General features: G+C 38.4%; 5 protein-coding genes, 2 long non-coding RNA genes and 1 other non-coding gene across 10 annotated transcripts; 4 read left to right on the top strand and 4 right to left on the bottom strand.

Annotated features, from left to right (window-relative positions):
* The first annotated feature begins 2,678 nt into the window (after positions 1–2,678).
* Positions 2,679–8,416, top strand: LOC131332190 (uncharacterized). Of its 3 annotated transcripts, XR_009201614.1 has the most exons (7): positions 2,724–3,063; positions 4,266–4,321; positions 4,530–4,584; positions 5,679–5,759; positions 5,844–6,085; positions 7,366–7,471; positions 8,085–8,416. XR_009201614.1 is itself a non-coding variant. In XM_058366266.1 (6 exons), the coding sequence occupies exons 1-5, from the start codon at positions 2,856–2,858 to the stop codon at positions 6,077–6,079; spliced, it is 636 nt and encodes a 211-aa protein (XP_058222249.1). In that variant the 5' UTR covers positions 2,679–2,855; the 3' UTR covers positions 6,080–6,085; positions 8,088–8,416. The 3 variants fall into 3 exon arrangements, 2 of the variants coding, with proteins under 2 accessions (XP_058222249.1, XP_058222248.1); XM_058366266.1 differs by lacking the exon at positions 7,366–7,471 and having other exon boundaries at positions 2,679–3,063; positions 8,088–8,416; XM_058366265.1 differs by lacking the exon at positions 7,366–7,471 and having other exon boundaries at positions 2,679–3,063.
* Positions 8,417–20,151: 11,735 nt separating this feature from the next.
* LOC131332187 (nucleoid-associated protein At4g30620, chloroplastic-like) lies at positions 20,152–32,214 on the top strand. The gene is made up of 7 exons (XM_058366263.1): positions 20,152–20,389; positions 23,840–23,976; positions 26,271–26,371; positions 26,473–26,512; positions 27,119–27,190; positions 31,717–31,773; positions 31,883–32,214. The coding sequence occupies exons 1-7, from the start codon at positions 20,296–20,298 to the stop codon at positions 31,955–31,957; spliced, it is 576 nt and encodes a 191-aa protein (XP_058222246.1). The 5' UTR covers positions 20,152–20,295; the 3' UTR covers positions 31,958–32,214.
* LOC131334911 (small nucleolar RNA snoR100) lies at positions 21,711–21,818 on the bottom strand. The gene has a single exon (XR_009202315.1). It is a non-coding gene; the product is annotated as a small nucleolar RNA snoR100 (small nucleolar RNA).
* On the top strand, positions 28,003–30,576 carry LOC131332189 (uncharacterized). The gene is made up of 2 exons (XR_009201613.1): positions 28,003–29,428; positions 30,036–30,576. It is a non-coding gene; the product is annotated as an uncharacterized LOC131332189 (long non-coding RNA).
* A 1,405-nt stretch (positions 32,215–33,619) lies between the features above and the next one.
* On the bottom strand, positions 33,620–34,854 carry LOC131332188 (early nodulin-like protein 15). The gene is made up of 2 exons (XM_058366264.1): positions 34,513–34,854; positions 33,620–34,163 (listed from the first exon to the last, which is right to left on the bottom strand). The coding sequence occupies exons 1-2, from the start codon at positions 34,691–34,693 to the stop codon at positions 33,811–33,813; spliced, it is 534 nt and encodes a 177-aa protein (XP_058222247.1). The 5' UTR covers positions 34,694–34,854; the 3' UTR covers positions 33,620–33,810.
* Positions 34,855–54,101: 19,247 nt separating this feature from the next.
* Positions 54,102–61,330, top strand: LOC131333967 (BTB/POZ domain-containing protein NPY1-like). The gene is made up of 4 exons (XM_058368817.1): positions 54,102–54,749; positions 57,659–57,728; positions 58,308–59,477; positions 60,516–61,330. The coding sequence occupies exons 1-4, from the start codon at positions 54,688–54,690 to the stop codon at positions 61,056–61,058; spliced, it is 1,845 nt and encodes a 614-aa protein (XP_058224800.1). The 5' UTR covers positions 54,102–54,687; the 3' UTR covers positions 61,059–61,330.
* Positions 61,331–62,821: 1,491 nt separating this feature from the next.
* LOC131333883 (chorismate mutase 2) lies at positions 62,822–67,311 on the bottom strand. Its single transcript, XM_058368684.1, has 5 exons — positions 66,809–67,311; positions 64,713–64,799; positions 64,474–64,617; positions 64,226–64,318; positions 62,822–63,186 (listed from the first exon to the last, which is right to left on the bottom strand). The coding sequence occupies exons 1-5, from the start codon at positions 67,022–67,024 to the stop codon at positions 62,953–62,955; spliced, it is 774 nt and encodes a 257-aa protein (XP_058224667.1). The 5' UTR covers positions 67,025–67,311; the 3' UTR covers positions 62,822–62,952.
* An 18,453-nt stretch (positions 67,312–85,764) lies between these two features.
* Positions 85,765–91,090, bottom strand: LOC131333384 (uncharacterized). The gene is made up of 3 exons (XR_009201791.1): positions 90,754–91,090; positions 90,295–90,343; positions 85,765–86,213 (listed from the first exon to the last, which is right to left on the bottom strand). It is a non-coding gene; the product is annotated as an uncharacterized LOC131333384 (long non-coding RNA).
* Between the last annotated feature and the right edge of the window lie 30,806 nt (positions 91,091–121,896).

Genomic DNA, 121,896 nt, shown 5'->3' with positions numbered 1-121,896 from the left:
TCTTTAACTCTCATATTATTCATAGATTTTACAAACTAATTTTTATTGAAAAATACTTATTGCTAAATTTAGTATTTTCTAACTATATTAAATATTAATATGAGATTTTTATAACAACAAAATTATGATAGGCTATTCTAGTCAATACTCCCTCCGTCCCAAATTTTTTGTCTGGTCCGCGAAACGAAGTGTTAAAAATAATACCATTTTTGCAAGAAAAAATCAAAAGTTTTTCAACAACGTACTAGATATCATTGAGTATTTTTAATTTGTGAAAAAAGTTTAAATTTTTTCTTAAAAAAATTGTATTATTTTTAACATTTCGTTTTGTGGACCGGACAAAGAATTTGGGACGGAGGGAGTATTTATTAGAGTAAAGATTAACTAATATATAATCTAAAATATTTCTTGTTTATAATCTAAATAAGTTTTTACTAGTAAAATATTCTTGTTAATATTTCATAAACATTTATCTACCCCAATAATTTATTAAACACGTAAACGTCCACTCAAATACAAATCAATAATGCATCATTAATAGTAATTTCGCAATCAAACACTTGTTAAACGATCATAAATTTTCACAGGGTATAACACTAATCATTCTAGCACAACCGGACTAAATTTTAATATAAATAGGACTAAAAATAAATTGACAATTTAACAGCAGGTCATCATCTTCAATAAATTTTAAATTTAAGTCCTAACTCCATTAAAATGCAGATTAAGGTTTTGGGTTTCTGGAGAACTACCTCAAACGCGATTCTAAGTTCGAATAAGTATTGTACGGTGCCCGTAGATCGCCGTGGTGGTTTTGAAATCTCGAGGCAGCGTCTGGCGGCACTCCGACAAGGCCCGCAGCGGCGGTGTGCCAACGAAACTCACGGTGTGCACACACCTATGGCCACAACTCTCTCTCTCTCTCTCTTTCTTTTTCCCCTCTCTCTTTCTCTCTCTCTCTCTCTCTCTCTCTCTCTCTCTCTATATATATATATATATATATATATATTCTAGACTCAACAATAGAATTGAGAGTGAAATAATATACTGATGTTCAATTTTCGGATTTATGTGGATATGTATAATGAGAGAGAATAAGGTAGTAAGAAGATGAGATGATAAGTGTAGAAGTGGTGGAATGAGGAAGGAGAGTGAATGAGAGGGATACTGATAATGATAAAAGGATAGGGGACAAATGCCACATTTGGGGGGGGGGGGGGGGATTTCAATTCTAATGTATGTGGACGCATGTATGTAAAGGGTAAGAATGTATCTGGACACGTGTATGTATGGGATGAGAGAGAGAGAAGTGGAGAGTTAGTTTGAATAGAGTTCTACCTAGGGTTTAGATATGAAAGATAAGAGATGAATATGAATCCCTGATTCCCTGTATATCTAAAGTTTAAATATATATCTTATACAATAGTGCAAATAATATCAATTGTACACATAATAATATATTTTAATTATTCAATCTAATTAATTATTGAATTAGAAATTTAACAATATAAATTTGTATTAAAAAAAATTGGGTCAAAAATCCGGGTCGTTACATATACCCTACGCTTGGGGTGATCTTATTTGATATATCGACGAACGAAGTAGAAAAGTTACAATTTTTTTTATAAAAAATTACGAGATCCGCCAAAATAATACAAATCCTAGTGAAAATGTTACAAATCCTATTGCTGAAAAGTCACGAGCTTTTAGAACAAGAGTTACAAAAACACCAAAAAATTACGAAGTGACACAATATAAACTGTACAATAGGTACAAATAATACACACTTTTGAAGAATGTGTATTGTAGACTTTCTCAATTTTTCATTCTGTTACCAAACTCTATAATGCAGCTACCATTAAATTTTTTAATGTTTTTTAAACTTTAACTACTTTCGTCCTCTAATCATAGAGAACACCCAAAAAAGTTGTCCAAAATTATAGAAATCTAAATTGGAAAAAAATACTCCACATCTCATACTTTCACTCAGCCCAAGCTCTTTCTTTATTGAAAGAAAAGGCATAAGAAAGAAAAGGCATGAAACAAACTAAAAGTTTTCTTGCTCAGATTCAATGTAGGAGTAGTTTTATGCTACATGCATAACGGTTGTGCAAAATATTAAGTACAATTAATCTCCATCCGTCTATTATTATAATAAATGGTCAAGATTCATTCAAAATTTTGCTTAGAAGAGTTAAACTTTTCATTGGAAGAGTTTTTTAAAAATCTAGAGCGTCCAAACATATCTGAAGGGTCAGAATTGATTACACAACACACACAACGGTTGTATGAGTATCATTTCTGTTTTTCATTAGTATTAGCACATCTTTGAATATCTTAGAGGATTATACATCATTTATAATCCAAAATTATTGTAAGCCTGCTAAAATGTATAATCCTTCAAACTTCACAAAGCAAGAGAAAATACATTTTACATTCCAATTGAAAGATTACGAGTTCATTGATCCTAAGCATCATCAGATTTCAAATTTAAAATTGGGAGATTTAGTGATAAGTCCACTATAAACATTTCATTTCATTTATTCTATTCTAGAGAGATTTAAATGTTGAATGGGTCATTTTTTCTTATATTGACTTTTTTTTTTATGCAACCATCCATGTTCGATCACATTAATTTTTTCTTAGATTTAAAAAAAAAATATTTCAAGAAAAAATTTACTCGTAGCTTTTTTGGAAAGGGTTGGAGCGAATTCGGGCAAAATCTATTACCATCGTACAACTACCAAACATCTTCTCCAGTACGTAAAGTAAAACCCTAATCCAACGATTTCGCCCCCTTAAAACCCTTGACTTTGCACAGCGAGAGAGAGAGAGAGAGAGAGAGAGAGAGAGAGATGGAGGGAGGTGGGAAGGGAAGTGGAGTAGTGCCAGAAGCAGTAATGGAAGCAGTGAAGAGAACAACTCACAACATGTCAGAATTCAAGTCCCAATTCGTTGAGTTCTTGTCTCTCTGCGACCCCGACGTGCTCGCTGATTTGCCGCCTTTACAACGGGCCAAGTCTCTCCTTCTGCTCGCCAAGGCCACTACAACCCTTTTCACTTGTAAATTTTTCGTCACTCCCTTACTCAATTTTCGTTTTTTATTTTGCAAAAAGAGAAACCGGCAGTGCTACTTTCGACCCACTCAAGAATGGTAAATACGAGATAACTCCAAACACCCGCAAATAGGTGTACAAACGAGATAGCCGAGCTTTGTCGTGTCCTAGCATGTTTACTAAACGAGCCGAGAACTTGGGCTCGAGCTTGGCTCATTTGTGAACGAGCCGAGCCGAGCTTTGTCGTGTCCAAGCACGTTTACTAAACGAGCCGAGAACTCGGGCTCGAGCTCGGCTCATTTGTGAACGAGCCCAACCCTTAACGAGCCAAGCCTGGCTAATTTAGTTAACAAGCCTCTTAAAATGAACCGAGCTTTTTAGTATCAAGCTTGGCTTGTTTAGTAAATGAGACTAAAACTCAGAGCTCGAGCTCAGCTCGATCACTAAATGACCTTAACAAACCAAGCCACGAGCTGCTTGCGAGCAGCTCAGTTTGTTTGCAGCTTTGGGCCACAAGCGAAGCATGAGTTTGAGTAAAGTTTTAGTATATATATATATTTTTTTGATAAGTAACTAAAGTTTTAGTAATAAATTTGAAACACTTGAAATGACGAGTTTCGAAAATTCGAGTGAACATTTGGGTAGGGTTGATAAACGAGCTGAACGAACTGAGTAATTAGTTAAAGCTTGGTTTTGAAAACTTGACGAGCCGATTTCGAACGAGCGGCCGAATACGAGTTGATATCGAGTAGCTTGAATTTTTCATATATCATAAGCCGAACGAGCCGAGTATTAGCTTGTTCAAGTTTGGTTTGAAAGCTTCAAAACAATGTTCAAGATTGGTTTGTTTACGAAACAAACCAGTCTTGATTGAGCTTTTGACGGATGAACACAAGCTCGAAGTCGGGTAGCTTGGTTCGTTTATATGCCCTACATATAAGTCCTTGTTGATTTTAGTAAAACTCAATTGGATATAGGTTAGAGTGGGGGGAGGTTTAAGGGAGATTTTAGTCAAATTGAGTCTAAGCATAGATTTGAATTAGGGCTGGAGATGCACTAAGCCTCGGCATTGGTAGCAGGAAGTTGAATTTAAGATCGCCATTGCAGTTGATCTACTGAAACCTTACACTTCTGGTTACTTAATGGATTGGTTTAGGTATGGCCTTTGCTTGCAATTAAATTTAATTTCACTTGTATTCATGGTTTCAGTGAGGTTGAGGTGCAATGGAATTCACCCAGATGACCATGCCGTGAAGTCAGAGATTGTATGGTTTCCTATACTCTATGATTTGTCTTGTGTCTTTTCATCAAATATGTTTTCGTTAATCTGGGATTTGAATGGTGTTTTTCCTTTCTAGTCCTTTTTGGTCTATAAATAGGGACTCGTGGGTCTTGCATAATTTATGGTTTTTTGGAATTTCGTCGATGTGATATTTGTAACTTGAGATAGTTTTCTATTTACCGCATATGTAGGAGAGATTAAGCTTGTACCAAGACAAGCTGGAGCGGTTCATCGATTTGAGTAAAGGTACTATTCATCTCCTCAATATGGTAGGCATATGAACAATTTTGTGCTGAAAGGATCTGATATTGGGGTTTTGTTCACAGTATCTGATGTCCAGATTTAACATAGATTAAACCTATAAAATTAAGCTGGTTGTAGACTCTTCTTTCCCTGTAAGCTTTATTTGGATATAATATTTGTTAAGGTACTTGTGGAAGAAAAAGAGAAGGTGAGAGAGATACATCTTGGATTTGTGGAGTGGAGGGGAATCCCTGGTCTTTGTTGTTGAAATTCCTAAAGTGATGCTAGGAGTAATACTTACTCTTCCCTAAATGACTTCAATCATACAACAAAAAACCAACAATTGAATGAGACCCCAAAGTTACGTTGAAAATCCTAAGAACGGTTAAAAACCACGGGAATGAACCATGCCCTAAGGAAACCAATGTACGGTTCGGCGATCGTGCAAGTGCAAGGGTACGATGAACATGGATTCGGGAGTTAATTCTTAGGACTTGTGATTAGGATGCACGGTCATTATTAAGATTGCTTGTAATCGTACATTGGTTTCTTTAGTGCATGATTCATTCCCTTGGTTTTTACCCGTTCTTGGGATTATCCGCGTAACTTTGGTGTCTCGTTCAATTGTTGGTTTTTTGTTGTGTGATTGAAGTTATCTAGTAAAGCGAAAGTCTTACTCCTAGCATCACTTAAGGAATTTCAGTTTTACCTTTACAAATCCAAGATCCGAAAACAACATATTATGCTCAATTGAAAATAGGAGCTGCATATTTTGTTTAGTTTTTGCATTTGATTATCAACTTAATGAAGTCCCTATGTTGAAATCCAATGACGTGGTGACAAACTTTTTCTAATTCACGTATGGATAATTGACCACACATTTGATTGTGAATGAAGAGATTGGGGCTTGTCATTTATGAGGAATAGCTTGTTGTGGTTGCGGTATTTGTACTTTTTATTTGGGATTCAGTTTCTATTGATGTTTTGTTTATTCAGCTATTGTGAATTTGGTTTATAAATTTTCATTTGTTGCATTGCGAATTTTCTATTTTTTTTTTGTGTGTGGAACCAAACGAATTTTCTATTTGTCCTTGAAGCACCGCTTAGACCTTCCACTACCTTGAATTACCAGGCTGCAACACGTTTCATTGAGCATTCATTGCCCGATCTTACCAGAGGTAGGTGATCAAATCAATTTCTTGTGAATGGGGGTGATTATCTTTTGGATCCTGTTTTGGTGAAATAGAGTTTGATATTTGCAGATCAGAGGCAGAGTATGAGGGATATAAGTAAAGGTGAGGGGCCAAAGATGAAGTATCTGGAGAGAAGTGTCCATAAGAAGAGGAAATGTCAGTCATCTGAAAAGCAATCTGTTCGAGCTGCTACCCAAGAATTTCTTGAGAAAGCAGCCCGTGAGCTTCTTGGTGACAATAGAACTGGTATTAAAGGACCTTTGCAGCCCAATACTTCATATGAACATGACCAATCGTCGGATTGAAACTTGGTAAGTATTCGATTTATATTCTTAGCTATTTTGATGACATGTTTTCCATTTTTTCTTTCTTCACCAGAGACATTACTTATCACCTAAGCTTTGAAATCTTTTAGTCGTAGTTACACATGCCGCAATGTACAGTGATTAATTTTTGACCCTGTAAGTTCTTATGATTACACAGTTGCTAAATCTGTAGCTTACATGGAGTAACCATGCTTCGCTGTTGTTGGCTTTATAGTCTGTCCTTTTCTCCAGTTTAGCCTCATGGCCATAGAAAACGAAATTGTGTGATTCGTGAGCCGAATCCGATAGTTCGGTTTGGTTACAAAACGATTTGAATCGATTACAGGAATCCTGAATAGTTAAGAACTGTGTACAAAATCGGACAATCGAACCATGAATCGCCGACGTATGAATCGTACAGATGGTTGGGATTATAGACGGGTCGGGTCGGTTTTCTAGACCCAAAATGCAAGAATCATCAAATTTTGGAGGTGTTGTTTTCAATTTTTTGGGGAGATTAGGGGTAGAACTCCTCTTTAGGAATTGTCGATCGTGCATGTTGCTCAAAACACGACTTAGATTGAGGGTTTTGCATGCTTGGTGTAAAAATGTGGAACCCACACTTCGTCTTGCATTCCACGATCATCAAGCTTTCGAGAATACTTTGGAACCTATGGAGCACGGTACCGGTACGCGGTACGGGTACGGGAAACGGCAAAACCCCAAAAAAGTAGGGTACGGGTACGGCAAATAGATATATAATTTTTTTCTATTTTTTATTGGTTTAAATGAAATATAAACCCATTTTACCAACAAAAAGCAACATAGATAAAATTTTGAAGTTCATACATCAAGTTCAACGTGCCTAGATCAAAGCTAGACGAGTTCCTTGTTCCTTACATACCAACAGTACTTACAAACATTGACTCAGTGTAAACGTGTATGTGTATATAAAAGAGATAGAACTTACGTCTTCTGTTTCGATTTGGAGCCCTAGACCGCTGCCTCTCTCAATGACTCAGTAAACGTGTATGTGTATATAAAAGACAAAAAAATTACACAATAAGCCCATATTTTATAATTATTTACAAAAAAATCCCTGAAATTTTGAAAAAAAAATCATTTTGGGCTAAAACGTACCCATGCCGTACCCTAGCCGTACCCAAAATTATCAAAAGTACCCGATCAAATTTTACCGTACCGGCGCCGTACCTGTACCCGGTACGCGTACGGCGACATTTCTGAAGTACCCGTGCTTCATAGTTTGGAATGTTGAGAAGATGCAGATTTGAAGTCAAGCTCCTTCGGAAGCTTCAAACTGTTACTTTGTCTGGAAAGCACTTCAACGATTAGGGAGAAGTGGCGATTTGTAGATGGTTCCTGTTTCTAAAGGTATATCAGCCTTTGTCATTGTGATGTAAAGCTGAGGGTGGGAAATGGTCCAAGCAAGCCTTGTTTGATTCATATTATAGAATACAATGGACTGTGGTATGTAGAAGACAATTTTCTGATCATATACGACCATGTTTCAGAACATAGAAACTGAGCTTGTTCAATATATGAGATAGGTGATCGGCCAGTTATCTGTTTGGAGCTCTCAGAGAATATTTTTTATTCAAAAGATGAGGATGAAAATGGATATTGAATCTATTGATCAAACTTGGTTTTGCATTTGAAAGGTGGAAGGCATATCCGTTTCTCTTCTCTCATTATTTTACTGTTTGCAAGACAATGTGGCATGTAACGTTGTTTATGTTCATGGTTTACAGAATCACTAAACCTTTTTTTTCATCTTTGCTCTTGCTTTGAAAATCCCTATAGCAGCACCATCAAATTTATTTCCCCGTTTGAACTTGCCATGAGCGCAGATATGTGGATTTGTCTTTATATTTCTGTATTGGCTTTGATATATTTCATTTTGAGTGGTGTTTGTGGGTGAAGATGCATACTTAAAATTTACTTAATAACCTGCTTTCTGACATTTCTGTAATCGAATCTCCACCAGCAGAAGGAAAAACATGGAGCAGACCAAATTCCGCAGACAGAATTTCTCATGCCATCGTCTTCGTTTTTTCTTCTTTCAAGGTTGCTCTTTTTGGTTGTTTAATGGTTGTTTCTTATTTATTTCTGTTCGTATTCTTTTTTTTAATTTCCTGCAAGACACTTCTCTCTTTTTCTCAGGAGTTGATATCACTTACTGTGTAACACTAGAAGTGTATTCGTAGCTTGTTTTTCAAGTTTTAAATATCCTGTTTTCTAGCTTCTGAAACCCAATAGAGATGTCGCAAGGTACATGAGTATTATTGGAATGTTACTGTCTGCTAATTTCGGATTGTACCTGTCTCTCCATGTACCTCAAACTAACAATTCCTTCAGCTGGAGGAGCTTGGTTTGAAAAGAAAAGATTAGAATTTTGTCAAACGTATGGATGATGGGGTGAGAAATGCTATATGTACAATGTAGGTTTATTTCGTTTCTCAACGAAAATGTTAAGATCACCATTTCTGACCATCCAAACTATTTCTGACCATGCAAGGGGCCGTAATTAGTTAAACCGGAATGGAGCGGAAACTCTTTAGTTTGAGCGCTTGACCTGTTTTTCTTGAGTCAGCATGCTACTCTTTCAATATCGAAGTAATTTAAGCTCTGCCAACCGTGGGAGATCAGGAAACACCTGATTTTGAAGACTACGAAGCTGAGTTTTAGACTTGGATTTGCAAAGAGTATTAACATGGGTCAGAAAAAGGTTACGGAATTGGAAAGGCCGATATCGAAAAAAAAAAAGGTTATGGACAGCAAAGAAATAAATTGAGCTCTTCACTCTTAGTTATCTTCCTGTGTTTCTTTTGCTAGTAATTTTTCTTCCGTAAATCATTCCTAAATCTAAGATTCTACAATAGCTGAGAGCTCTGAGAGTTGAAGTTTCTAAAAGTCAATGCTGCTTTTTTTACAATGCAGATTGCATTTGGAATGCTAATATTGCAGTTATCCAAATCTTACACTCAATTTTTTTGCCTAACGTCTCGCGTCTATGATGACATTTAGAAGCCAAAAACAAGTTCAAATTCATGAAGTCTTTGTGTTGGTTTTTTATATACTTCGTAATATGTTAATACTAAAACATGAATTTTTTCTATTTGTATGGAGGGTATTATGGTATTTTATTTTATCAAAGTTAAGACCTATTTTGACTGTAAGGGAGGTGATAATAAATTTGTAGAATAGAGGAGAGGTCAATGTATTTGTCAGAAACTTTAGGAAAGGTTCACATAATTTACCCTTCTAGTTGAAGTAACCTATTTCAAATTCCACCTTTTTATTTTAATTAAACATTTTTTCGATGCTCACTCGATAAAGTTCTTTACTTCAACTAGTTTCCTTCATACTATGTTCTTTATTATTAATCTTCAATAGGAACAATATCAACAACAGACATGAACAAAACAAAATAGTAGTAGCTCGTGGTTCGGTTCGGTTCGGATTCCTAAGAATTCGAGGACCAAATCGCTAGTCACAGTTTTTACAAAATAAAATCTGTGTTCGGACCAAAAGTCCTACGGTCCGGTTCCAAGCCGATCCGTGACTTGCGGATTGGTTACGGTTTTGTCCACGAATTTTAACAAAAATAAAGCTCAAGTATATATCCCACACTAAAAGGAAAGAAGGTTACACTTAACACCGGCCACCAGAAAGTACTTGTTACTTTGAAGAAACAGAGAGGAGAGGAGGAGGAAGAGGCGAAGAAGTAAGAACGGTGTGGCGGCGACATAAACGAGGAATTCAGAAAAACTGGAAAAGAAACGAACTAGTGAAACTAAACTAGGGTTACTCATAACTTATACAAAAAAACTACGATTTACCCCCCATATTTTATGTACATTTACACTATATCGCATTATTAAGATAAAATACTAAAATTGGTAGAAAAAAGTTTTAACATTACTAACAATTAATTATATAAATATACATATATATATTTATTATTTATATAAAATAAATATCTCACGGTCCGATTCGATTAATCCACGGTTTCGTAATGAAAATCCGTGGACCGAACTGCGAGTCACAATTTTTTAATTCTTCAATCCGTGTCCAGAACGATTAATCCACGGACAAAATTCAAAAGGTATGGATCGGTTCGGTCCGAATCGGTTTCACGATTCAGCGAATTTTTTGAGCAGCCCTACAAATTACCATGAAAGAGTGACAAAAATCTTACAGTCTTCAATCTACAATCACCATTGCTATACTAAGGCTCTGTTTCGCTAAGTGAAATAAGTATAAGTATTTATTTTTGAATTAAAGGTAATGTATTGTGAGAGAATGACCTTTCTCGAAAAGCAAAAAATAAGTATTTAAAAAATAAGAACCTTAGCTGAACGAGACCTAAGTCAGACACTAGCTCTGTAACGACTCGAAATTTTTAATGAATAAAAATTTCATTTATTTATTGGAATTTCTTTTTAATTACTTAATATTACTTTTAATATTCCTTTTTAATTTCTATAATCCATCATAATTAGATTTTAGTCCTTTAAATTTCATTTCTTGATTAAAAGCCTTACATGGCTAGTAAAGTTAGTTTCCAACCGATTAGTTGGAGGAACCGGACTACCAATTCACCTAGTTACTTTTCCCTAACCCTAAATGGACCTTTTTGACCATCTTTGAACCTTATGAACTCCTCCTAACCCTAATTGGACCATTAGGCCATTAGGGTAATCATTTTACCCATGACTAGTCATTCAAAGCCTTACTTATCATCATTTCTTCTTAAACCATTGGTTAATAAATGCTAGGAGAATTATTATCCCTTAGTTAATGGACTTTTGACTTGCCAATGAATGTATGACTTGGACAAGACAAGTCATGGCCATCATTTTACTTCCAAAGGTGGCAATCTTTATGCATGCCATGCATGCAAGCCTAAGGTATAACCCTAAGTCTAATTATCCTAGAGTTACTTTCCTAGATACATATATATATGTACTTCATAAGCTATGTTAGCATGCCTATATGAGCCTATACTTGCATAAGTACATTTTCTAGGAAATTTCCCTCCATTGACTAGTCACTTGAAAACTCTCCATGACTTTTTCTCTTCCAAATAGACTTAAGACTACCTAGACCTAAAACTATTTATTTTTACTCATAGATAACCATATATGTGTATATATATATATATATATATATATATATATGTAGTACAAGAAGGGAGAGAGAGAGAGGGAGAGAGAGAAACCAAGAGGGAGAGAGAGAGAGGGAGGCTGAGAGATAAGGAGAGAGGTGGAGTGTGTGGTGTGTTTTGTTCACTTACACAAGCTACATTTTTAGCCTTAAGCCTATTTCACAACTTGACAACCCATTCTAGTCTTCCTAAGTACAATCCTAGCCATCATTTGTTCTTCCTTGCAAGTTAGCCCAACCTAGGACAAGACTGGACAAAAACCCTTCATGATAACCTAGGATTTGGCCTAAAATTGGATTGACAAGTGAGGGAAGGCTATGACATTGATTGAAGGCTTGAAATGACAAGTCAATGGAACAAATCCATGGGAGAATGGAAGAGAGAGAGAGGGCCGGCCAAGAGAGGGAGGGAGAGAGCCAAATTTTTGCTATAAATAGCACCCCCCATTCACCATTCAACTCACACCTTCCAATCCTCCAACTTCTCTCTATAAAATCTTGTGTTCTTACTTTGTTCTTCTTGCTCTTGAGTGTTCTTAGAGTTCTTCCTAAGTTGTTCAAGAAACTCATCTTAAAACCCCCTTTCAATCCATAAAGTTTAGTAGTCTTAGCCACGAAGTAGTTTTGAGAGAAAACCTTTCTCTTTCAAAGCTACCGGAAGCCAACCGTAGGAAGTTACTCCGCCCGACGTACACATTCTCTCTGTAGTCGCCACTACCGCCAAGAAGAAAGGTAGAATCCCTTGTCCACTAAACTCAACATATAACGTAGAACCGTATGTTGGAAGTATAAGTAGATTCTCCGTATATAAGGTTATCTATCACCTATAGGTTTGAAATGCATGATAGTTAATAACTTATTTTCGCTAATGGAAGTATGAGCATGTTGGAATAATCAACTTTCACTCTAAATAAAATATGTTGTTTTGAACTTTCCACAAAGAAAGAAAGAACGACTTTCGAAAGATAAGATTTTATCGTTTGATAGAAGTATTCATATTTTGATCTCTAGAATGATTATGAGCATGCATACATGAATTGCTTGTATTACTTGTGGTGTGATAAAGCATAAGTGATTGTCACTCCAAAGGCGTCCGTACATGTGGCGTTATGCTTTAAGTGATGATTTGAGCATGAATAGTAATATAGAGTTGGATGATCTTGCTAGTTTAATTTCAAGATTACAATGAATAATTTATGACTACGTATGTGAAAAGTCCTATCGCGGAGTCGTTGCATGAGAACGAGACACAGAAATCGAGAAAATAGAAATATGGCACTTAGTGTGTTAATGAAAAGGCGTGTTTTGAAAAGGTGAAATGTTTTGGAAACTACAATGTGGCCGGACGTGGTAGCCCATTGTGTGGTGTGTGTTTTGTATGCCAATGGGAACCCGGCGCGGCGGAACCATTGTGAGGATACTCGGGAGACGGCGTGAAGGAACCGAGGTTAGGTGTGTAGCTTGGTTATCCGAGGAGAGGAGCCAATGCAAAATTTTGTGTGCCAATGGGAACCCAGTGCGGTAGAACCATTGTGAGGATACTCGGGAGACCGGCGCGGCGGAACCGAGGTTGGGTGTGGAGCTTGGTTATCCGCAGAAAGGAGCCAATGCAAAATTTTGTGTGCCAATGGGAACCCAGCGCGGCGGAACCATTGTGAGGATACTCGGGAGACCGGCGTGGCGGAACCGAGGTTGGGTGTGTAGATTGGTTATCCACGGAGAGGAGCCAATGCAAAGTTTTGTGTGCCAATGGGAACCCGGCGCGGCGGAACCATTGTGAGGATACTCGGGAGACCGGCGCGGCGGAACTGAGGTTGGGTGTGTTAAAAACGAATTTTGTAAATGTTGATATGGTTATGAAATGTGGAAAATGGTGACACGGTTTACGAGGAGTCGCGTAGGAGAAACTCGAAAAATAATGGACACCAACGTTAGTTAGGATAATAAATGTGGATGTGTCATTGCTAACTGTTTTGTCAAATATGTATGAATTATGTGGAAATCATTGAATTTATGATCGTTTGTTCGTAAGTTAAGAGTTAGTGGGTATGAGTTGTTCTATTGAGCTTTTGTAACTCACGGTGTTACCTTTGGTGACCCTGACATATTATATTGGTGGTGACGCCGGTATAATGTGTCAGATCTTATAGACGAACATGGTGAACTCTACACCTTGAAAGCTTTTGGGACCGAGGAGCTGGCCAGGATGGAGGAAGAAGCGGAACAGTAGATAGAAACCCTAGTTTTCCCTTATTTTGTTGTATAAAAGTACTTTTGTTAAGATTATGAAGTAATATCGAGCCAGACTCTATTTAGTTTTTCAATGAAAATGTCTATTTAACGTTCACAAAATTAGGGGCGTTACAAGCTCCCAACCAAGTTCTGAAAAATCATTAATATTTTTTAAAATTTTATGGTAAAATATGTGTTGATCATCCCTCAGTCATTGTAAAACTAGTACATACCTATGGCTGGCTTTGGGGTAAGGCCCATGAGGCGCAAGCCTTAAACCCCTAAAAAATGTCCAAAAACTAAGACCTCTACTTATTTTTAGTACCTAGTATATATGTGTTACTATATGGCCCATTTTTTAACCCGTGAATATGTTTTATATAAGGCTCAATGCCCCAGTAAAAATGGAATGGATGAAAAAATAAAAAAGCGAAAAATAAAGTTGGATCACGGCACCTCGGGGTTGCTGATCTCTGAGAAAATTATTCAGTATATGAGTGCATCATTAATATGGATGCATCTTTTCCCCGTAAATGATAATTCCCATTGCAAACAAACCCAGCGAACTGATGAAGAAGGAATTACACATTAAGTGATACTCCCTTCGTCCCTAAATAAGTGTTTGGCGCGCTAACCTATGCCTTTAAAAATATGTATTTTTTTCGTTAAAAAATCAAATTTTTTCCACAAATGAATAGATAGCAATGAGGTCTATTAGATTGTGAAAAAAATTTAGATTTTTTAACAAAAAACATGCATCTTTTGCAAGGCCTAGGTTTGCGCGCCAGACACTTATTTAGGGACAGAGGGAGTAGAATATTAAGGGCCTTATTTTCGAAGATCGTCTTAGGCCTCCAAAATCTCAAAGCCGGCCATGTACATACCCTTCCCATGTTATGTGAACTAAAATGCACAGTTACTTCGGTTAATTGTTGATGTAAAAATACCACAATATCCTACAAAACATGGTCTTCTACTACCCTTTCTCTTCTACAAAATAGGCACCTTATTTATTTATATATATGGATTACTGGCTAAACAAAAATGCTATATGGATTTTTCAACCAAATTGTACCTTTGACCTAATATAACAATGGCTTTTTCTATATACGGTTCAATATACATGTCAATATGTACGGAGAGGTTATGAGAGCTTCAATGGTGGGGGGCTTAGTTGTTGAACATAATGGTGATGCGTTTGGTGATTGTAGAAAGACAGTCAGAGCCTATAACAGACGAATTTTGGGCAGAACATGGCTCGGGCTCAATTGTGTTGAGCAAATCAACCACTGCCACTTTGGACCATTGACATCAAGGGCGGCCCACTCTCATTGGAGGCTCGAGACGAAATCTCAATACGAGGCTTTAAGATTTTAAGTATCAATAAAAAAATTTATTCTATAATGAATTATTTGAAATTATATTTCCTCTTTTTTTGATGAGATAATGAAAAAGGAGGTCTTTTTACCTGAATGAGGCTTTTTTTTTAACTGATGAAAGTAGATTTAGAAGTTAAAATTTGCAGTATAGGTAATGCATGAAAATTGAGGCTTCACAAAATTAAAGGCCCTAGGCATTGGCCTTCATTGTCTAGTGCTTGGACCACCCCCGAGATTGATGAACTCAATGGTGTCGACACAAGCAGAGCACTTCACTCCGTTCACGATGAAAAACTGGGGGAATGATACATCCACCCCCTCCTCAAATCTCCTAGGATAAAGTAGATTATGTCTACTGGGAAAAGAAAAAAAAACAGGGGCGATTTGCACCATACCTTGATCACATGGGTGATGGTGATGGGTCAAAGTGAAGCTGACCCAAATTTTCGAATACAGGCAAAGCGGGAACCCCTTGGATGAGAAAGCAAAGCTATTTTCATTCATTAGAAAAACAAACACATGTGTTGACAACAGTGGCGGACGCCAGAATTTAACATAGTGGGGGCATCAATTTTCTTTGTAACCGTAATATACGAGTTACAATTAAGCACATTTACTCCAAAATAATTTTACCATTCATAATAAATTAATAATTTTAAAGTATATATGTATTTTAATAACCAGCTACTTAGGCAAACTTGCGCATCTCAACTATATGTGTTAATGTTCATCATCTATTTTTCCATTATTAACTCTACGAGTACAAGTTTTGGGGACCAAAAGTGTACAAATGCAATGTATGGGTTCATATTTGTGGGCACACGCCTAGAAAAATGTGAAATCGGGTGTGTCCTTTTTTGGGAAAGCGCGGAGAAATACTTCGATTCAGAGTCACCACTCGGGTTTTAGCGGTGAAACACTCAAGGAACAGAACTTGAAACGTTTTGCTACGTTGTTTGATTTTGAAAAAGGCATAGACTAGTCCGTCGCCACCTTCAATATCTGAGGTTCGGGAGCCAGGTTACGAGAGGGGAAGAGTTTTATGGCACCCCTCTCGCCCAATCCGGAGATCGGTCTCTACTCGGGCATTTTATAAAACGTTTGCATTTTCTCTCATTAATCATTTTTTTAGCCAATTAGGGCGGGGGAACAGTTAATGGGGGATTAAAATTGTAACAAGTTGCATTTATGTGACAAAATGTGATGAATGATTTTGCTATATAATTAAAATAGATTGAGAACAAGCATCTGTGAACATTTTAAACAAATTGGAGAACGTTGACCCAGAATGATTTACATAGGAGGAAACCTGCATGCACTGGCGATGCCACTGCATGCAGAGATGGCCTGCGCACGCCATATACAGACAGGCATGCGCCGCTAAGTCTAAACTCACAACTCTTGTTTTCAACCCTCTGGGCTCTGGAAATAACCAGTGCAAACCCAGGACAAACCACACAATTTATATGACAGGATATATATAGATATAGACAACAGGAATGGATCTAGAGAAATAAAATGAACAGAACACCCCATAAACAGAGTGGGGGGAACGAATAGAGGCCAGGGCTTAGCTGCCATGCAAGGGCCAGCCACTGGACTTTGATATAACTGTCGTACGCCAATCAAGAGGAACACGCTAGTGGTAACATTTATCCAGTGCTTGGCTTTGCATCATCTGGGCTTTGGAACATGACCAGAAGGATCCCAGAAGGCCTTTTAAAAGCAGAAGAAATACACAAAAACTACATAGCTCTAAAATACATAAAGACTATAAACCATTTTTTTAAGCATGCATTAAGGCGTCAAAATGAAAAGGGAAGCTGAAAATGGACGATCAATGATCTCCACACCAGTATTGCATGTACTGCCATAACTGGCGTACAGCTCTATATTACTGGCATAAGCCACTAATGATCCCACACGATCCTTGAAACTTTGCCAGTTTTAGGGCCAGGACTGGTATTGATTATCATCCTTGACCTTGTCGGCCCCCCTCAGGGGTCAGAACAGAAATATTTACAAAGGTGGTATACCTTTGGTTTGAGGTTGATGGAATGGATGAGCTTTGAACTTGAGGTTGGAGGGATGGATGATAAATGGGAAGGGTGCTGTGGTGTATGAGAGTGTGTTCCTTGCTTGCTCTTTCGAAGGATGAAAGAAAAGAAAGCAAAGAACTTAAGAAAGAGAGAGAAAGAGAACTTAGTTTCTTAATGAGTGTAACCCCTTGCATATGAATGCAAAGGGGGGAAGGGGGTATTTATAGGTCAAGAGTGGACTGAAAAGAGGGGTGATCAGTTGGGTTAGGAGGGTGGTTAGGTTAGTGAAGAAGCCTCCCATGCATTAAATGCATGGGACTAGGTGATGGATGTTGTAGGAGAGAAAGGGGAACGGCCCTGTAGGTTTGCAATCATCAGGGGGCTGTTCATTGTATTGGGTGGCCGTAAAAGTCTTGAGTACGTGGTTGAATAGTGACGATTTGACTGGCTTTGACTAGCGCACGCCTGCTTTGTACCTGCATGCGCCAGTGGCAACTGAGTCAACGGTCAATGACTGACACGTAACAGTTTACCAGTGCACGCCAGCATAGCACCAGCGTAAGCCAGTAGGGTTTTGCTGAGGCCATTTGGTTCTAGCTCGAAGGGTTCGAAAGAGTTTCGAGGACGATTTGAATGAGGTTCGGAACGCTCAAAGCTCAAACACACCAACAGTCTCAAGATGTCCTTGACCTTAATCATCATTGGGGCATCAAAAACCATAAGTAAACTAATCTGGACAATCCAGAATAGGGTGTCTTCAATATTGTGTACTACACAAACGATCAAGGGGAAACGTTGGTTAGGATATGTTGGAGTAGTGGTGTGGCTTGTTTGAAAGATTTCTGTTTTTTCGTTTCCCCCCAAGGTAAACACTACTATTCTCTACTGCCAGGATTTTGGGAAAAAAAACAAAAAAACACATACAAGAGACTCGAACCCACACTCTTGTTCTCAAAGCCACACCAACAAATGCCTACTTGCATGTATTTGACATAATATATATATATATATATATATATATATATACACAAAATTGAAAAAAATTAAAAGGCATGGAGGCACGTAACCCCACGTGCCCCAAGGTGGGTTCACCCCTGGTTGACACCCCAATTTTATCTACCGCAAAAAGAGAGAAGAAAAAGCGAATCAGTCTGTGACTATTTTTAGGCCATATACAACTTCAGAGAATAACAACCATATGAAAACTTTATATCTATCTCAAAATTAGTTGGTAATGAGTGATGAGGTCCCTCATATTATTAAGTAATCACGCATTTCACTCCCAAGTATTGTGGGACTGTATTTTTTTGACATCCCTTTATGTACAGCTGTGTTTGAGGTTTGTAATGTATAGTATTGTCAATTAATTTGAGATAGATATAAAATTTCCACAGACTAGAAAAGGGGAAAAAAGGAAGATGGAAGCTGCCTTCGACCATGTGGCATCAAAAGAAACATGAGAACGAACAAAATAGCCAGACAACGTATGGTGTGGTTCCGCTATATTAGAGCATTTTCAATGAGCTTGGTATGTGTGCATATTAGTAACTAGCAAATAAATAAGGTGTCCCAATGCTTATTTTAGTTTGTGTCCTAGAGTGAGCTAATCTTGAGGTGTGCTAAAATGTGTGCCAAATTTGGCCATATTGTTACCAAACATTATATGGGTCCCATATTCATACTTTCAAATTCCAAGACTAAGAAACAATGCCCACTTTTCTTTTTGAAAACTAAAACCGATTGGAACTTATTTTAAACAATTATTAGAATTTATTGTTGAAAGATAACAGACTCTTTAAATCCATTGGAGTACTTACTTAAGTTAGTAATGTTTTAACACACTTTTGTTGGACCCACTTTTGTCCTAATGCACACATTAACAATCTTTTTAACACAAAATGTAGAGAGGTCCATTGCAAATGCTCTTATTAAACTAGGCTAATGGCAATAATCAAGTTGTTTGTGTTAATTGGAGTACTATTTTTGTTGGTGTATATAAAAAGAATAATCTATCTAAAAATCCGTGAAAACGCCCCTAGTGACTAGCGAGCAATTAAACTTAACCTATACCCGTATGCGGCGGCGGGAGGGGAATGCTATGCTACTATTCCGACTCTATTTCTTTGTTTTTTCCTCTTTTCTCCCGTCTCTGTCGTTGATCTGTAAGAGTTTTGTCTCTCGTTTTAAGAGAGTTGTTAGTTCCGTCTTTGGACGAATTTTGTCTACAAATCGGGTTCTTTCAATCGAAGTTGCTTTACAACGATATCTATGCTTCAGTATTCTATCCCTAGACGATGTCTTTGGCGGGGCAACTCGTGGCGGCTTGGCATATCTGTAGTTCTTGGGAGTTCATTGGTGTAGTTCTTGAGAGTGAAAGTTCATTGGTGCATTCATATTTGGTTGGAGTGCATCTAATCGTCTGGGTATTTAGAATCTTTTGTCCTTAACTTTGCACTTTTTCTCATTTGAGACTCTTAATTAGATGTTAGGCAGCTTAAAAGTGTTGCTGTTGTTTTAGGTCATGCCTGGATTAAGATGAAAGACATTAATTGTCTTGTGATTTACTCGTTTTGTATTTGTTAGACGATTAGTTTGGCTTTGTCCAAGTTTTTTGTAATGATCTCCGTTTTGTAAAAAAAAATTGGAAGGACTTTTAAATAAATTTGACTTCCATCTTCTTATTTATCGTCTATTCTTTCTTTTATTCTTTTAACAGGCTGGTAGGAAGGAATTAAGATTTTTTAAATCATAAGCATAAGTTTCGTGACAGATATAAACAATTAGAGGAAATAATTTTTACACTCACATTTTTACGATCTATATAATTGAATAAAATTTACTATTTTGTCATTTTTTCAATACACTTTTTCATGCCTTTTTTTTTTTTTTGATTAGTATACTTTTTCATACTTATAAGAACAATATCGCAAATATGTAAATAAAAACAAAAAAATGAGAGTGAAAATTTGTAACAGATTATCTTAAAGTACTCTTTCCGTCCCATAAAACTTAGCATTTTCAGGAATGCGTGTCATTTTTAAATTGCATATATCTTTCAATTCATAATGTTTTAGGTGATTTTTTAAACTTTGTTTAATAGAACAAATTTAAATATACCAAATAAGATTTATATTGTTTATAAAAAATATTATAAATTAAAAGATATAATCAATTTTAAAAAAAAACTGAAATAGTGAAAGTGCACGGAAGGAGGTAGTGGCAGAAGTGAAAATAACCTTAAAGCTAACAGAACTGGTCCAACCAAACTTCTATCCCCCCAGCTCGGTGTCTCCGCCACGTAGCCGGCTCTACCTCCTCGTTCTCGTTAAGCGCACCCCCAGCCTCTCTCTCTCTCTCTCTCTCTCTCTCTCTCTCCTCAATGGCAGCGTCTACCAGTGCCCTAGCCGGACAATTTTCCCACAGCCACGGCCTAATTGACCGCAGAAGCCCTAATTTCTCTCCATTCTCATTCCGTAAGCATTCTTTCTTATCTGTGTTTACACGTATATATAGATTTACAAATACCCGTCATTTTTCCATACCTCTTCACGGACAAGAACACGGACAATTTTAGTGGTTCGGTATGTAAATAAACTCAATCGATGTGGAAAATTGGAGCAAAATCTGTTGAGTCCCCTCTGGATAGAGGAAATTTACATTCAGGTGAAAATAGCGGTCCTAGCTCAGCTGCTTATTTGGTGCTTTGTAGTAAAGGCAAGTTCTCGTGTCGTACTTCTAGGCTGGGAACGAGTTGAGCTTTGCTTGCTAGAGTGTTTTTGCTCGGATGGATCGAAACTAGTTGAGCTTTACATCAGTTGACCGGGCTCATGTTCGTAAACGAGATGAACTCTAGGTTAAAATGCACGTGGAAAAGAGACAAGATTTTGGGAAGCATAGTAAAACAGGTTCATATTATTGACGACTTTTATCAATAAAGTATAGAGTGTAGAAATATCCACGTACTCCAAGCATGAATAGAATAATTAAGCCTAAGTAAAACTTGTATAACATTTCATCTACTTTGGTCAGTGTTGGGTTGAGTTTGGCTCAATTACTAAACAAGCACAAACATCAGGCTTGAGTTCATTCATTAAGATAACAAGCAAAGTGACATTTAAATGAGCCGAGCTCTGCTTTTGAAAAGCTTGGTTCGTTGCAACACTAAATACTCTCCTACATTTCGGTGACAAATGCAGGAAGACACCTAAATTTTTTGGTGCTTTGAACAACTTCTTGATTTAAGAATTGTACTTGACTACGATTTGAATTGGAATAATTGGAGCCCTTGGTAAGAAAGATGCCCTTGCAGATGTTAGTGAAGCACTAGTAATGCTATAGGATGAGGAGGTTATCTCAAATAATTCTGGCTAATCTGGCGATAAACAAATAAGTAAATCATGATCTTGAACCCCATTTCCTTATGTTGTCTTCTCAAAACGTTTTGATTCACATTTATCAATCTTTTCTGAGGCGAATGCACTGTGCAAGGTGCTCTACCGCTCATGAGGCGAGTCGTAGGCCTCAAGGCCTAGTTATTTAGAAGATTTATTTTAATTTAAGAAATTCATAAAATTTTAAGAAATTACAACAAAGTGAGAAAGTGGTAACAACAACAACAACAACATAACATAACCCATCTAATCCCCAATCATTGGGGGTATGGGCGAGGGATGATTGGAGACAGACATAACCTTTGGCAACATATGCACAAATATATGCATAAAGTGTCTGCTCTCAGAATACCACTGAAACAGTGGCCCCCCTAAACCTCCAAGAACCGAGGAGCTACAGGGATCTTTTGTTGTAGAACCATGCCCCCAAATCAAAGCCAAATGGCATCAGAGAGGGCAGGCTTAGAGACTCAAATCAATTTATGTGCACATTACCATACTTCCTTCATTGATAATTCAGAGCATACTGATGCTCTGGAAAGTGGTAACAATGCTAAGTGAAATTTATAAAAGCTCCCGTAAACCAAGAGTCAAGAGATATACATTTTAGTATAAGTTACACCAATTTCTATGAAAAGATTAGCCAATTAGGTACTCTATGATTTCAAGATCGACAAATTGAGAGATAGGATGAAAGTGAAGATCTATAGGCCATGTGTTCTTGAAAAGAGTCCTTCCCTTCTTAGTCCAAGGGAAAGGTGCAAAACAAAATTTTTGTGGCTTGATCTTTCGTGGGATGGGGCATGTGCGAAGTGTATGTCTCACTTGAAATGCATAAAAATATGTAAAAGGCGCACCTGATGTGAACCCCCCATAGACAAGGTGTAAGCTTTTGGAGGGCAAGGCACAAATTCAAAGGCCTCGAGGCGATTTTCAAATCATAGCCTTGATGCGGCCCTTGAGGCGAGCCTCAATTTAGCCATTGTAAAACATATTGATATTTATGAATAAGTAGATGGTAGGAGTAAGAAGCTTTATAGTTGGTGAAGGCAGTGTTGATATTATTGATGTATGGTAGGAGTAAGAAGCTTTATAGTTGGTGAAGGCAGTGTTGATATTATTGATGTATGATCTATGTATTCAAACATTATTGACCCTAGTCACCTTGTGTGCCTTTTGTCACGACTCAGGTATTTTGACGAACACCTGGCATTAGGGGTGTGCAAAAAACCCGAGCCCCGACGGCCCCGACCCGAAGGGTTTTGGGTGGGGCCGAACATGTTGTTCGGTCGGGTACATGTCCATTTTTTGAAAAAAAATCAGTTTTCGGTTCAGGGCTCGGGGTGTTGTTTTTCTTACCCGACCCGACCAAAAGACGACAAATTCATATACTCCCTCCGTCCCATAATATTTGTCTGGACCGCAAAACGGAGACGTAAAAATAATACAATTTTTGTAAAAAAAGTTGGAAAAAAATTCAACAATTTACTAGATCTTGACGAGTTCTTTTAACTTATGAAAAAAAATTGAATTTTTTCTTGAAAGAAATACATTATTTTATAGTCCTCGTTTTGCGGACTGGACAAATATTATGAGACGGAGGGAGTAGATTACTTCGGTTTTGGCCGGACCCGACCCGACAAAAACCCGACCCGACCAAAAACCCGTCCCGACCAAAAAAATCCGTTACGCAGACGGTTATTCCCCCTCCTTCGGTTCGGGTTCAGGGTCCAAAAATTCGATAACCGACCAGTCGGGTCGGGTTCGGGACCGAACCCGACTCGTCCGACCCGTGCACACCCCTACCTGGCATGCATCCCATCAAGAGATGGAGTTTTTTTTGGAACTTGCTAGAGTTCCCTAGAACAGTGTGGAGGTGGAGGTGTGGAAGCCTAGAGGACTCTAGAAACCTTCTAGAACCATCTCCTAGATAATCTAGATTATTTTATATAATTCTAGACTTGTATAGATATTTGTAGAGAATTCTAGATTGGAATAGTTGGGAAGCTTCTAGAGAATGTTCTAGACTTCTCCTTTGGTGTATAAATTGGTCAGGGCCTCAATTGCCCAAACCAACTTGAAAGCCTTGTAATCCCTCTCTCCCCTAACAAATCTCTAACTCTCCACTCTTCCATCTTCTGGCTTACTTAGGGGCAAGCAAGTGTGGACATAACATCTAAGGCCGCACGGTTGACTTAGAAATTCTAAGGCCGTGGCACTTTGCTTATGATCTTCACATGTTTCTTCGAATTTATGGGACCTCTCTTTACGTAATATTCATGTTTTCAATACTTGACTAATCATAACAAGTGGCCATGATCTATCCACCCTCGTTTGATCTCGATTAGATTGTTGATCTATGGAGTTCGGGAACTCAATAGACATGGTTATGCTAGTCTAGATTCATTCTTTTTTCTTCCCAATGCATCACTTCTAGTTTGCCGAAGACTGAATAACGCATTCTACTAGAACTAACCTTTTAGACTCCTTTTCTAAATCGCTAACTATCTCACTCCTTCGTATCTTTTTCAGGTAAACTTAATCCATACACCCATCCTGTTGGTTCTCCCATTGTATCTCAGCCAATGACCCGAAGATCGATGCGTATACACGCCTTATTTGGAGGCAAAAAAGAAAATAATGAGATGAGTGATGACGGCTCCTCAAAGGTCCGCAAATTAGCTCTTAGTTGAAAATTGCATCTAGCCAGATTATATGGTATATACGCGGATTTTGTTGATGCTTATACACTACAAACTACATTATTTGACACATTGGGAAAGATTCCTCCTTCAGGATGAGCAATTCCTATTTTTACTTGAGATTGATGGTCATTATGTGCTCAACTTGGGAATTATAATTGAACATTGACGTCTTCTACGCTTGACAATTATGTGCTCAACTTGGGAATTATAATTGAACATTGACGTCTTCTACGCTAATTGTTATCTAACGGGGCCTTCCCCATCTTTCTGGGCTTGGAAAGGTTAATGATAGAACAAGTACTAAACTCGGTATTCCATTGACTAAAGAATACTAACATGACATAGATGCAGCCAGTCAATTGATAATTGATATAGGATTTCGGTAATGGTGGTTATTAATTGCATACAAGGCTTTATCAGTAATCAAGTTTGTTGTTGGAACAACATGTCTTTCTTCTTTTTTCTAGTGTTGGTTGGAGCATATTACAAAAACTGTACACTTGGTGGTATGACTTCAGCATTTAAGATGGTGGAAAGGTTGAAAAGAAATTTCAGCATAACAAACAGAGTAGCTATTTAACAACATATTACATAGGTAATATTGTACAAATATTCGTCAACATTTTTTTTCCCAATCGATAAAATTTTATTTTTTTCCCCAAAAACTAATTATTTTTCCAACTTATGCATTACTACTTTATATGCCTGAAACATTGTCATTCGCAAAAAGAAAATCTTCTCAGTATCAAAAAGCATATTTCAAGAACTTATACTATCATGGACTAGGAAGTGCAGACATGTCATAAAGGGTTTTCTGTCTGTGTCTGACACTTGCTGCACTAGCCAATTCTTGTCACGCCACCTGTCCCTGAGTCACATAGTCTGTCTATTTGGGGTGGCGCATCCACGAACTAGGTCGCGGATCCTCAAATATAGTGTGTAATCATTGAAAAGTCGCGGATTGTTTGTGTGGTTCACATATTGATATCATGCTGTAGCGGACTATGATTTTGTCCATACCTAGAGTGACAAGTATGCACAGTCAGTACACTTTTTGGCTGTGCACAGGCAGACTTTAGACTTCAGCCACACAACTAAGACTGTACCAGCGCATATCTGGCAGTAAAAGGTAACTCGTGAGCGTGGGTTCAGTCTCCATTCAACTTGAATATACCAAGATGGAAAGCTATGAAGCTCACTTGTTTATGAGTCTATGACAATTAACATTTATGTATTTATTTATACGGATGCTTGGTGGAAAGCTTATAAACTACGCCTAGTTATACCACTAAAATGCAAAACAGGATGTTAAGAGAAAGTATTATATTGACATATGAAACCTTCAGAAGAGATAATTTTATGTTTATTTTATTCGAAACAATAGTGTAAAATACGCGCTCTTAGGGCTTTCTCGATCTTACGGATTAGAGTGAATGACACTCTCATATTCACACTTGCTTCCGTTCATGCTTTCACACCCGCACTGTGTGACTTAGTTTGCCTTGAAAATCTGACACTTGAGACAATCAGATACACATTAGATACATATGTTTGTTCCATGGACATGCATGAGATGAGACATGTATAGGACTCTAGGGTGTTTGGGGAAGTTTGAAAAAGGAATGTAGAGGCCTAAGCTTAAAAGAACATAAAAAAAAAGGATTTATACACACTTATCCCTTCTTACTGCTTTTTGGTGTGAATTACTAATTTTTTACGACTTCCAATTTATTTCTGTACGCTTGAGAGTTGGGACTACTTATAGAATAGGTAAGACATTATGGCTTTCTATTGCTTTTTAGAACTAAGAGTAGATAGAGAGAATAGAATCAATAGATAATTGCTACAAGTTATTTTATCATAAAGGGAAAGGTATCTTAAAATTGCTGTGTGAGCATGTTTCTGATGGGGCTTTGTTTGGTCTCATGCCCATAGATGTGCTTCTTAGATTTTTGATTTTCCAAACAAGCGAATCACATTTGGCCTATTTGAAAAGAGAGGCTGTGATGTCCACTGATCAATCATTTTTCTTAATTTGGGACATGTTATTGCAGCTTATGTTTTCGTTGGGGCATGGGATAGTGATTATGATATGTTACTTTTGAATTTGTTTGTCGAAAACTAGTTTTCAAACTGAAAGTTTCAGTCTTGATTTGTACTTGTTGTCGATTCCACCTTTAATGTTGTTATATAGTTAATGTAGTTAATTTTGTTTCTATTCGCTTGGATACTGATCTTTATTCATGGTTCTTGGATAGGCTGGAATGTTTGGTAATATGCAAAATCTATTTGAGACAGTAAAAAAGGCTCAGATGGTAGTCCAAGTTGAAGGAGTACGTGTGCAGAAAGAACTTGATGCGTATATCCTAAATCTATGACTCCTTTGGTATTGTACTGCAAGCGTGCATTCATTTGGCCGTTTTGCACCCTTACAGTTGGTGTTTTTGTTTGGTTTTGCAGAGCAGAGTTTGATGGTTATTGTGAAGGTGAGCTAATAAAGGTATGATTTGCTCGCTCAGTTTTTGTAACCTGATTTTAGAAGTAGTGGTTACCTGAGCCCATGGATAAGTTTACCTTGGAATTGGTTCAATTAGCATAGGTTGACCATGTTACCAATCTAAATTCACATGTTTGTCTCTATTAAAGTGGATCTAACAGTTTTATCTTTTTGATACTTTGTTTGGTTTTTTGCACATTATCTTTTCATGCGAACAACACTTGTCATGCTTTGAATGGTAATCCAGTTAGCTATATTTGTGTATTGTTTCCGCCCTTAAGCTCAAAGGGAAAAGCGAGTCCATCTTACTGTTGGATGTTGATTTTTAACCAATTTAGGGTTTTAGCACCGTTAGTTTTGGGTATGTGTTTTCCGTTGGTAACTCCTCATTCTTCTTGACTGCATTTCTGTTTGTTATTGATTTGTTTCGATATTACAATGTTGTTTGCATAAATGATACTAAAGAAAGGAAATGTGACTATACTGTGGGTAGCCAGAAGTTTTGTTTTGGTAACTATTGACAAGTATGGGTAGTGTTACGGCCTTACGGGTTTTGCTTTGATGTTCAGATGGGCTTCTTCTTGACATTTTCAGTTGTTTGTTTGTTAGGTAACACTTTCGGGTAACCAGAAGCCTGTGCGCACTGAGATAACCGAGGCTGCATTGGAATTAGGAGCTGAAGTAAGTGAATATCATTTCTTCACATTGCTTATTGGAACCTTTGTTTATCACCATATATTTGCTACTCTAACCTAGTCCTCATTGGTGGACTTGATAACAACAAAGCTGGAATTGCTTTCCTGTTAGATATATAATGCATTCTGTTGACATCTTTAAGGAGACTACATTATGTTTGCGTTTCACTATCTTTCGTATGAGTGGAAACTAGTCAATATTGGATTTCGTGTTCAACATGTCATATTCTAGATCTAGATCTAAGGCTAAGAGAAGATATATTAGTTCTTTGCCATACTAAGTTTGTGGGTGGTCAATAGTGACAGCTGAACTGGGTTCTGTTTGGTTTAAAAAGTCTTTCATGGAGAACAGAGGGATTTCTTATGTCTTGTCTCCTATAATGGACAAGAGAGCTCTGGTGGTTTTTTTTGGTGGAAGTTGTCCAGACCTAAAGGCCCTTAGTTCTGTTCCTTGCGCTGCTAACTCTAAGGAGGTGAGGAAAAGAACTTCTGGATGGTGAAGCCCTGAGCCCCCCCCTTAGTCCATAGTAAGCACTAGGCGCGGAAGTGACTTGAGATTATCGGAGGTGGGGGTGGTGAGAGCAGAGACGGCCTTAGGCCCTTAGGCGAGGGAGGATGATGGAGGAGAAGTTCTTGTCGGAACATAGGATTATGCATCCTTGAATATATTTGTGGATGTTTCCTTATGTTGGAGGGTCAAAACATGGGGGATTGCCATGATTTAACACCCCTAAAATTGTTACAGAACCACAAGAAGGGGTAATTGTTTTAAAGAAAAAAGGGGAAGAAGTCTGTTCTTTGTTGCACATCATACTTAGGGGCGTAAAAGGCTTGTTTGTGTTTTTCCCACATAAAGACTCCTTTTTGGTATTCTCTCTCTCTATGTTCCACTTCTACTAAAAAATCTCTCTATGGACTGCAAATAAGGTATTGAACTTAAACATATCTCTTTCAATCAAATTCTCTATTCTTGCTACGTTTTGAACATCTTTGCAGTAATTACATCTGTTGCAGCTGGAAGTAGAATTCATAAAGACAATGATGATGTCTTGTTCAAAGTCACCACTAGGTGAAATTCTTGGCTACACTGCTAGTACTTTCACAAAACCTATGATGCCCACTTCAGACCTTAGGGGTCCTATTATGTGCATTTGCTTAAGCAATATAAACCTTGGAGTCATAGGCTTTGCTTGGTTTAAGTTTTGAGGGAGGTTTTTGGGGTATTGAGTGGAGATAGATAGATAAAGAAATTAGAGTAATAATTGGAGAGAAAACTTATTGGGGACCGTGCGTAGAGAGGGTTGAATACCCAAAGCGAACACAGTCTATATAATTAGATCACAGTGGTAGCTATGTACTTCCTTTGACATTAGTAGCTATGCAGTTCTTTGGAGAGTCGCTTGTGTTGGTCAAAGCCTCTCTCACTTTCTTAGACCCTTCAAGGTTCAAGTTTCAAATCCTCTCGACGGAGGAATGGTGTGACACCTTGTAAAACCTCAACTTTGGCCTCCAAGTCGCAAATCTCTTATTATCTCGAGGGGGTCATGGGTAGATCAAAAATCACATATAAAGCCGACCTAGGTCAGCTATTGTGAGAGTGTCAGGGTGCCTTTTTGGATGCCGCTTGGTGGAAGTTTTCTAGGCAGGCCAAGGAAGATGGAGTAGATGCCAAAGCAGGATGCGGTTGCCTTTGAAAGGAGTGCGCCTTAGTCCCGGCGGTGGAGGGAGAACACAGTGTGGAGGACCCTTGACCGAGCCCAGAGCCAATGGCGCACTAGGATTGGAGGAGGTGAGAGTAGAGACAACTCAGCCGCTAGGAAGGATGGTTGAGCTATTGTCCATGGTAGGTAAAGCACTTTGATGACTTGAGATAGCTAGAGGGGAACAGGTGAGAGCACAGAGATCCTTGTGCGAGAGAGAGAATGTAGTGGAGTCGTGGACTTTTGCTCGTCAATGGGATGATTGAAGAGAAGTATCCTTGGTGTGTGGGGAGGGGGTATACTGGGGAGAGTAGTGACTCAACTAGTTGGTTTGATAATCTTGAGGTCTCTCACAGACCCATTGCACTCGTCGAACCTTGGGAGTTGGGAGTCTTATGATGGTGGAGAGAGGGTGAATTTACAGCACTGTAGCGGATGGCAGTAGGTCTATTCAGCTTGGAGAAACACTTTTCTTGGTTAAAAATCCCTCTTTCTGAAATTGTTCTAGGTACAAAGTTCTCAGTGTTCTAAAACTCGGAAATACTCGGCGAGCACTCGGTACTCGGTGCCTAGCCGAGTAGAGTTAGGGCTACTCGGTGGGAATTACTCGGCCAGCCGATTACTCGGCATTACTCGGCGAGTACCAATTACTCGGTAAAACGAGATTACTCGGAAGTGGGGAGAAAATCGAAAAAAAAACTGAAAAAATGGGGTAAAATACATAATATGTTAAATTTGAAGGGTCGTTAGTGTAATTTCAGTATAGTTTTATACTTACCCTAATCGAGTGAACACACCAATCAAGCTACTGCTGCTGTTCGAAGCGGCTGCTACTGTTCCAACGTTGAACTTTGTAATTGACTATTAATTTCGTACTTGGTTTCATTTGGTTTGAATGTTAAACTTTGCAATGGACTAGTAATTTTGTACTTAGTTTCATTTGGTTTGAACCATGAACATTGAACTTCTCATTATGCATTATGAATATCATTTGGGGAACATATAAAAAAAAAAAAATCCAAGTAATTTCTACTCGCCGAGTAATCACTGAGTACTCGGCCTACGAGGTACAAGGTGGCCGGCCGAGCGAGTACCGAGTACCGAGTTTTAGAACATTGAAAGTTCTTAGAGGTATGGAGTGGCGACTATCTTGATGAACCCTTGTAATGCCTTTAAGACACATACCTCTTGCAATCCCAAGCAGCCCACAGCTTTGGAGTCGTTCTATGGCGGGAGGCACCTACATAATGTCTGTTACTCAGCCATCTCATGACCTACGCTATTATTGAAACACTAGGGTGCCCTTTAGATACATAAGATTGGGACTGCTGTAGGTGCAGGCCTATGATACATGGATCTATCATTTTTTGCGGAGTACCCACGTCGATACGACGTGACATGGCTGCGGGATATGTGTCAAGGTGTGGCTACTTTTGTCGAAGAATAGAGGAGCAATCTATGTAACACGGATAGAGACACGGATGCTGCAAGAAGTAAATAAATAAATACTATTTATTTTATACCAGTGGTAACATAGTTATATGTAGAAGCATAAAGCATCAATATATATGAGCATCGCATATACATAATATACACATCATATTATACTTTTAACCCAAAATATTTGAAGTAATACACATTTACCCCCTGAAGTTAATTTTTTTGCATATTTGCCGTGTCCCTATACGTATCCCTCCCATATCCCCGCCTTGTCTCTCTTGTGTGTCCCCTTGAAAAATTTAATGGACATGCCATGATACGTTTTTTGTCATGTCTTTGGCGTGTCCTGGCCCCGTGTCGGACACGAGGACATGCAGCCCCTAGGAATGTTGGTGCTTGTGCAATAGCTAATATATTGGACTCTGCTAATTTCTTAATTTTGGGTATGTAAATGGGCTGATATATTGTGATAATTATGGACGCCTTCAAAATTCTGTATGGGCTTCTATAATATCATATGATTGGCCTACAATTGTTATCTTATAAAGCGGGCAATGACTTGTTGCCAGCACGTACAAGTTGCTGCTTGAAGTCTCTATATTTTAGTTCAGGGTTCCAAATATGTATTATGTAGAAATTTCTACATCTTGCAGTGAACTTGGAGTAAACAAATAAACTTTTGGAAAAAACATGGATTAGTCTTAACTTTGTCTAAAAATTACGAAGAAGTCTTACTATAGTACAACTTTCCCACTTAAGTCCCACATTCAATGAATTTCCTCATATACCCTATACGACGGATTTCTTAATTTCCTAAGAAATAAGCTTTTGATCAATCAATTAATAGAATCCATCTTTAATGATTACTTTGACAAAATCATTGTTTTTATCTTCTCATTGGAGATATACTAAAATTCAATCGCAGGGGTGGAGGTATATGGAGGGGGAGTGGCACATGCCACCCGGCTAAGGGAAGTCGATTAAGTACTTATCGGTATTCAAAGCTTAATTTTTTACACCAAGTACAAAACATAGCTTTTTAAAGAATAAACGGTTGGGATCTTAGAAATAATAACTTAATGACTTTCCTTTAAAGAACATAAGATGGTTGAACTAATCCATGTTTTTTTAACAAAAAAGAAAGCCCAAGCCCAAGCCTGATTATGCGTTTATCCTTTCTCTTTGTACTTTTAATGAACAAATAGTAGTAGTGGACTCCAATTGGATAGTGCCGCCTCCTATCCAAACCTGGCTCTGTCATTGTTCAATTGAGTTGTATAACTGAATCTAGAGTAAATGTTAATGGGCACACATTCATGAAAGAAACGACAAGAATATAGACATTTATCGGCATTCCTTTAATTGCATGCAGAAAGTCTCCCTTTTGGTCACTGAGGCATACAAGGATGCACACCAGAAGAGTGTTCGGGTGAGAATTCATGTAGTTCTGGGTACTATTGATCAATCCGAATTTCTCAATTTCCCCTTTCCTTCCTAATATTGTTGCTCCTTGAAAATTGGTTTCCTATTTTTCTCAGGCTATGAAAGAGAGAATGAATAATCTTGCCCAGAGCTTAGGAATGCCGCCAGGCCTCGGCGAGGCATTCAAGTGATGCTCGTCAATGGAGATGAGCTTCAATTTTGTAAATGAGCTTTCTTGCATTGGCTATATGCTTTGTGATGACTTAACAATCTCCAAGCCAGTCGTTTTAAGTTTCAAAGAACATTGTTTTGTGTTTTGCTCGTTCTTGTTGGGGAAATTTGAAGGTTCTTTTTGTTTCTCTTTCGTATGTTGGTGATATAAGAAGGGTCTGCATTGTTAAAAGTCTCCAAATGAAAGGCCAAATTTGTGGCTCCTCTTTAAGTTCAAGTTTATGAAGTTGGGATCTAACAGTACAGTACCATGCGGTCACTTTGATTTTTTGAAGTGTGTTTACCAAACGCCCTCTTAGCATTCTCACGTGCAGGTTCCAATCTTGTTTCGGCCATAAGTTGTTTTCAATTGGCACGATGCTTAACATGTTGGTTAGGTAGTCTAATCATTTACTCCCTCCGTCCTTAAATAAATGTCCATGTTACTATTTCAGACATTTTTAAAAATCATTTATATATGCCAAAGTATATTATTTTTTATATGCAATATGGATCTTATTTGATAGATCTTAATTGGTTCTATTAGACAAAATTTTGAAAATTATAAAAATGGTATAAATTAAAAGATATAACTAATTTAAAAAAATTTGGAAAAAGTGAAACTGAACATTTATTAAGGGACGGAGGGAATACTAATTTTCTTTTAATACAGACTTGATCCAATCAAATTGTTATTGATTTCATTGAGGATTTAGGCTGAACTATTCGGTCTAACTATGCATCTCTGCATGTTTATTATTATTTTTTAATCATATTTCAAACTTTTTCTTTAATCATTTGTACTTCTCTTTCAAGTTCAATATTCTTTCTTTCTTTTTCTATATTAAAAGTCCGGTATGGAAGATCCTAAATTTTCTTTTCTCATACTCCATAATTCTCTCAAACAGAGGAAAAATAGAATGTGGATTATAGTTTTATTTTCCTCCAAAATGGATAGATAGAGGCAAAATGAAGATTTATATCTTTTATAGGGAATTTCACATTGTAAGGTAAGAAAAATGTAATCATTGTTACTGCTGAGATATTATATTGGCATACATTCTATCCGTCCCAAAATGATAGTCTTTTACAAAAAGACGTGTAATTTTTGAGTCAAAAACTAAAGTATTTTTGTTCATAATTTTTTAAATTTTTTCGCACCAAATTGAAGTACTGACCGAGATGTACTTTTTGAATGAAGGAAGTAGAAAATCATATTTTACCTATGAATTTCAACATCGAGCTTGGAAACTACCTTATCATCATGACCAATTTGATATGATTATATTAGCAGTGATAAGAAATCTTTCACATTAAGAATTGTAGCTAAAGAAGGTTCCTATAAAATACTGTACATCTCTAATTTCACAACCACTTACAGATAAGCATCCCCAGACATTTGTTAAAACTAAAATTTTCAATCCATCATTTGAAATCCCAAAATCTATAAAATGAATTTATCATCATGATCATTTATTTTAATCCTTCATTTGATCTACTTAGTTTTTCATAAAGAGAAAAAAAAAAATCAATGGTAATTAGTACTCATTTATTTCAATCCTTCATTTGATCCCTTTTTAAGTGTCCAACTTAATTTGCAAGTGTTGTTGTCGATCATCACCCATCACCTACCGTAGATGAACTCATGTAAATCGTTTTCACATAAATGAAGTTCTCTTTCTTGTAAAGTTAAAAAACAAAAAACACTGGAGAAAAAAATGAACGAATATCCAATGGATTTTCACTAGTTTTTCCCCAGCAGCTCCAAACATAAATCTCCACACAAATAAATCAAAAAAATCCATCCAACACCCCAAACCCCTCAAATCCTTGTTCACATCAAAACCCAACCTGCCAAAACACCGAACACCACAGCCAAACCACCCCCAAACCCGGCGGAGCCGCTTGTCGGTGCGACGGCCGGACCATCGAACTCGACCGGAGACGGTGCCGGAGCCATACCGAAATGCCTGCTGTGGTTTGAAGACAGGACGACCACAATCAGCTTCTGGCCCTTTTGGCAGTGGCCCTGGGCCCCACTGATGAAGTAGTAGGGCCCTGAATGGTCCAGATTCACCTTTGTGTTTCCGTCCTTGTACTCCTCAATTGGGCTGCTAGTGTTGCATGTCACGTAGTCTCTCTTGCTCACTTGTAGCACTGAGTCCTGGCTGCTGTTGTACTTCCACACTGCTCAATCAACAGATGACACGTATTAAGAGCGAGCAGGGTTGGAGCCAGAATTTACATCTGATGGGCCCCATTAAAAATGTTTTCAAATATTAACTTCAGGTCATTTCTGTTTTATATAAAAAAATTTTGAAAAATTAAAGAATTCGATATCGATAACTCGTTTTATTAAAGAAAAACTGAATGTTTTTGCCTCAGCCCAAGCAAAAAAAGTACCTCCGCCCACGAGAGAGAGAGAGAGAGAGAGGGAGAGAGAAACTGATTGAATTGAAACCCGAAGGCCAAAACTACACGGAGAAAATATCCAAGATATATACTTGAAAATTGAGATTGGGGATTAGTAATTTACCGAGAGTGTCCCCGATTTGGAAGCGAGAATTTTCAGACCATTGATTGAGAGAATCAGATTGTGAGGGATTAGGGATTTCCCATGCGTCTGTTTTCCCGCCTACCAAGATCTCTCTACCCTCTGATGAGCTCACCAAGCAGAGCAAAACCAGTACCAGTGAGGCCCTTGCAAAAGCAGCCATGGCCACACTGAGCTAAAAAACTAGTGTTTTCAGAGAGAGAGAGAGAGAGAGAGAGAGAGAGAGAGAGAGAGAGAGAGAGAGAATGGTGATCAGGTTTCTGTGTGTTGCTCTGTTTATATATACAGGGGGAGAAGGGGTAAAAAAAGTAGCCGTTGGCGTTGGGAATAGGTTTGGAGTTACCGAAGCTGATTCTTGGAAGGGCATGTCTGTCTGTCACAGTAACGGTAGAAAATAAAACAAAAGCCCTCGAAATATGTACTAGATATAGTATTTGATTTCCGAATTTAAATGAAATACGTGGCAGAAAAGGCTGATAAAGGTTTTAACGGTAAAAAAATTCACAGGTGTTTTGGTGAGTAGGTATGATATTTATTGGCTTGGAGCCAAATCAATTGAAATCAATCAGATCAATAAAGCTATAGGTACCGATGCCGTCCACAGGGAAATCGTACCAACGGTCGCGCCGGCTGTCGAAAAAATAGGGTGTTTAGATTTAGCATTCTACACACTTTATTTTTCGTGTATATATATATTTATATACACGAAATATATACATAAAAAATAAGGTGTTTAGATCAATCACTCTACACACATCGGATGCCGTTGATTCCTGCGATATGCCTCTCATTTTTTTTTTAGAATTTTTTGGCCGCTCCGATCGACCGTTTGGTGGCCGGAGACGGTCCAGCGCGACCGTCGGTACGATTTCTCTACGGAGGGCGTCGGTAGCTATAGCATGACTCGAAATCAATGCCAAAAATAATTTGTACTACTAATGTTTTACTAGTACAAAATTGAAGTACGATAAAAGTATTTCACTGCAATTTTGAATTCGAAGGCTGAATGAGGGATGTTAAAAAACAAAAATGCTGCAAGAATTCTCAAAGAAGAGAGATTGTTAGAATCATAGGGAATATACTCCCTCCGTTCCAAAATGACTGTCCCGTTCGGTCTCCAATGCAAATTTTAAATTGTTAATATCTTTCAATCTACAATGTTTTTAAAGATTTTAAATTTTTTGTATAATAGAACTAATTGAGATATATCATATAAGATTCATATTACACATAAAATTCATTATAGATTGAAAGATATTAACAATTTAAAATTTGCATTGGAGACCGAGAACGGGGACAGTCATTTTGAAACTGAGGGGGTATATATTTTTTGGAAGCGAAGAAGAATGTGAACCTCCTATATATAGGAGTTGCACCGTAGACCTCACACGCCCCAAAATAACACTAGTATTATCATGGGCCAAGCCCCAAGGTTAAGAGGAAAGAGTTTAAGATAGAAGAATTACAACAAGTTGAACAAAACTTTGGTAGTTTTTCTGTAATTAAGGAATATAATATCTATGCATGGTTTTATAGATAAAACACGAACTTTCTTTGATAATAAGAAAAAGTAGTTAAAGATAAAAATACCTTATTAGAAGATGACTAGATCGAGCTAAGACGAAGAAAAACCAACAAAGCAGAAGCAACTACGTACTAATCGCAGTAACTGCGCCAAAACAAAGCCTAACCCGCAAAAATAAGAAAAAATGGGAGTAGACTAATTTAGAATTTATTCATCTTGCTTTTATAGTTTTAATTTCAGTTCTTTCCTACGTATATAATAGATAATGTCTCTTTTAGATATAAATATTTAAAAAATACTACAAAGGAAACTATTGATTGAGAAAAATACCAGCTGCAGGCAGGTAGGCCGGAGAGAGAAATAACAAGAATGTTTGCTTACCCAAAAAAATATCAGAAATGCTGAAAACTTGAAAATAAAACTACATTTGTACTGTATATAGGATATTCTTATGAGGATAAAAAAATTAAAAGACAGTGGAAAATGATGACAAAAAATCAGTAACCCTTTAATCATGATCAATATAGTCACGAATAATTAGTCTCAATTAAACACTACAATCTATACAACAAACAAGCGTCGTGCCCGTGCTTAAGCATTAATTTAGAATGACACAACTCCTCAATTTTAAATGTTCACTAACCGGTGTAAAATGTTTAAACTTCAAAACTAATTTACCCTACGTACCTATGTATCTCACGATTTAATTGAATATGTATATAGATGTATCATCTCATTTTGCACTAATAAATTTGGTGCAGAATCAAATTTTCTTATATTTAATGGTATTTAACATTAAACTGTGAAAAAATTATTTGAAAAGAAAGTTGGCACGAGAGGAGAATTAAAAGTTCAAAGTTGGGCATTCATTTGGAGAGTTAAAAGTTTCATTTGGGCGTTCGTTTGCGTTGTCAAATATTATTGTAAGAATATGGAGAGAAGAACTAAGTAAAGTGAGTGCAACACTAATCTTTATTTTTTTAGGAAAAAAAAGAATAAAGACTTGATTCAATTCTTATTGTCTTTAATTAATTGAAAGCTATTGAGATAGTATTTTTTTTACTATTCAAATCATTTATCTTTTAAATTGCATGTTATTTTTTCATCAATTATGAGTGAGTGCCTAGCTAATTCACTAATATAAATTAACACTCAGGGTGGCGCACGCCACTCTCTCCCTCAATATAGTTCTGCCCAGGGCCGGCTTTGAGATTTTGGAGGCCTAAGACGATCTTCGAAAATGAGGCCCTTAATAATTGTAAACGAAAATCAAATAAAAAGTCAATCACACTGAATAATTTTGATTCGGATATAGTATTTGTTTATAATGAGAAGTACCAGAGTAGTAGCGTTTACGGGGGCAAAAAGATGTATCCATACACCCACCACACTGAATAATTTTGAAGGGCCCCAGAGATTTTTGGCGATCCCGTGACCTTTTACTCCTCCTTTTTGTTTGTTTTTTCCTGCATTCTATGTTCTATTTTTCTGGGCCATTGGGGCTTAAGTATAAAATGTCTTATTGGGTTTAAAATTGGTCCCTAAAACAACACATATATACTAGGTCCTAAAAATAAATGGGGGCCCTATTTTTTTGACATTTTTGGGGGGCTTAAGGCCCACGCCTCTTGGGCCTTAGCCCAAAGTCGGCAGTGGTTCCGCCCCTGCTTTCAAGAGGTCATAAAGTTGAAGCTCACGACATTTAAACATTCCAAATCTTTGAGTCACTTGAGATTTGCTTAATCCAAGGACGGAAGTAGTAAGAGGCTGACTTGGGCTGTAGCCCAGGTCAATTCCGGAAAACACAAAAAAAAAAAAATTATAGCGTAGAAATTTCAATTGAAATAATTTTAGACCAACCCATTTTGTTTTCACCTCATCCACCATCCAAATGATCTCTCTTTCAGATCCGTAATTATTCCCTTATTATGCAAAACACTGATTGATATGCTTAGATTTGTGCTTATGTTGTTAAATGCATAGCACTGACTGATGTGTTTAGATTTGCTTTTATATTGTTAAATGCTCTACACTGGCTGTGTGTTTAGATTTGCTCTTATATTGTTAAATGCAGAGCACTAACTCGTGTGTTTAGATTTTCACTAATATAGTTGATGCTGAAAACTAGCTGGTGTGCTTAAATTTTAAAATATTGGTTCTTACAATCTTACTTTTTTAGGTTTAAATTATATTAGAACAGTAAAAAAAAATCTAGAGCTTTTTTTTGATATTTGTTTTTGAGATGTTGATGTCCAAGGGTTTTTACAGGAGCGTCTTTTTTTTTTCCCTTCATATTGTGCATGTTAAAGACACCACTGCATTAACTCTTAAGAAATAAATATCTAATATCCTCACTCGTCACAATCTGAACATTCACAATATGCGATGTCAAGGGTATAATGGTGCTAGGCAATATGCGCGGTGCATGGAATGAATTACAAACCTTATTTCTTAGAGATTGCCTGTATGCATATTATATACTGTTTTGTCCATTGAAAAAAAAAAATTAGATTAGCCCAAGGCAAAATCAATTTCTAGTTCCGCCCTTGACTTAATCGTTAATTTTAGAATTAATCTTGAATTAGTAAGGTGCGCGTAAAATGACCCGTACACCTGGTTATTAGAAGAAAAACATACTTATAGCTCTTGATGACACAAAAACTCTTGTCATAGACAGTAGAAGGGAGGAAAAAAAAAAGACACTTGTCACGAAGAAGAGTAGGCCAACTGCCACGTCGTTTTTCTGGCATGAATCTCCGCATGCACATATGCTACGGTGCATTCACGTGGCTACCCCCCCACCGCTTCGGCTTCCCAGTTTGTAAACAAAGACAAATTTAAGGTGTGGCAAACATTGGTGTGCAATCCCATACTATCCCAAAGAGAGAGAGAGAGAGAGAGAGAGAGAATATGGCCGGAGATGAAAAGAAGAGTGGGGAAGGGCACAAGGCAGGGGGAGATCATAGTTCGTATGGAAGGCGTAAATTACCATACAGCCCTTATACGTTGGCATTCGGTGGCTTGGTTTTCGCGGCCACCATCTACTACTTGGCCAAGTACGCCAAGAAGCCCCCGGCCCCGCCTCGAAACGACCCCCGCGACGGCACCAGAGCCACCGTTAACAAGCCCGAAGATTCACCTCCCCGTAGATATACCTAGATACATCCTCCATATGTATTATACCCCAATCTACCGCAGTACTAGTGTATGTATGGTTGTTTAGTGCATGTTATTGGTTGTCGACTTCTCTATGACGTTTTTGGAATTTCTCTGCTTTTGTTGATCACTCTTAAATGCATGAAAGCATCAAATCTTGGATATTGAGAAAGGTCTCCTCTGTGCAAGCTCCTCTTGAAATCCTCAATGGATCTGATTTTGTGACTGTATTTTTTGGGTACGTCCAATACTTTATTTGATGTCTTTCTTTTTGTTTCTTCTTTCGGGATTGTGGTATGCACATAATAGTATTATAATATAGGTGTCAATCTCGTTGGAATGTATATTTCTAATAGTGATGCATTCTTATTCTTTCCCTTGATTGATGTACCCTTTCGAGTTTTTAATAAAATTTCTCTTTTGCAGACAAAAAAAAAAGGTCTCCTGTGTGTGTGTATTTTTAGGACTATAATCGTTGATGACAAATATGCATGACAGCCAGCGTAGACCATCTATTTTAGGGGAAAAGAAATGAATTAAAGGGATAAGGATTACGTAAGTAAGGAGGAGACTTTCATGCATCAAAGTGTGATGAATTCTTTTCTTTCCTTTTCCAATGTTCCAAACAAACCCTAATTAATATCCACTTCTATTACCTTCTCGATTGAAAATTGAAATAGAATCACGATCTGGTAGATTAAACATCTACATTTTTTTTTTGACAAGTACATTTAAATTTTTTTTTTATGAGTAAACACCTTTTTTCCCCTTCACGTGGGCTGGGCCGGAAAATGGGTGTTTGTTTTTTTCCGACGTTAAATGGAATTGAAAAAGGCAAAGGATTTATTAATTGCCTTTTCAAATGTGTTTGTGGAGTGGTCTTTTGGAAAGGAGGAGTGAGACAAAAAAAATTGGTAAAGAAAATACCCTTAAAGTGTATATGAACGGCTCAAATTCACTGTGCAGTGCATCTGAGCCGTTTATGTACACTTTAAGGGTATTTTTTTTGTCCATTTTCTTTGCACCTAGCATTTCTGTTTGGAAAGGGGAGAGTGGCTATTGTCAAGCATTGGGCAGTGCCAAAATTGCCGGCTGTGCATTCTCCAAGTTCAAATTAAGAGCTTTTGTGGTAGTGGAGAATATTTAGTCAATGTTGGGCACTCCAAAGGTCTCCCAAGGTACTTCAAGAAGCTTCTCTTCGTGTTTTATATATAATCAGTTCACCTCTGCATGGGTTTGGGTAGACCGAGAGCACAAAAAACATTACTAGTATTTAGTGTGTGAGAGGAACAAGAGGTTGTAACAGTGAGGCAGAGGGGGGTGGTAAAATATCAAGTGTGGGTCTCTGATATTCGTATCTCACCAATGTAATTCTCATTGTTATAGTGGAAATTGTTCTCTCCCCCGTAGAGTAGGCATTGAGGCTGAACCAAGTAATTGTTGTGTTTTTTTTGTGCGTGTTTGTTTTTGTCGTTACGCTTCCGTTGCGGTTGGGATCAGAAATTCCCTAACAATTAGGAATCCTAGTCCTTAGATGTTTGATACGTTGGTACTTCAGGATGTTTATGGATCTTAGTATTGCCTAATATCATGATCACACTACCTAGCTATATGAATTCAATTAAGTATAAAAAAATATCCTGTAACATGCACCTACACACGCAGGGAGAGGGAGGGAGACAGAAAAGAGAGATATTTCCGAACATGCACCTACGAACGGAGAGAGAGAGAGATGACTTATGGCGTTTGGTAGAGAGATATGTTTTAGAGGGGAGAGAGTGATATAATAAAGATGGGATAAAGAGGTGGATATGGTTGAAAGAGGGGTTTAAAAGTTACTTGATTTGTTTAATTTTTTTAGAAGGGGGATATGAGGGGTAGATAATGTATAATGGTGTGAATTTTCCCTCCGAAAGGGGATTTAGAAATCCCGGCCAAAATGATCCGGGGGAGAAATCATAACAAACACCGGATATCATCCCCGGAATTTCTATATCCGGGCAAGGGAAGATATCCCACTGTTTAATCCGGCTGCCAAACAGGCCGTTGGGGGAAAAAGTTGATAAGGGGTAGCCGGTAGGTATAAATACACAATCATGTCAATTGTCAAGCTTTAAGAACATAAAACCTGGATGGATAGAACCCTGTGGTTGCAAACCCAAATAGCACCAATCACTAGAAATGTGACACTTTTTGCCCTTAAATTCAAAGAGAGGTTGGCCATAAAGCTAGATAGCTATATCATATGGTCCCCTCCCCTCACATTCCCAAGAATAATTGTATGGGTGCCGGTCAAGCATGCATCGATGGTGCAAAAATCGATGCGCATGGCTGACTTACGGGTGCAACAAAAATCATCCAAATCGTTCATTTATTTTAAGACATTGTTTCAATTGGTCGAGGGAAAAATCAGCGCAATTGGATAATTGCGAGTGTTTGATCCAATATATCAATTTTTTATTTAGAATTCAAGATCTTGTATTCTGAATAAAAAATTGGTACATTGGATCAAGCACTTAAAGTTATTTGATTGAGTTAATTTCTTAAGAGGAGACTACTTTAAAAAATGTTTTAAAATTAATGAACGATTTGAATCATTTATGTGGAATCCGAAAATATATCTCTTGTGCCTGTGCATTATTGTAATCTCATCGGTACCCATAGATGGGTTGCATTCCCAAATGGAAAGCCCTATCAAACCAAACTCCAAAATCATGATAACAAAGGGGACCAATAATCTATCTGTCATCTTTTTATTCATGAGGGTTTATGGCCAACCCAAATTTCAACAATAGTTTACTTGTTAACTATCCTTGTAAGGTCGATCATTTTACTAGGTAGGATTCAACCCCCTCTGTTTTTATGGGATTACTTTACTTTGTGAGGTGCACACTAAAATTGTTTAGGCAAATGAAATTTTGTGTATATTCTGCTCGTTAATAGAGGAAATAAAGTTAAAAAGTAATTTTTGAACACCCTCTTAATAAATTTTGGAATTGTCACTAATTTTCGGTACGTCCTGGTCTTGATAAAGCCTGTCAATCCGGATAAGCATAGTGTATCTCTTTTTTTATTTTTAAAATACTGGATTTTACTGGTATACAAAACTAGCTATACACGTGTGTAGATGAGACAAGTTATTGCATATGTTAAAAATAAAAATGACACAAATTTAACTTTTTCACAACAACATGACGTCCGTGATGAAAAAAGTAAATACTAAGGTCTAGTTGTTATGTTTCTTAGGGATCGCATCATGGATTATTTTAAAATATTCATCTAGGCGTAAGATACTTACAAAGAAACATATTGATTTTACCTCTAAACGTATCCAAAGGATCCAAACAATTCCATGGCTTAAGATTCTTCTAATGGTTTGTTGTGATGGAAGTTGTGGAATGCTTGAATCCATTGGAGTTTTCAGTCACGCACGCTCAAAATATGTGACTTACCTCACACCTACATACTCTCTCCTTGAACTCAAACCAATTTGGAACCCAACCAAACCTATTTTGTCTGTCTAGTTCATATCTACTACTAGATTATAATGAAGATATATATTCACTAGTCAAGCCAGTCATAGGTCAGCAACTACAAGATAATTTTAATGAACCTTTTTTTTTTACCCAAACAAAAGTTGAAAATCTTGACCGTATTGAATTCCCTGTTTGGAGCAAGTAATGAAAAGCGATAATCTCTAATTGGTCAAATTTCATAACTTTTTTATTTTTTCGGTAATTGGGGCAAAGCACTAAACACCTTTGTGAATATCATTAAAAGTGCACAAGCTAATTTAGGCTTAAGGTGAGTTTTCACTAAATTTTTTTTATCTTCCGACTATTAACAATAGTCAAGTAATTATTTCCATCAAATGATATTTTAATTGATGTATGCGAGTAAAATAATATGTTTTAATTTATTTGAGGAGTAGAATTACTCGAGGCCAAATTTTAATCCCTCAATCCCTCTGAAATCAAACCCTTCAGTCTCCCTTGCAGCCGGAACATGCATCCTCAGCCGCCGCTACCATGTCGTCAATTATATAACCACCTTGACCGCCACAAACATCACCATGGCCATATCCTTCTGCTACAGCTGCTCTGCCACCACCGCTGCCACCTCCACGATAAACTTAGCTGCCACCAGCATCATCAAAACCCTCAACCCAAACCACAATCCAACGTCCCTCAATACTCACCCACCACCACCACTGCCACCCCATACTCAGGCCCACAAAATACGCCACCATTGCCGCCTCCCAAATCACACCTTCCACCATCCCGAACCGCAATCCACCACAACCCCTCAACGCTGGAGCGCAATCCGCCACAGCCCCACAACATCAGATCCGAAGCCTGAATAACGTAGTAAGGCAGAAGATCTGAACCAAAAAAAAAAAAAAACAAAGCAAAGCAAGACTTAGGCTAAATTCTTGTAAACTTAATTTTCTTCTTCGTTTTGTGTGTTTTGTATCATCCTTCCGAGAGATTTTAAACGGTACAAAATTATGACCTAAAGAAAAAAAAAAAAGGTTTACTAAAGACGGAAAAAATATAAAACAGCTATCTTATTTGTCTAAAATGCCGGCTTATTTGAATTTTTTCAACATCCATCTATATTTTTATACTTTTCTGATTCGTCTCGTTGAGACAAACGATTAATTTCAAAAATTACGACGAAAAGATAAAAAAAAATTACTAAAAGTAAAAAAATACCGAAATAAATTTCAAATTACAAGTTTACAAAAAGAGAGAGAGAGTGGGGGACCTTAGGGATCGTAGTCTATTCTTGAAATAGACAGTCTTTTAGTGAATTTTTCTGAAAAAGTTAGACTTCCATTATGGCGGCCATAAGAAATGAATTTAAAATTTATGAATATTTTTTATATTTTTGTAAAATTCGAAATGGACCCCACACGCGTGCAGTAGATGTGTGCCGTGAAACTATGCAGTCAAGCTAGACTTTCTGCTTCCCTTACTAGTCACAAATTTTACAAAACAGTACACAAACTTTAGACTTCTTCGATAAAGTTCGTAAAGTATGTTCTTACATTTATTTCAAAGGGGTTTCTTCATAATTATATGGGTTGTCTGTGATTTTTTTGAAAGATATTGTACCCAAACTGGATAAATCATCTATAGACTAGCAATTTTAAATTAGATCTCATTCCACTAAAGTTCTTATTTTTTAAATACTTATATTCCACTTTACGAGATATGTCATTAATTCTCTCATAATGCATCACCTTTAAATATTTTCCCTTGCGGAATGGGGCCTCAGTCAACATTATAAAAAAAATATGACGCAGGAAATGATAAAATTAATAGTGACAAATAGTAATCTAGTGGAAAACTTACAATTGTTGATGATATACAAGATTACTAGTAAACAAGTATTGAATATTATCTTGAGTACTATACTTCAATTTATTATTTAATTGAGGTTAATTTCATGTAGTCTTACATTAGCCTACGAAGTTTTTTGAAATACTCTAATAAACAAGTAAAATGAGTACATGGGTGCTTTAGTTATTCAATAAAAAAACAAAATAAATTCGCATATTATAGTGGCATTGGACTCAAAATGATCAACTTGGGTATACTAGATGATATATAGAAGAATAGAAAAGATACAGGGAAATTTATAGAAATGGTCCTCCTAGTTTCACCCGATTCTCATTTTTGTCCTTTAAGTATCAATTGCAACTCTTTTGACCTTCAAGTTTGGTTTTCGTACGAAGTTGGTCTAATTGATGACGTCTGTTAGCCAAACTGGACGAAAAAAATCATATTGAGGACAGACGTTATCAATTGGACCAACTTGATACGAACTGTAACGTCCAAACTGTCATCAATCTGATTTTTTCTATCCATTTTGGCTGACAAAAGTTATAAATTAGACCAATTTGGTTCGAAAACCAAACTTAAAGGTCAAAAGAGTTGTAATTGATACTTGGAGGACGAAAATAAAACTCGAATGAAACTACGAGGACCATTTATATAAATACATGCAAAGAGTAAATATTTTGAATGAAGATTTATCTCTTGTTCGGCCTCTCTCGGGTAGAAATCCTGGCTCTGACATTGGGCGCACGTGACCTCATGTATCCCCTTAAAGGCAAATGGGGGGTCCTGACCTTTGACTCTCATAGGTCAGCATGTATGTTGTCCCCCATCCGGACCGTCAAAAAGAGTTTTGGATGGTCAGAATTTAAAAAAAACTCTTCTAGACTCTTCCGGTCTTCCTTGAAAAAGTATTCTTAAGATCCAAACCATTAATTATCGAGATGGGGTCCGAATGAGCAACAACACTCATGCTGAACTCAAAGGATCCCCGGGTTCCCCTATAAAGGCCTAATCAAGACCCCCTTGAATAAACCCCTAGCTAAAATTGTGTGTTCTTTGAGCGATTAAATCTGGACTGGGGGTTGGTGTTGCATGTGTAGCACAACACTGTACTGCGCAGCTCGGATGCCGTCCGTTCGGCAATCCAATGGTTCAAATCTCATTTCCACCCATGTTGTATTTGAGCCATTTATTGTCGAGATGAGATTTAAACTATTGGATTGCCGAACGGACAGCATTTGAGCAGTGCAACACGGTTCTGTGCAACAGCTAACCCCGAATCCGTTAAATCCACAGCACTCTTCACGAACTTGAGTTATAGAAGCGTATGGTACGAGGGACAAGGCTAGTTTGAACTTTAAAGAGATGAAGATAGAGATCGGGGACTTGCTTTGAAAAGGGAATTGATATGAGAGGAGTATATAACTACTACTCCCTCCGTCCCTAAATAAGTGTCCGGCGCGCAAAATTAGGCTTTACAAAACAGGCATATTTTTTATTAAAAAAATTAATTTTTTTCCACAATCTAATAGAACTCATTGCTATCTATTGATTTGTGAAAAAAAATTAATTTTTTTAACGAAACAAATGCATTTTTTTGAACGCCTAGTTTTGCGCGCCGGACACTTATTTAGGGACGAAGGGAGTATTAAACACGGGCCTTAAAAGTTGTTATGTATGTATCAGCTTTTCAACCTTCTATCTAGGGCAGGGCTCACCTACCCCGGCCCCGTGCATTCGCATTTCTAGCTTTGGGACCGCGCGTGTACCATGTGGCTACATAGCGTTGTTATTCGTATGCATCATTAATTAAACCTTTTTAAAAAATATATATATTTTTAGGCTTTTTCAGCATTGATAGTAGCCATATTTAGCTCCTTTCAGCATCTCCTAATAATAACTCCAACTCAAATAAGCTAGCCAAAATCCCACTTCAATCTAACCTTTCCATCTTCTACTCTAACGGTTCGTTCGATTGCTTGACTAGAGAGGTGAGATTACAATTAAGGGAACCTAAAGACCCACATGTTTCTAATTATTCTTAGTCCCGCATTTGGTGCATCCAATATTAACCACTAGATCGACTACACAAGGTGGGATTATTTGTCTATATAATGCCCCATGTGAGGGATTAACACAAATATATACCGGGGGAGAGGTAGTATTAGCTAGTCCTTTTTTTCTGGATTATCTCCCTCTTTATCAAATGATAGAAAATAATTTCCATTATCTTTATCTCACTTTAATTAAACACAGTACAAACCAGTTCTAGTATTCATATAATCCTGTCTATTATCATGTGGACCCCACTTGTCCCATTTATCCACATCCTTTATGTCATCTTATTCAATCCTTCTAAAAAATAGTTCAACAATTAAACGTGCCCTAAGGATTTGTTAGAGATGAGCTAGCTAGGACTATGATTGTGACTGATAAAGAGACGGGATTGGTAATGATGTTTTTTTGCAGATGAATAATTCATGAGATTATTAATAACATGTTGGTTTTGCCTAGAATATATATGATTGTACTAAATTTGCTATGTTTCCAATTTTAACCTTACAATTTGAACACCATTTTTCATTATTTTCCACCTAGTTTATTGGGATGCAAACTACAAATTGCCCATGGACCAAATAATTAGGTACCATTTCGTCATATAAACATATTGTTCGATCTCGAAGCATTTTTTTAGATTTTTTTTTTTTAAAGATTAATTTGATCCCATTAGGATCTTTACATTAGAATTTCTAGAATGTCAAGAAGTCCCTCAACGGGAAGAGTTGGAAAAACAAGACCAAAAGATGGACTTCGCTGCTTATTATGATTCACATATGAATGCCAATTCCAAGATGTAGTCAAAAGTGGAAGCATCCAATATTATTCTAGAAAAAAAAGTATTAGCAATTTCGTCTAAGGTTTTTTTTTAAAGAATTGGTCCCATCCTTTTTGTTTTTTGGTTGTGGGTTAAGGATGGAACATCAAGAAATTCATTAATATAAAGTATTACAATTCACCTTGTGCATCTAATACAACGGATAAAAAGACCTATCGCACACTAGTAAGACAAATAACATATAGAATTCAAACGAAGGTTAAACAAGCGATAAATTGATCAGATGGTTAGATGTTGAAGCAGCACATACAACTTGTCGATATACATCTGTAATTACGGTAAATATACAATTGACGAGCAATTTCTAAGTTTTGTTTCAGTAGTTGACTAGTGTTTTTATGATAGTGCATCAATGGGGATAATTGTGTCAATAATTAAAGAGGGAGGTCATAATAATTGTCTATGTAACTTCAAACCCATGGGACCGGTTTCGTAATAGTGTGTGTGTGTCTATATATATATATACATACCACCTCCCCTTGGGTTGGTGAATCGATCCGGTGAAATGGAGGGATACACAATCCCTTTTGGATTATTAATTACTCCGCTCAATGAAAAGCAAAACAAACAAAAGTCTTTCCAATCCTACCCTACTAGTTCAATAAGTCTGTCCACACACCACACAGACAAACTGCGCATAAATTGTTCAAGTATTTTGTTGTGAGGTCCATCACGGGTCCCACATAGACAATACAAACATTTCATTAAATGTAAAATATTTTTTCAATGATCTCTGCAAAAAATCAACTCAATCCAATAGCTATAGGTATTTGATCTAATCATCTAACTTTTCATTATCCGAAAATCTGAATGAAAAGTTAAATGATTGGATCGAGATATCCGATTGAGCTGATTTTTTCTCGGGGACCTTGTAAAAAATATTTTACATTTAATGAACAGTTCGGATCGTTTGTATGGGATCCGTGGTAGATCCACAACAAAATCTGTGCATAATCTGTGCATAGTTATCTGTGTGGTTAGCAACGTTGTAGGTTTCACTGGGACCTTGCTACTCGTACAGCAGATTTTACACAGACAGCGCGTACAGCGCGCATTTGGGTCCGTCTCGGGTCCAACAAAGATGATCGGAGTCGCTCATTTTGTTCAATATATTTTGCTTAAGGTCCTTCTAAAAAATCAGCTTCATCCGAAAATGATAAGGGCATTTGCGAAGCGTCCAAAATCCCTGCAAAAGAATTCTAAAGCGATTTTGGACCCTTCGCAAATGCCCTTATCGTTTTCGGATGAAGCTGATTTTTTACAAGGACCTTAAGCAAAATATATTGAACAAAATGAGCGGCTCCGATTATCTTTGTTGGACCCGAGACGGGCTCAAACGCGCGCTGTATGCACTGTCTGTGTAAAACCTGCTGTACAAGCAGCATTTTTGGTTTCACTGCTACTATCATACACAGCCTAAAAGACTCCCTTGTTATTAATTACTTATCTTCCTTTCAAGAATTAGTACTCCTATTTACTTTTCTTTATTAACTTTGTGGCCGGACATCAATATCTTCGTTATCACTTTGAGTTGGCATTTACTTTAAATATGGGAACTGAAAAAACTGTTATTCTATATGATGTACCCCTATATCAAGTTTCTAATAAAATTTATTTTGCCTATAAAAAAAACCTCTTATTCTATGGAGAAACTTTAGAGGGACAAAAAAAGAAAAGGAAATGATGCAGGGAAGGAGCGAGATTAAGTTTGGCCTCAAGTAGATTAAGGCATGTTATAATTCTACTCATCATGTAAATTAAGACATGTTATTCTACTCACATACATCAATTAAAATATCATTTTGATAAAAATAATTTAACTATTGTTAATAGTTGGAAGACAAAAAATTTAGTGAAAAAAACTCACCTTAAGCCTAAATTAGCTTGTGCACTTTTTTAACGTTATTGACAAAGGTGTTTAGGGCATTTCATTACTTGCTCCAAACAGAATGGGAATTCATTATGGTCAAGATTTTCAACTTTTGTAACCAACTACGCACTTACGGTAAAAAAATAAATAAATAAATTCATTAAAATTATCTTGTAGTTGCTGACCTATGACTGGCTTGACTAGTGAATATTTTCATTATAATAATCTATTAGTAGTAGATCTGAACTAGACCGACAAAATAGGTTTGGTTGGGTTCCAAATTCGTTTGAACTCGAGGGTGTGAGGTAAGTCACGTACTTCGCCGTGCGTGAGTGAACATGAGTGCGAGCTTGAAAGCGTATGTTTAAATACATTTCAAACTATTAAAATTTATGAGAGGAAAGATTAAAAGCTCGAGCATAATACGAGAACTAAAATCGGAAGCGCAAGCCATTTTAAAGAATTACTCCCTCCGTCCCTAAATAAGTGTCCGGTGCGCAAAACTAGGTCTTCAAAAAATGCATTTGTTTTGTTAAAAAAATTAATTTTTTTCACAAATCAATAGATAACAATGAGTTCTATTAGATTGTGAAAAAAAATTAATTTTTTTAATAAAAAATATGCATGTTTAATAAAGCTTAGTTTTGCGCGCCGGACACTTATTTAGAGACGGAGGGAGCATGTGACAACAAACTAGTTTACTCTACTGTTTTTTTTTCCCCCTTATGTCATTCCAATATACCGTTAGTGAGAGTAGATTACGACGTACGTTTGGCGTTTTCCCATGAACTCCAGATCCCAGAAAAAAACTGCATTGCTGCTTAATACTGTAATTTGGTTTTGTACCTTTAGAATTTGTGTCGTTGATTAATCAATGATCAGTTTGTCTGAGAGACTTTGAGATTAGTGCATTAGTTAATTACTTTGAGCTTTAGACTTTGGGTTTTTCTAGAAAACTCCCAAATTATGGAGCTTTGGTATTTTAGCATCAACTTCATCATTTCAAACTCAAATTTGGTTTGATTGTCTACATTGTGACAGATTTTTCATGCATGGTATTATAAATGAGAAGCCAGATATCTATTTTTTGTTTAGTACTTTATTGAATTTTCTACCCATTATTGACTATATATGAAAATTGAATTATATATGCTTTAGATTTTTTATTTCACTATCAGCAAATTAAACTTGACTTCAGCTATGGAGAAAATCCTGCCTCTGACCATGGTTCATCAAGGAGGAACTCTTCCTTTAATTAGGTGGGCGATGTTGGCCCAGAGGATTTGTGGTCAAATTATATTTTTTTCGCTCATCATATTAACCATGTTAAGTTAGAATGTTTATGGAAAAAGTCCATTCATGTTAATTTAACATGTACAGCCATATAGAGCCAAAGTAATAACCAAAAATGGGCAGGATTAGGAATACAATTCTTGAACTTATCTCGTGCCTCAAAAACATTTACTATTTCAAGGCTAACTGCTTCTACATAGTAATTTTTTTGAAGTTATGAAAGTAGTTGTTTGATGCAAAAAAAGACTAAAAAGTACTCCATCTGTTCCGATTTATTTGTCTAATTTCGACATATGTGCCCTTCAAAAATTGTATATATTTCACAATCTATAATGTTTTATATTATAATTTTGACAACATCATATTTTAAAACTAATTGAGATCTATCAAATAAGATCTATATTGCATATAAAAATTATTAAATATTGAAATATATGGACAATTTTGCAAGAGGTCCCAAATAGTAAAAAATGACAAACAAATCAGAACGGAGAGAGTGCATCATACATGTCAATTGTCATCATACATGGGTGTTGGGCGCTCATGAAATAGAGAATCACTTATTGGCCATTAGGATGGATCATTTATTTTCTCTCATACTTATCATAAGTAATTTTTATTGTGATTAGGGTGACTTTCTTACATAGTACTAAAGAAAAATAAATCATATAAGGTAATTCCACGGTACAATTAGACAAAAAAAAAACTACTCCGATCTTTTCGGACCTGTAGTCATTGTAGTGCAGTAATACACAACACGTGTGTCACTTTGTTCTTTTACAAGTTTTGAGAAAAAAACTTACTTTCTGCACGCTCAATTCTTAATAAATTTCTTTATCTGTCTCTCTCCATTCATTTCATCAAATTTTTTTCTCAAAACCAAACAAAATTATTGTAGTTTCATTTTCAAACCGCCATTGGAGATATTATAAATTATAAGGATTTGAGTCGTTTATTATATAGAGTTTGTCAAACAAATTATCTAGACAAAAAATTAAGTTGAAGGATATTAGTATCATGTGATCGGACAACAGAATTTTCTATAAAATATATGAGTAGTATAAAATTAGAGAATGAACTGTAAGACAAATATCATTTAATCATATGGTAATAAATATCTAATAATTTGTCTTTTTGTATAGATGAAACTTCATAAAAAATCGGTTTGAATCGTGAATCCGTGATGATAATATATCAATAAATCTCACTGAATAACACTACAATTTTGTAGCGCATTGGCGTGCACCTCAGTCACCTAATATGTCAGATCTCACATCAGGAAAACTTGAGAAAGTCAAGTGGAATATAAGGATTCGTCCACCAGCTACTGTATAACTTGAGGTTAATCTTTTGAGCTACGTAATTAGACGAATAGTTAGCAGGTGTTGGAGTGGTCGTTACAATTAGTTAGCAGGTGTTGTGATGGGTCATTATAATTGGTATCAAAGCTGACACCAACCGAAAGTGAGAGGCAGGTCCCGTAAGTGAGGAGCTTGAGGTGTTTGTCGTGCTTAGACGGGACTTGTCATACATCGCTTGGCAGGTGAAAGTGATGGACCTTGGGGCAACAGGGACGTTGCGATCCAAGTGGGGGAGATTGTTAGATCCCACATTGGGGAAACTTGAGAAAGTCAAGTCAAGTGGAATATAAGGATTCGCTCACTAGCTACTGTATAACTTAAAGTTAACTTTTTAAGTCATGTGGTTAGGCAAATAGTTAACAGGTTAGTTGGAGTCACACATCGCTTGGCAGGTGGAAGTGATGGACCTTGGGGCACAACAGGGACGTTGCGGTCCAAGTGGGAGAGATTGTTAGATCCCACGCTGGGGAAACTTGAAAAAGTCAAGTCAAGTGGAATATAAGGATTCGTTCACTAGCTGTTGTATAACTTGAAGTTAACTTTTTAATCCATGTGGTTAGGCAAATAGTTAGCAGGTCAGCTGGAGTGGATCGTTATATAATATGTATGTGTATAAGCAAGAGCGTTAGCGCGTGCATAAAAAGTCTTTTAAACATCTTAAAATACTAAATTCAGCAAGAATTCACAGCGTGAACACAAAATAAGAATTGAGAACGCGAACGATGGGTTGCTTGAGGATTATGTTACCAAGGCTTGCTGTACATGACCCCATGCCCCTAATTTCCTCAAAAATTCTAAAATTACATGCAAATACTTACACACGCTCAGGCACTAGAGATTGGTCACATACACACAAAACAATATACATAAACACTTACACACCCTCAAACACAAAGAGAGGTGGGTCACTCATATGCGTGTGTATAAGTGTTTGTGTATGATGGTAGCAAAGTTAAATTATTATTTTTCCAACGATCAGGAATGCCAGGGCAAACTTACGCTTACCACAACTAATTCCCTCTTCGATTTGGTAAAAAACGTTGGCCATGCTTGTCAGGACTAAGAGATTCACAAGAAATTACTTTTTTTACGACCTGACTCAAAAAATTAAAACCTGATAAATTGTGTGAAGAGTATACTTACCAAACAATCAGACTATAACTTCATTGATCTTCCAAAAAAAAAAAAAGACTATTACAAAAAGGAAATGATAACCTCAACCCTTATGAGAGGATAATATTTATGAGATGATAATATATAAAAGGTGTATAGATGTCTAAAGAAAAATATATGAAGATTTGTTAAAGTATATTAATATCCATAAAATGTACTATATCCATCCGCATTTATTTGTCCATTTATGAAATTTGTGCTATTTTTGATTGTTTATATTTTTCAATTCACAACGATTTTCAAAATTTTGCGAACTTTATATAATAAAACCAAGGGTAAACTATAGTTAACCCCCTCTAACTAAGCCTTGCGTGCACTTTGCCCTCTCTAACTTCTTTTTTTGGCACTCAACCTCCTATAACTAACTAAAATTCAAACGGTCATAACTTCTTCGTTCGAAATCGAAAATATGCAAATTATATATCAATTTTGAGGTCTTGAAGTCAGCTTTCTAATGACACCAAAATCACATCACGATTCAAAGCACACAGAAAGTTATGATCAAAAGAGTAAGGGCTGGTAGACAGAAAGACCGTTTTGATCATAACTTTTTGTGTGCTTTGAATCGTGATATGATTTTGGTGTCATTAGAAAGCTGACTTCAAGACCTCGAAATCGATATACAATTTGCATGTTTTCGATTTCAGACGAAGAAGTTATAACCGTTTGAAGTTATGATCGTTTGAATTTCAGTTAGTTAGAGGGGGTTGAGTGTCAAAACAAAAAGTTAGAGTGGACAACGTGCACGTGAAGCTTAGTTAGAAGGGGTTAACTGTAGTTTACCCTAAAACCAAATACGATTTATCAAACAGAATTCTTATGACATATTTTTTGAAGTTCTTATTAGGTAATGTTAGCAAGATAAAGATAACGAAGGGGGCATAATGGTACTTGCCTTAACGGGATACGATAGGAAGCTCCTTAAAAAGTCGCAGGCCCCTCTGTAGTACACAGTCCCCTACTCTCTCTCCACACACACACACACACACACTCGCATACTTGTAGTGCTTCATACAGGGATAAGAAAAAGCAGAGACAGCTACAGCAGAGCGCAGGGATCATCATTGTTCCCACATATACACGGGAGTATATATATATCTATACATATAACTAGAGTAGTAGAGTATCTCGAGATTTGCACCCGTGAAGAGAGAGGACCAGGATCTCCGCGGATCAGGGTGATTTCAATGCAAAGGCGGCGAGAGTTAAAACCTGGGTTTGTGTATGCAGTTGGGTTGGTGCGTGAATAATTGTGTCTATATCATCAATGTCATCGCAAAGGGCAGGTGGTCCTTTCTTTCGTAATCAATGTGGGGCTTGACTTTACTTTCTCTGTGCTTGTATTTTTTGGAGTCTAGAATATTATAGAAACAATAGAAATGGGTTCTGGGCTTAGAGAGAAACGGTTCATTGTTCTTTCCCAGTGCTTGTATTGGAGTCGACAATGAAAAATGTGTTCTTTTAGAGAGTGTTAATTTGGAGAGAGAGAAGTTTCAGAGAGGAGAAAAAGTTGTGGGTAATTTTGTTCGGGAAGGAAAATGAAGTTTATGAAGTTAGGATCGAAACCTGATGCCTTCCAAGCTGATGGAAATACGATTAGGTATGTGGGTTTCTCTCTATTTTCTTTTTAACCTAGGCTTTTGCCTTTCTTATTTTGTGCTTCTTTGGACTTTGATTTCTATCAGGGAATGGTTTTTTGTTTTTTTGGGATTTGTAACGCGTTCTAACATGTGGTGGCATTATAAATAACTGTTCCTTGAAAATTTTCTTCCCCTATTCCATCTTCATTTTTCCGTTTCATATAAACAAACAAAAATTTATCCTGTACTTGTCTGTATTCTATAGTTTCTTGTTTTGTGTTCCTTTGGACTTTGGCTTCTATCAGGGAACTTGGTTTCCCTTATTCCATTTTGTTTTTCTGTTTCATGTAAACGAACGCAATTTTCTTCTGTCCTTGACTCTCTGTTTTGCTTTCTTGTTTTGTGTTTGTTTGGAGTCTTTGGACCTTGGTTTCTACTATAAGGGAATTTGGTTTCTCTTTTTCCATTTTGTTGTTCACTTTATTCATACAAACATGTAGTGTACCTGTTGTCTCTTCTTTCCTTTCTTCCATTCTGCTTTTGTGTGCTCTTCCTTGCAATAAATTCTTATGCTCCTTCTATTTGTATGTCTGTATGTACAGACACAGATATGTTGAACTTCTTGTATGCATAATAAGTATGTTTGGTTTTATGCATTTAAGATTCTCTTTGATTCTTGGCTTTTTACTGCGTATCATCTGAAGCATTTTTTTTTTCCCAACATGGTATTGTCTATTTTTTCTTTTCGAATCTTTACAGAAGTATAACAATCAATATTAAAGACCCCGTTCCGCTAAGCTTCTTATTTTTGAAGTGCTTATTTTTTGCTTTACGAGACATGTCATTCTTTCACAATACATCAGCTTTAATTCAAAAAATAAGTACTTATTTTCCTTAGGGAACGGGGCAAATGAACTTAAAATGTTTAAATGGTGTTAGCTGTTCTTAATTAAGCCGGAGTATTTTTTTTTAAGATATTAAATTAGTGCCCTCTTATTTTTATCATTAAATTAGAACCCTCTATATAGTTATATGTGGCTTTATCTTCTTGGGTTGTTGGGGTTGGGTTGCATGAGGCTCTCATGAGGTGGTCCTGTTGTTGAACTGTACTGACTTTGATAAGTTGGTGGTCCAAATGTGGTAAAGTTATATGTAATTATTTCTCGTTTAAACATTTATTCTATCAACTACCATTGTACTCTGCTATATCCATCCAAGCTACGCCTAATTGAATTATTATAAGCACAAACTTCATTCACATTTGGTATGGGACTGTTGAAAGGGTAGAATAAGTCTTCTAGGACAAGTGGTTTGTGACGTTTAATTACTTATGTTTATTGCCAAGTTAAGATGTCTTACAAGTGGTCCCCATCCATCTCTTCATCCCTTTACGCATTTGTGCTGCGTTTAGCTTCATATATGAGAATCCGTCTAGTTCTAGTCATCCTTTTGATGAGTTTATGCTATGATAATTAGGTTGACCAATAGTTTGCATGTTGAGGAGAGAATCTTCATTTGGCCTTTTTGTGGGTACATTCTAAATGGCCTTGGGTAGAGGTTTTTTGGAAGATGAAGGAGGCCAATAAATAATACAGAAATTAGAGAGTCTGAAGTTCAAAAGGAGGACCTTCCTTTTTTTGGTTGCTTGATGAAGGATATGGTTCTCCTGACCATGTCATTTTGCGGCTTCTGAAAATTTACTGCCATGTTTCATCTGACTAATGCTATTATTTGTAGCATTTGTGTAAAAGGAAACCATAAAGAAGAGAGAAAATAGCATTACATCTAAGCTAACATGGTGTGAAAGACTTCAATTAAGTTATTTTACTTTTTAACCCCTTGATAATGCTTAGATCGTGCTATATACCTATTTTATTGTTTTCACCTCTTGATGGTGCCTTGTCATTGGCAATTAGCATTATTACTACTCCTATGTTGTTCTGTTTACTGGGAAGTGGGAACTAAAACTATCACTCAACAATGTTGCATTGCACATGTTGGGAGTTGAGCATGGTAGTTTGTCTCTGGACACTGGAGTGTAACTTGGGTTTTATCCAGTTAGACCCAAGGATTTTTCAAACCTTAGGTCGAACATCAGAATACAACCTATTTTATTCGGTAATTGGACAATTGAGACCCTTGCAAGGAATGGTAATATTACAAGATTTGGTTGGCCTTGGTGATGGGCCAAGTAGTGTAATGCTTGAGACTGTTGGGTGGGAGGCATTGGTGATCCTGCCGCGTGCTATTTTGTATTGTGCAGTAAAACTCTGATTGACTTTTAGACTCTATATATTGCGTGTGGTGGTATTGTGGGCATCTACTTATTGATCATGTTGCAGCTTGGGAAATTGGAAATCCAACCTGCTCTTTGAATCGTCCAATCTACTGTTTTGTGTGTTTTTTCTTTTTGTTTTACTGGTTGTCCAACTAATTTGGTGAGAAAATGTTTATATCTGCATGACAATAGGTCTGTTAAGTTCCTTAACTCTTATTGCCTTATTGGGAAGAATTGTAATTGAGGCAAATTCAATTGCTGAAGTTCGGAGAAAAATAAGAGTCTTCCCTCTTGTTTGAAGGAAGCAGAGAGAAAAGAATGTAACAAAACACATGATTCCTCTTGTCGCTTTATAGAAGTGATTTTTATAGTTCCATAGAGATGACAACCTTGCCAACTGGATGCAATGAGAATGTAAAATTAACTATTTAACTTAAATCAGTTTTAGTTTTTTGCATTTCATTCCACTTTTGGATCATAATGACTGAACTGGGGAATGACCACAACCTCTTTGTACCTATTTTCTTCCCAATTATGATACAGGTTACATAGTACAGTTTTGTTCTATCTGTTTACGCGCTATACTAGTCACAAGTTAGATTATCAGTGTCCCCATTACATAGGCTTAGATTGATACATCTATTCGTGCAGGTTCATGTCATCTGAACTGGCAACTGATGTTGTCATAAATGTTGGTGAAGTGAAGTTTTACCTTCACAAGGTATGTCCTTTGTTACCATCTTTAATTGAGCTGAATGAGCTCTTTAATCTCTGATTTTTTGGTTGGTTATGCACTTCTCCCAACTAATGGGACGTTCATGGGGAGTAAGGCTACACTTAATGCCAAGGATGTTTGATTGTGATCCATTCCTGGAAGAATAATACCTTCAGGTTTCTTAAAGTTTCAAATATTGGATGTTGTTTTATATTTGATGAGCAGAAAACTTTTAGGTAAAAGATCACCTTGAATAACTGACCAATAGCAGAGTAGATGAGCTTGGTTGTGTCACAGTAATTGGGCTGTGAGACTCTGTTTAAACTCGATTTGAGAAACATTTTAAGATCTTGCTTATTCAGCTGTCTTTTCTGAACAAAGAAATCCAGCTCTTTCAGTTGTCGGATTCATTGCTGTAGCTTCTTAGGCATCATTGTGAACATGTGGTTGGGGAAAATACAAAATGCTGTTTCTTTGCAATAGCAAAGTGGTGGAAAGAGTGCGAGGTCATGGAAACAAACCATTTTCTAGTAACTGCTTTAGTGATCTTTTCGGTATTCTAATTATTATTATTTTTTTTTGCAGTTCCCTCTCTTATCCAAGAGTAATTGCTTACAAAAACTCTCACTGAAATCCAATGAGGAAAATTCAGACGAAATTTATTTGCCCAACCTCCCCGGAGGCCCAAAAGCCTTTGAAATTTGTGCCAAATTCTGTTACGGTGTGACTGTCACTCTCAATGCGTACAATGTAGTGGCAGCCCGTTGTGCGGCAGAGTACCTAGAGATGACTGAAGATGTTGACCAAGGAAACCTGATTTTCAAAATCGAGGTTTTTCTCAATTCCAGTGTTTTCCACAGCTGGAAAGATTCCATTATTCTTCTGCAAACCACACCATCTCTTCTTCCATGGTCTGAAGATTTGAAAGTTGTTGGAAGGTGTATAGATTCGATTGCTTCGAAAACTTCTGTGGACCCGTCTCTAATAAAGTGGTCTTACACATATAACAGGAAGTTATTGGTGCCGGATAGAATTATCGACAATGGGGTGTTGAAAATTGAATCTGTTCCCAGGGATTGGTGGGTGGAAGATATATGTGAACTGGGTATTGACCTATTTGAGCGTGTAATGACTGTTGTGAAATCAAAGGGAAGAATGGATGGAAAAGTGATCGGAGAGGCACTAAAGACATACATAGTTAGGTGGTTGCCAGGTTCAGTTGACTCTTTGGCTTCTGAAGTTCATAACAGGAGAAACAAAAAATTGGTCGAAACCGTAGTTTCCTTGTTGCCTTCTGATGGGGGTGTTGGTTGTTCTTGTAGTTTCTTGCTCAAGTTATTGAAATGTGCCATTCTGGTCGGAGCAGATGATACCCTCAGGGACGATTTGGTAAAAAGGATCAGTTCAAAGTTGGATAAGGCTTCCGTTAATGATTTACTGATACCCGCGAGATCTCCCCAAACTACGAAGTATGATGTTGAACTTGTGCAGACTCTTGTAAATCAATATATGCAACATGTAAAGAGTAGCAGCGATATGGATAATGCTGAGAAGAATGAGAAAATCTCTGGTGGTTTTGTTTTAGGCCATGTGTTGTGGTTGAGCGTCGGTAAATTAGTGGATGGGTATCTTGCAGAAATTGCTTATGATCCAAATCTTTCCTTCTCCAGCTTTGTTCTGTTGTCACAGTCGGTTCCAGAGTCAGCTAGACCAATTCATGATGGATTGTACGGCGCTATTGACATCTATCTGAAGGTATGTCCTTTTACTTGTTACTTATTTGATGGCTTTTTGTTTTTGATTTTACGATGAATGCAATTTATTTTGAATGTCTTGGAAGCCATCGTTTGGTTACCAGGTCGCATGGAATGGGTGTACTTTTGCTTTGGAAATATGTAGGACCTTTCTCCTTGATATGTGCTCGGCATTTATTTCCAACCCTATCTTATTCTTATGAAGGAAGTAGTGAACTGTTAGGCTGGAGTGAGCCCCTGTGACGTGCAGCTTCATCCAGTAGTACTGGACCAGTACCATGCATTTTCCTTGACCTCATAATTTCCAAGTGACTGAAACTGACTTCTGTTGTTATTTCCTTTTATTTTTGGTTCGTTCAGATCATGGAAATCCAGTTGGATCTACAATTTTATTATAATGAGGTTATGGTTCATACTATCTGCGAAACCTGTAAATAAAGCAGAACGAAATCGATTGTTTGGCACCATTTAGGTTGTGTTTGGATCATGAAAAGCTGATAATAGGAAACCAAAGAGCTAAATTTAGTTTCATTGCATCATTAAGACTTCAATAAAAGATTATTTTGGAACAAAAGGAATAATTCATTGTAAATTAAGAGGGTATCAATTAAGTGGTCTGTGGACTTTTGTTGCTCTCTATGGCGCTTTCGGACTAATAGGTAAGTCAATTCAAACTTTGATTCGAATGTGATCCCCATATGGAAATATTGATATACATATTCAATATCTAGAATCTTATTCTTGGATCTTGTTCTGTATATTGGAAAAAGAAATCATTTTTGGAAGTTAGAACAAATTCCTTCACACAACTATGATCCCAACAAAGCATTATCAACCTTCAGGTTACATTCGGATTACAACAAGAGGAACTAAAACTTTCAAATAGCAAAATCAACTTGTTAAGTTCATCTAGAGGGCCAATTTATGTGAAGATGATGTATAATGGATGCATAAATCTGTTTGCTTCGATATGACCTTTTTATGTTGAATAACTTTGAACGTGGCTTGAACCTACACTGACCAATTATTGCTTGTACAGGAGCACCAAAACTTGACAAAAAGTGAAAGAAAGAAGATTTGTGGGCTGATGGACGTGAAGAAGTTGACAATGGATGCTTCCACACACGCAGCACAGAATGAGCTCCTCCCCCTCAGAGTTGTGGTACAAGTTCTTTATACTGAGCAACTAAGAGCAGCTGTTGGTGTTCATTCCCATACCAGCGATTCTCAGGAGAATTCAAGCTCCACAACTAAAACCGAAGAAGAATGGGAAAAGAAACTGCCAGACGAGGGAAAATCCCTGGAGAAACAGATGAGTCAAATTCAGATGACGGATGGGAAAATACCCAGAAAGGGAAAGTTGGCGAAGGGAAGTAAAAATACAGGCAGTGGAATTCAGTTGCTGCCGTCGAGGTCGAGGAGGATATTTGATAAGTTGTGGGTTGTGAGAAAAGGGCATGGAAATGGGGAGAATAGGAGTTCTGAGACATCTGGTAGTTCTCAGAGCCCTACTTCAGTTGTTCTGGGGAAGACCAAGTCATCTGATTCATCATCAAGGCACTGGAGGCATTCTGTTTCGTGAAAACATATTTTCATATTGATTTGAACTGAATAGTAAGTAGGTTGAATTACTGGAAGTGTAAAAAGCCTTGTAGGTATTTTATTTCAGTAGGAATAGAGGGTTATGCAGCAAAACAGAGTAGAAAAAGAAGCGCAAATTATTTTAGTTAGTCAGTTTCTTTAGCCTGTATCTGTTGGTTTTTACATTCAAGTTCAGTTAGTTCATCAGAATGTCTGAAAACAATTTATTTTTTTCCAATTAGATGTGAATCTTGTTATGATTATCTGTGAAAACATCGGTGGTACTTGTGACAAAGATGCTTAATATTTGGCTTCTAATGGGAATCGAAACATACATACATACATATATAGAGAGTTCTTTTCAGGTCCGGATGCCTTACGGTCCGGACCGTCCGGACCTCGCATTTTCCGATTGAATTTCGACGATCCGAGCCGCTCAAAGTGATCAAAACGTGATTTTAAGGGTACCCGCGAGAAATCAGCAAAAAAAATGATCGGGAAGGGCTTGATCCGAGCAGTTTTTTACTGAACCGGCTCGGATCATCGCAAATCGATCGGGAAAGGGAAAATCCGGACCATAAGAAAATCCGGGTGAGTGGACCTAAAAACTACTGTATATATATGTGTGTGGTAATCATCAGAATTTTTTTCAAAGCTCCCATTTTCAAGCCTAATCTCAGGCTAACGCTTCAGCCATGAACGTATTGCTCACATATGCAAATGGAGCAAATTTAGCAGCAGCAACACAAACCTCCCAAAGCTGATTTCAAAACCCAGCCCCTGCTTTAGCAGTACTTCTTTGAATTACTTGATACTCGTAGATTATATCATCGACAGTGTCATTACGGTCCATAAGCATAAGATTCAGTAAAGAAAAAGGTTACATCAAGACGCCAAATATTGAGCGTGCAAAATGGATATATGTTAGGCTGGCGCTAATGCCACGATGATTCTCTTTAATGCCACGACATAGGAATTTAACTTCACGATATTACCCTCGTGTCTCATCTGCTTTTTTGTTCTCTCATTCTTCGGTGGCTAAAAACCTACTCGACCACTTTCCTCTCCCCTCTAGTTCAAATCCTCTTTCAATTTCAGCCACCCATCAATCCCCAAAACATGACCCCCTCAAGATTCACCTCCACACTACCGTCACTTACTTGCAAATGGCTATCCCTTTACATCCATCTCTCTCTCAATAAAACTTATACAGCTACCCCAACAGAAATACTCGAGAACTTGTATAGGAGTATGTGTCCCAACAGGAAGAGGAGGAGAGCATCCGAACGAACATCTTGGCATCCAATTTCTGATTATGTTTCGTTTCAATTATCAAATCATCTCTTTTTCATGTGAACCCATACTGATGCAAAGAGGGAGAAAAAAATAGAGTTTTGGTTATTTTTTTCTTGATTCAATTATCAATGACGATGATGCAAATAAGGCAAAAGATAAGGTGGTCTTTTATGAAATATAGTTGGGACCAGATTTGGGGATGGTTGAAGGGGCAGATGAGAAGAAGAGTGAGAACTCTTGTCTTGCTAGGGGTGTAGGGCAGAAAGTGGCGAGGAAAAGAGAAATAACAGGCCTGGAGGGTAAAAGTGTCATACAGGTATTGATTGTCGTGGCTCTAAACAAAGCCATCGTGGCATTATCTGCATCCTATATGTTATGCATTTATATATATGTATATACAAAGAAGAAATCCATGGATATATGGGTGGCTATAGCTCCAAGCAGAAATAATTGAAGACATACTGCTCCTTAAAAAGAAAGCACACTTCTATTCTCAAGAATCAAGAATTCGAAGATCTATGAAAGGTTACAATGTATGAATGACTCCTAGAAGAATATTAATTACTACGTCAATTATCACAGAGAAAAACCTGAAGGTTTCAATCGAGTCGGCGGAGAAGGTACTCAACTTGCACAAGCTTGGTGAGAGGCATCACCCATTCTCCATAGAGGCGCGATACCATGGATGGATCAACCTTGTATTTTCCCTTCTTATCGTCAGGATCATTGAGGCTCACTTCTTGCCCGAAGACCATGGCTTTCTTCTCAACCCTCTGCTTCACCATTTCTTCTACGTTCTTGAATGTTAATAGTGACATTAGAGTAGCCCTATCCTACAAGAAGTGAGTTACGAAAGTCACAAAGACCGTGAAAATACTTCCATGAAAGAAAGAAGCTATTAGACTAGTATGAAGGCAAAGACACATTTATGTCCTAAAATTCATGCTCTAGCCATCATTCAGGTGGAGGGCAGTTAGAAAAAGTTTGGTTTGAATACCATTCTTAAAAAATGTCCTTAATTTTGTAGAATGTCCCTGAAGACACCATATATGTCGTTAATTTAGTACAGAAAAAGTATGACTTTGAATATGCTTCCCTAGCTGATGACCAGTTTTTAAATAGAAACAATTTCGAATTCTCAATTCTCCACGATGTCTAGACTGGTTAAGAAGGGTATGTACCAACCCGGACCCATCTTGGTATGTGCTCTGTCCTATGTCAGGAATTCGCACCACAGAGCTTGGGTATACAAATAGGAGAAATATAAGGAATAGTCCTACCGTTGCTCGTTGCTACCCCGTTTGGGTGAATCCCCTAGTTGTTTCTAGGATTGGAAGGCTTATTACCCAGTCTATCTTCAATGAAATTTTTCACACCAGTGTAGTGAAAAAGAGGAAAAAACTCCAAATAGTAGCAGCTTTATTCTGATTTTGCATAATCACGTAGTGTACGTAATTAGCCACGACATTATTGATGTTTACTGATGCAAATATACTGAATAACAGGCCGTCCTCTACCACTTAAGAAAAAGAAAAAGAAAATGGGTAACAATGAGGTTTCATCATTTCCAGCTTTGGGTGTAAGAGAATGGTGCAAACTAGTTTTGGCTGACAACGGTGTCGAGATCTCACGTTCTTTAGTTCACATTCATGTGATTCCCTTTTGTTGGGACTGTTGTTCTTTCCTATTTCATTAAAAGCAAATACAAAACATAAGTATCAGATACCAAAAAAGGAAAAAAGACGAGTCTACTTCCTTATTGCCCTTGGTGCTATGAGACAGGAGAGGCCATTGTAACATAATAGCCTATACTTCATTTTAATCTTTTTCTATTTTCTCGATGACTGTATAAGCGGCATATTTTAGCAATACCTGAGCCCGAATTGCAGGACTATAGTCTTCCGGAGCATCCATGAATTTAATTTCAGCTACAAATTTTCCATAGTGAATCCTTCTAGAGAGGGCCTACAAGAAACCATTTTACGGTCAATTTTAGAAAATGCAATTTACATTTTGCACTAGTAGGTTAACTATCCAAAAATACCACGAGTGTGCTCACTATGCTGCAGGGCAACATATAAGAGTACACGTGACTAAGTGAGATTTACAGGCATTGTTACCTGTAAACAATGGAGATCACAAGTTGCAGTAGGTACATAGTTTCCATCATTGCCCTCCTGAACAAATAACGGAAGCAGTTGGTTGAAGTACATATCCCATATGGTCTTATTTATGTTAATGGGAATCCCTGAAGGATGCAAAACCTACAAACCATATTAGTAGTGACGGAAAATGGTTTTTGTTGATGAACTGGGAAATATATGCAAAAGAGAAAGTTAAGCTTCCGGTGTATGCTTACTTGGGGAATATTATGAGCTGGCACAATCAAAGGTGGTAAATTTTCTGGGAAGAAAGGGTTTTCTTCTGGGCTTTCATATCTACCAACCTGTTCCAACCAAGTTCTAATTATTACATGAAAAAACCAAACACAATTTGCAGTTCGAGACTGAACCTCATATTCAATGTCACTTTATAACTGCCTATACTTTTTTTTTTTTTTGTCTAACTATGTTCTTCTTTGAGTTTCACAGGGAATACTTTACCCTTGTTCACAATCTAATGGATTTGAGTCGATAATTGCAGATTAACTTGGTTGTTGCCTCGGTTTTTGTTCAGCTTCACCGCGTAACTATTGGGCTTCACCACTCTTAGTTATTGCCTAGGTTTTAGCTGAGCTTGGGGCTGAAGGTTTAATTCATTAATGTAGAGTTTGATGCCATATATACTATAATCCCAGTTACTTTGCCTCCAAACCTTCCAATCTGATTCAAATGCAATAGCATGTACTGACTGTTTGTCAAAGAGGAAACATCTACTAGTACTCAAACTAAAACAAATGTATACCATGTAACATTCAATAAAGATGTTCTGCAAATCAAGGGTTTCTTTTTCACCAATGAGATTGAGCATGAAATTGTGGGTCACTATGATTACTTTCAAGACCACAAGATACGTTGAATAGAAAGACCTCTTGAATGACCAAGAACAATGAATAGTTCGTAAGCAATGATTTTCCCAACTGTTCGACTTCATAATCTTGAACAACTAAACTATGTCAACATCTCCTTGCGATTAGAGCAGTGCCGACCCTGAGCTAAAGACTGAGATGCAGCCTCTTTGGGCCCGCATTATAAAGTTCTACAAGCGATGAATGTTTCCGGTTTAGATGTTTTATGTGAACAAGTTAAATTTTACAAGCGACAAATGTTTGAAGACGTTCTGCTAAGAAAAATGCTTTGAAACCTGAAGGGCGTCCGATGGTATTCATTTTGTGCGGACATAATTAGTACTTTTGATGTTAAAATAATAACAATGATATTTAAGTGATGCTTCTGAAATCTTGTAATATACAATTTTTTCTCTTGAAGTGATGTTTTTAAAATAGTATTCTATTGTTTGATTATTGTCCGAAATTTTTTGTTGTTTGTGAATACTTGTATTTGTTTTCGGAAAGGTAATTTATTTATTTTATTTCATTAGTATAAAAAGAGGGCCTCATCTTGGATTATCGCTATAGGCCCCAAAACGTTAGGCAGGCCCAAGTTCGGGAGCCCCATATGAAACTGTCGGGATGGTCCCGTATATCTCTTTTAGATCTAGCCAAGTGTAGATTCTTCCAATAACAAAGGCTCTACCCGTTACACAGAGTAGGTTCTTTCAATGTAAACAGAAAAAAGAACTGCCTCCAGTACCAGTAGAATTCGTGGGTTACTAGGAGCATCTTCAGCCTTTGCCCAAAATTCTACCCAAATTTGTGTAAAAATGCGTGCAAAAACTCTATTTGGGCAAGAGCATCTCTAATGGGAAAACCCAATTTTTACTCAAAAAAAAAAGGGATTTCAATGGCAACATGGTAGATAAAAGGGGATAAGATTGAGCCCTGAAAAAAAAGGGTAACAGAAATGGGTAAGGCTTGGATTTTCCGATAATGGGTAACACTCATTTTGGACATAGAAATGGGTATGCCATTAAAGATGGGTTTTTGCTCCTTTTAAACCACCACCACCACCCACCCACCCACCCACCCACCCCCCCCCCCCCCCACGAAAAAAAAAAGAAAAAAAAGAAAAAAAAAAGAGGGGTTTAAATGGATTAAGATTGGAGATGGTCTTTAACATCCTTTTTTTTTTAAACAAAAATCTAAGACATGCCTTTAAAACACAACCCCTTCTGCCCGGAACAATTAGATATATGTGGATTCATGTGCATTTAACCGTTCTGGACACAGTTGTGTACTATTTAAAGGTATGTTTGCAGCATTTTCAATGAGAAATCAACAAAGATCCTCCAGATAAGATGCAATTTCATCAGACAACATAACAAGATTAAATAGTAATTAAAAATTCTAAGTAAATTAAACGTAGAAATCGGGAGCAAAATCAAAAGCAGTAAAACCTTGGCGTGAAGAGCTTCTGTCTCTTTGACAATGTACTCCACCAGAGAACCCAGAACTCCGGGGACGGATTCATCGTACAGCGGAGAATTTATTGGGTACTTTGCCCTCTCAATCAGACAGAAAATGATGGTGTCTTCTTGGCCAATCAGACTCTCTCTCACAGAATCGAGAGTCATGTTAAGGCACGAATCACTGCTGATCGGTTTTTCGCTCATAAATATGCACAGTATGTATTGAAATGGAAAATTATGGCGAGTAGAGAGAGAAAGGGAACGAGGGCCAGAAGAGGGGACGCGGATCGAACCAACTGTGAAGGAAATTAACAGTTTTGGAAACAATCTACGGGTGGGTCAACCCGGGGATGCTGCTGTGTGTGCTATGCACCATTTCGGTGAACCATTTGAGTCATTCGTTTGATAATTCAACAGTTCAAATTTTATTTTGACAATCAACGTTTCAAATGCTACATGATAGAAATAAATGAGATTTCAATCGTCGAATTACTGAATGAACAGCCACAACTCAAATGATGTATAGCACGGTTTATGCATAGTACCATCCCCAGTTTCGGATGGTGGCAGCATTGTTGTGGTGGGGCCACACTTTGTGAGAAAACGTGAAGTAAAGATTGTCACCAACCCTTTAAGAAAAATTGTAAGTAAAAAAAAAAATTGTTATCCAAAAAAAGTGGAGCAAAGACAGAAACGACCGAACATTGGAGTCCACTTTCGTATTTGAGTAGCCTTTTTATTTACTCTCTTTGTCTTTATTCTTTTTGTCCCTCGTTCTATTTTAATCAAATAAAAATTAATTTTAATTTTTAATACTATTTATATATGTAATATGAATCTTGTTTAGTAGATTTTAATAAGCTCTTTTAAGCGATATTTTAAAAATTATCTAAAAAATTATAAATTGCAAGATATAATCAATTGAAAAGTAGCACGGACTCCCGAAAAGGATTAAGGCCTCAGTTATTAACCTCTTTCGGCCTAAGGCCTTTGTTTGTTTTGGCAACGAAGGGGTGTACTATTAGTCCCATGGGCATGTGAATATCCTCATTAGGGGGATTACCAATACCTTGGGGGACTTGGTATTCATAGTTCTAACCTAGGGAGGGCCGTTCGGCTAAATAAGCCACTTGACTTATTTTTTTGTCCTCATTCAAATTTTTTTCGTATTTGTTAGTTTTTTATTAATTTTTTGGGAATTATTGTTTCCTCATGACAAGATAAATCTAAAAAGTAAAAAATTACAATCGAAATCAAATTTTTTTTTGAATAAAGACGAAAAGATTGGCTTATTGGTTTATTTTTGTCTTTATTCAAAAAAATTAGGTTTCGATCATAATTTTTTACTTTTTAGATTCTTTTCATCATGACGAAGCAATAATCCCCAAAAAATTGACGAAAAACTAACAAATGCGAAAAAAATTGGAATAATGACAAAAAAATAAGCCAAGTGGCTTATTTAGCCGAACGGCCAAATTACACTGACACTATTACCTTCCGCGAGTTGGTTGTTTGGGATTATATGGAGCATAAACTTAATTACGAAAGCTCTAGAGACAAAATTTAATTATGACCCTTTAGAATAATATGATCATAATAACAATATCTTCGCACTGGTTCAAACGGATTGAAAATTAGAGTACTTAATTTTTTTTAGACGGAGGGAGTATTTTTTTTCCGGTTGTTTGGACCAGCTTACGAGTACGTCGATTAATCCTCTTTCTGATCCGGTCAAAGGTATGCCATTCACACTGGGACTAAATAATTCAAAAAAAAAAAAAAAATCTTTCTTGCGGCCAGACCCTCAGAATTGAAGCATGATCAATTGTGTGGGGATTAAACCCACAAACTAATCAGACTAACCCTGGGAGCTAGTTGCATGTGGTTGGGTGCATTGTTTGCTTTTACCACTGTTAGAACATTCACACTTTTAATTCTCGTACTCATGAATTGTAGTGGTTTGAGAAGTTTTTGAAAGGAGTTTAATGCTCACACTTGCATTCTCACATCCGCATCAGTATTATGTGACTTAAGGGTAGGCTCCAAAAATTGTGTACAAAAGAAATTTTAGGTAGAGAATGAAAAATTGGTACATTTGATATTTTTAGGGATTTTTATAGTGTTAGTTGATGTTAAAAAAAAGAATTGCCCTTATAAAAATTGGTACATTTGTGTTCTCTCATTATCTCTCTATACTATCTCCTCCTTATCCGCAGTGAAATGATCCGAATCATAGGGTTGTTAAAATTAACAATATTTTCTTAAAAAAGTATTCACAGTGGCATAACTAAACTTAATAACCGCTCAGCAACTCGTCAAATTTTAGCCATTGGATAATCAAAACTAGTAACCTTTTTCCAATAACCAAATTTAGTGGTCCCCATATTTTATCAATCAAGTACACCCATCATTACACAAAACCTTCTCTCTCTCTCTCTCTCTCTCTCTCTCTCTCTCATATTTTTAAAAGAAGTTTTTTTTTCTTTTTTGAAAAACAGTTTTTTATTAAAAAATTATTTTTTTAAAACTGTCTTTTTTTTTTCAAAAACTATTTTTTAAATTTTTTTTGGAAAATGTTTTTTTTTCAAAATAAAAGTTTTCAATAAATTATTTTATATTTCAAATAACTTGTTTTTATTAGTTTGAAAACTATTTTAAAAAAAGTTGTTTTATATGGTGACTATTTTTAGATTTTTATAGATTGAAAAGGTGATGTGGCAAATTTTAATTATTCAATTTTGATTATGCCATTGTGGACATCTACATTACCAGCCTTAGAAACATCTTAAATGAATAATCAAAAGATGATTTGATAACTTTTGATTATTCCACTGTGGATGCTCTAACTGTAAATGAACAGAGTCGTTTGCGAGCCACTTGAGGCTTGGCTCGGTAAAATCTCGTTCTAGCTCGACTCGAGACATAAATAAACAAGATCAAGCTCAAATTCTAGACTTGTTTCGTTATCAAAACAGGAAAATTAGGGAAACAAGCATGCATTAAAATCTTTCCAATTAGTTTAGGCCACTTGAAGAATAATTTAGAATTTTGTTTCTAGGATAAATCAGCTTATATAAGAATTAAGTGATGTTCTTGGAACTGTAAGAACATGGAGAACAATATAAACCCATTTTTCTTCATATCTTGTGGACAACAATGTCTGAGATGTGGACCAATATACAAAATTAAAATCTTCAAATAACGGAAGAGCCAAGCAAATGCAACAATGAGCCCAGGTGGCATCTTCCCCAGATCATTTTTCTTTCAGAACTTCACTTTTAGTAAATACTGTTTCCTGGATTTGCAAATTAAGCGAATATTGCAGCTAAATCACCGTGAAAAGAAACAAGAAAAACAATGACTAGTCACGAGTCCGCCACTGAATAAAACCATGAAAAGATAGATAGTTGAAGCCAATAAAAACCACTGAGGCATCATAACTGATGATTAATAACTACTACTCTATTAATAATGAATCTGTTGGGAACACAAAGCTGCTCCCCTGGCCGCTCTACAAACGATTCAATGGTGCGCCCGCTGTGTAAATAAATCAATACCTTAACTCCAAGACCAATTGGTTTTAGAAGAAGAGAAGTTGAAAAAGCGGTTCAATAGCACATTACGGAATGTTTTAACTCTTTATTTTAAATGTTTTTATGTGGCCTGGTTCAAGGTAACAAATATAGACAATAGAAACACAAGCTGCAGAATGCATTTGCATATAGTCGAGCAGTACACTGCATTCAGCCTCAAACGTGCAGTAGGATCAAAAAGTGTCGGCATAGCCCAAAAATTACCACACCTTTATGCACAGTGGAACTCTTTCTTTATTTTCATAAGTAAATTTAATATTTCACCCAAAAACGCAATCAAACTACAAGATCACTAGGGCATCCCCCTGAACAAAACAAAACACCTACAAGGATCTCTCCTAATTACATCTGAGATCAATGGACAAAGACACATCAGCATCTATCCACAATTGCTAATTCTAGACATTCCAGTAACCAAGCATCGCAAAGGTCCATGTTCAAAGCTCAAAACTTGACAAAGGACGAGGAGCTAAGTTTGGCTCGGATAGCTTCAAGGATAGCTGCCGACAAACCTTCCAAGTCTCTGTTTTTGTTTGAAAAGTCCTCAAATTGCACTCCCCCCCCCCCCCCCCCCCCCCCCCACCAAAAAAAAAAAAAAAAAAAAAGCAAAAAAGAAAAAAAGAGATAATGTGTAGATAACACTACAAAAGGTCCTGCCTTTGATAAAAAAGATAATGTGGAGATAACACTACCAAAAGCTCTTGCCTTTGATGAAAAAGATAATGTGTAGATAACACTACAAAAGCTCTTGCCTTTGACATGATGACCTGCCCACTGAAGCTCCTGCTCCAGAGGAAGAGAAGCTTTGGAAATACCATTCTCATTCCCATCATGGCCAGAAATGTATGATTACTCAAGTGTCACAAAATTTTGGAATCAGATACATGCATGATGGATACGAGAATGCTCTATTGAGATATCCCTGTATCATTCCAAAATGTTATTTTTGGAAACTTAGTGACAAATTAGAAGACATGGAGAAAAGTTAAAGCTCATGGAGTAGCTGGTGACTAAATTATATACAGCAATTACAGCCCTCAGGGATTGATTCAACGGGATCAACAGGATCTGATGAGACCAATTACATTGGCCTTCTTAGAAAACAGAAGAGTAAAATGTGCCACTGCAAAAATGGATCAAGAAAGCATGTTGAGAATTTAAGCCACTAGTCTGCAGAGAACTGTCCAAGATTGAAATGTTAAAACAATACAACTAATGGAGCATGCCAAGCAATTTATGGACGGATACAGAAGACGAGAATAGAAGGGTGTACTTTGGTAATTACATTTCGTGTGAGATTTTATTGGGGAAATGTCAAAATGATGATAACGAATTACAAGCACCAATAATTAGAAGGGCATGTATAACGCACAAATAACCTTTGTACAGTCACAGATGCATGTAAACATTTTAAGAATTAGTATTGCAATTAACATCTATTCCACCATGGAAAAATAGGTAGCCTTATCATTACACGTTCCACCATCAAAAAATATGTAGCCTCACCTTTGGAGTTTGGGCAGCAGCCAAAAATAATTCATTCTGCATGAAGACCATATCATGCACATCTTCTCCAACCTGAAAACATTACGATTGAAAATTGAATACAGAGTTGCATATTCATAAATTACAAAGCACCGACACATCTAATTGGTTGCCGTATCTATCAACACAGGACATGCCAGCACATGGGGAATGCGCATGACACACTCTGAGACACTCTAGGCATGCCGGGTCACGTTATTTTAAGCAAGGGACACGAGTCGATCTCAAGGTAGACTCAGACAGTAACATGATAGTGGACAATTTATAGTTTAAAAAACTTATTTTAGGGGTTAAATTGTGACATTTTGAAATAAAAATTGCTAACGGAACATTTAAACTCCATAACACTCCCATTTAAATCACGTTATTTGAAACATGAAAAGTAGTACTAAATATTTATATTAGTTTTGGTTACTTGTGAATGCAATACTCATATGAATAACATGTATATATAATTTTTGGTTTGTATAGCCAATTAATCTTCTAAAATTCCCAAGTTCCGGGTGTGCATAAGTGTCCGCGTACGCTCTTCTTGGTCCATGAACCTAGGCAATGGTTTCAACTAAACGATGAAGAGAAGAAACCAAACCTTTCAATACAAAATGGTTATACAAATCGAAAGTTGAAGATATTACTTCATTAAATAATATTTGACATGATATTGTGAATTATACGGCCTGCTTAGGTGTGTCAAGGTTATTGGCCCTTATCTTATATGGCATTTGTAATAATATAATATCCAAGTTGGGTATCCTAGACTATGACTTACATCTTGTGAACCGTGCCATGATCTCTAGTAGGTGTGATTCCATAAGATGTTTGGATGGTTCTTGTTGCCTATGAGTGTAGTGATGTTGGTTGGTTTTATTTTCAATGATTATTACTTGCTCCTCCCTCTTTTATAGATGTGTTTAAGGTTGCATTGTCTTTCCTTGATGATATGTAGCACAAATATGGACACCTGTACTTTAGGGGATACAAACATACGACATTAATTCTCTAAAAAATGAAGGCACAGATACGGATGGGGATATGTAGTACAAATATGGACACTCTGATTGCTAGTCTAATGAAACACAATGTGATTCCTTCAATTGAATTCCATCAAACCAAAACCAGATTCACTACAACTATTCAAAACCTGCTCTAAGAGCTCATACAATCTTCATGAAAACTTCACAATATATATGACAACTTGAGCACAATAGGGTATAGATTTGAGGATGCTCTCTGTTACGTTTTGCTATTGCCTTTGGTCCATTCCTTCCAGTCTTTGTCCACCTGATCTTGGGCCCATTTATGTAGAGACCTGTAATTTTGTTTAATAAATTTAAATTGTTTCGGAAAGGATAATTGAAGACATTATATGGATAATTGGGGGTTCAATGTGCAAAAGTTTGAAAGATGTAGGTGATTGTGTAGTTTGCATTTATGTGAGTATAGATACAAGATCTCTTCATTACTCATGGCATTTGGGACGCTCAAATCAGATCTTTGGGAGGTCTAAACACCTTGATATCCTTCGAGTCCCACAAATCTTTAGAAGAATTCCTATCATTGAAAAACGTTTGGAAACAATGGTTCTCTGACATCAACAAATGGAATGGAATGGACTTTACTCCCTCGAGATGTGTTTGGTTATCATGTCTCGGTGTTCCTCCTAATATTTGGAACAATCAAGTCTTCACAAGCATTGGCAACCTATGGGGTGAGGTCATCCGCATTGATGAGCTTACCGCAAATAGCCTGGCGTTTGACAAAGGAAGAGTGTTCATTGTTACAGAAAGGTTGGATTGTATCAATGAGACTATTCATCTTAGAATCAAAGGTAAAATCTTTCCTATTCGTATAGTAGAGGATCCTTATGTTGAAACCTCTTGGGATAACAGAGTTGTTACTACAATCTCTGTCAAAAAATGCCATTGCATGGACTCGAATGAATTTGAAGAGAACGTTCAATCTAAGGATGGAGTGGAGGAGAATGAAGGTCGGGATTTGGTGAAGAATATTCAATCTAAGGAGAATGGGTACAGTGGCAGCAAATCAATGAACGCTGGGGATAAGTCTAAGATTGATGGATCTCCGTCAGGTTGTGAGCTCTCTCCGGTCACCGAGCTCCAGGATGATATCAATGATTGTGCAAATTCGTATGTTGGGGAGAGGGTAGTTGAAGGTTCAGATCTTAATTTCAAAATTCAAAATTCTAGTTCCAGGGCTATGGAGTCAGTGGTGGGTGATTCTTGTTTTGTTTCAATTTCTTGTGTCGGGGAAAGCAATTTGGCCTTGGAAGATGGCGAAATTGCAGCAGAGAATATAACTCCTTTGTTGGGAGTTGACACAGCGATCCATGATTTGGCTTCGGATGTTGGGGAGTTTGATAAAGCATTTTGGAATATTTCAGAAGTGGGTTTCTTAAATCAAGCAGATATGGAAGTAGTTGAGCTTAACTCGGCTCAAGTTAAATCTATTAAATCTATTGATGGTATCCAGTTAGTTGTGGACCTCGACCCAGTTGTTAAGGATAAAGAAAAGGGGAATGATAATTGGAAGCAGAAGTCGGTTGAGAAAATGTTGGGTATTTCTAAAGCTAAGAAGAGAGTTGGAAGAAAGAAGAAAAAATGTGTCATGTTTAGATCTGCGATTGCCGCCGCGGCTTTATCCGTTTCTTCCGAAGGCATAAACATGATTCATCTAGATGAGGCAAGGGCTACTTGGTCTATTGAGAAAATTTTGGGAGCCGATTATTTGGGTAATGATGAGGATATAATAAGCAAATTCATGACTACGGAAGCCGAAGATGGCGCAAGGGCCAATGTTCAGGATTCTCAGTGTAATGATTGATCCTTAGTCATCTCAGGAGCGGGTTTTGTTTTAGGAGTCTTACTGCATTGGTTGGGTTTGGGTGTGGTGCTTCTTCTTTGGGGTTGTATGCTTTGGTTGGCTTCTTGCCATCTATGGATGGTTATTTTCCCTTCTGGTTCCTGGTGCTTCGTGCTTTGGATCCTTTTAATCTTTGTAATTTGTTTTCAAAGATTAATAAAATTCTTTTGCTGTTCAAAAAAAAAAAATATAGGGAGGAGTGCGAGAAACACACTCACACCCCTCACTCTCAATCTCCCGTCCCTCCCTTTCTCCTCTCGGCTCTCTCTCCCTCTCTTTTACTCTCTTTCCAAATTTCACCCAATAACCCAAAACCTACTTAAAACTACCTTCAACCTTTCACTCCTACACGTATTGGAGCTCGTTTCTCGTCTGATTGAGCTTGGTAGAGGCGAATCCCATCCAATTTCAAGCATTGGAACTAGGGCTTGGAAAATCCTTTGATTTGTTCTTCAATCTTTGAGGTAGGGAGTTCTAACTTTCAATATATGTTTATGACTTGTTTCTTGTAGCTTGATTCTTGCCATTGATCATCGTCGTCGTCGTCGTTGTTGTTAAACCCATGAAAATCTGTTCGAACTGAATTGTTATCGATACCATTTGTATTGTTATCAATACTTTTGTGTTCCAGAACCCAGAAAATCACTTGTTATTGATACCATTTGCATTGTTATTGATACCTTTGTGTTCCAAAACTCAGAAAATCACTTGTTATCGATACCATTTGTCCTTGTTATCAATACCCTTGCGTCTGGAGCACTTCTTAACCCAATGGTATTGATACCATTGTTCAAGGTATCGATACCTACTGCTTATCTCCAGTTTTCATTATTTTGCTTTATTTTTCACCGTTTTGGTTTTCAATCATTTCCAACCTATCCAAAAACCTCCCAAATGGCTCCTAACTTTGTTACTCGTATTTTAATGACTTTGTTGAACATATTCATAACTTTAAAGCTCGTTTGGACAGGATTTTACAAAAATCACTTTATGTATCAAAGTTGGGTTTGAATGATACGAACGTGACGGTAAAGAGAGTTTTGAAACTTTATGGACACAAGGCGAACATTCAGGACTCATCGACAGGTGAGTGCCTGGCAGATGATATCGGGGTCCTCTAATTGGCCCGATAGGAGTTATATGCTCGTATTGGATACTTCAGGACCACCCTATGGGTAAGGTGTCTGACAGAGAACATCGGGGTCCTTTAACTGGCCCGACAGGAGCTACGGCTCAAGACACTTGTACGAGACACGTATGGACACATAGTATTTCTAAAGGCTTCTCATCAAGTACTCGGTCGGATTATCGGTTGCTGCTACTGTTTATTCTTGGATTTCACGTCATTGCTTATTACATGATCATTCCTACATTTCATTTGCATACATTGTTAGATTAGAGCTTTCTACTGGGCTAGTGTAGCTCAAACCTTACATCAATTTCAGGTACTAACCCAGGATAGTAGTTGCATGTTTGGAGTGCTTGGGCATGCATGAACATGGTTTTAAAAGCTAACTTGAAGAAGTTACTTAGCCATCTTTGTAAATCATTTTTTTGGAAGATGTATTTGTAACTTCATTTGATATTATTTATGGTTTAAGAATATTGTAAACCCTAACTTTTGAACACTTGATACTTTGTTGGTTTTGGGGCCGTTGACCCGATAATGTATTATTTGAAAATCCTTTGGACTTGGAAGTATAATTATGGGAATGAAAATGTCAAACTCTTTTGGGTATTGTATGACTTATTGTGAGGCTTTGTTTATGGAAATCCTTTTATTATTATGTTTAAAATCAAGGGTGACAATTTAACAGTTGCTCGTGCAACTTGTGGGCCTCCAGGTAAGCTCCTCTCATTCAAAATATCAGCCATGTCCATAAAAGGTATGACCAAGAGTGTTCCTGGACCTCCATACTCGGTGTGTAAGAAGGTACTGCATATCTGGTAAAGATGGTATCAAAACGTAAAGGAGTTAAGCAATCTTTAAGCTTTAGGGTCATTAAATAGCAACAAGACACACAATCTAAATAAGCTATCTGATATGATGACTTAGATCTGATCCCTAATGAACCAGAAACAAATTAAGGGTTACATCCGCTTTACCCCCTTGTGGGTTGAGTCATCTGTGTTCATGTCTGCTCCTCGATCGACTTATTTTGAGGCCGTTCTTCATATTCTTCGCTATGTCAAAGGCTCCTTATTTCATGGCTCTACTATTCAACACATTCCTCCCTTATGGCTCTACTATTCAACACATTCCTCCCTTGAGTTATGTGCCTATTTTGATGCTGATTGGGCTGGCGACCCCACTGATCGTCACCCTACCTGTAGAGACTCGTGAATTATTCTATTTTTTAATCGTTTAAAATGTGTGGAATATAGTAAATTAAGGTTGTAATGATGTTTAGAAGTGTTGGTAGCAATTGGGGTTTGATTTGGTAACAGTTGGAAAATTTTCATTTTTTTGCCCAGCCAGTACAGGTACTATATTTTTGCAGTACAAGTACCCAGTGTCCAGAGCTGGGACAATTTGACTTTTGAAGGTTCCAGTACAGGTACTGATTTTTTCAGTACCGGTACCCACTATCGTTTTTCAGAAAATGCAGCACGCTTTTTGGACCACTATAAATACCTCATTTACCATTTTTCACACTCAAACACCACGAAACACACCTGGAAACACCCCCTCTCACCTACACCACTCCAATCTCACCAAAAGCTCTTGATTTTAACCTCAAATCTTTAAGATACAAGGGTTTTCAACCTCAAAATCACTTGAATCTTGCATTTGGAGAACAAGGGGTAAGTTTTGTGTTCTTACTCTCATCTTTGGGCTCTCACCCACGTGTTTCTCTCTTTCCTCTCAATCACTTGTTGATCTTTATTCATTTATCTTGTTTTTGGGTTGTATTCTCTCAATCACTTGTTGATCTTTATTCATTTATCTTGTTTTTGGGTTGTATTCACTCTAGATCTAAAGTTGGGTGGAGCTTATTTTTGGTGGATTCAAACATATAGCTCTTGGTAGACCTAGAGTTTTGCTCAAAACCCACTTAGGTAGGGATTTCTATCATCCTCTACATGTTTTGTGGTGATTAAATGTGATATGGGCGTTTGTTTGCTATTTATGATTGAATGGTATACTTTGTGGCATTGAGAGTTGCTTATTCTTTTGAAAGTGGTATTGTAGTCTTGATTGTTATGATCCATGAGCTATCTGTGACGTGTCTAATAATGTTGGTGTGTGAGTAATGAATTATGGCTTCGGTATTGACTGTGATGATAGTGTGGTTGTTGTGAAGCGATTGTGGAGTCTATTGTGATGCAAGGGGTGTGAACACAAATGATGCAAGGGGTGGAGATTCGTTGGAAGAAGTGTGCATATGCGTGTGTGTGTGCATGTGTATGAGAATGTTATGATACTTGCAAAGGGTGTTGACGTACATTGTTTGGATTTGTCATCTAATTGATTTGCCGTATTCATGCTCATCATCTCATTACATATAGATTTTGTAGAGAATTTTCTACTGGGCTAGTGTAGCTCAACAAAATCTTTCTTTTCAGGTCCTAATGCCGGGCAATAGATTGCATGCTATGGTGTGCTTGGATATGAAGAGTTTTGGAAGCTAACTTGATTTAGTTACTCACTCATATTTGTAATAGACTTACTTTTGATTAAAGATGGCTTTGTAACTAATTTAACTCTTGAATTATCTTTTGACTTAAGTTTGTAATGTTCTAAACACTTTGTACTTGTATCGAAGTCAATTTTGGCCATGATGCCAAGGGTGTAATAAATTAAAAATGGGAACTCGTTTGTAAATTGAACAGGTGGAAAATCATTTTGGGTATTATTATCTTATGCGAGGATCTTTTATCAAAATGGTTTATTTATTTATGTTGAAAATTGAGGGCGTGACACTACCACATGCTATTGCTTCTTTCTTGGTGACTCTCCCATCTCTTGGCGAAGTAAGAAACAATCTCTTATTTCTCGCTCTAGTACTGAGGCAGAGTATCGTGCTATTGCTGACACTACTCAGGAGTTGATATGGCTTCGCGGCTCCTCACTGATATGGGTGTTATTCTTACCACTACCACTACACTTTGTTGTGATGAAGGAGTGCTGTTCAGATTGCCTGCAATGATGTGTTTCATGATCGCACGAAGCATAATGAGATTGATTGTCACTTCATTCGACAACATGTTGTCCGGGGTAGCGTTTGCCTTCTCTCAGTTTCCTCGTCTGACAAGATCGCTGACATCTTCACGAAGGCTCATCCTCTTAGATGTTTTCATGATTTGGTGTCCAAACTCAAGCGGGTGTCTGCACTACCACATTGAGTTTGAGGGAAGATGTTAGAATAGTAATCATATTGCGATCATATCTTGATATGATTATGATATTGTATGATTCTCTTGATTTTAGTTTGATTGTAATTGATTATGATTTGATTGTAATTAGGATGATTTCATTTCCATAGTTAGGCTCACTCTCCTTGTATAAATAGAGGTCTCATTGTATAGTTTTATTATCGAATTCAATACAAATTTTCCTCCTATCTTTAAGAGTAACAAATTACCTTGATCCATTTCGATGGTACGCAAGTGCAAGTATTGCTCACCCTATGACTTGGAGGAACAAGATAAATGACTTGGTTCACTTCTATGTTAATTGGTACTCTCAAAATTCTAAATGTTTGACTTCCCAACACAAAATGATCATTAGACCCGAAAGTCCAAAATTATTAGGAGCTGGCTACTTAACTCCAACCAAACCATCTTATTTGTTTATTTGCTTAAGTACGTACTCAATTGGTCCCGAGAATAAGTAGACATACTACCCACAATAGAAACCCACTAGCTGAACCAGACATAAAAAATAAAACTAGCTCACAAGGCCAAGGAAATGAAAATATGTTGGAATTTGTTAGACTTGTCTCACATCGCTCATCTAAGCCACCCAAACTTGGTTAATAAATTCTAGAGGCTACTCTACCTATTACCAATTGGTTTTAGGTTGGAACCCTCCAAGAAAATTAACATGGTATCAGAGCTAGATCTTGGGTGGTCTCACCTCTCGTGGGAAAGTCTCTGTCATCTCTGTTGCCCGAGTCAGTCAGTCAGCTCCTGATTTGTCACCTCCACGTGCATCCGGGCTGCACGTGAGGGGGAGTGTTAAACTTGTCCCACATCGCTCATCTAAGCCACCCAAGCTTGGTTAATAAATTCTAGAGGTTACTCTACCTATTATCAATTGGTTTTAGGTTGAAACCCTCCAAGAAATTTAACAGAATTATAAGATGCTATAATATCATCGAGTTGAGATTTAGATGGAACAATAAATCTTACCTATCCAGTTAATGACGAACAATGCAAGCTCAATGCCCCAAGACCTATTGATTAATAAGGGCCCGTTCTCTTTCCTAGCTTAAAATAAGCAAGCAAGAAAAACACAAAATAAGCTTGGTATTGGTTGGTTATCATCAGTTTATTTTTTATTGGCTTGTGGTGACGGTTAAAAGATAAGCAAATAAGCAAAACAACGCCAAACCATCTTCACTGTTTATTTACTTAAAAATAAGTAGGTAAATAATGTTACAAGTTGGACTTACAAATCTGAAAGACTATGCATAGATAGAACAATAACAGAAATTTAAGTAGAAAGCAATAACACTAGAGCAGTTAGAAAAGTAATCTATGTTCCGTGGATTTTTCAACGTGTAAAATTATGTACGTAGGAAACTTGACACTCGAATAAGGAAATGCAATCGGATATGCAATCCGTGTCAGACAAGTTTAGTAGGACAATAACTTGGCAAGCACCCTTTCTCATTCAAATTTAGCACGACCTACACGTAGAACTTCTATAATAATGCTTGAAAAGCTCTAACAAAAACAATTTAAGCAAGCAAATAGAAATGGTATATCAAGAATTTTAAATTATTGTCATGTATCCTCGAATTGAAAAATAGACAAATCGAATAAATACTCACATATCTGCACCTGACATCTGCATCTGAGTCCACGTAACGCAGAAAATAATTTCCAAACCACTATTGAATGTCTTTCTGCTCCAACAAATAGTCCCATCGTGTTCTATCACAACACAAGCAAAGACAAAACCTAGCTTCAAATGAAGAAAAGAAGCATCGAATAATTGCTTTACATTTGGAGGCCACATTGCTAAATGACCCTAAAAATGGTATGTAGTGGTCAAATTTTTTTTCCCAGTAGCTAAGATCAGTATCAAGTCATTCCTCACAAGGAATCAGATCAAATATAAGCACATAAAGCTTGGTGGTGGTCTAAGAAGATAAACCTATAATTCCATTGGTAGATGAAAGTTTAAACAAAAATAGAAACTATATTATGTGTTCCTCTCAATTCTTCTACAGCTAAATGTATTTGATGAGCAATTGCGAAAAAGAAAAAAGAAGCAATTGGCAAAACCATATTTGATGAGTAGTTGTATTGTACCATGCATTATCATTAAGAAAAACGTCGGATCCTTCCTTATTTTGGGTCATGCAATTCTCTATAGTAAATATCAAGTTATTGAACAAATGCCGCAACATAATAATTAATCCAACTATACAAGAAGGTTCTGGCAAAGGCAGTAACATATACAAGCAAGGGTATTCAGTTGAACAAAGCTCCCAAATTTTTCAAAAACTTGTGTACAATAGTTATGTCCACCCTGTGAACAGTTGATTTTTGAACACCTTGTAATAATCATGAGTTCAAGAGTAAAACTATTACAAAAAATTGAACACCCGCCCGGCCATAAACTTTTGGTCCAAAGGGATACTTTTTTTTTTTGGGTATGTCGGAATTTCATTTGAAAAGAGTAGAAACACAGGTTCACAACAAGAGATATAAACAGAATAACCTTTTGAACATACAATTAATATGGGATGGGAGGAAGAACCTTTTGAACACCCTATAAAATATTTCTGGAGCCGCTACTGGGTTATGGAAAATAATACCTTCAATGACGCCAGTTCGCCCTCTTCTTTCTTGGAAATTCTCCTTTATTCTGCAAACTGAAGCTTTTCTGAACACTAGTATTCCGTATTCTATTTTCTTCCAAAATGTACTTGACGATCTATAAAGTGAAAATGAACACTAACAGGAGCAGTAGCACTAGTAAAAGAAGAATCAGTTCTACCATTGCAACATCCAAGCCCTTTTAGATGATCAAATCAAGAACAACAAACAAAGTACGTACACCGCAAACTTTAGTTCTAAAAAATCAACTACATGCAGCTTCAATTCTACTGTAAGATTAGCTAGCCACAAAGAAACAGAACTGTGGGTTAGAGTTAGGCTGATGGAAACAAAAACTAATTCAAAATTTAGGAAGCTGATCGAAAACCCATTTGCACTGATTCAGTCTAAAGATTCAGGTGAAACCAGACTCCAATTCTAAAAGTAGCCATTAATTAATTGCATGCGCAAGAATAGAAAAAATGGAAAAAAAGAAGTTTGAGTAGAAGAAGGGGAACAAGAGAGCTATGGGGTTTTAATTTTCGGAGGACCATTCTATGTTGTAGCTAGTAATTAATACTAATGGTCCCATAATAATAGTACTGTTTATTTCCTGTTAATTGCAGCCTTTTAGCACAGTAATTAGGGTAAATCTTCTCCATTAATATATATATATATATTTAATAAAAACCATCAAAAGTCACGCTTCTCATCCTAGATTTACATAAAATATTTAAATAATGAACTCGATCCAATAGAGCAAAAACAAAAGCAATTCGACATTTTTAGAGCTAGGCCCGCCCCCCTCTACATCTACCGTTTTCATTCCACATCTGCTAATGTAATTTCCTCAGATGTTCTTCAAAAAAGCAGAAAACAAATAGTGTAGTATATACATAATTATATATATATATATATATATATATAGAGAGAGAGAGAGAGAGAGAGAGAGAGAGAGAGAGAGAGAGAGAGAGAGAGAGAGAGAGAGAGAGAGAGAGAGAGATGAATTGCTCCGGCACAGGAAGATGACAGAGAGAGAAGTGAGCACGCAAGAGCAACGGCATAGACTCTCATACCAACATGCCTCTGTGTGCTCACTCTCTTCTGTCACTTCTCTTTGGCGTCCCAGAAACAAAAAAAAATAAAATAAAGATTGGAAAGGGAAGAAAAAAACTCAAGAAATATAAAGAAAAAATAAAAAGAAAAAAGTCCCGTAAAGAAAATGGTTGCCCAATGAAAAATTCGGATCTGAGATCAAACGGTGCAACCAAAGCTACAAAAACGGAACAAACATACTCCGGGATCCGAATCTAGCTTTGGACACTCCGGGCTGCGGCTGGACTTAGGGTTTGAGAAAGCCGGCCAAACCCAAAGTTGAAGAAAGTCAAGTGTGTCTCTCTCTCTCTTGCATGCAGCGAGACAGGTGTCGGTGAGATGTATCCGGTCCACAGAAACAATGTAAAGCGAGAATGCTTATGGGGGAGTGAAATTGGATATTTTATTAGGTGCTCTTGGAGCATCATCATATAGTGGTTAAACACTATTCTCCACCATACAGGTGTATTGACCTAATATATGGTCGAAAATGGTGTTTCAGAAAAAATTGACGGTGGCTTCAATGTCATGAGCCTTCTCATTTCTGATTTTTGGAGCAGGGATGGCAATAAACCCTAACCCCACCCAAATGGGGCTGGCTTTCATCAAATTTTTAAATAAAGGATGGATTTTGAAAAATTATAAAAAACCCGATCGGAGTTAAAGTAGTGCTTGGGTTGATGTTACCCAACCCCATTACCAGCCCTGAACCCAAGCTCCAAAATATTTTTCATATAACATTGTAGCTTCACCATAAAATTTAGCAATATACAAGTGTTTTTTTTTTTTTTTTTTGTAAACTGGAGATTTCATAACATAAACATATATAGTTCTGGAGTATTTAACTTCTAATCCCTAACTTGGTCCAACATAAAGGAAGGATACAAGTGTATTTATTCCCTAGTACTATTTTTATCATTAAACTTTTACCAAGTGGCGGACCCAGAAATTTGACATAACAGGAGAATTAATTTTTTTATAACAATAAAATACGATTTGCAATTAAGCACAATCATACCAAAATAATCTTCGCATTGGCGATAGTAACAACGTGTAAAGTATATATGTTTTTTAATGACTAGTAGTACTTGGGCAAACTTGGACCCAAGGATCCTGTAGTGACCAAAGTCACTACACGTCAGCGACAGAGTTAGCTTGTGGCGTATGGAGGCTACTCCATCTATTTTCTTTTATTTGCTTTTAGTTTAAATTTTTTTTTTTTCATTTTTTACGTGGTGGGTAAACACTCCCCCGAACGGGATAGAAATGGGAGCACCCATGAATTACTCAATTGGGGTCTGGACCGATTTGTACTTTTTGGATCGGGGTACAGCAAAACCCATCCCGGCCCGCCACGTTGCCATTTCTATTTTGGAATCTCTCATCGTTCACACTTTTACAGTACTTCGTCTCATTTTGTGGCTGTCTTCAAAATCATGGTGATTTATAAAACATAAAAACCACTTCTTGTGCTCGTTTTTCTTCTCGAATCCATTTTTATAGTACGTACGATGCAATGGGACAGGAGGGAGAGAGAAAGTTGACCACGGCAGTACTAATGTCTGGTTGCAATTAAATCTGGTGACGCACAACTATAAGAAAATGGCCGGCCAATACGTACGTACAGTATTATGCATCTTTTGATCAAGTGCTTCATATATAGAGTACTGAGGAGATGCAGACAGACATGTACAGCTAGCTACTAGTAATATTTTGGAGTATGAATTAAGCTAAGGAGTTTCAACTTCTGCAGAGAGTACGTCCTCGATCTTCTTGCGAATGTATGTAATTAAGTTAGTGGAGGCCTGCAGCGTGTTATATATGATGGGCTGGGCTGGTCTGGCATTTGTGTGGAAGATTAATTTATATACTTCTAGACAAGGTTTGTTAGCGCGCGTGTTGTTTTGAGTTTTGGGATGTGTCATGTATATATGTGTTGGTTGGTTTTGGTGTACGTGACTTCTAATTAATGTTGGAGTCTGCTGGGATTGATTTGTTCATGCTTGTCGGCGGCTCTGTTCCGGTTTAGCTCTGCTATTGTCATGTTTTGCTTGCTGTGATCTTATGGGTTAATTATGTCGATCTGCATATCTGGTTTTTTATTAATTCGACTGGTTTTTGTTTGGAAGTGTTGGTGTGGATGTGGTTTTGCTGGCAGTGGTTTTTTTTTAGGATCATCTATGGTGGAGGACGCATTGATATCTTATTTAGGCCAGTTGTCTTCAGATTCGTTATTGTAGTGGGCTGTATATGCTGGTTCAGCCACGGTCACTATGTTCGGTGGAAGGTTGGGCTGTCTCCAATCGAGGCATTAACCAGGTTGCTAGGTCCGGTCTGGCTTGGTTCGGCACACACTACAACAAATTTGGTCTTTACCAAAAGTGCAAAATTCGTCACTAAAGCTTTTGGTGACGAAAAATTTCGACGCCCAATTTTGTAGACTTATGTGTTTCACGTGAAAAGGGTAACCACCAATCGGCGACGACTTTTTCGTCGGCAAATGGGCATTTTGACGACGAATTTTTTTCCGTTGCAAAAACCGATCAAACTAGAAAAAAAAATTTCCCACTTCTATTACTTTGTGGTCACCGATTTTAACTCAGTGGCCATGTTTCAACTCAGCGAGTGTCGCAACGCGGGGCTCTCTTGGAAATTGAGTTGATGGGAATGCATTAACTAGGTGAGACAAATGTCAAGAGTGTTTTGGGAGCCTCTTTTTATTGGCTTTTTGCATTTTTTTATTAATTTACTTTTTTGCAAAAAAAAGAAGAGAGTAATATATACATAATTCTCTTAGACCCTAAATGAGAATGCAAAAAAAAAAAAAAAACTCCTCAGGGCCTCATTCTCCATTTCAGCCTCTATTATTCAAATTCCAGAATTCATATGTTGGCAATGTGTTCTGGTGGTGCTATGCCAAACATCCAAAATGCGAAAAAAAAAGAATGCAAAATTAAAAAAAGAGGTAGCCAACACCCCTTGTAATACAGCTTCGGCTCCTTGACAAGAGCCTTAATTGGAAAAAGGAAAAAGCTATGGGCGTTTGGCATTGAAAAAGGTGATAAAGAGTCTTTAATGGCCCCTGATAGTTTATCAAATAAATTGATAAGTCGGGCATTTCCCCCTTCCCCCATCCTAATGTGTAGTGAGAAAAGGAGCCGAGGCATCATGTGATGATGCCAAGAGGACACCGAATAATCTCTCCCAATTTAGGAATGAGACCATTGAAGTGCATCCATCTCCCTAGCAATAATCTTCAAAACAACAAGACCAAAGTGACAAAAACCCTGCGGATAAAAAAAGAAGAGTGACCGAAACCCTTGAAGTGCAGCCATAGACTTCTTCAAAACAACAAGACCAAAGTGATTGAAGTCCTTGAAGAGCAGCCGTAGACTCCGATCGCATACTTAATTTTGAAAATAAATTGACAAAGCAAGCCTAAAAATATTTCCACAATCATACAAAACTTAGCAGAGTAATAAATGGAAATAGAAGACAAGCTGACTAAGGTGATTTAATTTGGAGGTAGATTTCTTTGTGCTCTTCAAAAAGCTTTGACTCGAATCTTGGTTGTTTTCTCAATTACCTGTGTCTTTAAACATAAGGTTTTCATGCAAAACGAACATTTTTTAGGCTGGAATGGATGAATTGCTAGATTAGGAGGTAATTAAGGGTTTGAATTATCTCCACTAGATTTGGGGCCTTCTCCATTGCATCTCAAATTTCTTGTATTTTTGGTATATATATAGATATTATAGTGCAATTGGTCGAGGCCAATATGGAAAAAGAGAAGTTTTGGACTTCCCAAATAGAGAGTGAAACACGAACACCTTTGTATTCGTTTTGATTCTGGAGCAAGCAACGAATTTGTTGCATTCTGAAAAACTCGAATTAAAACTCCATTTTTTTTTGAAAAGCGACAAAATTTATTAATCTTTGAAAACAAGTTACAAAGATTAAAAGGACTCTAAGCAGCATTAAGCCGGAGAAAAAGAAAACCCACATGGAGAAACAACAAACTCTAGCAATCATATGCAGAGAAGGATCTAAAGGGAGAGAAAAACAAACCAAAGTTGGCAAGAAGCCAACAATGGCAGAGCACCAACAATCCCAAATAGACTCCTAACGCCTAAGACCCAAAACAACACCCTGAAGAGATACATCCAAAGATCCGAAAAAGAAACACCCCACCCAAAGCCTAAAAACTCCATTTGGTACTGATTCAGTGATTCTAGCTCTGCAACCAACGTCATTCACATACATGGCACATATGAAATAGTCCAAGCCATGAAATAAGTACAAGACATGATGCAGGAGCAAAACAATGATAATCGGAAAATGAAGAGTTATCTTACTTATTTTTGAAGTGTCTATTTAGTTTCTAGTCAAAGTATCTTTTGGTTTCTAGTCAACGTCCTTTAGTTTTTTGTTTAAGTATTTATTATATGTCTTAAGTATCTGGTAGGTTGTGTCTTTGGTTTAATAGTTGTCTAGGTATTTGGAAGGTTTGCGTTGGACTATGTTGAGCATTTATTTTGAGTCTTGAAGAGTCATCTTTTGTAATGCCTATTTATATAAGTTTTAATGAATGAAAAAGAGGAGTTTGAGTTTCTAAAAAAGATGTGCAAGTATTTCTTGCTTGAGAGTGAGTGATTCATCCGACAATCAAGTGTGACTTGATCACGTGAGTGTTTTCCGCGATTAGCAACGTCGAGTGACTTCCGTTGCCCCCGGTGAGTGGCATCCTGGGAGTATCCCATCCTTTGCGGGTTTCGACCGGCATCAAGACGTTATAATACTTGTTGATCGATAATAAGAGGATTGACTAATTAATTTACTATTAAGACTTTAATTAATCTTGACAGCATGTTGTATGGCCCTCGTCAAGGTACGTATCAATGGTTCTGCTACTAAGGAATTTCACACTCAGAAAGGCCTAAGGCAAGGAGATCCCTTATCACCTTTCCTTTTCAACATTGTGGTGGAAGCTCTGAATATTTTGTTGGAAAGCTAGGTTTTAAACATTATCAAGGGTACAAAGATTGGGGCTAATGGAATTGTTCTTTCTCATTTACAATTTGCAGATGATACGATACTATTTTGCAATAATGATAGAGTGGAGATGGCTAATATAAAAAGGATTCTAAGGTGTTTTCAGCTTATGTCTGGCCTAAAAATAAATTTCTCCAAGAGCTCTTTGTGTGGAGTTAAGGTCAGCCAGCAAGATGTTACTACTCTTGCTCAGGTGATGGGGTGCAAAGTAGAGATCTTGCCAATCAAATACCTGGGGTTGCCTTTGGGTGCAAATCCGAAAAGAATTAAAATATGGGAACCAGTTTTGGACAGAATGGGTAAAAAGCTGAGCATTTGGAGAAGTAGATTCAACTCAACGGGAGTTAGACTTACTCTTCTGAATTCTAACTTTGGACATCTGCCCGTTTATTTTATGTCCCCTTTTAAACTACCAATAGTTGTTGCCAAGGCCATAGAGAAGACGCAGAAACAATTTTCTGGGGTGACTCTGTTGATAAGAAGAAGCTACATCTGGTGTGATGGAGTAAGGTTGCCAAGAAGAAAGAGAATGGAGGTTTGGGAGTGAAAAATCTGAAGATCCAAAACCTAGCACTTCTTGCTAAATGGTGGTGGAGGTTTAGTAAGGATAAAGATGGCCTTTGGGTCAAGGTCATTAGAGGGAAGTATAATCTGATTCAAAGTTGTTGGCTTCCTCATCTCTCCAATTCTGGAGAGGTCACCAATACATGGAGAGAGATTTGCTCCATAGGGGATGCAATTTCATGTATCGGAACTATAATTCAAGAGGGCTTCAAAGTTCTTGTGGGGTCGAACCAAGATACGTTATTCTGGAACCATATTTGGTTGGGGGATAAGGCTCTCAAGGATGTTTACCCAAGGCTATTCCGAATTTCTAATCAGAAGGACTTTGTTGTTAGTGCTATTAAGGAAGGGGCAGGTGAAGATAGTTGGAACCTACTTTTTGGTAGAAGTCTGTATGAATGGGAAATGCTCCAAAAGATGGAGTTACAACAAAGATTACATAGTGTAACTTTGGACTCTTCCAAAAAGGATGTATTGCACTGGAATTTGTCTATAGACAAGAATTTCTCGATGAAATTAGTTTATGGCCAATGGGAGCAGCAGGTGCAGGCCTGAGATGAGGTATTGGGGTCCGTATGGAAGAACCTTAGTCCGCCTAAGGTTGAAATTTTCTCGTGGCTGGCTTTACAAGGAAGGGTGGCGTCCAGGTCGGTGCTCGTGAGTAAGAATATGATTCAGATGGGTCCATTGTCAAAGTGCCCATTTTGTGCTTCATTTGAGGAAACCCTTGAACACCTATTTTGCACTGTCAGTTTTCTTGGAATACTTGGTCGCTTATAATGGTGTGGTGGTAGATGTTTTGGGTTTGTCCACCCTCTTTGGAGGACTTAGCTAACTGGTGGTTTGGCACAAGGTTTAGAAATTTGGAAAGGCGCATTTGGGAGGTGACATTCTTTGCGACCTTATGGTCATTGTGGCTTGCAAGGAATGACCTCATTTTCAACAATACCTCAAGATCAGCTAGTGAAGTAGGGGACCAAATTAAGACTAAGGTGGCAATGTGGATGAAAGCTAAGTTCGATATCAAGGTGTACTCCGTAGAGGATTTTAAATGTTTTCTTCATGGTATTCGTAAGCTGAAGCTCTAATTTTGGGTTTGAGGTGTAACACATCCAACCCCTGGCTGGATGGTGTGTTTTGTTCTTTGTGTTTCCTTTTTCGTGGTTGAGCAAGTTCGCTCTTCCCTCTTTCCCCCTCGATGTATCCTTTTCGAGATTTATAAAATTGTTTCGTTTGCTGAGGAAAAAAAAAAATGAAAACACAAGGTGAAGTGGTGAACACAATACAGTACTCCAGCATGCTACTAGGTTTGGAGGTATTATGTAAGAATGGGGGATTGGATAGTAAGGGGTATTATGTAAGAAGGGTGAGTCCACATTGATATGACGGGGGGATTAAATAATACATGGTTTGGATGAAGTATAAAATGGGGGAATAAGGTTGTTTTGTAGTTGAATGAAAGAGAGAGGGTGTATTATAAGGAGAGATTCCACAAAGCCGGCTCCCACTCTAGCCATGTGTAAGCCCCCCTCAGCGGTATTAAGGGGGATTATGGAGCGGGGGTATTAAGATATCCACCCTAGTTTTGGACTTCCCAAACCACGTCATATGCACGGACCCACATATTAGAAGGGGGGATATCGTAATCCCCTTCACATCGCTGCATCCAAACAGGCCCTAAGATCAAAGAATACCACAGCACAGTAGAAAAACATATACATAGTGCGAGTATCTTCGGCACCGAATACTAACCTTTAGTCAAAGAAGTTATGTACCCATTGCAGTTATCGAATGTTGGGACCTGCCAAAATATTGTGTGCTAAGATACGTACATTCTAGGTATATATAAGATTACAAAATGTTGTGTTTCTTTAATAGCAAAAAAGATTACAAAGGCTCTATGTATGCAACCAAAAGAAAAAAAACAACAAAATCAGAGGTTGGCACTGACATAAAACCCCAAAATGAAACACCTGATCCCCCAAAACCAAAGTACCAAATCATGATACAAAACACCAAAATGAAACCTCTCCCAAAACCCAGCCACACCTAAATAAAAAAAGAATGCCTTTAAAAGATGGTTTAAAGGCATGCATCTATGTAGGTCAAAACAACAAGAGCCAATAGTGATAAAGCTATGCCATAAATCACATTATTGCCATAACACAAAAAAAAAAAAAAAAAAACTCATTAGAATAAATGTAGCCTTACTTCTCTGAGGCAGCAACAAAGAAGAGTTGGTTTTGGAAAAAGGCCGTCATACACCTTTTCTCTAACCAATAAAAGCAACAAGCATTAGAACCTGTAATCGTACCCACTTAAACAAAAGGAAAATACCAATGGCAGTCCATTGTGTAGTGGTTAATTTCCAAAAAGTGCATTAATATATATGAAAAATATATAGATATCTACACTATGCAAGTGCATGGGTATCTACGAAATGCATGTGTGCAGTGGTTAGAAGAACTGTAAACAAAACACCAAAATTAGAAAAGCGAGTTGCATATCTACAAACACATGCAAGATATATATTAATCAACTACACAATTAACAACAAGAAGAAACTAACCTTTCAGTACATTTAGGCACAACCATAAATAATACTTCCACAGATCAATGTTTTTTTTTTTTTTTTTTGCTCGGCAAAACGAAACATAATATAAACTCGAAAGGGTACATCGAGGGGGCTCGAGTGACGAAAGCTAAACAAACTTACACAAACAATCAGCCAAAGCAGAAAAACAAAACAAAAAAAGCCACGCCCCTTACAATGACTTCCAACAGAAAATTGGAGGAAAAAACAAACACCTCATACACCACTGCAAACAATCTTTACAGTTTCAACATTCTAATTCCATCCAAAAAAACCTTAAAATCCTCGACCGTGAACACCTTAATGTTGAACTTTGCCTTTATCCACATAGCAACTCTAGCTTTAATCTGCTCGCCCACAACCCCAGCTCCCGATGTGGTGTTGTTAAAAACATAATCATTTCTCGTCAACCACAAAGACCACAAAGTCGCAAAGAAAGTAACTTCCCACAAACTTTTCTCCAAATTTCTAAATCTACTTTCCATCCACCACCTGAAATGAGCTTCCAGAGATGCAGAACACACCCATCTCAAATGCCACCAGTCTAGAATTTGTGACCAAACAACCCACGAAAAGTGACAGTGCAAAAATAGGTGTTGCGGAGTTTCCAAGTGCAGCGAACAAAAAGGGCACAGAGTAGATTGGCTCTCTGGAATCAAATTTCTACCCAAAAGCACAGAACGCGTAGCCACCTTGGATTGCAAAGCCATCCAAGCAAAGATTTCCACCTTAGGAGGGCTAAGGTTCTTCCATAGAGCACCCAACACCGGATTTCTTGAGTGCTCATTGCTTTCCCACTGATTGTACACCGATTTCACCGAGAACCGATTATCCGAGGTCCATCTCCAATTCAAGAGATCACGACAAGATGAGTCCAGAAAAATTGGTTGTAACTTCTGCTTTAATTCCTCCACTTGAAAAGATTCCCAATCGCGTAAATCTCTACTAAAAAACAAATTCCATCTATCCATTCCAATACCACCCGAAATTGCACTGACAACTGCTTCTTTTTGAGTAGAAATTAGATACAGACGGGGATACTCCTCCCTAAGCGTTGTGTCCCCCAACCATACATGGTTACAGAAAGAAATCTCCAAACCCGAACGAATTTGGATTTGAAAACCCTCCTGGATGATACTTCCGATACACGAGGACACTTCCCCAATTGCACATATATCCCGCCAAAAATTTGAGGCCCTACCAGAGATTGGCATACTAGGAAACCAACAACCCTGCTCCAAATTGTACTTCCCTCTGATCACCCTCACCCACAACGAATTAGACTCTTTATTGAACCTCCACCACCACTTGGCTAGAAGGGACAAATTTTGCACCAACAATTAATTAACCCTCTATTTAAGTGTAGAAAATACTTTTCGTGTCAACTTCGCCAATTCCATACCATTAGATATCTAACATTTTTCCACATGCGGTAGGAACAAATAATCTTGAGTGGGGCTTGTCGTGTTGGTTTTGGAGGGGCCGGCCGGCTAGCACTAGAGTTTAAAAGAGAAAACTCGTACCACTTGAAAATTTTCAAATGATCAATCTTTATTCAAATGTTGTGAATTCCATACCAAGTGTTTTCAATTCAAAGCGATTCAAAGAAATGAATTCGATACACACCTAAATAGAAATGTGTATTGTAGCATTTCTGTACCATTTGAGCAAATACAAAAATAATTATCAATTCAACAACAGAATATCTGTATGTGCTAACAAATGCTCCCATTTTCTATTGTAATGGAAGCAAAAAACTATACTCAAAATGAGGAAAAGAAGTGACCGAAAAATGACCCCGTAATTGAATACCTGTTGAAAAAATTGATGCCACATTAGTTAAACGACCCAAAAAGGGCGTATGTTACCCGAGTGTTGCTATTGGTACATATAATATGTACATACAATGTACATATAGATTTTGTGGGGCCCAATTTAGGTTCCACAAAAATAATCCGAACCGCTAATTATTTTTAAAACATCTTTTTATGGAACCCTGTAAAAAATCAGCTTAACCTGATATCGGTAAGGATTTTTTCTGAATTTGTAGTGGCGAAACTAAGCAATTAAGTAGTTTCGCCTCCACAAATTAAGAAAAAATTCTTACCGATATCGGGTTGTGCTGATTTTTTTACAGGGCTCCATAAAAAAATGTTTGAAAAATAATGGGCGGTTTGAATCATCTTTGTGGGACCCGAAGTGGGCCCCACAAAACTAATATGTACATAATATGTACATTTCATATGTACCCCTAGCATTTTTGTATGTTACCCTATATATGGTAGCTAATATTGATACAAGTGACTCCATACAAGGTATCAGAACAGCAAACAATGACGTGATCCATAGATTTAAATATCAGCATTACGTTTGGCCGCTACGTCTGATGCCGCTATACCTCGTTATATCACTGCTATGAAAAATTTACCCATGTATTAGCCGATTCCTAATATGTATCGCTATGGATTTGACTTTTTTCCCACTTTGCGACCGCTATGCCCTCTTAAGGAGGCGCCAAAAATAATTTTAAAAAATTCACGATCAATATACTGGATTTTTTTTTTTTTTTTTGCTTGGATCGATATACTTGATTCCCGCTACGTATCATTCGATACATCCGTTATTGCTATACCGTTACAGCTACCCTTATTCAAAACCTGGACTACATCTTGATGCGATCAAAGAAGTGAAACATATTGAATCTGACAATGGGGAAAACGAAAATACAGAAAGTAACATGCATCTTGGTTCCCTCAACAATTCTATGGGAATATAATTTTTATGAGCATAAGTGATCTACGTACGACGAAGTATTTGACTTTCAGCATATTAGTTTCTGAAAAGCAAAAAAATAAAATTATGACTAGCCACCATACAAAACATCTCAGTCCTACATCAATATCCAAAAGACTCTAACGATTAAACAGCTAGAATTAATTAACACCAAAAAGTAGTTTAAACTTTAATCCCCATTATACAAGTCTGCCAGAAAAATTAATTACCTTTAACAACCTGCAGGTTTTCACTCTTCTAATTAAGATCTAGGAAATTTTCCTCCATGCCAGCTGCAACTGATACTTCCATGAATATCCATCATAGTCTGCTCAACACAACAAGGGAGGGAGGGAGAGAGGGAGGGAAAAAAGAGGGCAAACGAGAAGAGATTTTTGGCAAAACTACAAGGATAGATAGACTAGCACTCAAGAATTTACCAGAACTAGTTCTCATAAAATCAACTACAGTTTCAACTCTCAGGTTCATGTATGAAACAAAATATTCAGGCAAAAAGAAAATAGCACAAAATTCAATAAAAAGGATGGAAACCTATTAGCTCTGAGATCATTAGTGTTCGGAATATTCAGGCTACAGATTCAAGGTTAAAATAAACTCCAATTCACAATTCCATGCGCAAGAATAAATAAATGAAACTGCAGATGGCAAAAGAAACAAAAGAGAGAGAGAGAGAGAGAGAGAGAGAGAGAGAGAGAGAGAGAGAGAGAGATTTGGTGGAGGACCATTCTTGTTATGTAAAATATGGTTATTATATCTCCTAGGTGGCTAGGTTACTCGTGCTAACTGTGCTATTATGGCCCCCCTTAATGAAACAGTAATTAGGGTTATCTTCTCAAAGAAACCCCATATTAAAAGTCACGCTTTCAACCAAGAACAATTAAATGCAATAATATTTTACCAATTAAGCAAATCAGAAGCTAGCTAGCTAGAGGCTTACCCTACAGAATTTCCCGTTGTTATTCCAAATCTGGAACTCTACGACTACACATATAACGAATTACACATACATATGTACATAAACATACAAATTAACATACATACTTCCTCGTTCCACATTGAGTGTCCCATTCGTTCTCTCTGTTACCATTTTTCAAATAAAAAAATCAATTACTTTAGCGTATAATTTTTTGAATTTTTTCGCACCGTATTAAAGATCTCAACCAGTACTTTAATTGAATGCGAAAAAAATTTAAAAATTATACGCAGAAGTAGTTGTTTTTTTTATTTAAAAATGGAACAACTTTTCGTGGTGGACTCTCAATATGGAACAGAGGGAGTACATACAACCATAGGGCTGAGATTTATTTGATCCAAGGGCTGATGTGTGCTCTCAAACTCTCTTAGGAAAACACTCATACTCTTACAAATATATTATAAAAATGTCATTGGTTCTTTTTACTTACTGTTTGGCTTTTGGTGTCGGCATAAAAAAATAAAAAAATATTACAAAAATGCTCGTGCCTACGGTACTACTGGGCTGCGTAGTGCCGTAGGTACAAACAAGCACTAGTGTGTGCATGTGTGTTTATATATATATATAGTAAGCTTCTAATGCGGACCTCCGCATCCAAGCAAAGTGCGGACCATCCAATTTCTCCCATTTTTTGATTGAATTTTGACGATCCGAGCTGTTTAATGTGTTCAGAACGTGATTTTAAGGGTACCCGAGAGAAATCGGCAAAAAAAAAATCGAGAAGGGCTTGATTTGAACAGTTTTTATTTGAACCGTTCAATAAAAAATAAACAAAAATTTGCAGATGACACTCTCATTTTTTGTCAGAATAAGTTGGAGGAAATGGTTGCTCTAAAAAGAATTCTTAGGCTATTTCAACTCATGTCAGGCCTGAAAATTAACTTCTCAAAGAGTGTGATGTGTGGGGTTAAATGCCAAGATCAGGATGTCATTAGTCTAGCTCTGGTGATGGGGTGTCGTATTGGTTCACTTCCTATAAACTATCTCGGACTCCCACTTGGAGCTAATCCTAGAAGAGTTCAAAATTGGCGACCTGTGATAGATAGGCTGGAGAAGAAGTGGCAGTATGGAAAAGGAGATTTATGTCGTCTGAAGGTAAATTGACACTTATCAATTCAAATACAAGTAGTTTACCTGTTTACTTCATGTCCCTCTTTAAGATGCCAATTTCGGTTGCAAGGAAGATTGAAAAACTTCAAAGACAATTTTTTTGGGGTGATTCCATTGATAAGAAGAAGATCCATTTGGTTAGTTGGGAAACTATAACAAAGAGTAAAAAATATGGAGGTTTAGGAGTAAAAAGGATGGTTGAGCAGAATCATGCTTTGTTAGCAAAATGGTGGTGGAGAATTAGTAGAGAAAAGGATTCTCTATGGGCTAGAGTAGTGTGCAGGAAGTATGGTCTCTCACATCAAGATTGGCTTCCTCAATTACCATCGTATGGGAGGGCATCTATAATCTGGAGAGACATATGTTCAATTGGGAATACAGAGAGTGCAATGGGGAACGTAATTCAAGATGGGTTTAGAATTCAAGTATATTCCGGAAATAACACTTCTTTTTGGAATCACAAATGGATGGGGGATCAAACACTGCGAGAGGAGTTTCCAAGATTGTATTTGAAATCGTCGCAAAGAGATGAACTGGTATGTAATGTGCTCAACTCGGTAGGTAATGGAGATTGGAGTTTGTTTTTTCAAAGGAGATTGCATGATTGGGAACGTGAACAAATGAATGATTTAATTGGCAGATTACAAAATGTGTCTTTGGTGCCGTCAAGATTGGATGTGATGCTCTGGATTGGGAATTCTAATAACTTATTTTCTGTTAAGTCTGTCTATGATCTTTGGGAAGCTGAAACTTTTACCCAGAATTTCGGACTTGGTTCTTTGTGGAGAAGTCTTAGCCCTCCAAAAGTGGAGATTTTCTCGTGGATGGCATGTCAAAGCAAGATTGCAACTAGATCAATTTTGAGTAGTAGGAACATAATGGTAGGAGTAGATGAAACAGCTCTGTTTTGCCCATTTTGTTTGTTGGAATTGGAAACTCCAGTGCATGTTCTACTATCTTGTCCTTTTTCGACGGTCATCTGGTCAAGAATAGCCGATTGGTGGAACATAGTTTGGGTGGCTCCTTCAAATTTGGCGGATTTATCTTTCTGGTGGTTCTCTTCTCATTTCAAAAATTTGGAGAAACATCTTTGGGAGTGTTGTTTCTATGCAACCCTATGGTCTATTTGGATTGCAAGGAATGACGCTATTTTCAACAATAAAATTGTGGATTGCAATCATTTGGAAGAGTTAATCAAATCAAGAGCAGCCATGTGGATCAAAGCCAAATTTGATATAAAGGTGTATACGGTGGAAGATATCAAATCAAACCTTGACGGTGTTAGAAGACTCGTTATTTAGGTGTCTTTTTTGGGTGTAACTTTCCTTTTATTTTCCTTCCCTGTTTTGGGTTGTGGTGAACTTTCTGGTTCTCCCTTCCCTTTTACTCGATGTACCCATTTCGAGTTTAATAAAATTTTCTCCCATCCAAGCAAAGTGCGGACCATCCAATTTCTCCCATTTTTCGATTGAATTTTGACGATCCGAGCTGTTTAATGTGTTCAGAACGTGATTTTAAGGGTACCCAAGAGAAATCGGCAAAAAAAAAATCGGGAAGGGCTTGATTTGAACAGTTTTTATTTGAATCGTTCAATAAAAAATAACAAAAATTGCTCGGATGAAGCATTTCCCTATTTTTTTTTTGCTGATTTCTCGCGGGTACCCTTAAAATCACGTTCTAAACACATTGAGCAGCTCGGATCATCGAAATTCGATTGGAAAAGGGGAGGTCCGCACTTTGCTTGGATGCGGAGGTCCGCATTAGAAGCTTACTCTCTCTCTCTCTCTCTCTAGAAGTCCAGAATTGCAAGATGACAGATAGAGCAGTGAGCACGCAAGAGCAATGGTATAGACTCTTATACAAATATGCCTCTGTGTGCTGACTCTCTTCCGTCATTTATCTTGGGCATCCCAAAAACAGAAACAATGGAACGAAGAAAAATAAACCCATAAAATTTCCTACTATAGAGTGAAAAATCGAATAAAGAACTCCGGAATGAAAAATCTTTGTCCAATGGAAAGCTCAGATCTGAAATCGAACGGTGAAACCCATATAAGGAAAGATAACCAAAATTGAACAAACATGCTCCGAGCAAAAAAAATGAGATACATCGAGAGGAAAAGCTGGGAGCATATAGCTCAAACTCAGCAAAACTAAACCAAACTCATCCAGCAGGAGATTGGATGAGAAACACCTCAAAGATTACAGTTTTAACACTCGAATACCATCTAAGTACCCTTTCAACTCCTCGATCGAATACACCTTAATATCAAACTTAACCTTCATCCACATGGCCACCCCGTACTTGAGTAAGTCCACTACCTCCTTAGAGTTGATTGCCACGCTCTGGAATACGATCCCGTTCCGCATAATCCAAATTGACCAAATCGTTGCAAAGAAACAGGCTTCCCAAATATGTTTTTCCAGGTTACGAAAATTGGAATCAAACCACCAACTCGCCACCCCAGCTATCGAGGGAGGACAAACCCAAAAGAAATGCCACCAATCCAAAATTTGAGACCATACAGTCCAGGAGAACTTACAGTGGAGGAATAAATGGTTGGGCATTTCCAGGCACAGCGAACACAACGGGCAAGTTTGATCATTCAGCACAATGTTCTTGTTGATTAGAACCGACTTCGTGGCCACCCTTTCTTGCATAACCATCCAAGCCAATATTTCCACCTTCGAAGGGCACAAAATTTTCCAAATCGAACCCAAGAATGAATTTTGATCCTGAGTTAGCAATTCCCACTGCTCATATATAGATCTAATCATAAACCTCTTATCCTCTATCCACCTCCATAATAACAAGTTAGACTTGGACGGGTCCATAACATAAGACTGCAATCTTTGTTTCAAAGCCCATAGCTGCTGATTCTCCCTGTCTCGTAAACTTCTTTTAAAATTCAACCTCCAGTTTCCAGAATCCAAACCATCCCAAATATTACTAATCGCCTCGTCTTTTTGAGTAGATAACAAGAACAGTCTAGGAAACTCCTGTTTGAGCGTAAATGGACCCAACTAACTGTGATTCCAAAAGTAAGTGCTACTGCCTGAAAAGACTTTTATTTTGAAACCCTCTTGCACAATTCCTCCGATATGCTTGAACTAAATCACCCACCGCACAAATATCCTTCCACAAAGTTGAAACTGAGCCTCTCGTTGGGTATTCCGGCAACCAACTCCTTTGATCCAATTTGTATTTCGACCTCACCACCTTTACCCACAAAGAATCGATGTCCTTACTAAACCTCCACCACCATTTAGCAAGCAAAGCTAGGTTTCATTCCAAGAGCCTCTTCACCCCTAAGCCCCCTGCCTCCTTTTTCTTTGTTATACGCTCCCATTTTATCAGATGCAATTTCTTCTTATCAATTGTATCACCCCAAAAGAATTGCCGTTGCAACTTCTCCAACTTTTTCGCCATTGCTACCGTCATCCTAAAGATGGACATAAAATAAATAGGCAAGTTGGTCATATTGGAGTTGAGCTGATTTAGCCTACCTCCAGTTGACATAAATCTACTTCTCCAAATATTTAGCTTCTTTTGGGTTCGCTCGATAACTGGATCCCAAGTTTTAATATTTCTTGGGTTAGCTCCCAATGGCAGGCCAAGGTATTTGATTGGCAGTTTTTCAACTTTGCATCCCATCACATGAGCAAGGGCGTCCACTTCTAGATTACTTACATTAATGCCACAAAGAGAGCTCTTCGAAAAATTTATCTTCAATCCGGACATCAGTTGGAAAATCCTTGGAATCCTTTTGATATTACACATCTCCTCCTTATCATTGTTACAAAACAATATCGTATTGTCCGCAAATTGTGGGTGTGTTAAAACCAGCCCATTACGACCCATCACAACCCATATCTCCTTTTTTATTCAATATTGTGGTGGAGGCGCTCAACATTATGCTGGAAAGAGTTTTGGTTTGGTTATTGAGTTTTGAGTTTGGTTATTGAGTTTCGGTTATTGGTAAAAGTTAATAAGATTGGTTATGGAATGGGTGAAATTTGGTTATTTGCTACAAGACTTGTAACTTTGTTTATTACAATGTAAGATGTTTTTTGAGCATTATTGTTAAATTTGCTTATCCACATCCATTTGCTTATTACAATGGAGATGCTCTTACTATCCTTTTGAAGGAGAAATTTGTAGGTGATGAGCGGGTATCATGTTACGTACCCATCGACGATCTCAATCGTTTAAACTTGTATTGAATGGCCAAAATTTATTTTCACTTTCTCCTCTCACCCAACCACTCTCTCTGCTAGTTTTTTCTTTCTAAAATCTGAACCATTCAAAACACGTTTAGACATCAAAGATCGCCGATGGATACCACACGTGTGGTACCTACCCTGCACTAAAAAACTTCTCCTTTTTTAACTATAGATAGATTATAAATATTAAAAGTCCAACAATGTTTTACCAAAATAAATATATACATATTAAAAGTACTTTTTAACTTTTTAACTTTGCCTATTTTCTGATTTATCTTAATGTTATAGTTCATATTTTAATTTGACTGTTAATATACATTAAACAGTTTAAATTTGTAGTTGTCATAAAAATAAGACTGTGTTTCTATACAGAGTCGTAATAGAGAGACTTATTCACGGTTCCGCCGTAAAAAAGCTCTTTACAGCAGCAACAAATCGCGACCGTCCAAAAATATTCTGGACGGTCCTGATTTTAATAAAACTCTCCTCGGAAAAGTTTCATTAACATCCAGACCGTTCAAAACACTTTTGGACGGTCGTACTTTGAACGGTCGTGATGGCTCGGTAAACAACTATTCATGGCTCCACCGTTAAAAAGATTTTCTTGTCATAATATATGTTTTTTTTTTTGACAAAAGTGAGAGGTACTACATTGATAAAACCCAATGGCACTTACACAACGAAATTCATTACAGATAATTTGGACAAAGTTAAACTAATCATCTAACTGATACATAACGAGAAAGAACGAGATGACTTACATCCCCAGTCCAGGCATCACCTGACGCACCTTCTGTTGAGTGGAAAATTCATATATCGTATAGCAGTCTCAAAAAGAGATATATTGCTAGCCAAGAAAAAAAGAAAATAAGAACCCTCAAATGAACTTCGATCAGAAATAAACACACTAATGAATTTTTAGCAAACCACCAATAGATGCATACTAATCTTCTCGAGCTCGAACAGTAAACAAATCGCCCAAAGGCGAACTTTATTACTCTTATAAGGAGAGACAAACTCTCACAAAGATAGACAAAACTCCAAACTCCCACAAGGTGTCACGCCCTCAATTTTCAACATAAATAAATAAACCATTTCGATAGAAGATCCTCACATAAGATAAATAATACCCAGGATGAGCTTTCCCACATGTTTAATTACAAACGAAGTCCCCAAGTTTAAAAGAAATACATTCTTGGCACCGGGCCCAAATTAAGTTAAATACTTGTGCAAAGTATTTAGAATATTACAATCTTATGTCAAAAGATCAAACAAAGTAAGTTAGTTACAATACCATCTCTATTCAAAAGTAGACTAATACAAAGATGGATGAGTAACTAAGTCATGTTAGCTTCCAAAAGTCTTCGTTTCCAAATACACCATGTCATGCAACCTATTGCTCTGCGTTCGAACCTAAAAAGAAGGATTTTGCTGAGCTACACTAGCCCAGTAGGAAATTCTCTACAAAATCTACATGCAATGAGATGATAAGCATAAAAAAAAAGAATCAAATTAAACAACAAATCCAAATAATGCACATCAACACTCTTTTGCAAATGTCATAACAATTCTCAATCACAAACCCATACGTACACACACGCACACACTTCTTCCAACGAATTTCCACCATTGCGAGATTGTGCTTCCACCCCTTGTGTAACAATAGACTCCACCCCTTGCGAACCGTGTGTTTCCACCCCTTGCGTCACACTAAATCCCCTATTCACTTCACAACAACAACAACACACTATCATCACAATTGATGCCAATGCCATAAACTCATTCCACACACACCGACATTATCTAATACGGCACATATAACTCATGGACCATGGCACTCGTTACCACAATACCACTATCAAAGAATATGCAATCCTCAAGCCATAAACCATTCTATTCGACTATATATAGCAAATAAACACCTAAATCACACATAGTCACCACAAAACATGTAGAGGAAGAGAGAAATCCTTACCTAGATGGATTTTAAGCAAAACCCTAGGTTTACCAAGTGCAATAAGCTTGAATCCTTCAAAGACAAACTTCACCCAAGCTTAGATACAAGATCTAGAGCAAATAAAGCCCAAAAACATGAATAACAAGCAAAGATCAACAAATAATCAAGAGGAGAGAGAGAAAAACGTGATAGAGCTTCAAGGAGTGAGAACAAGAACACAAAACTCACCCTTGGTTCACCAAATACAATAATCTTGTTATTTTGAGGAAGAAAACCCTTGGATCTTGAAGATTTGATGTTGAAATCAAGAGTTTTGGGTGAGATTGGAGTTGGGTAGGTGAGAGTGGGTGTTTCCAGGTTTGGTTCGAGGGTTTTGGGTGTGAAAAATGGTAAATGGGGGTATTTATAGTGAGCTGTCATACGTGCTGAAAAATCAAAAATTTTGCATGATGTACCGGTACCGTGGAATGATAGTACCAGTACAGGTACCCAGAAATTTCAGCATTTCACAGTTTCTAGCCGCGATGTACCTGTACTGGAAAAAGCTGTACCTGTACATTAAAGACAGATTTGAAATTTTTTGCCAACGTTCATCAAATCAAACCCCGATTGCTACCAACACTTCCACACATCATTTCAACACCGAAACTCAAAATCCAACTATTCTTCGAATGTCCGAGACACAACGGCAGACGTATATTCGTACACCCCCACAAATAAACGTACAACTTTATTAATAATACGATTCTTATACACATTAAATGATTTTCAAAATTATAATAATTTACGGGTCTCTACACAAGGAGAGACAAAACTCTCACAGATCTTGCTCTAAATCCAGCCACCCAAAAACAGCTGAACAGATCGTAACCCTCACTGACTCCACCGCTGCTACCACAAGGGCTCTGACAGATTACATGCGGACAAACGACTCCGGTGATGATGGAGCTCAGTGAACAGAGAGGGTTAGTTATGAGGGTGGATAAAACGAAAAGAAAAAAACCATAGGGAAGAGGAGGAAGAAAGAGGAGAGCAGAGAAGAAAGAACGGATGGAGGAGGAGGAACCCGAGGGAAAGAGGGAGAGGGGCGCCCCCCCCCCCACCCAGCAGAAAAGTTAGGCGGCTGTGGCTTCTCAAAATTGCCTAAGAGCTCTCAAAACCCTCGATGATTTTTGGGGTGTCGCTCATGATTGAATTTTTTATTAACTAGAGGTTTTCATAATATATGCTTAAAAGTGCATAACATCCAAATAAAATAAAGCTCTTTCTCTAAAAAGTTTCATTAACATCCAGACTATCTAAAACACTTTTGAACGGTCGCAATTGGTTTGGTTAACAACTATTCAAAGCTCCACCGTTAAAAAGTTTTCTTGTTGTAATATATGGTTAAGAGTTCATAACATGCAGATAAAATTTCATTGTATACTGATGTTATGAATTAAATTTTTTTTCTCGGCAAACGAATGATTTTATAAATCTCGAAAGGGATACATTGAGAGAGATACAACTAGCTCAAGGAGCCAGGAAGCAACAGAACAACAAACATAAAAACTTATCCAACAAATGGTTGGATAACACGCCTAAGGGAAAGTTACAACTTCACTTTTCGGATACCATCTAAAAACACCTTAAAGTCTTCCACGGTGTATTCCTTAATGTCGAATTCTGCCTTCATCGACATCGCAACTCGAGTTTTTACCAAATCCCCCACCTCCCGGGCCTGAGTTGATGCATTGTTGAAAACATAATCATTCCTCACCAACCATAAGGACCATAGAGTAGCAAAAAAACACACTTCTCAAATATATTTCTCCAGATTGCAAAACCCATTAGCAAACCACCCAGTAGCTAAATCTGGTACTGTGAAAGGGCAGACCCATTTGATGTTCCACCACTCCAATATTACAGACCAAACAACCCAAGAGAACTGGCAATGAAGAAATAGGTGTTGGTTAGTTTCTATATGCAAGGAGCAGAGAGGACACAAAGCTTGTTGAACCTCGTTTATCACGTTTATGCTTACGAGTATTGCCCTGGTAACTACTTTCTCCTTAACAACCATGCAAGCAAAAATTTCCACCTTAGGAGGACTCAAGTTCTTCCAGAGTGATCGATCCTAAAAGAGCATTGTTTGAATGAGAGATCAGTTCCCAATGCCCATATGTTAATTTAACGGAAAAATTCCCATCCACTGCCCATCTCCACTATAATATGTCCGGCTTGGTTGGGTCTAAAGTCACACCTTGAAGTCTCTGTTTCAGATTTTCTAACTCCTAATTCTCCTTCCCAAACGGCCTTCTCCTGAATAGAATCTCCTAAGAACCACCGTTCGAATCTCCCCACAGATCCTCGCCTCCTTGCTTTGTCCGTCGATATATCAATATATGATCACCCCAAGCGTATGGTAAATACGTCCATTGAAGCATAATAATCCGGAAGTCCGAGATCGTACCCAAGAGAATACCATCATGTCTTGATTGGATTTGTAGATGCAAGTATTGTGGCCTTGAAGCGGCTAACTTTTAGGTGTAGTTTGAAGTGAAGTAAATGTGAGATGAAAATGTGATTTGAAAACGGTTTAAATTAAACGGCTAGGTCTAGGGGATTTCAATACCCGCAACTTGAATCAATCAGCTCTCTCTTGAATTACTCGGGTTGAGATACGAGTCAATGAACTTCCAACCCGGAGGATTTATCATTAAGCTCATTTACTAGAAAAAGGAGTCGAAATACCAAGCTAATTCTGACATTCATCTAGCAAACACAAGGGATGACATAGCTCTAAGCATCTATGTGTGGCAAGTAGGCTCGCTCTTGCCTACGCATGATCAAATAGGTTAACACCGCCGAGATTTGATAAACAAATACGAACTACCTTGATTTTCCAACTAACAATGAAGATTTATTGAGAGAAAAGTATGATTAATTCAAATCATGGGGTGCTAATCACCCCATGACTAAGCCTAATCAACTACTCACTAATACTAGAAATTGAATCAACAAAGCTAAATATTGAAAACATGGCGGAAATCAAATTAAATTAGAGATTAAGATAGATCTAGAGTAGAGCTACAACTTTAATGAAGGGTAAAATGGCAAACAACAATTAATTAAGGAAGGAAATGAAGGATTTAGTCAAGAACAATGAAGAACAATCAAGAACACTAATAAGAGTGAACAATAAGTAAAGAAAATCCTACTTAGATCTACAAAGTTCAGTAAAATCTCGTGTCTCTCCGAATTTGTGACATAATGGAGTATTTATACAAGCCCACATTCGTACACAAAATATTCTAAAGGACGCCCTAAAATCCGCTACGAAGGCACTTGGTATCGATACTAAGAACCTTATATTGATTCCGGATCACTTGAAAACATTTCCATTGGGCCGCAAAACGAACCGGTATCAATACAACATTTCTGCGTATCGATACCCAATGACAACTGGCAATCCCCAGACTCTCTATTTTGAAATGGTATCGATATGGAGTTCTGAGTATTGATACCGCCTTCAAATGCTTGAGTTTTTCAGCTTCAGGCCTCTGGCTTGGCTTCCAACGTCCTTGGCCACCTGTCGGGTCTTCAACGCTTGATTGTTTGGGCCCGATGGCTTCGTTCCTTGATCACTTTTGGGTTTTGGATGCCTTCGGCTTGCTTTAAGCTTTAAGACTCTCTTATTAAGTGGTTTTCCTACAAAATAAAGTAAACATACCCTACGTGCAATATCAAATAAAAAGCTAGATTAATTAAACATAAAGCAGTAAACTAAGGACTTAAACACCAAGAATATGCATTATTAGGTGCTTATCACACCCCCCAACTTGAGCTTTGCTAGTCCTTAACAAATTAAAACTAAAAGAAAGTATTTTGAACTATACAATCCTTCCGGCAAAACTTGAAACACATGCTCGCATTTATTTTCAACTTAAACAATAGTTCGCAAACCTAATCATTCATTGCATTCTACGACTTGCAGCTGAAAACTTGATTGAGCGACTAAGTGCAAAGCGAGTGATAAGCAAGCTGAAAGGACTCGTATCCAAAATAAGAGGGGATACGGCTCGCAACAACGCGATTCATAAACTAGCAACCATATCCCACAAAAGTGCTTGGAAGAAAGGCGATAATGAAAAACAAGATCATGCCATTTTATGGAAAGCACTTATTGAACGAAAATTTAACTAACAACTGAAAACTTGAAAAGCGGAAAGGAAAACATGCCACAACTAAATATGTTAACTATGATTCATTGAATCAAAAACACGTATTCAAGATCAACTAAGGACTTTTATTAGCTTATATTGACCGAGGTTAGCAAGAAAAAGGGAAAACTTTGCAAAAGTGTCGATGGCCCATACTAGCTTGGTAAACTACTCAAATGGCTGACGACACACCCCTAACTAGCCATGAGCATGTTATCGTACTAGACTTGATTACTAACATACTAACTACTAAGTAAAACATGAACTAAACAATGTCCACCGACTCAATTAAACGAAAATAAACCTAAGGATAGAATGGACGGCATGTCAACCATCCTAGACCCCGACCAAGTTGGGGGATTTCTAATTGAGACCTTCGGCCTCCGGGTGTTACTTCGTTTCTTCTTTCCTCTCTCTCTCTCTCTCTCCATCATCCCAAGCCGGCTCGTTACCCTCGAAGTCATCACTATCCTCATCTTCGACAATTGGAGGCGGGGTGTACGGCTCACTAGTAGTCCCTTCTTCTCGACGAGTTAGCCACTCCAAATGGTGATTCATGTGGGCTTGTTTCCTAGCCATTTCCCGGTGCTCCTTTTCACCTTTCCTTAGGCTCCCAATGATCGAGACGCCTTGGCAAAATAGCTTCTTGTACCAAGTAGGCTTCAGTGCACCCCGGGCCGGCATTGTCGTCAAGTAAGTCCCACCGGGCAAATTCCTTGGCGCTCAAGACTGAGACGTGCTCCTTGTCAAAATGCTACTATTTATCACCCCTAGCTCAAGCTTTGTCTTTCCGCATACTTTTACCTGGTCACCCCGTATTTTCTACAAATCTTCGTGATTAAACACGGATATGGCATTCTTGTCTGCAAAGCGGCCACAGTTTTGAACTCCACAATTTACCCAAAAATGTACTCCACCCAATCAGATTTCAAACCCGGTTGCGTGAAGGCAAAGAGTAACTCCCCTTCTTCCTCGCTCGGTTTATTCTCGGTTCCCCGGGGGTTGATGTTGAAGTGCACAAATTGGTTCAAAAGCTTGTACTCCGGTTTGAACTTGCCAGGCACATAGGGGTCTTCGGCTTCAGCGGGGTTGATGTACAAACCCTGGGCTATGTCGTAAGGCATAGCAAAATTCTCCCTCGGGTAATTAATTTCATGGGCAGCTGGGCGTTGGTAATCTAAAGCAGCAGCAATTTCATAATAGTTCACCAACACCTCAACCCGTCCAACCATGGATGCTATAGCAACATCTTGCTCAAGCTCAGCACCCACCTCCAGGATTTTCATATTCTTGTAAAACTTAGCTACTAATGCTTTATTATAACCAGGATTTTCGCCAAAGAAATATGACAAACCTTGTGCCTCGATAGCCCGAATAGCCCGGTGGTTTGCCCCAAAGCTTGCCACATCCACGTGACGCTCGTTCTTCGCAGTCCTTTTCTTCATGGATTCCGACCACTTCTTCTGCCTATCTTGTCGGACTTGCTTCAACATACGCTTTCTCCACACCCCAATGGTTGCACCCAGTTGAATCGGTTGATCCATCATCTCCTCCTCTTTGACGAATTGATCGAGGATCTCATCATCCTCTTCGATTTCGTGTTGGTGAGAGGAGGAGGCTGCATGCTCGCTTTTTTGAGCGGTTTTCTTGATTTTAGGCATGGTAAAGGTTGGGTTTTCGAATTTGGGGGTTTTTGAGAGTGAGGGAGTTAAAATAAGTGGGTTTATGGGTAAATATGGTTAGGAGAGTGAGGTATTTTTAGTAATGTAGGAGAAAAGAAGAGTATTTTCTAGAGAGAGAGAGAGAGAGAGAGAGAGAGAGAGAGAGAAAGAGAAAAAACGTGGGTTACCTTGGATTTTTCATATCTTGATTGAAAAACCTTGAAAACCTTTGATTTGAGGCTTGAAACGTGTAGAGAAGGTGATTTGGTGAAGGTTTGGTGGAAGAATGGTGAGATTTGGTGGAGTTTTGAGTGTTTTAGGTGGTTTATAAGGTTAGGGTTTCGGAGAGTGGGGCGGCGGCTATGGCGGTTTAGAGAGAGAAAAGGGGGTGAAAGTAATGAAGTCCATCGGTGGCCTGTTGATATTCGCTAGAAAATCACTCGGTATCGATACAATGTTTCTGCGTATCGCTACCGGTTTTTAATGCCATTGTAGACACCCCAATCCGGACCTCGGAGGTTCTTTGAACGCCCCGATGAGGTAATATATGAAACAATACCTTTGAAAGCTTGAATAAAGGACTTCCTTAACCCAAAAGCCCAGACAAACCAAAAGCCAAAAAACCCAAAAAACCCAGATAAGCCCTGGATTGGACCTAGAATACTGCATGGAACACTTCTACACCGCGCGGCGTAATAAAACCTATTACGTCGCACGAGGTCATGAGGTTAACCGCACGGCATTTTAGGGAAAAGTTCTGACTGGCTTAGAAAGCTATCGGCCACGCCCGTTTGAGCCACAGCTACAAAATGGCTTAGCTGAAAAAGCACTTCTAGCCCGCCTAGAAAGCACCTCCCCCATTTGAATTCAAAATCCTTGGCTCTTGCCTATAAATACACTCTTCCACTCAAGAGAAAAAGGCCCTTGGCTCCCTAATCTTTCTCTCTCCTCTTGTCTTTATATCCCATTTCCATTTCCAAGCCTTGAGAAGTGTTGTTCTAAAAAGACATTCTCTAGGCATTTTCCTTCTCAAAATGCTCCATGTTTCTCCTCACCACCAAAGTTAGTCTCTTACTCACTTTGACTCTTTGACTAACTTTGAGACCTTACCTACCAAAACACCCAACAACCATTTTCACCTATACTCATCCTTTCTCACCCGATCTTGTCCACACTCATTCATTATCATCCATCCTCATTCAAGCTCAAGATCAAAGGTAAAAACCAAGTTTCCTTGGGTTAGGCCCTGTCTTGGCCCTGAGGGGACTTTTTCTATAGTTAGGCTTAACCCCCTTTGGGTTAAAGACTGACTTAAAAACTATTCTCAAAAACTAAAGCAGCCACTGTACTGGGCATATCCCACCGAGCGACATTCTGATATGTTGCACGGCATAGTATACTCAGACACGCCGTTGTTTATTAGTTACTGTTTATTTGTTTAAGCTGTCTGGATCATGGCTATTCTTCATCAGGTTTGCTTGTGTTGCTGAGATACTGTCACCAGTACTTTCAGAACAAGACCATATCTACAAGCCATGTTTCGTTTCTGAAATAGGGTTTCTTGATCACCTCGACTGATCGAATGCACTGAAAGTTGTTTTATCTCCATGACTTGAAGAAATGGTGCTGTTCCCAAGACGCGTTAGTAGATGTGAATTTTTTGATATATTTAAGGAACGCCGCATGAGATGTACAATACACCTGGCGTTGTTTTGGGTACTGATGACAGTCTGATGGCAGAGCAAGTAAATTGCGCGGTATATCATAAGGCCATGTGCGGCATTATGGTAAGCCATGCAGTAATGGTTCTGATATAGACAGTTTGCTGATTATTTATTTTTATTTCGCAATATCATACTCTTATCATTTCTGCACAGACAACACCACGTGCACATTAAAGTGATATATCTTCCCATATCTCTTCCCCCCTTACTTGTTTATTAAAGAGTTCTATTTTCTAAAAGATGTATGAAATTTTCCCCCTTTTTCAAAAAAATGTTTAGTAGAGACCGGTTTAGCCGGGCAAGCGGGGTGCTTTTTCAACAAAACCTTCCCCGTTTGTAACGTGGCTTCTGAACCAAAAATCTCAACGTTTTCGCTAGACCAAAAGCCTTTCTTTTCAAAACAAACTCTCGGTTTCTCGGATCATCCATCTTAAAAATCCAGGTGGCGACTCTTCGAGTGCGCTGGGCGGGGGAGCCCAACAGCCATTTTCCTGAACTCACTACTTTGAAATGGTATCGATACTGCCTTTCTTGTATCGATACCGAGAGCCTTTCTCGGATTTCCAAAGTTGCCAACCATTTTGCCAATGCCAATGCTCTTTTGCACTTGAAATACACCGAACGAGCACTTGAAAAACACCCGGAGGCTTACAACTCAAAATTTTACCCACTTTTAATTTGAAGCACCACACATCCATCCTAAATGCCTTGTATTCAAAAGGACAATGGGACTCATATGTGGTTTTATTTACACAAAAATGCCTTGTATCCTTTCCTAAATGCGCCACAAATTCGATGACTATTCAAAACATACAGTTAACACACCTGGCATGACATGAGATTATTGTCCTAATCTATGAACATGCTAGAAATGAATTGCTGGGTTATGGACAATACTTACTCAAAACTACACTTGACACCTAGACCGCTCAATCTAAAATCATGCATACAAGTCAAGAAGCACAAACTCTTATATTATACCAAACTCTTACCAATTGAGAACTCAAAGAGCATGCGTCAAGTTAAGAAAAGGGTTAAAAATCTATGATAAAAGGAAGGATCGCAAGTAAAAACTTTTATTAATTTTTTAAAATTTTGAAATTTTGAAATTTTTCATCATTTTTAATTAGAATTATTTTCAAATTTTGAAACAAAAATGAAACAAATAGCACATAGCTAACCCCTCCCCCCAACCTAAAGCGATGCTATGCCCTCATAGCATGAAGAACAAAAACAAAGAGATGAAGAGTGAGCGAATGTACCTTCCAAGGGGAATGTCAACCCTTAAATACCTTGACCAAGTTGGAGGATTAATTTGATGCCAATGTCTTGTTCCGACAAATTTGATGCTTCCACTCACTCCTTCAGTTCTGCCAACTTGGAGCCATAGTTAGTCACACAGGGTCATATCCAAAGGTTTATCAAACTAACAACCGCGACGCTTAGCCGCTCCCATGCTAGGGCTCCTGAACGCCTCACTCACCTCGACTTTAGGCCCAAACTACCAAGGCTGGTGTGGTAGCATGTTAACCTGTAGAAGACTTAAGAGAATGACTGTCCACAAGACAAAGGACATTAGAACCACCAGCCCGTGTTATCCGGCTTCAAACCAAACGAAACATAAAAGACATAAAATAAAGAAAACACATAGAAAACACAAAGACATGCAAAACAAAGGAAAGAAACACCACCCGATCATCAAGCGATCCAACGAGTCATACTTTTCTTCCCATTCCCTACCAGTGGGGTAAGAAATGGGTGGCTATACTAGATCGTTAAAAGAGAAAAAGAAAAGAAAAAGAGAGAAAAAGAGTGAAAGAGAGAGAAAGAATATGTTCAGCCACACGATGGTTTCGAATAGTTATCATTCCATTAAGTGCTAATATAATGAACATAGCACCCCATGCTACATTCTTTGCCAAGAATTGAACTCGACCATGCCACAAGATAAGATACTTTGAGTAAAGCAATTGCCGAATTTGTTTTAAAAACTTAAGTTCCACCAAGTGCATAGCCTAAACAAAATCAAATTCCAGACTGTTGACAAAATCTACTACATAAGGATGATAAACCATAAGAAAATCATCAACACCAAGAAAATCAATTAGTTCTATGATTGGTAACTTCTCAAGATTAGGCTCACATGCATCTTATTTTTCTAACAAAGAGTATAAGGAATCTACCTCAGCATCCATTTCCTTAGCAGAGAGAAAATTTTCCAATAGATCTTCATAGTAGATGCCCAACATTTCAAGCATGGTCATCTTGTGAGTAAGGAGTAATTCTTCCGAGGATGGATCAAGATATGGGAGATCGGAAGGTACAACTTTTGATGATGTTCTTTTCCTTAGCTCTCTCCAGCATTATGTTAAGGCCGTCCACCACTATGTTAGAAAGGAAAGGGGATAGCGGATCCCCTCGCTGAAGTCCTTTACGCGTTCGAAATTCCTTAGTGGGTGAACCATTGATCAAAATTGACATTGAAATTGGTGAATAACACTCCAAGATCCACTTACTCCACCTATCCCCAAAGCCAAACCTTGACAACACATCAGTCAGAAACTCCAATTAACACAATCATAAGCCCTTTCAAAGTCGAGCTTTAGGATAAGGCCCCTATATGCACTTGTAGACACCCCAATCCAGACATCAAAGGGGCTTTGGATGTCCCGATGATGAAATAAAGGAAATGATACCTTTGCGAGCTTGAATAAAGGACTCCCTCAACCCAAGAGCCTAAAATAAGCCTAAAAGCCATGGATTGGATTCTTAGTACCGCACGGCACAACTCTACACCGCACGATCAATCAAAATAAAAATCTAGGTTGTGAGAATTCAAATCACTGAATCAAAGAGGGGGAAACCCTCCACGACTCATTTTATTACAATGATTGCTTCTAATGCATAAGGCTGAGCATGATTTTCTAGAACAAAAAGCACAACATGATGAAAATAGGGTCCACAATTTATTCCATGGTCAGGGTAGTAGGATTGAGTCAGTTTCCTTGAGCTCCAGACCTCGCAGCAATATCTCTCCTAAGCCACTTCCGGTAGCTCCCGCGAACCATCATGGACGGATAAGGGTGTGCATCGGTCACTTCATGAGTTCTCCAGAACCGCTGATAGTTGCAAAGAACGGAATGGCGAAATAAGGGCAGAACAACGTCAACCATAACCTCTGCAAGGGCCTCCTGTCTAAGGCCAAGCTGACGTTGAATCCGGTATGAGATATAGAAAGTAAAGGCCTCCAAACCAGCAAGGACGACCCATTGGGGGCCCATGAAGTGCACAGTCATAGGAGGGAGATCTAGCCACGAACGCCTCCACGAAATGGTCTCAGCTTGTCGATGCCTAAAGAAGTTGACCCACTTAGAAACTCGCCTGTCTGCGAACTCAAAGCATCGAAGGGACAACAACCTAGCCTCATACGCCCAATTTCCAAGAGGAATGGTTAGCATGTTCACTTGTCGCAAAGCCAGATCTACAAAAGAGAGAAAAACAAGTAAGAAACCATAAGAAGCCGAACCGAGCGTTGAGGTAAATTAAAAACGTGAGAATGACTCGAAAAAGGAGAGCTGAGTGAGAAGCCAACCTGTAGGAGGAGAGGACTACCCCCGAAAGTCTCAGTCTCTCCAGAACGAACGTTATCCAAACCTATCAATGTCTCAGCCAAAACCATCGGAATCACGTCCTTTCGAGCCTCGATTTGAATGGCAATGCTGACTAGAGCTGAGCTAGCATGACCAGTGGAGGGTACCAAAAGGTAGGCCGCAAGCAGGCACATGCAGATTGCAGTCGTGCGCCGAGTTTGATAAGTTATGTCCGCAAGATCACCGGGGGGAGAAAACATATCAATAAGTCGCATCACGTTGAGGCGACCATCGCTAACTAAGTAGCGGGTAGTGCCACTACTCAATCCAAGGGCCGTGGATAAAACCTTGTGGATGCTCCCACGAACAGGAGGGATAATGACTTCTCCCGAGCCGAAACCGCCAAGGTACGCATGGAACTCCTCCACGGTGGGAAAAAGTTCTTGCTCGCCAAAACGGAACACATGGACCTCGGGGTCCCAAAGATTCGCGGCTGCCCTCAAGAGCTTAGGGCGAAGACGAATGTTGCGAAGGTACCTCATGGAATAGAGATCGTGAGCCTGAAAATTGAGCCAATCGACGCCTTCCATTGAAACCAACCATGGACGGAGAGAACCGGTGAGCGAAAGGGCCATTTGAGAGGAAGAGAGAGCTTAAGAAGGATGAGAATGGCGTGGAATAGAAAGGATTTGAAGTTGAGGGCCTGAATTTATAGGAAGGATGGAAGAAGCAACTTCAACTTTCAAAGAGCCTTGGGTTTCAAAGGGCAAATTTTCCATAAGTCTTGCATGGGAAAAGGCTTGGTCATAGGATGGAATTGCAATGCAGGCATGCACTGGCTTAGAAATGCCATTGCACAGGTCAAACTTCAACCATTGTGCAATCTGTCTTGGAAAACAACAAAACGCAGACTATCTGAAAAACAACCACGTGCGGCATAATGGAGCCACACGCGGTATATTGAAACCAGAAAGTCAGCACGGTGTCATACTAATATACCGCGGAATCTTATGACATAATGCACGGTATTTTGAAGACCCGTGCGGCATATTATGTCTGCATTTCTGCAGTTTTTGACAGCAAAAGAATGGAATGAATTGGAGGCATCTCGGGGTACCATCGACCACCATAACACACTCCAACAAGTATTTGGGACTTCAGGGATGTTTCGTTTTGAGTCAACTCTCGAAATTCAAGGTCGTGGTGCAAAAAGTCAACATAATCCCATTCTTAAGCCGTGTCGAGATGTCAAATCACATCTCGGATCGTTTCAAGTTGTTTTCTCGAGTCTCACAAGTCACGTTGGTAAAAAGTAACTCGATCCAAGTTCCAGTTCGGGTCCCAAGTCAAAATTCGAAGTCGTCACCCTTTAAAGTCAACGTTTTCTTAGTTTTCGAGTGTGTCCTAAGCATAAGGTCAAACTTCCAAGACATATATTAAGTTTTCGGAGTTTCCATTCTCATATGTGGTCGTCATGAGCATGCAGCAAGGCATTTGTGATGTGTAGTGTCAAGATTTCAAAGTCCATTTGATTATTCTTTTGATTTCTATATTCCTCATAGTATGCCATGTCTTGGACTCAGTTTTATGATCTATGGCTAGTTGTACGACAAAGACATTAAAAGAACGATTTCTATGCATAAATTCCCGGGCATCCATGAGTCGAAGTACATAAGGCTTGCAATCCTGATGCATAAAATCCTATCTACCAAGGATAAATAAGCACCCTACAAAGGAAAGCACACAAGCTCCATGAAAAGACAAAAAGCAAAAAAAGAGAAAACTCAGTCCTCATCCTCATCTATGTCCTCACCCTCATCCTCGTCCTCCTCTGCCTCGAAGATGACAACCTCCTGAGTGCGAGTCACCCTGGGCACGGTACTGTCGGAGGTGTCCTCCAGATCAATGTCTGTAGGCTCCTCGGTCTCGTCTGAAACGGCAATAGGCTCTTCTTCGGTGTCACCAGAGTGTCGCTGTCTCTTCGATGGACGCTCCTCCCGAGAGCTAGCAGAGGAAGCCTATTGCATAGGCATGCGACAGACTTCCTGTGTAGTCCTCGAGCAGCCCCTCCTCTAGCCTGCAATAACACAACATTCATATAGCATTCGCATCATAATCATGAGTAAGGGTAATGGAGAACGACTAAGATTTAAAGGTTTACCATCGTCCCTCCAACGCGAGTCAGTACTACCGGGGGATAACCCATGGCATATTGACGCACCAGCTGCTCCAGGCCCATCATGCCCACTGTCATTTCCTTGACGTACTACGGAGTCACCTGTGCATTGAAAGAAAAATCAGAACGTGTAGTGACAATAGTAAAACGTACGAAGGGAACAAAAATAAGATATACATGAGCAAGGAACTCTGGAGGCTCAACTGTAGGATGTGGTACCTCCACCAAGCCAGGGACTCCCCGAGCGGTCACCATGTCCACCCTCCAAGAGAGTGCAGGCAACCTGGCCCCGCTCTGACCCGCGCCGTCACCACGGCCTCCACCTCTTCTACCTCCATCTCCTCTCTTGCTACCTCTTCCCCCTCTTCCACTTCTACCGCCTCTACCGCCTCTACCACCTCTGCTGCCTCACGCCGGCTACGTCGCCTCCCAAGCGGCACGTATCCCAAGGCTCTACATTAGGTACCGAGCCGGGTACTCGGTGTAGTCAGCTATACAACCAACGCCCGCCTGAAAGAACGGCTCCAGCTTAGGGTCTAGTCTCGTGAACCCCTCAACCTCTCGCCGAGTGTATTGACTCGTCCTCTGCACTAGAGGAGGGAGTGGCCCAGGGACTCGAAAAGCATCTAGCCTCAGCGACTGACGTGATACCAGGTCACTTAGGTACCACTGCCAGCTGTAAGGGGACTCGAGAAGCACTCTCCCCCTCGTCACCTCCCTGCTCCGCGCAACGTAAGGGACCTTGAAGCGATCCCAGATCCGCCAGTAGACCTGCCATAAAAAAAAATGAGCAACATCGGCATACTTTACGAATTGAAATGGGTATGAAAGCTAAGGTATGGATGTAAAGGTGTGTTTGTACCTGGTTAGGATGCAGCTCATCCAGAAAGAGACGGAAGGCATTCAGATTGCCATTCCCCTTCTTCACCCCTTTATACTCCTTCGACCAGCGCAAGGCTTGAGGGAGTATCGTGTCAACCGGGCACGTGGTCTCGGGAGGTTACATGCCTAGTACCTCGTACGTCCAAAGCTGCAAGTCAAGGTATTGAAAGTCAGTAAAAGACATAAATATATAATGGAAAGCTGACTATTCAAAGGAAAAAGGGATTTAGATATACCTCCTAGAGCCTCCAGTACCCACCGAGGCTCACTCTTGCCCCTCGGGAGAGAGATCCCATGAAGGCATAGCATGTCCCCAGTGTTGCACCTCCCCAATTAAAACAGGCAATCTCCTCAATGTCCCTCAAGGCCGGTAAGAGTGAAATGTGTACTCGGTTGCACCTATTGGGAAACAAGGATGCACCGAACATGTACAACAAAAAGCACCTCGCCATCTACTCCTCTTGTGCCCTGTCCGTCGGGAGCTCCTCAATCAAAAACCCCAAAAGCTGTGCGTACTGGGCATCATCCGTCTCCGCCCTCAGTACATACCCCAGCATCCGCCTCTGAAACTCCGCACTCCTCCCCGTCGTGGTGTCAAAGGGGATAGGGTCACCTCCGACCCTCAGACTGGTGATCGCCGCAAAGTCTAACGGTGTCACCGTCATCTCGCCAAAAGAGAAGTGGAACGAGTTCGTCGTATCCCACCACTTCTCGGCAAGTGCCCTCACAACCTGACAATCGTTGCTTGCCCTTGTTAACACCCCAACGAACTCCCCGAAGCTCGCCTGCCTCACAATCTCCCACACCGCCTCGGGGAGCCTCTCCCAAAACTTTGGCACATCTACCGCACCATAGTAGCATGAGATCGGGATCGCCTGTTACTATAAAATGGCCATGGTCAGCAAGCAGGCATAGCATGCAAGACAAATATAATATTCAAAATGAGGAAATGAAAGTACGATGCATTGGAATTTGAAATGCAAATATTTAAAGTATACCTCGTCTCGCTGCAAAGAAAGGTGCCGCTGAGGGTCCCTCAAAACCAGAGCCTCGTCATACGTAGGCCTCTCCGGCCTGTAAGCGTCCAAAAGGGAAGGCACCATTACATGCTTGAAGGGCACGTAGGGCACCTCGCCATAAGCTCCTCGCCCCTATAAGGCCTCAGTCACCTCATCTACGACGCTCTTGCGAGGGACTGCCTTGCCCTCAGCCTCCTCCTTAGCCTGTGGCTCCCTGCTAGCCCCAGTCTCAAGTTCAGCCTGGAGCTCCGACTCACGGGACTCAAGCAAAGCCTCAGCCAGCCCAGGTACCCCTCGCAAAGTCTCCACTAGGTCCGCGAGGGACGCTGTCTCTAAAAAGTCCCCTACACCAATGTGCCGCGACGACCTTGCACCCGCTCTACTACCTACGAACATGGCCGGTGTCTCTCGTTCCCCGGTTGGCTCCTCCTCGACAATGGGGGCCTTCCCCAAGTTGGCCCTAGGCACCCTCACAGGAGAGGCCTCAGCCTCCTCCTCTACTCGGTCCAAACCGCCACTACCCTCAGCTTCCGCGCCCCTCTCCTCCAACCCGATCGCACCCTCTGATCGGCCCGCAGCCTCTTTCTCATTCCCTCGCACCATTGCACCCGAACTCTCCGTGCTCTGGCCATAGCCGGCCAACACCCGATTGCCATCACTGCCACCAGTGTCGCCAACCACCATGGTGGCCGAGGCCATGGCATCCTCGCCAATGCTGTCCGAACCGAGACCCCCACGGTCTTCGGAGCACCCCAATCGTTGTACCGCCCTCTGGAGCGATCGGAGGCGGTGTAATCTCGACCCTCGATGGATGGTCACCACCGGGTACTCCCATGATCAATGTGAGAGGGAGAGAGTGATCGGCAGAGAGAGAGAGTGACCGAGAGAGAGAGAGACTGAGAGAAAGAAAGAGGAGAGAGATTGAGAGAGAGAGAGCAGAAGAGCGAGAGAGCAGAGAGATCGAGAGAGGGAAATTTGAATGGTGGGGCGTATTGTGTACGCCACACCTATATATACCTCCCCCGTGAACCGGTCCATCTAGAATAAAACCCAGACCGGGTTCATAGCCTATACGCCACACGCCATTTTGGCTGAAGCGCGCGGCATAATGATCAAGCATGAAGAATTCTTTGCTTTGTTACCTCGCGTGACCCTTTACAAGCTACGCGCAACATTATGGGTTATTTTGACAGTTCGAGTCTTGGACAGTTTTTGGATGTTCGAAACTCTATTATTTGGGTTTTGCTTGAGTTCGTTTGAGGACAGAAGAAAGATAACAAACAGTAAAAAGAGAAAGGGGACTTTTCATTCATAAAAACATTAAAAAAAAAAAAGAAAAAAAAAGAAGGGAAATCCTACTGCCCCTGCTTTTTCTTCTTCGTCCTCCTTCTCAATCGCTGCCCCCACCGGACGCATTGTTCGCTCCATCTGAACGGTCGTCAGAACCATTCGGATTCCCCTTGGAGTCCTCCGCTGTATCATCGGACTCGTGCTCCGGTGCGTACTTTGGATCGTGCTTGTCATCCAGTTGGTCGAAGGCAAAGTCTTGAAGGTTGGAGACTGCACGGCGAAGGGTGCGGATGGTGGAAATCAGCCTCGCGATCTGTGTGTTGAGTTGCTCAATCTCCACTCGGTAGAAGGCCATTTCGGCCTCAAGGGAGATCACGCGCGCAATAAGATTGTTGTCCGCCATGTGACCTGTTCTTGAGAAGAGGTAAAAGAAAATTAAGAGACTTAAGAAGATTCTGGTGGTGGTGCATGGAATGAGGCACCACCACCCTTAAAAAGACGTTGAAGCTGACGAACGGGCACGCCTGTATTAATATGCACCCTTAAACCAGCCGACTGTTCTCGGAAAACGAAGAGTTGCATGGGAATTTGAAACACCGCGCGTTACCTTGCTAAACCGCACGACATACTAGCTCCAGAGGATTAATTGTTTTTCTCGGAAATTGTCTAACCCAGCCACCAAAATCCTCTTGGAAATCAAATATTTCGGCCGTTTTGCAGAAAAGTCTATTTAGAATGTTGTGCTTGGATTAAAGGGTTCTCCAGGACCCATAGAGTTTTTCGTCCCCCAAGGACTCACCATATTCGTGTATTTTCCGCTACATTCGTCCTCGGGGCTCGACATAATAGCCCCATGATTTTGCCAAAAATTTTCGCCCTGACTCGAGGTATTCCCGTCTCAAAATTTTCGCCTTCTGAGGGCTCGCCTCAAATTTTCGCCTCCCGAGTGCTCGTCTCAAATTTTTGCCTCTCGAGAGCTCGTCTAAAAAATTTTGCCTTTCGAGGGCTCGTCTCAAATTTCGCCTTTCGAGGGCTCATCTCAAATTTTCGCCTCCTAGAGGCTCGTCTCAAAATTTTTGCCTTTCAAGGGCTCGCCTCAAATTTTTGCCTCCCGAGGACTCGTCTCAAAAATTTTGCCTTTCGAGGGCTTGTCTCAAATTTCGCTTGTCAAGGGCTCATCTCAAATTTTCGTCTTTTGAGGGCTCGTCTCAAATTTTCGCCTCCCGAGGGCTCGTCTCAAAAAATTCGCCTTTCGACAGCTCGCCTTAAATTTTCGCCTCTAAAGGGCTCGTCTCAAATTCCGCCTCTTGAGGGCTCGTCTCAAAATTTTCGCCTTTCGAGGGCTGGTCTCAAAGTTTTGCCTCCCGAGGGCTGGTCTCAAATTCGCCTCCTGAGGGCTTGTCTCAAATTTTTAGTCCCTTGAGGGCTCGTCACGTTTGTCTCACGGATTTTATGACACTAGACACTATAGGCACTCAATCTTCTCAAGTCTGCTGCATGATTTTACAAATTGTCCTCTAGGACTCGTTTTATTAGCATTGTCCTGATTGAACTACGTTGGTCTAATCCCTGCATACATGGTACATAGGCAGCTCCTTGAGTACGACCACCTTCGTCATTTGCTTGCATTTCGGTTTTCATGCGTTTTTATCTCCGTTCAAAGACCTTGGAGCAATGGATTGGGATGCCTATTCTTTAAGCGTCACTCGCACCAACTAATGGTGTCCGAGTTACGTTAAAGAGGGACTACTGTAGACACCCCAATCTGGACCGCAAAGGAGCCTTGGATGTCCCGATGATGAAATAAAGAAAACGATACCTTTGGAAGCTTGAATAAAGGACTCCCTCAACTCAAAGACACCCTCAACCCAAGAGCCTAAAATAAGCCCAAAAGCCCTGGACTGGATTCTTAGTACCGCACGGCACAACTCTACACCGCACGGTGTAATGAATTTCATTACGTCGTACGAAGACATGAGGTAAACCGCACAACATTTTGGATTAAGTTCTAACTGGCTCAGCTAGCTGTCAGCCACGCCCACTTGAGCCACAGCTACAAGCTGGCTTAGCTAAAAAAGCACTTCTGACCCGCCCAGGAAATACCTTCCCCATTTGAATTCAAAATCCTTGGCTCTTGTCTATAAATACACCCCTCCACTCGAGGGAAAGGAGCCCCTAACCCTCTTTCTCTCTCATCATCCTTTCACACCCACTCCTCACTTCCAAGTCTTGAGAAAATTTGCTCTAAAAATATTCTCTGGGCTTCTTCTTTCCAAAAGTCCTCCATTTTTCTCCTCACCATTAAAGTAGGTCCTTTTACTCACTTTAAGATCCCAACTACCCAATATACCCATCTACCATGCACATCCACACCTCTCTTTTCTCAACCGACCATACCAACACCCATCCATCAACATCCGTCTTTATTCAAGCTCAAGATCAAAGGTAAAAAAAACCAAGTTTCCTTGGGTTGGGCTCAGTCCTGACCCTGAGGGAACTTTTCTGTAGTTAAGCTCACCTCCTTTTGGTAAGATATCGACTTAAAAACTATTTTCAAAAACAAAAACAGTCACTGTGCTGGATAAGTCACATTGTGCGGCGTTCTGATGCGTCGCATGACGTATCATATCCAAACGCACGGTCTTTTATCAGTTCTTGTTTATTTGTTAAACTGTCTGGATCATAGCCATTCTTCATCAGGCCTGTTTGTATTGCTGAAATATTATCATCAGTAGCCTCAAAATAAGACCATATCTATAAGCCATGTCTTATTTCTTAAACAAAGTTATTTTGCTTATCTCAAACGGTTAAACATCTCAAAAGCTTATTTTTTGTACGTGGCTTAAGGAAAAATGGTACTGTTCTGAAACAGATTAGTGGCTAGATATTCTCTGATGTCTCTAATGAGTCACGCACGGGATATCTAGAACACCGAGCGTTGCTTTGAGTACTGATAAGAGTCTAACAACAGAATAGGTAGACCGCACAGCATATCATAAGACCGTGCGCAGTATAGTGATAAGCCATGTTGTAGGCACCCCAATTTGGAAATCCCAGATACCTTTTTAAGTCCCCAATGATGATAAACAAAGAATGATTTAAACCTTTGGATTGATCTAAACCTTTTGGAGCGCTACCTTTCGAAAACCATAGACAAGTG

The sequence above is a fragment of the Rhododendron vialii genome, chromosome 7a (genome assembly GCF_030253575.1).
Source record: "Rhododendron vialii isolate Sample 1 chromosome 7a, ASM3025357v1".
Lineage (NCBI taxonomy): Eukaryota > Viridiplantae > Streptophyta > Magnoliopsida > Ericales > Ericaceae > Rhododendron > Rhododendron vialii.
Note: the sequence above shows the minus strand (reverse complement) of the source record. Positions and strands in the feature narration are given on the sequence as shown.

Excerpts from the sequence above, each read along its gene's own strand:
- LOC131332190 (XM_058366266.1), top strand. The coding sequence starts at position 2,856 with ATGGAGGGAGGTGGGAAGGGAAGTGGAGTAGTGCCAGAAGCAGTAATG. Across the intron at positions 4,585-5,678 it reads GTTCATCGATTTGAGTAAAG|CACCGCTTAGACCTTCCACT; the intron begins GTACTATTCATC and ends TTGTCCTTGAAG. Across the intron at positions 5,760-5,843 it reads ATTGCCCGATCTTACCAGAG|ATCAGAGGCAGAGTATGAGG; the intron begins GTAGGTGATCAA and ends TGATATTTGCAG.
- LOC131332187 (XM_058366263.1), top strand. The coding sequence starts at position 20,296 with ATGGCAGCGTCTACCAGTGCCCTAGCCGGACAATTTTCCCACAGCCAC. Across the intron at positions 27,191-31,716 it reads CATTGGAATTAGGAGCTGAA|AAAGTCTCCCTTTTGGTCAC; the intron begins GTAAGTGAATAT and ends AATTGCATGCAG. Across the intron at positions 31,774-31,882 it reads CACACCAGAAGAGTGTTCGG|GCTATGAAAGAGAGAATGAA; the intron begins GTGAGAATTCAT and ends TATTTTTCTCAG.
- LOC131332188 (XM_058366264.1), bottom strand. The coding sequence starts at position 34,693 with ATGGCTGCTTTTGCAAGGGCCTCACTGGTACTGGTTTTGCTCTGCTTG. Across the intron at positions 34,164-34,512 it reads CCAAATCGGGGACACTCTCG|TGTGGAAGTACAACAGCAGC; the intron begins GTAAATTACTAA and ends TTGATTGAGCAG.
- LOC131333967 (XM_058368817.1), top strand. The coding sequence starts at position 54,688 with ATGAAGTTTATGAAGTTAGGATCGAAACCTGATGCCTTCCAAGCTGAT. Across the intron at positions 54,750-57,658 it reads GCTGATGGAAATACGATTAG|GTTCATGTCATCTGAACTGG; the intron begins GTATGTGGGTTT and ends CTATTCGTGCAG. Across the intron at positions 57,729-58,307 it reads TGAAGTTTTACCTTCACAAG|TTCCCTCTCTTATCCAAGAG; the intron begins GTATGTCCTTTG and ends TTTTTTTTGCAG.
- LOC131333883 (XM_058368684.1), bottom strand. The coding sequence starts at position 67,024 with ATGAGCGAAAAACCGATCAGCAGTGATTCGTGCCTTAACATGACTCTC. Across the intron at positions 64,800-66,808 it reads CAGAAGCTCTTCACGCCAAG|GTTGGTAGATATGAAAGCCC; the intron begins GTTTTACTGCTT and ends TGGTTGGAACAG. Across the intron at positions 64,618-64,712 it reads CAGCTCATAATATTCCCCAA|GTTTTGCATCCTTCAGGGAT; the intron begins GTAAGCATACAC and ends TATGGTTTGTAG.